This window comes from Nicotiana sylvestris, chromosome 10, assembly GCF_000393655.2.
Source record: "Nicotiana sylvestris chromosome 10, ASM39365v2, whole genome shotgun sequence".
In the NCBI taxonomy this organism is placed as follows: Eukaryota; Viridiplantae; Streptophyta; class Magnoliopsida; order Solanales; family Solanaceae; genus Nicotiana; species Nicotiana sylvestris.
Window position 1 is genome coordinate 151,545,539 of NC_091066.1, and position 144,179 is coordinate 151,689,717.

The 144,179-nt window shown below is 37.5% G+C and overlaps 8 protein-coding genes and 1 long non-coding RNA gene across 11 annotated transcripts; 3 read left to right on the forward strand and 6 right to left on the reverse strand.

Moving 5' to 3' along the window:
• The first annotated feature begins 35,470 nt into the window (after nucleotides 1-35,470).
• LOC104215566 (putative late blight resistance protein homolog R1B-23) lies at nucleotides 35,471-40,379 on the forward strand. Its single transcript, XM_070159787.1, has 3 exons — nucleotides 35,471-38,490; nucleotides 38,568-39,672; nucleotides 40,179-40,379. The coding sequence occupies exons 1-3, from the start codon at nucleotides 35,471-35,473 to the stop codon at nucleotides 40,182-40,184; spliced, it is 4,131 nt and encodes a 1,376-aa protein (XP_070015888.1). The 3' UTR covers nucleotides 40,185-40,379.
• Nucleotides 40,380-40,758: 379 nt separating this feature from the next.
• LOC104215582 (probable beta-1,4-xylosyltransferase IRX10L) lies at nucleotides 40,759-43,957 on the reverse strand. 2 transcript variants are annotated; one of them, XM_070160363.1, is made up of 2 exons: nucleotides 43,887-43,957; nucleotides 40,759-42,039 (listed from the first exon to the last, which is right to left on the reverse strand). In XM_070160363.1, exon 2 carries the CDS (start codon nucleotides 41,918-41,920, stop codon nucleotides 40,898-40,900), a length of 1,023 nt encoding a protein of 340 aa, XP_070016464.1. In that variant the 5' UTR covers nucleotides 41,921-42,039; nucleotides 43,887-43,957; the 3' UTR covers nucleotides 40,759-40,897. The 2 variants fall into 2 exon arrangements, with proteins under 2 accessions (XP_070016464.1, XP_009763728.1); XM_009765426.2 differs by lacking the exon at nucleotides 43,887-43,957 and having other exon boundaries at nucleotides 40,759-42,860.
• Nucleotides 43,958-72,099: 28,142 nt separating this feature from the next.
• On the reverse strand, nucleotides 72,100-75,964 carry LOC104211250 (uncharacterized). The gene is made up of 6 exons (XM_070159788.1): nucleotides 75,628-75,964; nucleotides 74,448-75,023; nucleotides 73,707-73,982; nucleotides 73,456-73,605; nucleotides 73,070-73,354; nucleotides 72,100-72,917 (listed from the first exon to the last, which is right to left on the reverse strand). Exons 1-6 carry the CDS (start codon nucleotides 75,962-75,964, stop codon nucleotides 72,100-72,102), a joined length of 2,442 nt encoding a protein of 813 aa, XP_070015889.1.
• Nucleotides 75,965-83,037: 7,073 nt separating this feature from the next.
• LOC104216396 (uncharacterized) lies at nucleotides 83,038-83,506 on the reverse strand. The gene is made up of 3 exons (XR_011402864.1): nucleotides 83,361-83,506; nucleotides 83,176-83,272; nucleotides 83,038-83,089 (listed from the first exon to the last, which is right to left on the reverse strand). It is a non-coding gene; the product is annotated as an uncharacterized lncRNA (long non-coding RNA).
• Nucleotides 83,507-86,257: 2,751 nt separating this feature from the next.
• Nucleotides 86,258-91,706, reverse strand: LOC104235990 (mitotic checkpoint protein BUB3.3). 2 transcript variants are annotated; one of them, XM_009789824.2, is made up of 9 exons: nucleotides 91,518-91,706; nucleotides 91,115-91,245; nucleotides 90,429-90,511; nucleotides 89,624-89,863; nucleotides 89,011-89,080; nucleotides 87,589-87,669; nucleotides 87,428-87,509; nucleotides 86,876-86,976; nucleotides 86,258-86,773 (listed from the first exon to the last, which is right to left on the reverse strand). In XM_009789824.2, exons 1-9 carry the CDS (start codon nucleotides 91,620-91,622, stop codon nucleotides 86,689-86,691), a joined length of 978 nt encoding a protein of 325 aa, XP_009788126.1. In that variant the 5' UTR covers nucleotides 91,623-91,706; the 3' UTR covers nucleotides 86,258-86,688. The 2 variants fall into 2 exon arrangements, with proteins under 2 accessions (XP_009788126.1, XP_070016894.1); XM_070160793.1 differs by having other exon boundaries at nucleotides 86,556-86,773; nucleotides 89,011-89,062.
• Nucleotides 91,707-95,397: 3,691 nt separating this feature from the next.
• Nucleotides 95,398-99,353, reverse strand: LOC104235991 (cell division topological specificity factor homolog, chloroplastic). Its single transcript, XM_009789827.2, has 2 exons — nucleotides 99,131-99,353; nucleotides 95,398-96,237 (listed from the first exon to the last, which is right to left on the reverse strand). The coding sequence occupies exons 1-2, from the start codon at nucleotides 99,215-99,217 to the stop codon at nucleotides 95,617-95,619; spliced, it is 708 nt and encodes a 235-aa protein (XP_009788129.1). The 5' UTR covers nucleotides 99,218-99,353; the 3' UTR covers nucleotides 95,398-95,616.
• A 9,631-nt stretch (nucleotides 99,354-108,984) lies between these two features.
• On the reverse strand, nucleotides 108,985-110,445 carry LOC104246164 (F-box protein At5g03100-like). The gene has a single exon (XM_009801928.1). It carries the CDS (start codon nucleotides 110,443-110,445, stop codon nucleotides 108,985-108,987), a length of 1,461 nt encoding a protein of 486 aa, XP_009800230.1.
• An 8,551-nt stretch (nucleotides 110,446-118,996) lies between these two features.
• On the forward strand, nucleotides 118,997-120,526 carry LOC138880125 (uncharacterized). Its single transcript, XM_070159789.1, has 3 exons — nucleotides 118,997-119,380; nucleotides 119,438-119,708; nucleotides 119,787-120,526. Exons 1-3 carry the CDS (start codon nucleotides 118,997-118,999, stop codon nucleotides 120,524-120,526), a joined length of 1,395 nt encoding a protein of 464 aa, XP_070015890.1.
• Nucleotides 120,527-120,571: 45 nt separating this feature from the next.
• LOC138880126 (uncharacterized) lies at nucleotides 120,572-122,920 on the forward strand. Its single transcript, XM_070159790.1, has 5 exons — nucleotides 120,572-120,785; nucleotides 121,059-121,362; nucleotides 121,451-121,736; nucleotides 122,199-122,257; nucleotides 122,449-122,920. Exons 1-5 carry the CDS (start codon nucleotides 120,572-120,574, stop codon nucleotides 122,918-122,920), a joined length of 1,335 nt encoding a protein of 444 aa, XP_070015891.1.
• The last annotated feature ends 21,259 nt before the right edge of the window (nucleotides 122,921-144,179 follow it).

A 144,179-nucleotide genomic window follows, 5' to 3' on the forward strand; every position in this document is an offset into this window, starting at 1 on the left:
TACAGGATGGAGACAATGCTTAGTCTCGAAAGGCAGATAAGTAGCCTTATGCAATGCAGAGAAATGCAGGATGGAGACAATGCTTAGTCTCGGAAGGCAGAAAGGTAGCCTTATGCAGTGCAAGAATGTAAAAGGACGATTATTAGTAAGATCTCTTAGCTGATAGCCGATTATGACAATATGACTGCTGGGGAGATTGTGTACGGATAGCAATTGCGAGCAAGTGATGATTCTGAGAAGTTGCATTCTTGGGAAAGTATGCGTTCATAAATATACCTGACGATATTGCAAGTCGAGTGCCTGCATCCAAAGAAAAATCGTGAGTTCTGTGAGGGGAAAAGGTTAGTTCGTCTTCCCCGGGCTCTTGACGTTGTGTGCTATTGGGGTAGCGTCGCTAAACAGCAGCAGTTCAGATAATAGTTATGCATCATTTAGCGAATATAACGTAAGTGTATAATCAAAATAATTTTCTTTAGATGAACCAACAACTGCGACGTGGCTCAAGAAATTGCAACCTCTTTCGCTCCGGAATTTTGAGGGTCCTCCTCAAAATTTTGCCCCAGTTTGTTGAGCGGATATTTCTGACGGCTGTGTTGAATGACTAAAAAAATATCTTCGGAATTTTGAGGGTCCTCCTCAAAATTCTGCCCCAGTTTACTGGGCTGGTGCTTCTGACGATGCATGGACTAAAATCAACTTCGGAATTTTGAGGGTCTTCCTCAAAATTCTGCCCTAGTTCCAATAGTGGGGGAAAATGGAATTTTTTTTATTAAATCGTGATCGGACCCATAGGGCTGCCTATGTTATCCCCTCTTAAACGGGAATCAGGTCAGGCGTAGTTCAAATTACATCATTAAGGGAATCATAAGTGGCTACACGTAATATCATTTCACTACATCTGAATTGATTGGCTTCGGCCAGACTTCTCCATCCATTTCTGCAAGAATAAGGGCTCCTCCGGTTAGAACCCGGTGAACCATGTACGGACCCTGCTAGTTGGGAGAGAACTTCCCTTTGGCCTCGTCCTGATATGGGAATATTTTCTTCAACACCAACTGCCCCGGCGTAAACTTTCTTGGCTTAACCCTTTTGTTGAAGGCTCTGGACATTCTGTTCTGATACAACTGACCGTGACAAACTACATTCATCATTTTCCTATCTATAAGGGCTAACTACTCGTAGAGACCTTTTACCCACTCTGCATCATCCAACTCTGTTTCTTGTATGATCCTTAAGGAGGGAATTTCTACCTCGACGGGGATGACTGCCTCTGTACCATAAACCAGCATGTAGGGAGTTGCTCCGGTCGATGTGCGGACTGTGGTGCGGTATCCTAATAAGGCGAATGATAATTTCTCATGTCATTGTTTGTACCTTTCGACCATCTTCCTTAGTATCTTCTTGATATTCTTGCTGGCGACCTCCACAGCTCCATTCATCTGAGGCCTGTAGGTTGTAGTGTTCTTGTGTTTGATCTTGAATGTTTCACACATTGCTTTTATCAAGTCGTTGTTGAGATTGGAACCGTTATCAATGATGATTGATTCCAAAATTCTGAACCAACAAACAATGCGGTCGCGGATGAAATCCGCCACAACCTTCTTAGTGATCGCCTTATATGATGCTGCTTCGACCCATTTGGTAAAATAATCGATTGCCACTAAGATAAACCTGTGCCCATTTGATGCGGCAGGCTCGATAGGTCCGATAACATCCATTCCCCAGGCGGCGAATGGCCATGGTGAGCTCGTTTGGAGGCACTTTTATCATATTTGCATGTATCTGACAGCGATGGCATTTGCGAACATACTTGATGCAGTCTGTTTCCATAGTCATCCAAAAATATCCTGCTCGGAGTATCTTCTTTGCTAAGACAAAACCATTAATGTGCGGCCCGCAGGTCCCTGGATGCTTCTTTCGCTTCGACGCACCTTAGTAAACCTAAATCGGGAGTCCTCCTGTGCAGGATTCCTCCACTGCGAAAGAAGTTGCTGGATAACCTACGGAGTGTGAGCTTCTGAGTAGCGTTGGCAAGTTCTGGGTATTCCCATGTTGTCAAATACTCCTTGATGTCATGGAACTATGGTTTTTCATCCTCTTCTCCCTTAACGTGGGCGCAATAAGCTGGTTAGTCATGAATCTTCACTGGTATGGGATCAATGAAATTCGTATCTAGATGCTGGATCATGGACGATAAAGTAGCTAATGCATCAGCAAACTCGTTCTGGACTCTAGGGACGTGCTGAAATTCTGTCTTTGTGAACCTTTTCCTCAACTCCTGTATGTGATGCAAGTAGGGTCGTTTTGGATTCGTCTTATTTTTATCAATAAAATGAGGCATTTAGCATTATAAGTTCTCCAAATTAACTTGTCGCTAGGCCTACCTCGGGCACAATGAGGCACCCCAAATTAGGACATGATTTATATTCTTGCACAATGTATTTAAATATTGCAACATTTTCTTCTCATAACCCGCACTAACTTGTTACTTTTCTTGTTTTTCTTTATTTTTATTATTCCCATCCCCAAAGGTTAGTTCGTGCATTCTGGCACCACCATCATACAATACGAGATCCAAGGGCCCTCCACCACCTCCTCCTCCGAGTCCTATCTGGAATAAGAACAAAAGTAGAATGGGAGATTCAAGCGCCAGAAAGGAAATTGAAAGAATTGAGGTTCCTCAGGATACCCCGGTTACCAAGGAAACTGCTGCCCAACTTGAGCAGATATTATTGAAGTTCCGAGAAGAACTGGATCAAGTTCGGAACTTGGCAAATTTATCATTCTCTCTCACCGCTCCTGATGTCAACTTTCCAAATGCTCAAAATCCCGCACCTCCACAGAACACCCCACAACCACAGATGCAACCCACTCATGCTCAATGCTGCAACACATGCCACACTCCAAACAATACTCCACTACTCATTCCTGAACCACTAAATACCTCAAACGACCACCTCCACAACACTCCCATCTACGTAGATACTGTACCCCACTACACTTAACCAATCTCAAGTGCACCTGAGTCTGATAACAAAGACTCTCTTATCAGAAACTTGGCAGTAGAACTCAAGAGGTTGACCAGCTGAGTTTAGGGCATGGAAGGAAACAAAGGTATAGAGAGGCTGAATTATGAGGACCTCTGCATTCAGCCAGACGTTGAACTTCTGGAGGGGTACAAACCTCCCAAGTTCGAAATGTTCGATGGAATGGGAGATCCCAGATTCCATTTGAGGACATATTGTGATAAGCTGTTGGAGTCGGAAGGGATGAGAAAATCTGTATGAAACTATTCATGAGAAGTCTGAAGGGGGATGCTTTATCCTAGTACATCAGCCAGGACCCCAAGAAATAGACCAGCTGGGAATGTATGGCAATGGATTTCATGGATAGGTTCCGATTCAATACAGAGAATGCACCAGATGTATTCTACATCCAAAATTTGAAGAAGAAGCCTACCGAGACATTCCGCAAGTATGTTACTCATTGGAGATCAGAGGCTGCTAAGGTCAGGTCGGCCTTAGAAGAGGAACAGATGAACAGATTCTGCGTCCGGGCTCAGGATTCACAATATTACGAGAGGTTGATGCTGATCAAGGGTCAGAAGTTCTCAGATATCATCAAGCTGGGAGAAAGAATTGAGGAAGGCATTAATAGTGGTATGGTTACTAATCTTGAAGCATTGTAGGCCACCAACAAGGCTTTACAGTCTGGTGGAACATCCAAGAAGAAGGATGTAAGTGTTGTGATGGTCACACAGGGAGCCAAATCACCACTAAAATACCATACTTACCTGTCACCTCCACTTACATATCAGCCCATCCCAAATTACCAAGCACCCGTACCCTCTTACCAAAATCCACCACCCGTTTACCAATCATCTCCACTTCCCACATATCAACCCACTTCACCCAGATACTCTTAACCCGCACCTGTTTACCAAGCCTACAATGCCCAACCCTCTCACTACCAATCACCTCCCACTCGCCAAAATTTCCCTAGACTCAGACCGAATTTTGACCGCAGACCTTCCAGACAATATACAGCCATCGCTGAACCAATTGACCAACTGTATGAGAGAATTAAATCTACTGGTTACGTCTCCCTTATCCCTGCCATAACTCCAGAAAATCCTTCCCAGTAGGTCAACCCTAATAAGACCTGTGCGTACCACTCCGGCATGAAGGGACATACCATTGACGAGTGCCGCTCATTGAAGGACAAGATTCAAAATCTGATCGACAATAAGGTCATTATAGAAAAAGAGCCTACTCCTAACGTCCACAACAACCCTCTGCCTGATCACAAAGGTGGAGACATTCACATGATCGAGATCGAAGATGATTGGGAACCCAATGGGTCGATAGGATTGATTGTCGAGGGTGATGAGCCAAAGAAACCAGCGGTCACGCTTAACCCAATTGTTGTACAGAATCAGCCCTCTAAGGGCGATGAAGTAAATATGTCTATACCTCTCGAATTTGAAGCACCTTCTTCTGCAAAGGCGCCCGGACCAATTAAGGTTGAGTTTGGAGTTCCGAAGGTACCTGCACCTTTCGAAGTTGTTGTGTTACCACCAAGGGTACCTATTCCTATAGCAATGTCAGACATAACATCGTTCCACTCAAATGCCATACTATGGGATTACACAGCTGAAGCAAGGAGGAAAGGGAAAACCAAGACGGGAGAAGCAATTGTTGCGCAGGGTATGACCACAACAGGCAGGGTTTACACTCCAGAACACTTAGCTGAGTCCAGTAAGCAAACCTCTGGACGGACTATTGAAACCGGGCCTAATGATCTTTGGAGTAAAATACAAACTAAGGAGTATTCGGTCATTGAGTAGTTGAACAAAACACCGGCGCAAATCTCCATCATAGCTCTTCTGCAGAGCTATGATGCACACAAAAATGCCTTGATGAAGATATTGAGTGAAGCTTATGTTCCCAGCAACATAACTGGGGGCAAAATGGCAAATATGGTAGGGCAGGTATTGGAAAGCCACAAGATCAACTTCCACGAAGACGAGCTGCCGCCGGAAGGACTGAGTCACAACATGGCCTTGCACATCACCCTGCAGTGCAAGGATTACTTCATCACTAGAGTCTTGATCGATGGAGGCTCCAGCCTTAACATCTATCTATTGATAACTCTCGGAACATTGGGAAAGAGCCTGCACGAGATAAAAGATGGAGCCATCAATGTCAAAGCCTTCAATGGGTCCCAAAGGTCTACTATTGGGGAGATCCTCCTATGCTTGAAAATGGGACCAACTTGGTTCGACGTTGACTTTCAAGTGATAGATGTTCTAGCATCCTACAACTTGCTGTTGGGACGACGATGGATCCATGCCGCTGGAGCAGTAGCATCGACCCTGCATCAGGCAGTGAAATTTGAGTGGAATCACCAAGAGGTGATTATTTATGGCGATGGTAGCAACCCCATATACAGTCGCCAGACCATCCCAATGGTTGGAGGCAGAAGGAAAATAGGCAGAGAAACATACCATCACATCGAGCGGATCAACGCTGTAGACAAGGATAAATGGTGGGATAACAAAATTGAAAGTATCTTGAATTGGTGTGGGTACGAACCTAGAAAGGGACTCGGAAAAAACCTCCAGGGAATCACTAAGCCCATCAAACTGAAGGAATATGGTACTACATTTGGTTTGGGGTATGAGTACACTTGGGAGGAGCTTAATCGCTGGTCGCCACCATGGCGCGGTCCCTACTATCCACTGGAGCATCCGATACCTCGCCTGGAGCATACTTTCCAGCCGGCAGACATCATATATGGATGAGAGGAAGATGAAGCATTAACAGCCATGAAGAATCTATTCCTAGAGGATGATGATATGGACTGCTGTGTTGTTTTCGAGGATGAAGGGGAGGAAGGCCCTCCTATACAAGCTGTGAACCGAGGAGAGCGCCTCAACAATTGGTCAATCAGAACCACCGGGGCCCGGAAAGTCTCAAGGTAGCAAGGCTAAACAAAAGCACCATGCATCACATTTTAACTTTTACTAGCTGATTTTATTTCCGCATTATCTTTGATTTTGAAAAGAGCTCTGACATTCAAAACAATTATGAATTCAATCTAAGCATTTCAGTTTATTATATATCCCACTCTTATTATTTTTCTATCATTCACTTTATTTTACACATCATTACTATTACTTGCCTTGACGATGAACCAACAATTGTGACTTGTAATGAGACAACGCAACAAACGGATGTGGATTCAGAAGAGGATGATATACCAGAAGAGGTCGTCAGAAAGGTTGAGAACTTTGAGAATGGGCCTAAGTCTAACTTAGACGAAACTGAGGTCATTAATCTGGGAGATACAGAGAATGTCAAAGAAACGCGCATCAGTGTTCACCTGTCACCATCAGAAAAGGAAGAGTACACAAAGTTCCTAAAGGAATATGAAGATATATTCGCCTGGTCGTATGATGATATGACTGGTCGCAGTACATCCATCGTAGCTCACAAACTGCCAACAGATCCAACGTGTCCGCCGGTAAAGCATAAGCTCAGGAAATTCAAACTCAACATGAGTTTGGAAATCAAAGAAGAGGTTACCAAGCAAGTCAAAGCCAAGGTTCTCAGGGTAGTAGAGTATCCGACATGGTTAGCCAACATCGTGCTAGTGACAAAAAAAGATGGGAAAGTTAGAGTTTGTGTCGACTACTGGGATCTTAATCGGGCCAGTCCTAAAGACGACTTCCCCTTGCCGAACATACACATTCTTATCGACAACTGCGCCAAGCATGAGTTGCAGTCTTTCATTGATTGTTTCGCTGGGTATCATCAGATATGGATGGATGAGGAAGATGCAGAGAAAACGACTTTCATCACGCCATGAGGAATGTACTGTTACAAAATGATGTCATTCGGTTTGAAGAATGCTGGTGCCACCTATATGAGAGCCATGACTACCATCTTTCATGACATAATACACAAGGAGATCGAGGTATATGTGGATGATGTCATCGTCAAATCCAAGAAAGCTAGGGATCACATGGAAGACCTAAGAAAGTTCTTCAACAGACTAAGGAGGTACAATCTGAAACTGAATCCCACCAAGTGTGAATTCGGGGTTCCGGCTGGTAAATTATTGGGTTTCATCATGAGTCGTCAAGGAATAGAATTGGATCCATCAAAGGTCAAAGATATCCAAGAATTTCCGCTGTCAAAGAACAAGTAGGACGTGATGAGTTTCCTGGGGAGACTTAACTATATCAGCCGGTTCATATCTCAGTCCACGGTCAGTTGTGAACCTATCTTCAAAATGTTAAAAAAGGACGTTGCTACCAAGTGGACTAATGATTGTCAGAAAGCTTTTGATAGAATTAAGGAATACCTGCCAACGCCGTCGGTCTTGGTTCCGCCTGAGCCAGGAAGACCCCTATTGCTTTACCTTGCGGTATTGGATAGAGCATTCGGTTGTGTTCTGGGACAACATGATGAAACAGGGAGAAAGGAGCAAGCTATCTACTATCTCAGTAAGAAGTTCACACCATACGAGGCCCGGTATTCTCTTTTAGAACACACTTGTTGTGCTCTGACTTGGGTCGCACAGAAGTTGAGGCATTACTTCTGTGCCTACACTACTTATCTCATATCCAGAATGGACCCTCTGAAGTATATCTTCCAGAAGCCCATGTCCACTGGCAAGCTCGCCAAGTGGAAAATCCTTCTAAGTGAATTAGACATTGTTTATGTGACCTAGAAAGCAATCAAAGGGCAAGCCTTGGCGGATCATCTCGTCGAGAATCCCGTGGACGGAGAATACGAGCCCCTAAAGACATATTTTCCCAATGAAAAGGTATCTTTCATAGGAGAAGGTATTGCAGAATCCTATGATGGTTGGAGGTTGTTTTTCGACGTAGCTGCAAATTTCAAAGGAGTTGGCATAAGAGCAGTCTTAGTATTGGAAACCGGCCAGCACTACCCGGTATCCGCCAAGCTCAGGTTCCCTTGTACCAATAATATGCCTGCAAATTTCAGCCTGTATCTTGGGGCTCAAAATGGCCATTGACATGAACGTTCAGGAGTTGCTAGTGATCGGGGATTCAGACTTGCTCATACATCAAGTTACTTGGTCCCAGAAGGACCTTCTTCGGGTTGAATGTTCTCGTTGATCATATCCTCTAGCTCACGCAGATTTTCCAGTAAAAATGCCTTTGCCAGGGGTTCTCCTTCGCTTCCCTCAATGTTTTGACAGTCGGTGACTCTCTTCCTCACTTTCCCTTCCAATTCCAACAAGCTGTACTCCAGGTATTCTAGTTTTTCACTAGCCTTGGTGACTCTCTCTTTCCATTCGTTGATTTGGTTGCTCGATGGGAGGTTTCTCCACCAAGTCTGCAAGGGTGAAGGTATGTTTATCATACCAAAGTCAGGAACTTTGTCATTCATTTCCTGCAAAACAAAAGGGTTAAGACCTCACTCCACCAGACTCGATTATTTAATACCAATAATCAGCATAAGAAGCATTTAGTTCACCAAATAAATGCACAGAATATGGTGGTGTTCGTTTGGGTTTCAGGGGAACCCGATGGACTTTGGACAAGGCTATCTTAATGAGTCATTATGCGGACAACATAACAGACTCGGCTAGGTTTGACCATGATGCATGCACAATTTAAACAGAGTAAGTTTTCTATTGGGGTATTAGACAGGTACCCTTGAGCGGACAACTCAAGAGGTAAAGGCACGGAACCGTCGACTGCACCGCTGATCGACTGGTTTTACCGCAAATATGCCTTTGCCAAATTTAAAGGGTGATAATATCGGAAGAGCGCAACCACTCATTATAAGTGTTGTTATGGTATTTGTTTGGCACGAGTGGAATATGATGTTGAAGATGCAGTTTACAAGAATGAAACAAATTGACATGTATTTTCACGTTCATAAGATAAATTATTACAATAATTACAGTGATTACAACAGCATTGAAATAAAGCAGTAAAGGAAAGCAGTTAAAGAAAAGAAAAGACATGAAGAGCCAAGTCAGTTTCGCAGTGAAAGGATAAAAGACAGTAAATAAAGCAATTAATGAGATAGTAAAGTCACAAGAACATGCAATGGTAAAAGCCTAAAGACTCCCCAACATAGTCGTCATGATGTCGACGCCCCCTCTTTCACTAACCGTGGGGTCAGAAATCGGATATACCACATTGGGAAGGACAACTTTATTCCCTTTCTAGAATTGTGTTTTGGAACTTTGAAGAGTCGACACCTAATGATTATAGTGCATTAGGACACTTTAAGAAAGGTTTGAGTTGGAAAACCAGAGTTTGGGTAAGGGCTAGAAATTATCTCGAGGGGAAGGTGTTAGGCACCCCTCAAGATCCACTAGTGTGGTTCCCGACCATGTTACAATTGTGACTTTACAAGTAAGCAATCAAGGCTCAAATAAGGATATTAGCGCACCGGTCATCATATCCATATTCTACCCTTCCCACCCCATTAAGGTATTAAGCGCGGAATAGTATCGTTGCTTATTGCATGTTATTAATCCTAAAGGGGGAGGGAGTTGGGGCTTTTATGATTTTTAAAGGATAAAATTCTAGGGCGACAAACAAAACACATAAAGCAGATATGGGAAAGCACATAATTGATAAAAGGCTCAAACAGACCTCTTTACTTAAAGAAAGATTGTTTTTAGCATGTATTGCATGTACTGGTTTGGTCTTTAAAATTAAAGCAATAAACGGACTGGTTTAACTCATACTTTTAGACAGGAAGTCCGCATTAGGCTTACTCGAATGCAGTTGTCAAAGACTAAACCACTTTTAGCTATGTGTTGGATAGAACTAACGATTTCGAAAAGCAAACTAATTATAAAGAGTTATCAGTTTTTCATAATGAAACGAATTTCAGGAAAAGTGTGTTCTGTTTTGAAAAGATATAAAAGAAATGAAAGGAACTTCAAAAGGTATGCGGACTAGTAAAAGATTTCATGAACTTATCAGAAAAAGAGAGTTTTAGAAAATGCCAGTTTGTTTAGAAAAATGTTGTTAACTCACGTTGTTCAGAAAATCGCAGAAGACTGCCAGTTTTACCAAAGAATAGATTAATTGAATGGTTGGTGCTATCTTGCACAATAATGAGATAGTTCAAATTCGAAATTCCTATAGGCATGCTTTCTATACGCCAACTGATTTTAACACTTTTTAAAACGGGAGTCTTACAAACATGGTGTCTATATGCAACCTTGTTGTTAAACCTACAGTTTGCCTAATGGTATCATTGTGTGCAGAAAATATAAACCCTTATGAGCATGGCATCTATATGCGTAGTTGCAGAAAGTTTAGAAGTTAATCCCTATAGACATGCTTTCTACGTGTAGAGTTGCATAGACCAAAAGTTAAATCCTATGGGCATGGTTTCTACCCTTTGTGCATAAAAGTAACCCCCCTCCCTTTTTACTAAATCCCCATGAGTTTGTATAAATTATTATAGGCCAATAAAAAATAAGAAAGAAATTAAAAGTACATCAGAAATCACAGCTACATCCGAGCAACCTAAATCAGACTTAGTGTCTAACAATATGAGATTGAACCACTTCCGAAATCCAGATTTCCAAAGCCTTCTCTTATCTGGGGTGTTTCAGAGATCCAAGGAGTTTCAGGAACTCCAGGCAGTGCTTACACTCCAAATATATTGCAGATTTAGGTTATAGTGCAGTGTGAAAATGCCAGCTCCCAGATATTCAAGTTCAGAGGGAACTCAAGGTCCCAAAGCAAGGCTCAAAAGAGAGGGGCGGAACTTAAGATTCTAAGAATAGGTGTAAGTGCACAATGGGGAAGGGAATCAAAGAGAGACAGGGCAAGCTAGTGGTCATGCCCAGCAATTGGGATGCTGGCACATCCCTGACCAGCCTGCTAGTCAGCATTGAGAGTTAGGATCCATTGTGGATCAGGTTATGGCCTAGGCAGTAATTAGGATGCTGTCAGGCCAAGGCCTTAACTCAGGCATATAGAATGGAATAGTGGGTAGGGATTCATAACAGAAATAGAAGCAAGGAAGAAAATATTTAACACAAATTACTGAATAGGAACAGTAAAGTAAACAAAAGTCTGAAGCTGTAGAGTGAACACATAAGGGTGAGGCAGAAAATTAAATAAAAGACATACCAGTTTCAGAGAAAATAAGTAAGAAAACAGTAGCCTTGAGAGAGACAAGTTGCAAACAAAGTAGTTCCAAAATATCTCAAGCAAAGCCAAGTGTTGAATTCAAACAGTATTGCAAGTAAATAATCAGAAGTGTTATTTTTTTTAAAAGTATTGAATTGTAAGTTAAGCATTCCCAAAGTGCAGAAGGGTCGTGCCCCTTTCATAATGCAGAAAACAAGTGAGAAAAGGTAAGGAAATAACATTGTAATCAATCTCCCTTTAGTTAAGGGATTCTGATTCCAACGGGTAAAAGCCAATTAAGGAAAGAAGTCTGATCAAAATCTTTTCCAAAGTAGTACAAAAGAGGTAAATACAGAGAAGTTATTAAAGTAAAGAATTCAATAGTACACGGCTTGGAAAAAATAAGGAAAGGGAATCAATCAAGCAGCCAGGGAAATCAAAATTACAATTCAATTCGAATGAACCAAGTCAGGAAAAGGTAAAGGAGGTTCAATCAAAGAAAATCAGTAACAATCAATCAAACCCCCATTAGAGGATTTCAAAATCAATCAAAAAACCTTTGAAGGCAGAGTCCTTATATATAAAGCACACAAATATATGGATACTAGAGGGGTTTGTCAAATTATTTAGAAGAGAGTTTAACACAGAAAGGTTCAGAATCATAAGAAAGAAGATGCAGGTTCAACCTGCAACTCATAGTGAGTCTGACAGTCCAGGGTCCCTTTGTGGAACCCTGACTCGAACACAAAAAATCAAAATCGTCAAAAGGAAACCCCAAATACTAGGGTTTCAAATGTTGAATCAGATATGGAGGTGGGAAAGCAAACCATTTGTTTTTCAGAGTCTCAACAAAATAGACATGATAGCATGCTTGAACAACAAAGGAAGAAAAATCATGAAAAACATATTTGAGAAACTCAGAACATAAACGAGTTCAAAAGAAAGAGTTAGTGCAAACTTGAACACAAGTAGATGAGGCATGTAAGAACATGAACAGAGTCAAAAATCAAATAACTTTAACAGTAGGCACATATAGCAGAAGAGTAGTGAAAACATAGCAAAAATTAACAGGAGAAAAGAAAAAAGTAAAAGACAATATATGCATAAAATAAAAAAAATCATACGAGCAAGGTATAAGAAAACACACACAAAGCAAAGAAGAAAAGAATCAGAAAGATATTTTACAAAAATCCTTGCGGAAACCCTAAAAATCGAAGAGAAACGATTTTGGCAAAAACTTTTGGGGAAAACACTCTAGATGTCAAGAAAAGCAGAGACGTAGTACAGATCTAAACAAATAACGGTGAAAGAATCTCGAATGGCTTAGGGTTTCAGAGAAACCCTAGAAATGAGAAAGGCTTGGAGATAGGTCTGGTAATGAGTCGGAGAGGTCAAAAACATTCTCAGAAGACCAAGAGCCACTGGACCAAGGTCGGAGATGGCCAGAGTCTTCAAATCGGTGAAGGTTTGAGTGAAGACCTTCGAGGTCTGGCCTCGAACCTTCGAGCATCAGGCATGCAAGAGCCGGAGAAGGTGAATATAGGCTGTCCATGGCCTGAGAAGCCATGGATTCCGGTGAAAACACGGTGGAACAAGGCAGGGGGAGGCTAGGGTTTGAGAACCCTTGAGAGAGTTTGAGATAGTGGAGGGTTGCAGAGGCGGTGGTTGGTGAGAATGAGGTAGGGTAAATGGGTCGCTTGAATTAAAAAAGGAAGGGGATGAGGGGAGCCGTTGATCTAAGAAAACCGGAATTGGGTTAAGAGATCAACGGTTGGGATTAAAAGAAAATCGGGCGGGTCGGATAAATGGGTAAAGGGGTTAGATTAAATCGGAATTGGGCCGGTCCAATTGGGTTTCAGAATTGGGTCAATTAGGGGGGATCAATTTGGCTATGATTAAAATAAAAATGGGCCAGATTTTAAATAGTTAGTTTTTCCCTTTTTATTTTTATAAAAATGGTAAAATGATTTTGAAAGCAAATTAAAAGTACTGAGCCAACAAAATATATATAAATATCTATTTAAAAATATTGGAATCAATTTTACAATTATAAAATGCTATTAATATTAAAGTAGGCTACAATAGCATTTATATGTAATTTAGCTTTTAAAATACCAAATAAATTCGTAAAAATATAAAAAAATTATATTAACTATATTTTGGTATAAATATGGGAATAAAATAAATTATTCACCAAATTTTATGATTTTGGGAATAATTATGGGTTTTGCACTGCTAAAATAGACAATAAATTGATTTTAAAAATCTTTAAAAATTAGGGGAAAATACCAAAACTCTTGGGCATGCTTATATATGCATACACATGCTATTTTGAAAGTATTTTGAGTATAAAAAATATATAGGAAAAAATTGGGTATCAACAACCTAGGCCCAATTTTTGTTCCCTATGTATCTCGTTTTTGATAGTGTGTAAAAACTATCCATTGGGCCCCGTGGAATCTATGGTTTTTGACAGTGTGTAATGACTGTCCATTAGGACCCAAGGAATCTATGGTCCACTTTTGTTTTGGTGTGTCTTGCGAGGTGTTTACTGATCATCGTAGCCTCCAGCACTTGTTCAAATAGAAGGATCTCAATTTGAGGCAGCGGAGATGATTGGAGTTGCTTAAGGATTATGATATCACTATATTGTACCATCCGGGAAAGGCCAATGTGGTGGCCGATGCCTTGAGCCAAAAGGCGGTGAGCTGGGGAGAGACCTTTTACGGTTGATGTTTAGGACTTGGCCAATCGGTTCATGAGATTAGATGTTTCAGATCCCAGTCGGGTATTGGCCTGTGTGATTTCTCGGTCTTCCTTATATGATCACATCAGAGAGCGCCAGTATGATGATCCGCATTTACTTGTCCTTAAGGACAGAGTTCAGCACGATGATGCCAGAGATGTGGCCATTAGTGATGATGGGGTGTTGAGGATGCAGGGCCGGATTTGTGTGCCCAATGTGGATGGGCTTTGGGAGTTGATCCTAGAGGAGGCTCATAGCTAGCGGTATTCCATTCATCCGGGTGCCGCGAAGATGTATCAGGATTTGAGGTAGCACTTTTGTTTTTTGACAGTGTGTAATGACTGTCCATTAGGCCCCAAGGCATCTATGGTCCACTTTTGTTTTGGATTCCGGTTGCCGGAATCCATGTCCGATTTTAGTTTGGGGTCAAGGAATGTACCTGAGGAGGCATTGAACCTCTTTACCTGGGTGTTGACTTGAGTGGCCTTGTTTGTATGGCGTCTCTGTTTTGAAAAAGGAACAGTGCGCCATTCAGAAATATGTTCCTTTGTGGTGTCTTTAGTATTGGTACCGCCAGTATGTTTTTCTTGGTTGACAATTGATAGAAACTCACAGCTTCTCAGGGATGGCCAATTCTCCCACATCCCGTACAAAAAATCTTTTTCCCTTCGTAAACAATTGGTTGTGTGTGTCTATACTGACGTTCAATATTACCGGAATGTCCAGAGGAACCTGGACGCATATTCTTGCGTATATTCCTCTTAGGGTAGAGGGGGTGCAAGTATCGATTTTCAGAAGCTTACCCGCATATTTCCTACTTGTTCTAAAATTGTCGTGTCATAAAATTTCGTTGGCAATTGTGGGATTCTTATCCATACCGCTGTTATGGCAAGCTTAGATTCTACCGGAACAAAATTTGGTTCCCATCTGCGGATTGATAGGAAGTGCCCCGTCATAAACCATGGCCCATCAATTAAGACTTAGCTCATATTATCATCTTTGTTAAATTTGGCGATGAAGAAGTGGGTCCTAGGTCGATTAGGGTGAGGGGTTCATCTGGTTTCCATAGAGTGGAGAGTTTGGCCTTGAGTAGGTAGTGTGGTCTTTTCCCCCCAAATAGTTTAACAATCAAGGAGTATTTCCATGATTTGTATAGCCTAATTTTGTCCTCAATTGACAAAGGGATTGGTATGTTCCCCGAATTTAACTCAAAGGCATGTGTGTGAACACTGGATTGGAATGGGTCATAACTTGAGGAGGAGGCCAGTTTTTTAATCAAGTAGGGCTTCTTTGAAGAAATTTCAATTTATTTTGTCTTCATCCATAGTAGAGTTTGGATGTAAAAGTGGTATATCGGGGGGTTCCATCGGTTTTCCGTTGGGGGGGAGGGTCACTGTGTCACGACCTAAAACCACTAGTCATTATGGCACTTAACCCAACCCGTTAGGTAAGCCAGCTAATAACTATCAAATTCCAATAATATTAATAACACAATTAAACAAAGGAAATTTTTTGAATCTTATACATTTCCCAAGGACTAGTAGTATGAATCATGATGCAGGTACATCTTCTAATCCAGCTCTCGTCGAACACAACAACATTGGCATCCGAAATCTGCATGCAATGTACAAGAAGTGTAGTATGAGTACAACCAACCCCATGTACTCAATAAGTAACAAACTTAACATTAGGTTGAAGGCAGTGACAAGCTGGAACACAGGCCGGGTCCAACAGCTGTTCATAGCAACGTAGGGCATATAAATAAGGAAGTAACTCAGAAATAAAATACTCAGCTTTCTTTCACAGTTTTTTCGAAAATAGTTCCTCTTTTCAAGAATATCAGTGAAAACTCAAATTCTCTACCAAAATCGTCGTAAAATATGAGATAGTTTGAAAACTATAAATCTTTCTAAAAATCCTTTTTACAATAAATAAGATGTTTCATTTTCTTTCCAGATAGAATCTGTGAGATGCCTCTCTATGACCACATATCAATGTGTGTAAAAAATAATAAATGACGTGATATCGTATAACATGAGAAAAATGTGCCTCTATGCATGTATGTCATATATGCATGTCAATGCCATGTATCTTAGAGATGAATCATGTACTCACACTCTAAGAGTACTCAATCTCACTGTCTCACACTTTCCACTCGTCATGCTCAACCACTCGGTACTATATATGGCCCATACGGCCCAGGAAAATCCATCCCGAAACATATATAACACTAACTATAAGTCACCCAATACCGAGGAAAAAGGGAAATCCAACCCTGTAAAGAGATCCATCTCCAAATATCAAGTACTTCGGACAAATCCATGTCCAAGGAAATTCGTCCCTCAATAATATCATTTGTAGCCACTGGGAGTGTGTACAGACTCCGGAGGGGATCCTTCAGCCCAAGCGCTATCATAAATTAATATAACCGTTGCAGCGTGCAGCCCGATCTCACAACTATCACTCATAATCAGGCTCTCGGCCTCACTCAGTCATCAATCTCTCCAGTCTCACCCACAGACTCATAATGTCATGGAATCTAACCCGGAACAACGATATGATGTATCAATAAATAACAACTGAGATTAAGATATGATATGAATGCATGAATATGACTGAGTACAAAATATCAATGAAATCAGTGAGATGACAGCATGCAACGACCACTATGGTAACAATATCAGCATAGAGCCTAAACATGATATCTAGCATGATTGACAGCTCGGTTACTTATCACATGGTGAAAACACAGATATTAACAAAAATAAGGCCATTATACAGTGCCATGGAACCAACGTCATCACAATTCACAGGGTACATGCCCACATGCCCGTCACCTAGCATGTGCGTCACTTCAATACCAATCACACAACATGTAATTTGGGGTTTCATACCCTCAACACTAAGTTTAGAAGACTTACTTATATTAAACAAGTCAATTCCAACACCGAGCAAGCCAAGCAACGTTCCGAAAATGCCATCATGCACGTAGCGACCTCTGAACGGTTCACAACTAGTCAAAAGCAACTCAAATACATTAGATAAAGCCCAAGGAAATAATTATAAATGATAAAGATCGAATCCTACATCAAATCCCAAATCCGGCCAAAAGTCACACCCGGGCCCGCACGTCGAAACCCGACAAAACTCACAAAATTCAACAACTCATTTAATTACGAGTCAAAAGACAACGAGCTTCACTCAAATTTGACCCAAATCGGTGACCAAAACTCAAAAATTTATATTATGAAACTTTAGGCCAAAACCCCTAATTTTTCTTTAGAATTTACCAACCAATTGCTAAAAATGAAGATAGATTCATGAAATGTAATCAAGACTGAGTAGAAAACACTTACCCCAATCATTGTGATGAAATTTGCTTCAAAAATCACCTCAATCCGAGTCCCACATCTCAAAATATGGAGAAAGAATCAAAACCTCGATTTTTTTAACTTAGCCTAGCTATACCGCATTTGCGGTCAAATTGTCGCATCTACGACCACCGCTTTTGTGGTAAATCCTTGCTTCTGCGAAATAGCTTGACTCAGCAAAACCACGCACCTGCGGTCCTTAAGGCCCTTCTACTATCGCGCTTCTGCGCACTTGAACCACTTCTGCGGTTGCGCTGGTGCGTCCAAGAACCTGCACCTGCAATCCTCATGCCCAGCTCCCTTTCTCGCTTCTGCGATGACACTTCCGCTTTTGTGGCTCCGCACCTGTGCCCAACGCTCCGCAGGTGCGGTTATACTAGAACCAGAAAATCTTAGCAGTATAACATGGAATGAAAATGATCTGAACCACGTCCGAAACTCACCCGAGCCACTCGGGACCCCCTCCAAATATATCAACAAGTCCCATAATATAACACGGACCCACTCGAGGCCTCAAAATACACATAACAGCATCGAAACGACGAATCACACCTCAATTCGAAATCATTGAACTTTGGAACTTCAACTTCCACAATCGATGCTGAAACCTATCAAATCCCGTCCAATTGAACTCAAATTTTGCACATAGTCACATTTGACATTACGGACCTACTCTAATTTCCGGAATCAGAATCCGACCCCGATATCAAAAAGTCCACTCTCGGTCAAACTTTCCAAAATTCCAACTTTCGCCATTTCAAGTCAAATTATACTACGGACCTCCAAATCACAATCCGGACATGCTCCTAAGTCCAAAATTACCCAACAGAGCTAACGAAACCATCAGAAATCCAATCCAAGGTCAAATTCTAAAAAGGTCAAACTTGGTCAATCCTTTCAAATTTAAAGCTTCTAGCTGATAATCATTCTTCCAAATCAATTCCGATTAATCTAGAAATCAAAACCGATGATCCACATAAGTCATAATAAATCATACGGAGCTACTCAAGCCCTCAAACAACTGAGCGAAGTACAAATGCTCAAAACTTACCGGTCGGTCGTCACATCCTCCCTCACTTAAGCATACGTTCGTCCTCGAACGTGCCTAGAGTTGTTCCAAAATCCATCAAATCGCCGTGTAACCTTACTATGCACATACCCAGGGGTGATCCCACTTCACCCTGTCCCATATAGGTCTGATAACATAACATGACTGAAATATTTTAATCTAACCTAGCCCATAAGTCTTAGGACTCAATTTCCAACATCCGGAATTTTTCATAATATTAGAGTCTTGTATCTACAAACTGTATAAATCTGAACAAGTTGTATCAAGCAGTAGTAATTGCCCCAGATAAAATCATATGATATGCCATATAACTCAAATACTCATAGCGATAATTTCTAATCACAGTAGCTGCTCAAAATAACCCAATGTCGGTAATAAACCTCTTATCAAATAAAGCCTCATTCTAATAACTTCATATTCTGCCAATGATGAAAGAAACACGTAGAAACTCATAATCATTCATCAGATCAACAAGTTGTAGAACTCCCTCCCCTCGATAGGAACTATAGCAAATTTCTAAGTCGATCAGCATCAATATCCTTCCAAATATACCGCAATCAGATCCGATAGCACCCACTCTAGGTACTATGACCTCATCTCATCTAACATAATCACTCTAGTGACATGACACATCAATACAGCTCAAAGCCACAGCCCGTGCAACCCGTGCACCAAATAGTAACATTCCTAATGTACTAAATCCTGAAAATACCTCAAATGAGAGGACTGTCCCGCCAGCTTAACAAGTACCATCATAACACCATGCTAAGAGCCTAGCACACACCGTAGAACCAAAACACATGAATCTAACACAAAGGATCATATCTCAACATAACTTCGCTACAATGCATGGCCCTATCCAAACACTGGTCCATATTATATACCTTGAGTCGTCTTGCTCAAAATCAATAACCATACGAAATTCGACATCAAGTACCCAAAGTTCATCTCCATAACCACGAAGAGAAAATAACACAATACCATAATCTGGAAAGAACGTAACCAACGCACAATCAATCATACAATACCCAAATACTCATCTCGCTCAAATTCCACTATAAAGCTCAAACAGAACCGCACCATATGTGCGTATAACCAATGGATCACAACTCCTTGTGGCATAGAAGAGTAATTCACATATCATTTTAGAACACAAATAATCTCAACAACAATAACCGAATGGCATATCACTCAATAATGGCAGTATGGAGCCAACCAATCCGACTCGGTGCAGAACACACATCCATATTGGGCCTACCAATGAACCCCAAATCAACTCTCGTCACCCACAATAGATAAATAACCCTCCAAAAGTCCATAATAACTGAATCACAACACATACTATCTTCTAACTAACCTTATTTACGTTTTCGCAGTCCACCGCCTGGATGTCTAACCCTTCTCCAATACACGATCATCCCCCGAGGAATACTTCTATAATTCTTCTATGCCATAAAGCAAAATTTAAACATCAGCAGTCGATCAAACAAGAGAGTGTCGCAATACCAATGAAGTATCCATAAATCAAACCATGTTGCCCCTTCTAAAATGTATACTCTCATCAGGCCATACCAGATAGTAATATCATTTACCTAGTCGTCTGAAACTATCCATGCTGCCTAAGGACCCATGACCTTCCCTTAAAAATTGAATCATGACCTTACACATTGATGATAGGCTATAATTACATATTTTAGTTGTTTATTACACTCTAGTTTACTGCAATTTAATTGAGTTTGAGCTTTAATCGCTAGAGTTTTTCATTAATTGTGTGTTTTATGCCTTGTAGGAGTGATTCCGATCTATGTAAATATTATGGAATGAATTTAAGTGATTTGGAGCTTTGAAGTCTGAGTAAAAGCCCAAGGAATCAAGACGGGATCGTATTCGGGGATCAACGGAAAATAGAGCAATGAAGCGACGAATCGAGTAGGCATATTATACACTTTCTAGTAAAATACACATAACTTTTCGCTCAGAACTCCATTTGGACTCCACAATATATGGTTGGAAATCTAACTCAAAGGGATACAACTATTATGTTTTACGTTTTTTCAAATCCCAAACAGAAAAGAGTAAAAAGTGTGCAGTCTCGCACTGGCCGCGCAAATGGGGCAGAACACTAGTCAATATGCACGGTCCATCCACGATTGATCCGTGGCCGCGCACGTTTGTTCGAGAAAAGTGTCCTTTTTCGCATAGGAGAAGGTATAATTATTTGGGCCCAACTCTACTTGGTATATATACATGGAAAACGGTACTTTTGACACACTTTTGACATAATTTAGACCTAAGGAAGCTAAGAAGACCGGGGATTCGACCTAAGGAGGCAAGAATATACTAGGAGCAAAGGGAGAATTCTTCTACGAGTTTTTCACTTCCTTCTTCTTATTTCCATTATTGGTTATGAATTCTAGTATTGTAGTTATATATACTATTATGAATAGCTAATTTGTTATCTAGGGTTTTGATGGAATCTATTGGAGGATGATTTTCTTGTAACGTCAATATAGATTTGCCATATTATTTTCTCGATTTGTTCAACTATATTATTATTGTGGTTGGGAAGAGCTCTCAATCGACTGTGCCTATTTAGTATGTATTACTCGGGAGAGAGTTCACATTTAGGTAGTTATTGAACAACATCACTGCTAACGTATATGAAGGATCAATACGGAGGGTTTAAAGGTGGTATTAGGGATAACGAAACCTTGGGTGCGATCCGAGTGAGCCGTACTTAATGCCAACTAGTGTAATTCGAGAGAATATGTCTAGTAAATTGTGGTAATTACTCGGGAGAGAGTTACCAGTCAGAGCGCTCATGATTGGTAGAGAATACTTAGGCGAATTTATAGAAAACGTAGAGGGAAGGATTCCGACAATAGGGGAAATCATAACTCTAGACCTCCTTAATATTTTCTCCAACCTTAGTATCCCTAGTTGTAATCTACTAATTTAATTTGTTAGTTAATTAGATACAAGAATCTTAATATTTATAACATAGGAATTGTTCGAGTTTGTCTTCTTAGCAATATTGAACAATTGTAGCTAATCCTTAGTTCTTTATGGGATCCGACTCCGAACTTGTAAACTGGATTATATTTGCAACAACCGTTTAGTCCTTTTTATAAGGCATAGTTGGGCGTGATCAAATTTTGGCGCCATTTCCGGGAACTAACGGCGTAGCTGTAGGTGTATATATTGCTAGGTTTCAAGTTTGAATTTTTATTTTTATTTTTTGTATTTGATTTTTTTATTTTTTTGTTTTACTTGTTGATTTTAAAAAATATGGCATCATGGAATTATGAGAGTTTTGATGTTGGTAATTCTACTTTTAATCCTCCTTATGCATATTGTGATGAAAATCGCCATAGGCAAAATTATCAAAATATTCCCGAGAGCAAGCTATGTGCACCAACTCAATCTTATGTATGGAATATGTGTGATATATGTGGTGGTCAAGATGGTCACTTTCATGGTTGTGCTTATATTTCTTATCTTCCCCCAACCCCTTACTATGATGGTTTTACTTTTTCTGGTAAAGTTAATAGGAACAAAGAACCCAGGAAAGCTGACCTAAAGAAGATCGAAGATATGTTAAAGTGCCTTATAGAAAAACATAATAAAATACAGGTGCAGATAGAAAGGCAAGAGGAAACTATTAAAAACGTGAAAGTTCAAGTGAGTCAACTGGTTGAAGATTTTAATGCTCAACAAGCCAATATTGTGAATAGTATCCAAGAAGAGCGTGAATTAAATATAGAAATTGAGGAGCTAGAGGAGAAAGCCAGAGTAGAACACCAACAATCAATCGAACTAGATTTTGAGAATGCTGATGTCGTAGAAGAGATACTAGAGTCAACCAAGGTTATTGAGGATACATATTTAGTTGATTCTAGTATAATTAGTGTTGAGGATGTTGACAATCTTAATGCTCATGTAGTAGAGCGCATTGGTCCACACTCCAGGCGTTTTTTCACATTGTGTTTGGATGATGATATGGAAATAGAGTCGTCCGAGCCACTTGATGAGTCAAGGAGTAAGGAACAAGATGCCTACATTCTGAAATTCTTCGTGCCAGAAAGTCGGGAATACACATCTCATCTAAAGGCCAAGAAGTGCAGAATATTATATTATTTTATTGGGCTAGTCGGATTTGTTCCACCACCCCAGGAGCATGATCATAGAGCATAATCAAAACTTGAGGTTCAATTCATAAGCTCGAGGTGGAGGCAAAGAGTGATTTGCGTCGTGCCACGACGTTAAATCAAGCGCTTGTTTTTTAATTGTATTATTTTTGTAGTGTCAATTTTTTATTTTCTAGGAGCATGGAAAGCAAAGCTATTGGAAAGATGCAACAGCAGACCAGATGGATAGAACTAAGTGTGAGATACCCGCACGAAGGACCAAGCCTGGTAGAAGTCTGAGTACCCCATGAGTTGCTACTGCTTCGGCCTTTGACCTACCAGGGAGTTTCTTTAACCCTCTTATAGTTATGATATATATTGGGGACAATGCACAATTTTAAGTGTGGGGTGAGGAAATTGTCTGTGTGACTTTTTATGCTACTTTAGCTGTGTTAGTTTAATTAAATAATTTTTTTTTAAAAGATTGGACTTTTCCCGACGATGGATCTATTAGACAATTATTTTGAGGGATTTAAGTCTAAAGAAAAAAAGACAAAAAAAATTCATTAGGTAGTGTAGCAATTACCCCTTGGTTTTTTTTGTGCCGCGATTCTTTTCCAAGGGTTTTGTTTGAACCGGGTGTAGTTACTTTTTTTAGGAATAGGAGCCATTGTGATGTGTTTTGAATTAAAGCAATATCTTTTGACTTTGTTATACCTTGAGACTAGTGAGTACTTTGGTTGTGACGCTTAGGCTTAGTTTTTGACTCTTGTATAAGTACCTTAAATTGTATGATTTTAAATTTGCTTAACTGCTTTAACTAGAGTGTCTTGATGAATCCAATTTTGAGTGAGCCATGTGTCATGTGTGTGTAAGGTTTTGTGTTATTCTATGCATTGCATTTGAGTTCTAGAACTTGCCCCGTGTGCAAAGCGAAATAGTAGTTTTATTCAGTCTTGAAAGTGATATAGGCGTTTCTTTGTTGAGCCATATATATATTTTACCCGCCTAATTATTATGTATCGTAGTTAACCCCTTTGATCATGTAATCCTGTTTATGTGGCAACCACATTACAAGCCTTACCCGATTGTTTGAATTAACCATCTAATTGAACATGTTCACCTCTCATGAGCACTTGAATTATTATGAACAGTGTAAAAGTTAAAGTGTAGGGTAGATGGTTTGGCTTTTAAGTGAAACTAATAAAATAAGGAGAAAGGTGCACTGATTTGAAAGAGAAAGAGCCACTTGAATTGAAAAAGAAAAGAAAAAAATAGTTGTATTATGTGCAGATATTCATTGACAAGTGGTAACTCTTGATGTAATTGTGCTTAAATAAATTGGGAGTTGATGTATATTGATGTGAAGGTGGAGTCATGGTTTGACATAAGCATGGACTTGAATGTTAAAGTATATGTATTAAGTGCTTAGGGAGGTGTAGTCACTCTTATATCCAAATATATCTTACCCGTCCCGCAACCTACATTAAAATCAAATAAAGTCCTACTTGATCCTAGACTGAATGAGCTCGATTAGTAGAGTAGTACACTACGGGCAAGCCTATGGTGCATTTTTGTGGCATATGAATGTTGTTTCTGAGAGTGAGTGGATTCTTTCTTTTTGAAGTTCTTAAGTGTTCTTAATTTTTTTTTTTGTGGAACTACTCTCTTTGTTGTATGAGGGCACTTGATTCATGAAGGAAAGGTAATCCTTGACCTCTATATTATAGTAAGTGGGTGATTTGTGAATAATGCGTGGTACTTGTGAGTCAAATCTTGAGGTGAAGATGATAACCTTTTGTGCTTAGTCTATTTTAAGTATTCTTGGTGTGACGAGTTAGGAGAATTGAAAGATTGTGTTTATATAAAGTGTAGTTTAATTGCTTGAGGATGAGCAATGGTTTAAGTTTGGGGTGTTGATGATAGGTTATAATTACGTATTTTAGTCGCTTATTACACTCTAATTTACTGTACTTTAGTTGAGTTTGAGCTTTAATCGCTAGTGTTTTGCATAAATTGTGTGTTATATGCCTTGTAGGAGTGATTTCGAGCTATGTAGACGTTATGGAATGAATTCAAGCAATTTGGAGCTTTGAAGTCTGAGTAAAGCCCAAGGAATCAAGCTGGGATCGTGTTTGGGGATCAACGGATAATAGAGCAACGAAACGACGAATCGAGTAAGCATATTGCACACTTTCTAGTAAAATGTACATAACGTTTCGCTCAGAACTCCATTTGGGCTCCACAATATATGGTTGGAAAGCTAACTCAAAGGGCTACAACTATTATGTTTAAGTTTTTCCAAATTCGAAATAGAATAGGGTGAAAAGTGCGCAGCTGCTCACTGGCCGTGCAAATGGGGCAGAACAGTGGTCAATATGCACGGCCCATCCGCGGTTGATCCGCGGCCGCGTACGTTTGTCTGGGAAAAGTGTCCTTTTCCGCATAAGAGAAGGTATAATTATTTGGGCCCAGCCTTACTTGGTATAAATACATGAAAAAATGGTACTTTTGATACACTTTTGACATAATTTAGACCTAAGGAGACTAAGGAGACCGGGGATTCGACCTAAGGAGGCAAGAACATACTAGGAGCAAGGGAAGAATTCCTCTACGAGTTTTTCACTTCCTTCTTCCTATTTCCATTATTGGTTATATATTCTAGTATTGTAGTTATGCATACTATTATGAATAGCTAATTTGTTATCTAGGGTTTTGATGGAACCTATTGAAGGATGATTTTCTTGTTACGTTAATATAGATTTGCCATAGTATTTTCTCTATTTGTTCAACTATATTATTATTGTGGTTGGTTCAAGAGCTCTCATTCGACTGTGCCTACTTAGTATGTATTACTCGGGAGAGAGTGCATATTTAGATAGTTTTTGAACAACATCACTTCTAACGTATATGATGGATCAATACGAAGGGTTCAAAGGTGGGATTAGGGATAACGAAACCTTGGGTGCGATCCGAGTTAGCCGATTTAATGCCAATTAGCATAATTTGGGAGAATATGTCTAGTAAATTATGGTAATTACTCGGGAGAGAGTTACGATAGTCAGAGCTCTCATGATCGGTAGAGAATACTTAGGCGAATTTATAGAAAACGTAGTGGGAAGGATTCCGACAATAGGGAAAATCATAACTCTAGACCTCCTTAATCTTTTCTCCAACCCTTAGTATCCCTAGTTGTAATCTACTAATTTAATTTGTGAGTTAATTAGATACAAAATCTTAATATTTATAACATAGGAATTGTTCGAACCTGTCTTCTTAGCAATATTGATAAACTATAGCTAAGCCTTAGTTCTCTGTGAGATTCTACTCCAGACTTGTAAATCGCATTATATTTGCAACGACCGCTTAGTCCTTTTTATAAGGCATAGTTGGGCGTCATCAAATTTTGGAGGAGATCGTTTGGGTGACTTTTCATGCTACTTTAGCTGTGTTTGTTTAATTAAATAATATTTTTTTTAAAAGATTGGACTTTTTCCGACGATGGATCTGTTAGACAATTTTCTTGTGGGATTTAAGTCTATAGAAAAAAAAGACAAAAAGATTTTCTTTTGTTAGGTAGTGTAGCAATTACCCCTTTGTTTTTCTTTGTGCCACAGTTCTTTTCCAAGGGTTTTGTTTGAATCGGGTGTAGTTAGTTTTTTTAGGATTAGGAGTCATTGTGCTGTGTTTTGAATTAAAGAAATCATCTCTTGACTTTGTTATACCTTGAGAATAGTGAGTACTTTGGTTGTGACACTTAGGCTTAGTTTTTGACTCTTCTATAAATACCTTAAATTGTATGATTTTAAATTTGCTAAACTATTTTAACTAGAGTGTCTTGATGAATCCAATTTTGAGTGAGTCATGTGCCATGTGTGTGTAAGGTTTTGTGTTATTCTGTGCATTGCATTTGATGTCTAGAATTTTCCCCGTGTGTTTGCAAAGCAAAATAGTAGTTTTATTCAGTCTTGAAAATGATATAGGTGTTTCTTTGTTGAGACATATATATATTTTACCCGCCTAATTATTATGTATCGTAGTTAACCCCTTTGATCCTGTAATCCTGTTTATGTGGCAACCACATTACAAGCCTTACCCAATTGTTTGAAATAACCATCTATTTGAACATGTTTACCTCTCATGAGCACTTGGATTGTTATGAACGGTGTAAAAGTTAAAGTGTGGGGTGACTGGTTTGGCTTTTAAGTGGAACTAATAAAATAAGGAGAAGGTGCACTGATTTGAAAGAGGCAAGAGCCACTTGAATTGAAAAAGAAAAAAACATAGTTGTATTGTGTGCAAGATATTCATTGACAAGTGGTGACTCTTGATGTAATCGTGCTTAAATAAATTAGGAGTTGATGTATATTGATATGAAGGTGGAGTCATGATTTGACATAAACATGGGCTTGAATTTTAAAGTATATGTATTAAAGTACTTAGGGAGGTGTAGTCACTCTTATATCCAAATATATCCTACCTGTCCTGCAATCTACATTACAACCAAATAAAGTCCTACTTGATCCTAGACTGAATGATCTCGATTAGTAGAGTAGTACACTACAGGCAAGCCTATGGTGCATCTTTTGTGGCATATGAATGTTGTTTCTGAGAGTGAGTGAATTCTTTCTTTTTGAAGTTCCTTCTTAATTTCTTTTTTGTGGAACTACTCTCTTTGTTGTGTGAGGGCATTTGATTCATGAAGGAAAGGTAGTCCTTGACCTCTATGTTAGGGTAAGTGGTTGATTTGTGAATAATGTGTGGTACTTGTGCGTCAAATCTTGAGGTGAAGATGTTACGCTTTTGTGCTTAGTCTATTTTAAGTATTCTTGGTGTGACGAGTTAGGAGAATTGTTTAAAAAGGTCATGTCTATATAAAGTGTAGTTTAATTGCTCGATAACGAGCAATGGTTTAAGTATGGTGTGTTGATGATAGGCTATAATTATGTATTTTAGTCGCTTATTACCTCTAATTTACTGCACTTTAATTGAGTTTAAGCTTTAATCGCTAGTGTTTTGCATTAATTGTATGTTTTATGCCTTGTAGGAGTGATTCTGGGCTATGTAGATGTTATGGAATGAATTCAAGTAATTTAGAGCTTTGAAGTCTGAGTAAAAACCCAAGGAATCAAGCTGGGATCATGTTCGGGGATCAACGAATGATAGAGAAACAAAACGACGAATCAAATAGGCATATTGCGCACTGTCTAGTAAAAGGCACAGAACTTTTTCCTCAGAATCCATTTGGGATCCACAATATATGGTTGGAAAGCTAACACAAAGAAATACAACATTCATGTTTTACGTTTTTCCAAATTTTAAACAGAACAGGGTGAAAAGTGCACTTCAAGTGCGCGGCTGTGCACTGGCCGCTCAAATGGGGCAGAACACTGGTCAATATGCGCGGCCCATCCGCGGTTGATCCGCGGCCGCGCACGTTTGTCCGGGAAAAGTGTCATTTTTCACGTAGGAGAAGGTATAATTGTTTGGGACCAACCCTACTTGGTGTATATATATATATATATATATATATATATATATATATATATATATATATGAAAAAATGGTACTTTTGACACACTTTTGACATAATTTAGACCTAAGGAGGCTAAGGAGACCGGGGATTCGACCAAAGGAGGCAAGAACATACTAGTATTAGGAGAAAGGGGAGAATTCTTCTACAATTTTTTCACTTCCTTCTTCCTATTTCTATTATTGGTTATGAATTCTAGTATTGTAGTTATGCATACTATTATGAATAGCTAATTTGTTATCTAGGATTTCGATGGAACCTATTGAAAAATGATTTTCTTGTTACGTTAATATAGATTTGCCATAGTATTTTCTCTATGTTCAACTATATTATTATTGTGGTTGGTTGAAGAGCTCTCAATCGACTGTACCTATTTAGTATGTATTATTCGGGAGAGAGTGCATATTTAGGTAGTTGTTAAATAACATCACTCCTAACGTATATGAGGGATCAATACGGAGGGTTTAAAGGTGGGATTAGGGATAACGAAACCTTGGGTACGATCTGAGTGAGCCGTACTTAATGCCAACTAGCGTAATTTGGGAGAATATGTCTAGTAAATTATGGTAATTTGTGATCACACATGCAAATCTCAATCCTACAATATACACCGCACGTACCATGCCATCATACAAAAAATACGAGAGCTTCATAATCCACTAAGAGTCACAAGCAACTGCATACTTAATTATCCAAAAACTTTCCATTTGACCCCATCTAGGAGAAAATCACTATACATCACATGCTCCTCACTCCGCTCCTCACTCCAGTAGGAAATATACATCTCTAACCATGGTATAAACCACCAAGAACTCTCTGAATCCCATTTGCACAAAACCAAATCGTTAGGACTGAATTCCTCTAACTCAACCAAGCTACGCATGCCGTCAAAACCCAAGAGTATCGCCACAAAACACCTATAGAAACTCACTACACTATCAGAACCAAAAGAGTCAATCGCATCTATTACCATGCTGATCCAACCCGTTACCATATTGTCCTAACTCTCCGAATTCCTCCCGAATTGCCATTAAATTGATACTTCTCCTCGCCATAATACCACAATACTTATCCAAGACTCATCACAAGAGACCCTAACGTAAAACCACACTATCCTAAGGCACATAAGCTGCTAAATGATCTCTTAAGCACCCCACAAGTATCACAACCGAGATACCCGTTCTGAAGAAACCTTCTATGAATTTAAAGTTGTCTATTTTACCTTCATGATACTAAAATGTAGAATCAACAATGATAAAGAAATACCGCGATTCTCGACATCATCCAATGTAACCCTCCGATTCTAGCCATGCACGAATCCGCAAAATTCTTAGTTGCCACATTTAAATCTTGCATCTATTAGAACCATTCTTGAGAGTCGTCCACTCTACTCAGATCTCAATTAAAATCAATCAAACAAACCGAACGACATGGGCCCCATTAGCACAACAACACCCAATGAAGTAATTCACACCTCTAAGCAACCGAGTGAATCCCTACTCCATGCACGTTGTATCCTTTACAAATAACAACTCAATTATCCAGTATTTCTCACATACCCATAAAGCATAATACAACCCTTATCCAAAATTTCCTTTGCTTGAGTCATCATCGATCTCAACCTCTGCAAGTCATAACTAATTCACAAGTATACCTCGAATCGAAACCAATAAAATGCATAACCGCACAATGAACCCGTCAATAGCAGACTCCCTCACTTAGCTCAAGGCCAAGGAATAAAGCATCTGATAACTTACAATAGCCACCCCCATACTAGCATAGCACCGCAATAGGATTCAACTAAATCCTTCCTAGACTCATGTAACACAAACCACATAACACCTCAAATCATTTGCAAATTTCGCATTCATCCTTGTAACAGTCAAGCCAACTTCCACAAGCGATCCAAACTCAAATTGCACTATATATAATTTACTGGTAAAAGAGAACTCTCAACAAAACAACATAGGGATCACACAACCTCTAGACATCCCGCAGGAGATAACCCACATGCTTATCCTCAAACTGACATCTTTCTATAACCTTCCACAGTCATAACTATTACGCAACCACTTAATCTTCCTGAGTTTGAATTCATATCATGAAATAAAAATCTACTCCACTCCTCAACTAAACAACATGAAAAGGATGCTTTAACACATCCATAACTCGAGACTATACATCAAATTAAGATGGAAATCAAGCACTAAATAGTTCTTTCTACACCTCAAGCAAACCTCTCTTGTCACATTTAAATCATATGAACACATCTCACAGTCACATCATACTCATCATGTAGTCATCCAGCCACTAATTCCACTAATAGGGACATTACCAGACATATAAATCCAAAAGAACATGCTCACACAATCAACACCTTTGTGCTCAATCTACATTCAAAACCCGGCCTCAAGTCCTCCAGACTGGCCTATCATCAACACACAGAAATCATATTTCGCACCTCATTCGGGAATCACAAGTTGTCGATGCACTGTTGATACCGAGCGCTCAGGTGCGCATACGAATGCGTGGAAGGAATTCAAAGGATCACGCTTCAAGATGAATCAATGTCGCACGATAAGGAAAGAAAGATAGGAAGTATATCCTAAATTTCATGTAGCCTCTCGAAGATAGGTATGGACGTCATCATACCGATCTGCAAGACTCTATTAGGCACTTGCTTATGACTTGTAGAACCTATGAACTTAGAGATATAATATCAATCTGCCACGACCCAAAATTCACTAGTTGTGATGGCACCTAACCCAACCCTGTAGGTAAGCCAGCTAATAACTATCTAATTCCAATAATATTAATAAGATAATTAAAAAAGGAAATTCTTTGAATCTTATACATTTTCAAGGACTGGTAGTACAAATCATGAGCTTCTAAGAATAGAATTTACAAAGTAGATATGAAGTAAATACATCTTCTGTTTGAAAAGTACATAAACAGAGTTTTATAAATCAACGGCTATCGTGAACAAAAGGAAGCTACAACAGGGACGCAAGTACATCTTTCAATCCAGCTCTCGTCGAACACAACAACATCCGTGTCCGAAATCTTCACGCAATGTGCAGGAAGTATAGTATGAGTACAACCGATCCCATATACTCAATAAGTAACAAACCTGACCTTAGGTTGATAGTAGTGACGAGCTGGAATACAGGTCGGGTCCAACACTAATAACCAACAGTTGTTCATAGCAACGTAGGGCATATAAATAAGGAAGTAACTCATAAATAAAATGCTCAGCTTTCTTTCACAATTTTTCCCAAAATAGTTCCGCTTTTCAAGAATATCGGCGAAAACTCAAATTCTCTACCGAAATCGTAGTAAAATATGAGATAGTTTGAAAACTGTAAATCTTTTTAAAAATCCTTTTCATAATAAATAAGATGTTTCAATTTCTTTCAAGATAGCAAGTGTGAGATGCCTCTCTATGACCGCATATCAATGTGTACAAAAAGTCATGAATGACATGATACCGTACAACATGAGGAAAATGCGTTTCTATGCATGTATGTCATATATGCATGTCAATGCCATGTATCTCAGAGATGAATCATGTACTCACACTCTCAGAGTGATCTAACTCACTGTCTCACACTTTTTACTCGTTATGCTCAACCACTCGGTATTGTATATGGCCTATACGGCCTAGGGAAATCCATCTCGGAACATATACCACACTGACTATAAGTCACCCAGTACCGAGGAAAAAGGACAATCCAACCATGTGGAGAGATCCATCTCCAGATATCAAGTACTTCGGACAAATCCATGTCCAGGAAAATTCATACCTCAATAATATCATCCGTACTCACTAGGATGTGTACAGACTCCGGAGAGGATCCTTTAACCCAAGCACTATCATAAATCAATATAACTTTTTCAGCGCGCAACCCGATCCCATAACTGTCACTCATAATCAGGCTCTCGGCCTCACTCAGCCATCAATTTCTCTAGTCTCACCCACGGGCTTACAATGTCATAGAAGCTAACCCGGAACAATGATATAATGTATCAATAAATAACAACTGAGATTGAGATATGATATGAATGCATGAATATGACTGAGTACGAAATATCAATAAAATTGGTGAGATGACAGCATGCAACGACCATTATGGGTCCTAACAATATCAGCATAGAGTCTAAACATGATGTCTAGCATGATTGACAGCTCAGTTACTTATCACATGGTGAAAACAAAGTATCAACAAAAATGGGGCCACAATACAATGCCAGGGAAACAACAGCATCACAATTCACAGGGTGCACGCCCACATGCCTGTTACCTAGCATGTGCGTCACCTCAATACCAATCACACAACATGTAATTTGGGGTTTCATATCCTCAGCACTAAGTTTAGAAGAGTTACGTATCTTAAACAAGCCAATTCCAACATTAAGCAAGCCAAGCGATGCTCCGAAAATGCCATCACATGCGTAGCGACCTCCGAACGACTCACAACTAGTCAAAGCAACTCAAATACATCAGATAAAGCCCAAGGAAACAATTATAAATGATAAAGATCAAATCCTACATCAAATCCCAAATTTGGCCAAAAATCACAACCGGGCCCACACCCCGGAACCCGACAAAACTCAAAATTCGATAACTCATTCAATTACGAGTCCAACCATACTAGTTTCACTCAAACCCGACCCCAAATCAGTGGCCAAAACTCAAAAATTTATATTATAAAATTGTATGCCAAAACCCCCAATTTCTCTTTAGAATTCACCAACCAAATGCCAAAAATGAAGATAGATTCATAAAAGTAATCAAGATTGAGTAGAGAACACTTACCCTAATCCTTGTGATGAAATTTGCTTCAAAAATCACCTTAATCTGAGTCCTACATCTCATAATATGGAAAAAGAATCAAAACCTCGATTTTTATAACTCTGCCCAGCTATACCGCATTTGCGGTCAAATTATCGCATCTACGACCACCGTTTTTATGGTAAATCCTTCCTTCTGCAAAACAGCCTGACTCAGCAAAACCACGCACCTGCGGTGCTTAAGCCACTTCTGCGATCGCGCTTTTGCGCACTTGAACCGCCTCTGCGGTTACGCAGGTGCGTCCAAGCACCCGCACTTGCGATCCTCACACCCAGCTCCCTTTCTCGCTTCTGCGTTGAAACTGCCACTTTTGCGGCTCCGCACTTGTGCCCAACGCTCCACAGGTACGGTTATACCAGAACTAGAAAATCTTCAGCAATGCAACATGGAATGAAAATGATCTGAACCTCGTCCGAAACTCACCCGAGCCACTCGGGATCCCATACAAATATACCAACAAGTCCCATAATATAACACGGACCCACTCGAGGACTCAAAACATACATAACAACATCGAAACAACGAATAATACCTCAATTCGAAATCATTGAACTTTGAAACTTCAACTTCCACAACTGATGCCGAAACCTATCAAATCACGTCCGATTGACCTCAAATTTGCACACAAGTCACATTTGACATTACGAACCTACTCCCAATTTTCGGAATCGGAATCCGACCTAGATATCAAAAATTTCACTCCCCGTCAAACTTTTCAAAATTCCAACTTTCGCCATTTCAAGCCAAATTCTACTACGGACCTCCAAATCACAATTCGGATGTGCTCCTAAGTCCAAAATCATCCAACGGAGTTAACGGAACCATAAGAAATCCAATCCGAGGTCAAATTCTAAAAAAGTCAAACTTGGTCCATTCTTTCAAATTTAAAGCTTCTAGCTGAGAATCATTCTTCCAAATCAATTCCGATTAACCTAAAAATCAAAAACGACGATCCACATAAGTCATAATACACCATACAGAGCTACTCATGCCCTCAAACAACCGAGCAAAGTGCAAATGCTCAAAATGACCGGTTGGATCGTTACACACTAGTTGGGAGTGGGGATGTGGCCATACCTGGTTGGCTGGGGGTTAGTGTCTAGTTGGAGAGAGGTTGGTCTTTCTCTCTCTTAAACCTTTTAATCCGAATAAATTTAGAGAAGTTATCCTTATATGAAATATCTTAATTTTACCATCCATTATACTTTGTGAAAATTCATAACCTTATTAGCATGGGTGGATATATATATAAAATTTGAGTACTGGAGCACCTATTAACCTCAACTTAGAGTAGGTATAGTTCTATAGAAATTTTATTAAAATTGATATAAAAGGTCATAAAGCACCCAAGAAACAAAAACACTACTGGGTACTTTGGTTAAGATAGAATGTTGGAGACTTAATTTTGTTAGCGGGCGAGAGTTCGAAACTCAATCCTAGCAAAAGTCCTTTTTTATAACTAGCTGGTAAACTATTCCTTTTTTCTTATATTCAAGCTACTTTCTTTTTTCTTATTTTTTTTATGTTTTCCTCGTTTAGGTATTTTTTTAATTCTTTCAAGTACACTTTCTTAACCCAATACTACTTTTTTATATATTTTTTTCGCGGACTTTTGTTTACCTTTTTTTTAATACCTAATTCTCTATAGCAAAGGAAAAGAAAATCTGCTTAAATAAAAACAAAATCCAAAGTTCGACCCCTTCTAGAGACGAATAGTTCATAGAACGGCAAAATTCATCGCTCTTTTTTCTTGCCAGTTGTTCTCATCACATCGCCCATAATATTAATATTAATATAAGTTTTCTCCTTTACCTTTTTTTATCGTGGTGTTCAAATAATTATACTTGTATATGCGATTAATAGTAACTTTTATAAAAAATATTAAGCATCGACGAACTCAAAATCCTGAATCCGTCGCTATTTATTAGCAGATGCTGAATGATCTTATATTTGTCCTTGACCTTAACGAGCTTTAGTCTGAACCTTAACCAAAATATATAGGAGAGTAATTTTGAATCATAGTTAAAATCACACATGTAACTTTAGATAATTTCCTAGTGTTTTGGTACGTAAACTTCATCTAATCCACGCCAAAACTTCGTTAAGCTCAAGAAATAAATACAAAACGAGAAAATACAGTATTTGGCCATCTCTAGAAAAAGAAATTGCTCTATATGTTTTGGTCCTCCAACTCAATAAGTCAACTCAGCCCCCCTACCACACCCCCACCCCCACCCCAATCCCTATTGATCTCTCTGCTATCTCCTCAAGCTCATTGTCAGAGTTCAGACAGAAGAATCCCATGATTTCAATTTATATACATTTTGGAGGAGGGAGAAATGAATCTGGAAAATCGCAGCTTCGTCCCTGAGCTGCACCAATTCAACCTTCTCCTCAACTTTTAAAAGCTTTTCCTTTGTATTTTCACTCTCATTAGTCTCTTTCTTGTAAGTCTCACTCGCTTGGTCATAGAAATTCAATGATAATCTCAATGACTTGATCAGATTTGAACTAAAATAAATCATATATAGAAATTTATTTAGGGTCTCTATAACGAGTGTCTATTGCAAATAGTCTATCTACATTCACCGTGAGATTTCATCTCCTAACTCAACTTACGCCAGCAATGAGAAGACGAGCTATGTACTTGAATCCCCTTGAAACGCTGCAGCGTATTAAACAGAAATGGAATTCCTATGCTCATATTCCTACAATTCTGGAACGGATTGTAGAGGAATGTCATTCATTCTGTATGGTTTTGGACGGATATAATTTTTCAGAGGAATCTTGTTCCCTTGACACACTGCACAGGATTGAAGAGCGTTGGGGCTCATTCCTTGAGTTCTCAGATGAATATCTGTCAACGTTATCTCATCTACGTGATACTCTGAAGCAGACTGAAGATGAATGCAGCTCATTCCATATATTTCTTTCTGAGGAATCTGATTCCCTTGACACTCTGCAGCACAAGATACGTCATCTCCAAGACAATCTTTGGCAGACTGTAGAGGAATGCGGTTTTTTACTTATATTTTCAGAGAAATATCTGGAATCTTTTCCCTTTGAAACTCTGCAGAGGATCAAAGATGAATGTGATTATCTCGATCGAGATCTGTTTGCATTTGATGAATTTAAGCTCCTTGAAAGGAATTTCAACTTCCTTAAAAGGGATTTCAAGTTTTTGGATATCATTCTCAACTTGCTGATCTTCACAGATCACCCAGATCTCGTAAGAGAAGTCCAAGCTCTGTTTAGAGGTGCTGCAGCTGATCTCATCCAGATCTACAGAAGACAAGGGATCCACCAATTTTATGGTCGTGTCGCCGACTTGCAAAATAAGCTTTGGCAGACTAAGTTGGAAATCAGAAAAGCTAAATACTCTTTTTACGAAGTATCATTTCAACTTTTTGACCACAACGATACTATTATTCCCGATTTTGTTTTGGAATTCATTGATACCGTGATAGAGAATCTCAGTGATCTACTGAAACTTGATGATCCAAGTTCACTCCTTCAGGTTGGGGGACTCGTGGATCAAGTTGAAAAGGTTTTGAAGGAGTTGAAGTTCCTTAGAAGTTTTGTCTCCTTTGTTGCAGACAGAAGCGTAGAGCCTCATGTCTTTTTTCATGCTTTAGAAGTGGCCTGGCACACAACAGTGGTTACTTGGTTGTATCTTCCAAGCAAGGAACATATGTACTCTGCTGCAGATGAGGGTTATCCTTTGTTTTTTGATCTACTGCGGAAAAAAATTCAGCTTAATGAGCCAAGCATCTCTGAGATCTATATTGAAGTCCTCCAAGCTATAAAGTTAGAGCAGTCACATTGGTATCCTGTTATCCAAATTAAGTATGCGGTAGATTGTGAAGTTGGATTTTTGGAGACTCTCCTACACATTTTGGAGGAGCTACCAATTTCTGGTGATTGCATAGCAAAAAAAGCAACCCTTCAGGAGATGCTCAACTTTTTGAGAACCAATCTCAAAGATCTACCAACGACGGCGCTTGAATTTCATCTTCAACATATAGACTCTGTGATTGTTGATGCAGGAATTCTGGTTTACTCTGTGATTTTTGATGCAGGACTTCCGGTTTACTCAGTAAACAAAAAGGAGAAGGATGATCTTAATTTCCGAGTAAAAATTCAGAATCTGCAAGCAATGATCTATCCTGTCGCAAGAAAGACATTTCTCCTAAAGTCCAACTTGCCCGGAATTGACGGAGTGGGCTCTGCTGATTTCATTTTAGATAACAGGGAGAAGTTTCTAAGCCTGTATTCAAATTCAGTTGTTTCTGTCAAGAGCCAACTTCATACAATTCAGAAAGAAGTCAAGTACTTTCAAGCTGTTGTAGAAACACAAGTCGGACTTCAACATTTTGTAACACATACAAATGGTTTGGTGTATGAGGTAGAATATGTATTTGATGCTTGTAAGAAAAAAGATGTTCCTGATTGGTGTCTTTTTCTCTGGATCTTGAACATTGGAGAGGATATTAGAGTGCTCATGGCAGAGGTAGCAGAGGTTCAAGAAAATACTGCGTTTGACTTGGTATTGCATAACATCACAGATGCTGCCCCTACACATACTTCTTCACGATTTGCTGGCAATCCAAGCATGAATGAAGAGATGGTGGGTTTCAAGGATGTGATGAACGAACTAAGAGGCAAACTAATCAAAGGATCAGTAAAGCTTGATGTCGTTTCAATTGTTGGAATGCCTGGATTAGGCAAGACAACTTTGGCAAACGAACTATATTTTGATGAGTTAGTTGTCTCTTATTTTGATATCCGTGCTCACTGCTGTGTCTCTCAAGAATATAAACGGAAGGACTTGTTACTAGCCCTTCTACGTGATGTTACTGATGATACAACTAAACTTGATAGAGAGGCTGAAAATGAATTAGCAGACAAGCTTCAGAAACTTTTAAAGCACAAGAGATACCTTGTCCTCATTGATGATGTCTGGAAAATGAGTGCATGGGATGATTTACGGTCATGCTTCCCTGAAAATAACATAGGAAGTAGAATTATTTTAACAACTCGGCACTATGAAGTTGCATCTTGTGCTAAGCACGTTAGTGATCCTCATAAGCTTCGATTTTTCAGTATTGATGAAAGTTGGACGCTATTACAGAATAAGGTGTTCAACAAAGAAAGATGTCCCCTAGTCTTAGAGGCTGTCGGCAAAAGCATAGCCCAAAAGTGTGGAGGGCTTCCTCTTTCAATGGTTCTGGTAGCAGGTATCCTCACAAGAACGAAGAAGGAAAAACATTGCTGGGAACAAGTATCAAAAAACTTAAGTCCAAATATTCAGGCTCAATCGGAGGGCACACTAGATCTGAGTTATCAGAATCTACCACATTATTTGAAACCGTGCTTTTTATATATGGGAGTATTTCCGGAGGACAGAGAGATTCAAGTCTCAAAATTAACATGGTTGTGGATAGCCGAGGGTTTGATTAACACGCACATGGAGAAGCTTTCTGAGGATATAGCAAAATTTTACTTGGAAAATCTTATTGGGAGAAACCTAGTGATGGTTTCTAAAAAGAGCTCTGATGGAAGGATCAAGACATGTCGCATTCATGACCTGGTGCTTGAATTTTGCAGGAAGAAGGCGAAGTTGGAGAATTTTTTAGAAAGGACAAGGTAATAAAAACATTAATTAATTTTATCTTTTCAATCTATAAGGCTTCTTCTAATTATACCTATTTCTCCATTAATAGGGACAGAGGTTCAGATCCTTCTCAATTTTTCCCTCCAATGTGCAATACTTCACGCCGCTTATGCCTTTATTCTCACAGTGAAAATCTTCCAAAATGGTGTTTGTTTTTCTCCCATGTGAAATCTTTCCAGTTCAGGGAGGCAAGAAATATTGCATTCTCTTCAATAGACTGTGTTTCAAACACTTTTAAAAGATTCAAGTTTCTAAGGGTGTTAGACTTTGAATTCACCATTATTGATTCTATCCCACAAGAATTAACCCTTTTGAAGTATCTTGCTTTTCGGACTGCAGAAGATGCATTATCACTCCCGGACAATCTTCGTAACCTTGAAACATTGGTAGTTCAAGGACTTAGAGGACGAGTATCACTATCAGATACCATTTGGAAGATGGTTAAGTTGCGGCATCTTCACATCTATGATCGAGCATTCTTCACTTTGAACAGTGGAGAAAAATTCTCAGAATGCGACTCGACAATGGTTAATTTGCAAACTGTTTCCTCAGCATGTTTTTCTTGTGTGGACAATGCCGATAAGATCCTTGAGAAGGCACCAAATCTTCGGAAACTGAGATGTGAAGTTTCCAAATTTGATGGCTCGTTTCCTGCATTTAGCAATCTTACAAAGCTTGAAATGCTCAAGGTTTCTTCCGGTACTACATTGACTTGGATCAATCAGTTGAAGTTACCATCAAGCTTAAAGAAGTTGACACTGTCCAATTTTCGCATACATCTTACTGAAGTTGCAACCCATCCAAAACTTGAGGTACTCAAGCTACTAGGAGTTTCCATTAGTTCCAATGTATGGGAAGTGAATGATGAGCAGTTCCCTCAACTCAAATTCTTGAAATTAGAAAATCCTTCTTTTTCAAAATGGGATGCCTCAGATTATGCCTTTCCATTCCTTGAACACTTGGTATTGAAAAAATGCCGCTATCTTAAGGAGTTCCCTTCTCGTTTTGAGGATGCCTCGTCTCTGAAATCAGTTGAGATAATATCGTGCAATGAAGAACTTGTCAAGTCAGCCGAGGCCGTCAGGGAAGAATTAGATGGAATGTCGGGAAGCTCTGGTTTCAAGGTCATCATCCGCAAGCAGCAAAACAATAGGGTACGTTGTTGATCCAGTGCAACAGGAGCTTATTGAGTATTCGTTTTGACGCCCTGTTCGAGCTTAAAACTTCTTCTGCTACACTAACTTACTTCTCATTATGAAATGGTAGAACGATCATTCAAATTATGATGATGCTTTCAGCTCTACCAGTCAAAGGTGGACTACATCTAAGAGTCCTTTTGTCAAATCTAAATTTAGGAAGCCCACATTGCTAATAACTATTCTCTGCTCAGGCCAATTAGCTTCATATATTCAACTCATGACAGAGTACTGATGGTTGGAAGCTGAAATGCTAATTTTCTGTCTTTATAATCCATTCTGTCAGGACTACTGAGTGAAGGTTATTGCAGTAGATAAAAAATAAGCAACTTTATTTCAAATCAAATTGAAATAGTATCAGTTAGCCATGAAGTGTTTATTTCTTTTAGTTTGAATGATCATATTTTAGTTTAAACCACAACTTACGGTGTCGCGCCCTACTAATTTGTTTATTTCTTTTACAGATTTGAAGGAGTTGTATCAGCTGATCGATGCAGTTGGTGAAACCAAGAAGCTCTAATAAGATGTATGAAGTACTAGTGAATTACTGGTGGTATCACCTATGGTATTCTGCAATGATTTTAATGCTTTCTTTACTTTTTATGGATTGAGATTGCTTGAATGGTCAATAGATATTATAAAAGCATGGTGTTTCCATCTGTCAATTTTTTATTTATGGTTCATTATTAATTTTGTTACGAGGTTTATTTCCCCTTTTTCGTGTTGTGGCTAGTTTTGAGTTTTTTGCTATTCTAACAAAATGAAATCCATATGTAAGACATTAGGTTGGTCTAAACTTACATCTGAAAATATACCAAATTACTATTCTTCCTTCATCTTCGTTCTTAGTTTTACATTTTTTTGATGGACATACGGATTCCCAGGTTCAGTAATATCAATTTCTCTCACCATCCTACAGTACAGAACCAACCCTAATTGGATATGAAGAAGAATTAATCTTTCAGATCAAATCTGTCCTAATATAGATGGATTGGTTTATGATAGCTTAGCCCTCAATGAGTAAAACGGTTAGGTCTCAGAATGTGGATATGATAACTGGTGGATCTCTCACATAGTATAAATTTGCACTTTGTGATGAAATTCATCACCTCTGATACAGAAGAAAAGTTCGACGCTAAGACTAAGGAATGAAAGCAATCACCTATCCATATGCAGCTCGATCCTACCAAGGTTTTAGATCACCAACTGGACCAGCAGTCCAGTTTAATAAGATGTTGTAGCCATATACGTTCTTGTGATGGGGTAATTTACGAGCAAGTCCATTCAAAATTTGGTGGAAAGCATCACCTGGTTGAGCAGGTTGTAGAAATAACATTGCCTTCTTCATTGCAGGATTGGCAAGCAATCTCTGTTTCCTCAATATTTCTTGTGGTTGAATAGAAGTGAGAGTGTTATCCAAATACGGAACATCCTTCTCTGCTACAAACACTCCGATATCTTCCCATGGAATTGCATCAGCAAATGGCAAGACAATATCATCTGCTATTATAATGGGGATGCATCCGAATATAACAGCTTCAACCAATCTTGGACTCCACGGAGCCCATCCAAGAGGGCACAAGCAAAAGATAGCTCGTTGCATGTCCTCGTAGTATGTTGTTGGATGGTCTGTAGAAATATCAAAGAGAGGATTGTCCTTAAAGTTCTCCCACACTGCTGCTCGAGCACCTCTTGCATAGTACCCGCCTTCAGGATCATTCCTATCGTCATAAAACAAGCCTCGGAAATAAACAAAGATGGATCTTGGTGTATCAGGAGGGATCAAGTGGGATTGAATTTTGTGTGGAGGAGCATATGGAGGAATAGTTATTGAGCCATTTTTCAAACAAACATGATTACGTTGCCCGAAAGTTTGAACCAAGGTAGCATGCTGCAGCAATGGAAGAATTCCTCTTTCAATAGCTTTCTCTTCTTGAAAGTGAAAGCATGCACCAAAATCATGTGGTACAATAAAGAAGTGATCCGCGCCTTGTGTCCTGTTCCAGTATGGCAAGCTAGAAGCTATACGCTGAATCGCGCTTCTCATCATAAGTGGTGACTTGAAAGGTAAAGGATGACCATGTGGTGTCAAGTACTCACAAGTTGTGTAAACTGGAGTATAAAACCAATCCGCGTCCTCTGGATTAAAGGTTCGAACAGGACTGGATAACAGGAAACGATGCATATATATCTCGGCTGCAAACATGTGATTCAGGCATCGCGAATCTCTCTGAAGAGTTTTCTTGTTGTATTTGCTGGGAAGTTCATATACATAAACTTTTAACCTTCCTACTGGATTATCTTCCAAAACATCACCAGCAGTTCCTGAAATTCTTTCACTGTGTTGATCAGTCCTATGAAATTCTAAGGCTTCAATTCTCAAAATGAAAGCAAGACAAAGAAATCCAAGAAAGCCTCTACTCCAATTTGTCATCTTCTACTGTAGGGGACAAAAACTATAGCACAGGCAATCAGAAAAAGATTTGAGTCAAAAAGAAGAAAAGATGTGTAACTTTAAAAGATGCGTGGTGCTTTCTGCCTCAACTACAAAAAGAATTGTTGAGGAGGCTATATATAGTTGGACGCTATCAGGTCACTGAAATGATATCTATTGGAAAGCCATCTTAAAATATAAGATTTGTAATTTTGAAAATAAGACAGGTTAGAAAATTTCTTGAACTAATGGTGTATATAACTTAAACTTTATAACTGGAATGTGGATAGACAAGTTAGGAGTAATCAATAGTTAGAGTGTCACTAGACAAAGGTAGTAGGAATTAACAGTTGAAGTGTCACTAGGCAAGTTAGGAGGAATCAACCGTTGGAATGTCACTAGACTAAGTAGTTAATCCTTATTTTATGATGCCAGCTTGAGATTTTTTGATAGTGTAAATTCTTTAGCTTAGGGCCTACAAATAGAGAACAAATGAAAAACAAAGATGACAACTTAGGTCAACACCTGCAATGCTTGACAATAAACTTTCTTTAGTGTACCCTATTGTCCCTTAAGTCCCTTTCACTCTCTTATTATTGTTGGTCTTATTTTGCCTTTGACCACGAGCTTTTCTTTGGTATCCTATTTTTCCTAAATCTTTCTTATTAATGAAACTAGTACAGTACCCGCGCGATGCACGGAAAGTGTTAGAGAAACAAAGTATTAAATATTATTGCGTTATTCTAAAAGATAAGAGAAACAAAGTATTAAATATTATTGCGTTATTCTAAAAGATAAATATAAATATTAAGGATAATCGAGGCAATTGGCACAATGACAAATGTAAAGTTATTTCTTTTATATAATGAGAATTAATAAAAAGAGTCGCTTACCTAATCTCTTAATCGAAAAATAATCAGTGAAGGTATAATATATATACATACATACATACATATATATATATATATATATGTGTGTGTGTGTGTGTGTGTGTGTGTTTTTTTTTGTGTGGGGGGTGTGTGGGGGGTGTGAGTTTGTTTGTGTGGAATTAATGTATAAATTATGCATTTGACTGAAAATAGATAAACAGTAAATATTGGCAGCTATTTGTATAAAAATCCGTTTATATATACTATATAAGTACTTGCATAATTTGTGGATTTTGTTAAGTATTGGAAAAAAAAATTAAATGTAAAACATTTTTCATAGTATAATTTATGTGTTCATCACAATAAACCATAATTAGCTTTAAAAAATCGTGATTGTACAAATTTATTTTAAAACACAATGGTTCTAATAGGAATGCATTAATATGCATATATTGCTACAAAGTTTGATAATTGCTCGATTTCTACTTATAACATTTTTTCATAATGTTGTATTCAGCTCGTTAATAATGTCAGAAGAAAAAAGATTTTTAAACATTTAATGATTTTATGTGGATCAATAATAATTATAGTTTTCTTCATGCTTGAATAAATATGCCCCATAGCAACTCCACTCATATAGGAATAAGTTAGTGTTATTCCATTTTGTTAATTATTTAATGTAATACTATTATGAAAAAATTATAGTAAAATGAAAGTTACTCATGTAAAGAAATAACAAACTTTGCTTAATTAAACAAATTATAAATAGTTGTACAGACGGGTCTGTTGAGGAAGCGTGTCAAGATAATAGAAGGAAAAGGATATTTAGGAGAGAAACAATAAATTGCACAAGACAAGATAAGATTTACGTGGTTCGGAAATTTTTGCCTACTCCACGGTCACACAAAGAATAGCTCTTTATTAATTGAAGAGAGAAAGAAGAAGTTTTGGGATGCTCTACAAATGAAAATGTAGACCCCTATTTATAAGCATTTGAATGTCTTGCCGAGGTAAGCGCTTACATCATAAGAATACCGATGTAAGCGCTTACATCATGAGAATGCTGAGGCAAGTGCTTACATCACAAGAATGTCGATGTAAGCGCTTAGATCATATTTTTATCTCTTTTTGATTTTTCTTTCTTTTGTTTTGTCTACTTTCACATACAACAACAGGTTTGGTCCTATCAATCTCCCCCTTAAACCTATGTTACATCAAGAAAGAAAATAAAGAAAGATTTGCTATTCTCTGGTGGCGCCTTCACTCTATCAGTCTTGAAGGCTAACTGAGGCAGTGCACAGCCTCAGTTTGTCAACACCGACAACTTTGGTCAACATGTCTGACGGGTTCTTTGATCCTGGTATCTTCTGTAGGGAAAGAGTTCCTTTATTTATCAACTCTCGGATATGATGATACCTCAATTGGATATGCTTCGATCTTGCATGAAACACTAGATTCTTGGCAAGATGAATTGCACTCTGGCTATCGCTGAAAAGCTCACAATTGTCCTGCTCTTTACCTAGCTCTTTAAGAAAATTCTTGAGCCAAATCATCTTTTTTCCAGCTTCTGAGATTGCCATGTACTCTGCTTCAGTGGTAGATAGAGCAACACTTTTCTGAAGTCTGGACATCCAACTAACAGCAGTACCACCCAAGGTGAACACGTAGCCCGTGGTACTTTTTCGACTATCCAGATCGCCACCTAAATTTGCATCAGCAAAACCTTGTAAGATAATATTGTTCTTTAAAACAAAGTGCCATACCTGAAGTGCCTTTGAGATATCGCAATATCCATTTTACACCTTCCCAATGCTCCTTTCCTGTATCTGACATGTATCTACTGACAACTCCAACTGCATGGGCTATGTCAGGTTTAGTGCAAACCATAGCATACATCAAACTTCCTACTGCTGAAGCATACGAAACCTTGGATATGTACTTCCTTTCTTCATCTGTCTTAGGTGATTGTTCCTTTGACAGATTTAGATGGCTTCCAAGTGGAGTGTTTTTGGTCTTTGCATCATGAAGACTGAACCTGCTTAGTACCTTTTGTATGTACTTTTCTTGAGACAACTTTAAGGTTCCTTCCGACCTGTTTCTGCTAATCCTCATCCCAAGCATTTGCTTAGCTGGTCCTAAGTCTTTCATTTCAAACTCCTCCGCCAGTTGTTGCTTAACCAAGTTGATTTCATTTATGCTAGATCCTGCAATTAGCATATCATCAACGTACAACAATAAAATGATATAGGATTCATCAATATTTTTGATATAACAGCAATGGTCCATCTCACATCGTGTGAAACCATTTTTATGTATGAATCCATCAAATTTCTTGTACCATTGTCGGGGAGCTTGTTTCAAACCATACAAACTCTTCTTCAACTTACACACAAGGTTTTCTTTACCAGAAATTTGAAAACCTTCAGGTTGCTTCATGTAGATGTCTTCTTCAAGGTCACCATGCAAGAAAGCAGTTTTAACATCTAGCTGCTCCAAATGCAAATTTTCTGTAGCTACGATACTTAGCACCAACCTGATAGTAGTTAATTTGACTACAGGAGAGAAGATCTCGCTGTAGTCAATTCCTTCCTTTTGCTGAAAACCTTTTACTATTAATCATGTTTTGTATCTCTTCTTACCATCATGCTCTTCCTTGACTCTGTACACCTACTTGTTCTGCAATGCCTTCTTTCCTTTTGGTAACTCCGTAAGTATCCATGTTTTATTCTTTTGAAGAGAATTCATCTCTTCTTTCATGGCTAGCTTCCACTTATCAGAGTCTATCACCTGCATTGCTTCAACAAAATGCTCTGGTTCTCCAGCATCAGTAAGAAGTAAATAGTGAAGAGAGAGAGTTAACCTATCTGGATCATTCATGACTCTTTTAGATCTCCTCAATGTAGGTTCATGAGTAACAGAATCCGAATTTGATTCAGGTCCTGATTCCAGATTTGATTCTGGATTTGATTCTATCTCTGGTTCCGCTTCAGGTTCGGCTTCTAGTTCTTCTTCAAATTCGGCTTCTGGTTCTTCATCTTCAATTTCAGAATCAGTTGTAATCCCTCTAGCTACTTCATTTTCTGAGATTTCTTCTAACTCAACTGTTTCAGACATTGTCTGTTTGCTGGTGTTAGTTGGTTCTACTTCAAGCTTGTCCTTGTACATCACATTTTCATTAAATGTGATATTCCTGTGTCTTAGGATCTTTCTATTCTGATCATCCCAAAACCGATAACCAAAATTATCATCACCATAGCCAATAAAGAAATATTTCTTTGCTTTAGGATCAAGCTTATCTCTATCATTAGAGTTTACATGCACATAAGCAACAAAACCAAAAAATTTCAGATGTGAGAGAGTTACCTCCTTTCCTGTCCATACCTCCTCAAGAATTTCAAAATTCAGCGGTACAGAGGGTCCCCTGTTTATGAGGTAAGTTGCCGTGTTAACAGCCTCAACCCAAAAATACTTCGGCAGTCCAGAATGTATTCTCATACTTCTGGCTCTTTCATTCAGGGTTCTGTTCATCCTCTCAGCAACACCATTTTGTTCCGGTGTTCCAGGAACTGTCTTGATCATTCTGATCCCATTCTCCGAGCAAAATGCTTTGAATTCTTGGCTATCATACTCTCCTCCATTGTCAGACTTCAGACATTTTAACTTTAGACTTGTCTGATTTTCAACTTCAGCTTTCCATCTTTTAAAGGTAACAAATACATCAGATTTATTTTTCAGAAAATAAACCCATACCTTTCTTGTGGAATCATCAATGAAGGTGACATAATAGCGTGAGCCTCCTAGAGAAGTTACAGGAGCTGGTCCCCACACATCTGTATGCACTAGTTCCAGCTTCTCTTTCTTTGGCGTCCTTCCCACCTTTGAGAAACTAACTCTCTTTTGTTTCCCGTAAATGCAATCTTCGCACAAACCTAATTCAACATGTTTTAGGTTTGACAACTTCTTTTTGGATGCCAAAAGCTTCATTCCCTTCTCACTCATATGCCCGAGCCTCCGGTGCCACAATGTTGTATCACGACCATGATCAACTGTTGCTATAGTATCTCTTTCTATTGCAGTTGCATACAGTGTTCCCCTTTTGAAGCCTCGTGCCACAACCAAATTCCCTTTGGTTATCTTCCACGATCCGTTGCCAAATGTTGTTGTATATCCTTCATCGTCAATCTGACCCTTAGATATCAGATTTTTCTTGAGGCCAGGAACATGTCGTACATTTTGCAATTTCCATAGCGTGCCTTGTGAAGTCTTTATATGAACTTCACCTTTTCCGACAATATCGAGAGGTTTGCCGTCTGCTAGATAAACTTTCCCAAATTTTCCAGCAATATAATTATGCAATAATTCTTTGCATGATGTAGAGTGAAATGATGCACCTGAGTCCAGAATCCAAGATTCGACTGGACTGTCTACACAACAAATTAGTGCATCACCGACTTGTTCAGCAATTACATTTGCTGAATTTTCTTCCTTCTTCTTCTTTGGTTCTCTACATTGACTACTGTAGTGACCCTTTTTATCGCAATTCCAACAAGTAATGTCTTTGCGATTTTTGGATTGTCCTCTTCTCCTTGACTTTAATCTGCCACGACCATAAATCTGTCCTCTTTGGTTGATTCTCCCCCTGCTTTCGGTACTAAAAGCAGATCCTGGGGAATCACTTGATTCTCTTCGGCGAATATCTTCGCTTAGAACCAAGTCTCTAATATCGTTCAATTTGAGTTTGGTACTTCCTGATGAATTGCTAACTGCAGTTACTATTGCAGACCAACTCTCCGGTAGAGATGATAGTAGAATCAACGCCCTGATTTCGTCATCAATTGTTATATTAACAGAATTCAACTGAGTTAATATTGTATTAAACTCATTGATATGTTCCGTGACTGATCCACCTTCTGTCATTTTTAAGTTGAACAATCGACGCATCAAATAGACTTTATTTGAAGCAGATGGCTTCTCATACATATTTGATAACGCCTTCATCAGGCCTGCAGTGGTCTTCTCGTTAATGATGTTAAATGCCACATTTCGTGTTAGCGTCAAACGAATCACACCAAGAGTTTGGCGATCTAATAGATCCCAATCCGCTTTGGACATAGTCTCCGGTTTCACCTCGGTCAGAGGTAAGTGTAATTTTTTCTGGTACAAATAGTCCTCTATTTGCATTTTCCAGAATCCAAAATCTTTGCCATTGAACTTGTCAATCTTAACCTTCCCTTCTTTCAATGCCATTTTTCACAAAAACAATTTATGTGAATAGTAACGATGATCAATAGTGTCGCACTATTCTTGTGAATAGTACCTGCACCAATACTGTACTTTTCTACCAGAATTACATTGTTTGTGCTCTGATACCAGTTGTTGAGGAAGCGTGTCAAGATAATAGAAGGAAAAGGATATTTAGGAGAGAAACAATAAATTACACAAGACAAGACAAGACAAGACAAGATTTATGTGGTTCGGCAATTTTTGCCTACTCCACGGCCACACAAAGAATAGCTCTTTATTAATTGAAGAGAGAAAGAAGAAGTTTTGGGATGCTCTACAAATGAAAATGTAGACCCCTATTTATAAGCATTTGAATGCCCTGCCGAGGTAAGCGCTTACATCATAAGAATGCCGATGTAAGCGCTTGTAAGCACGTGATTTTTGCCCTATGAAAGAATTACTCCAAAAAAAATTTCAAAATAAAACGATTTTCCTTTGCGTGCAATTTTGAGAATTTTCGCGGCATTTTAGGATAATTATTTGTATTTGTCCATGCATGTTTATTTGTTAAATTAATAAAAAATACAAAATATGTCACATTTGCATTTAGGATTTAATTCTACAATTAGGAGTAATTAAGTTTGTTTTATAAGAATTAAAATTACAAAAATATGCATCGTTTGCATTTTTTTAGCATTCAATATCAAATTGTGCAATTTTGTTTTAATGAGTGTTTAATTATGTGTGATAAATGTTGCTAGAAATTAGTTAGTATTTTTGATAAGTTAATTTAGTTTATAACTTAATTTAGAATTTTAGTTTTATTAATTAGAAAGTAAAAGAAAAGAGAGCAAAAAATAAAGAAAAATCGGAATTGGGCCTCTTCCTCAATTTTGAACCTAGGCCCAAAACACCTCTACCCAAACTAAATAACCCCTTATCCAACCCAAAGACCCACCAGGTCGACCCAACCCGGTCCGCCCCCTAACCCCAAATGACCTAACCCCTCCTAATCGTCATTTCATTTTCTAAACCTAAACCTAAACCTAAACCCATCCCCCCCCCCTCTTTCTCTTCACCCTCACCATGAACAACCCCCCAAGCTCCCCAACCATGGCTGCCTCCTCTTCTCCTTCACCATCTCCAGCTCAAACGCACAGTCCTCATGACCACTGGATCAACACCACAACCACGTCGCACAGCCCCGCCATGGACGACCACAAGTTCGTCGACGTGAGCTGCTGTTGCGCGCAGTTTCAACATCTCACGTCCCATGGTTGCCCTTTTTTGCATATGCTTCACGTCCAAATCACCATGTTTGTTGCTTCTGCTACTTCGTATTCTTCGTCATTCTCCTCCGCTCACCACTGCCCAAACCACCACCATCGCTTCTGCTTCACCTCCCATGACTGCCTCGTCGAGCATCTGATTCAAAACCAGTTGCACCTGCTGCGTTGCTGTTGCCTTCTGCTTCGTCCAACCTTGTTTGATATTTTCTTCGTCCAGCTTCGTCCAACATCTGCTTCTGCTGCGTTGTTGCTGCCTCGTCGAGCATCTGATTCAAAACCCATTCTCCTCGCAACTGCTTCGTTTTTCAAACGACACCAAACGACCATCTTATTCGATGGTCCGTTCGTGGTCGTCTTCGGCGTCGAGTTATTTTGGTGCGATAATTGTTTCCGGGCAGATTTGTTTTTGTTCGAGTTCATCATCATTCCGATCCGGTGAGTTGGTTTAAGTTTCGTTTCTGTCCGTAATTTGTTTGATATTTTCGGATCTGTAATCAGATATGTTTGATATTAATTTTGTGTTTATCGTTTTGTTATTTTCTTCAGTTTGTTTCATTTTTTCTTGTTTATTTCTATGTAGAAATTGTTAGTTTAATTATAATGTTGTTAGTTTTAAGTTGAAGTTCAATTAATTATTTCTTCGGTTTGTTCTTATTAATTTAAAAGGATTTAGTTTTTAATATAGAAATATGTTAGTTTGATGACTGGAATCCTTCGTCTTGACTGTAATATTATTAGATTTTGTTTGAATTTGTTGATTGAATTTGTTTAGGAATTGGTTGTATTTGTTGTATTTTGGTTGGAATTGATTAGGTGAATTGGTTATAGCTGATGGGAGTAGATTGGTAAATTGTAGTACTTTCAGGGGTAAAATGGTAATTTCAGTAAGGTCGGAGGGGTATTTTTGGAATTGAAAATTTGAACAATTATTTAATCTGAGTGCTCCGTCCACTAGACATTAATAATATTAAAATAGTACATGGTGGAGGACAAGACATGAAGTTAGTGGGGGGTTGATATAATTGTTTAATATAGTGGGGGACAAGACATAAGTTAGTGGGGAATAATGTAGTTGTTTAATATAGTGCGGGACAAAACATGTAGGCATAGGAGACAAGGGAATTAAATAAGAAAAACATTAAGTAGTGGGGGCAAGACATGCAATTAGGGGAATATTTCGGGTTAGTGGTTCAAGACAAGAGTCTGGCTATAAATAAAAGTCATTTTGACATAGAAAGGGAAGAGTTTTTAGAGAGAGGATTTTTGGGAAGAGGAAGACATTCTGAAAATCTCAAGAGAGTGTTGGAGAGTTTAAAAAGAGAAAATAAAAACAAAGTGAGAGAGGAGTTTAGTTTCGGGTTTAATACACGCTTGTTTAGTCTATTTGTGGTAATGTTGGTTGTTGTTATTTAGTCTTTTCATAAACTTTCGGGGCTGTTCTATCGAGCTTGTTTGGTTTTCTTCAAATTTTTCCGAGCCTTGAATCTGGTTTGAATTGCTGTTGTTGGGTTGCTGTTGCGTTGCTGTGTTATTACTGCTGCTGACTCCTCCTTCTTTTCTTCTTGTATTGCCATTTCGAGGTACACATTTGTACGCTTTTGGCTTGAGGCGAAATGAAGTATTGACCAGGCTTTGTTCCTGTTGAATTCCTCCTGTTTAGATTTGTGCTTGAATAGAGTTTTCCTTTCTTTGTATAAAAATGTAGTTGACTGATTAATGAGTAATGAGGTTGCATATGTATAATAACTCCTTCATCTAATAATGTCAGTTTAAATTAATCAAAGAATAGTTAATTTGTTTTGATATTATTGTGTGTCAATCTCATGTTCTAGTGTTATTAAATAATAGAATATACAATGAAAGCAATCTCTCTTTATACAAACTCGATTGCAATTTTCCATTTGCATTAGCCGTAAACTAATAACTAATAAGTTACGTCCTTTTTTTATTTTTATTTATTTTTTTAGCATGTAATTAATTGGGAGATTTTCTTTTATTTTAGAGACGAACTTAATAGAAAAAAAGTAGTCACTGTAGGTTTATCGTTTTAAATAAAAATGAGACGAGCCTCGCCAAATAAAACGCACAGATTGCAGGGTTACTTAGCACTCGGGATCAGCCACTTAGCGAACTCCGCGGCCTTACCCAAAATAATAATACGCTAATCGCTTTAGGCGCGCATTTTAATAATCTTACCTTCTTAAACTCGGGTGTGCATTTCATGCGACCCAAATCCAAATCCCAAAACATTGAATAAAAATGTATTCCGGATTGCAGGTGCATTTCATGTGACGCAATCCAAAGACATGTTTTTTAAATGATGTTCACATTCTTTTTAAAAATATAATAATAAAAGCGGTAAAGAGTTAAAACTTGCACATGAACTCATAATTGTATAAAATCAGATAAACAAGCCGAATATGACAGTTGAGCGACTGTGCTAGAACCACGGAACTCGGGAATGCCTAACACCTTCTCCCGGGTTAACAGAATTCCTTATCCGGATTTCTGGTTCGCGGACTGTAATACAGAGTCATTCTTTTCCTCGATTCGAGATTAAATTGGTAACTTGGGCCACCCTAAATCTCCCAAGTGGCGAATCTGAAATAAATAAACAAATCCTGTTTTGATTGTCCTTTAATTGGAAAAAACTCCTTCACCCCTCGCGCGGGCGAAAAAGGAGGTGTGACAGCTCTGGCGACTCTGCTGGGGACGTTAACCCAGAACCACTGGTTCAGGGTCTGAAATCGAGCTTAGAATAAATTGTTGTGTTTAGCTTTATCTGATTTTGTTACATGATCTGTGCTTAATGTGCTAACTAACTGCTTTTACTGCTTTGATATTTTGTGAACTGTATATAAACAGTGCTGAAACCCATCTCCTCTGTGAGTCTTCTAAATCATGAAGAAGGGTGCACTTCGTGTGACTTCTTTTCTGTTTAGAGTCAATCCCATTTTTTGGAACGAGGTTCGGATAAGTTGCAAAGCCGGGTTGAGCTTCTGTATCCCCGGTACGCTGCCCCCCCCCGGCTCGAGCTGTCCGCTCGGGTAAGCCAGGTCTAGAACAAACACCCAGGTTCTGAACCTAGAATAACTCAACTTCATGCCGGATCCCTAGTAGGAACGCTTATCTGCATCATGTGCATTTTTGACTTAGGGGACTCAACACAGGGGTTGGGTCCGTCTAGGAATAGCAACCTGAAACAGAAAAGACCATCCTGATGCATCCTACTTACTGCTTGTGCATTTTATTTGCTTTGGACTTGCATGCTGACCGGTTTTGAATATTGGAAAAATTTGAAAAAAAAAAGAAAGAAAGAAAGAAAAATAGCAGTGTATAGGGTTAATCTTCTGCTTTGAAAAAAATAACAATGTCCAAATAGTGTCGAAACTCTGCCGAAATTTTAAAAAATATATTTTTTTAAATAGTTTGTTTTACTAAAAGCAAAGGAAAAATAGAAAAAGAGTCTTTATTTATGGAAATTGATCGCAGAAAAAGAAAAAGAAAAGAGTCTTTATTTTAGTTTGGGAAAAATAGGTTGTTTTATTGTTTGTTGAAAATAAAAAAAATAAAAAAAAGTCGTTGTTCTGTCTTGTTTTCAAAAATAGAAAAGGAAATTAGTTTGTCTTGCCATGAAAAATGAAAATGAAAAAGAGTCTTATTTTTAAAATAGTTTTTTTTTGTTTATGAAAATGCCAAAAAATAAAAATGAAAAGAGTCATACTTTAAAAGTGGTTTTGTTATTTGCTGCCAAAAATGAAAAAAAAAAAGGTCCTGTTTTAAAATAGTTCAGTTAATTTGGCGAACTACGCTGGTTTGATTCTCACCGGATGTGAGATACGTAGGCAGCCCTAATCGGGTCCAAACTCCCCTTTTGCTAAAATAGCAAAAAAAAAATATTTCAAATTTTAATTTCATCATAAAGAAGTCGGGTGACGTTGTTTTGTCAAAACATAGCCGAATGTTCCCGAAAGGGATGCCGGAAGGCTGACTTTGCATAAACAGCCACCTTTGGGTCATTTTTTAGATTTGGTCCAATTGACCCACACAGCCTTAAAAATCTTCGTCCCCGAGGCGCTGAAAGGCCGTGTTTGCAATATTGAGTTTTCTATTTTGAAAAACAAGAAAAGATCATAAATATGTCGATTGACGCTGTTTTGTCAAAACATAGCCGAATGTTCCCGAAAGGAATGTCTGAAGGTTGACCTTGCATAAACAACCACTTTTGGGGTCATTTTTTTAGATTTTGACCGATTGACCCACACAACCTTAAACATTTACATCCCTGAGGCGTTAAAAGGCCATGTTTGCAATATCGGGTCTTCTATTTTGGAAAACAATAAAAAGAGTCACAAATAAGTCGAGTGATGCTGTTTTTGTTAAAAATAGCCGAATGTTCCCGAAAGGGACGCCGGAAGGCTGACTTTGTATAAATAGCCACCTTGGGTCATTTTTAGGATTTTGGCCGGTTAGCTAACGCAGCCTTAAAATCTTTGTCCCCGAGACGCTGAAAGGTTGTGTTTGCAACACTAGGTCTTTTATTTTAATTGAAAAAAAAGAGTCATCGATCAGGTGAATACCGTTTGAATTTTTGGTCAAAATAAGTCGAGCCAACTTCGGCAGCGTCTTAAACCGTTCTTGCCGAAATAGACTTAGAGTATCTTTCAGTTGTCGAAAGACTATTTTCATAAAAGAACGGACAAGTTTGTAAAGTGTCATAAAATAATCCTCCCCGGCCTCAAAATTCATGTGAAATTTGGAAGGGGCCATATTTGCAAAAATAACTGTTCGGTTGCATTTGTCAAATGGAGAAAGGGAGTTGGCCGTCTGTTTTTGAGTTTGTAAAACTTTTGATTAGAATATGTGGGTTGTTTGATTTTCGAGTTTGTAGGTCATCTTTAAACCTTTAAAACCCAGTTGTTTTATTATGAAAATTGATAATTCTAAAAAAAAAAATGTTTCATTGTTGTTACCTTTCATTTTGGCCGAATTACGCAAGGTCTGATTCATGCGGGGTCATGATATGTAGGCAATCTCCATAAGATTTGACACACACACAAAAAAAATGATGAAAAAAAATCGAAAAAAAGAAAGAAAAATGAAAAAAAAGAAAGAAAAATGAAAAAAAAAAAGAAAAAAAAGGGAAAAAATGTTGTTAATAATGAGGACCGACTGAGTCCATTCTAACCTGTTTTGTTTTGAATCGCAAAGAAAGTTAAGGTGGTTGGTTTGTGGTAAGCCGGAAACACAAGATCCAGGAAAACCTGATTGTAATCCAAGACAATGACACCCAGAATATCACGCAGAATCCTTTACCTGCACATCATGATGCACACTTTGTAGGGATGAGGCCTAATGACAGAAGCACTCGAATCCTATTGGGAACTTGTTGACTGAGGTTGATGATATTGAAGTTGGTAATGGTCTTGGCAATATTGATGCGAAGCTCAGTGGCTAAGATGTCAGGTTTGATAAAGTGGGAGGATGCTCCGTTCCTTGGTTAACAAGAGAGAAGCTTTTGGTGGCTTATTTTGTTGTCATTTCTGTTGTCCTGATTATTCTTAGGGTTGTAATCCGGATATTGTCTTGTGTCAAACTTTCTTATCTTTCCACTTTTGTCATAGCGGTTTGTTTAGTTTTGTCCAGGTTTGTTTTGGGATTTTATTCTAGTTTGTTTTTGTTTGTTTTGTTATTCAAACCATTTCACCGTTAGTCTAATGCAAAATCCGATCTTTTATTATTTCCAGTCATCTTTTTATTTAGTTCTTTTATCATTTTTGTTCAGCGTCAATGCTAGTGACATGACATGCGCACACAGTTTGGGCCTAATCTTAAAAGTTAATCATAAAACCATTGAGAGGTTATCGGAACATTTAAAAGAAATAAGGGCGGTTTGAGATCATTCGGAGCTCGAGTCATGCAGAACTGGGGAAAGTAAAATATAAAGAAAACTGTTAAAAGCAGGATTCGCCAAATTGACATGAGGGTCGAGAGTGTTGTCCAACGGTACTTTAGAGATGCCAAATGAAAAAGCAAATGTGTGAATATAATTGTCAAGTCCAGCACCATCAGAAGAGGCTACAAATCTTTGTTTAATTGTGTTGTTTGCACTTGACATGTTTTGAAGACTGGAATGACGAAGGCATTTTATTCCGCTACCTAAACACTTCATCCTTCGTTACCCCTTTTGAGTCTTATTTATTTTCTTTCATACCCCTCGTTCGGAATCAGTAGCGAAGGTTAGAAACCCAAACGTGGAAGAAAAAGAAGAAAAAAAAAGCAACAAAAACAACAAAAAAAACAAAAGAAAAAAAAAACAAAAGAAAAGAAAAGAAAAATGATAACAAAAACAAAAGAAGGTCAGAAGAAAATAGAGGAATTGGGAACTACGTTTGACCTGATTCCTCAAAAAAAAGGATACGTAGGCGCTTCACGGCTCGGTCATAGTGTGCATAGTGTAAAATAAAAAAATAAAAATCCCCAAGCAAGAAACTGGGGCAGAAGTTGTGCTTGATGTAGAGAAAGCCGGTTCCGAAGGTTGTAAATTTTGAACCCAAATTGATTCGTTTTGAGCCGCTAATACCCTTTCTTTCTAGCCCTATCCAAAATCCCACATTACGGTCCAAAGAAAGACCTTTTGACCAGTCTTCGAAAGATGCCAAGTCATACAAACGGAAGTCGGGGATAGCACCCCGATTCCCAACAGAGAAGAGGATCATGGACTGGAAATGAATTGATAGCCGAAAAGAATCCCCAGCAGAGAGAGTCATATCGGCAACACTCCAAATCCCCAGCTGGAAAGTGATACAAATGAGAGAGTCTTATCGGTGAAAATCTTCACGGACGCCATAAGGCGATGAAAGTTGAGAGAAAAAAACCAAAATGAGAGAGGCTTAACAGTGAAAACCCTTCGGGCACTACAAGTCGAATAAAGATTGAGAATCAGATGGAAATCACCAGACGAAAGTTGTGAAAGGCGATTAACGACAGAGGATAGGCCATATGTGCAGGTCATGACCATTAGGGTTGGTATCCGCAGTTGATAGGTTTTTATTTTACAGTTTCCTCATAGAGAGTCATCTCTTTCCTTTGTCTTTTATTCTGTTCTGTTTTATCTTTTTCCTTTTTATAGAAAAATTCCCCAATAGAGTCTGTTTGGTCAGGACAAGTGAAAAATGACTTCAAAATCTACCATCAGCTTTCCAATTATGCAAGACGAGATCTGACTAGTACATCCAAGTGGTATAGTCAGCAAGGAACAAGCGCGAGGCCAGTATCAAGAAAGATATCCCCCCAGTAAGAGGGACTTGACAAAAGGATGATCGAGTGTCAAGAGGGATATCCTCGCCGAAATCAAAGGTTATAGACCTCAAACCCAAGGCCCGTGGACAAATCAAGAAAGAACAATGCGGAGAGCGATGGGCATGATCTGGGAAATTCATATGAGACTAAAAGGTCGGGGAAATGCCAGTTTCCGAGCTATGCCACAAAAGAAGAGGGATATCCCCAGCGGAAAAAGGAGGTGTGACAACTCTGAGGACCGGGTTATTGTATGAACATGCACGATCTTCAAGTGACATCAGCTGTCATGAAAATGCATGAGGTCATATAGGGAGACCGGGAAAATGGTTAAGAGGTTTGGGAATAATTAATCGTCAAGAAGGGCAGAAGGTATCAGCCCAAGCTTCAAGATGGACAGACAACGCATAGATGGAGAATGGTTGATGGCATCCCCAGCAGGAGTATCGCAACCAACCACCACATTTTAAACTGACCAAATTTTCTTTGATTTGAAGCAGGGACAGGGAATGCTACCGATGACGGAAAGATGCGCCACAAGAAAGATTGTCAAACTGGGGCAGAAAATTTTTCGTTCATTTCGAAAATTTTCGGGAAGTATTGTAAGCACGTGATTTTTCCCTATAGGAGAATTACTCCCAAAAATTCAAAAAAAAAATAATAAAACAATTTTTTGATTGTTTGCAATTGTTGTGAATTTTGTGTTATTTTTCTTGTATTGTTTGCATTTGTCTGTGCATGTTTACTTGCTAAATTAATAAATAAAAAATACAAAAATATGTCGCACTTGCATTTAGGATTTAGGTTTGCTATTACGAATAATTAAGTTTGTTTTACAAGAACAAAAATTACAAAAATAGGCATCTTTTGCATTTTTAGCATTTAGTGTCCAAATTGTGTGATTTTATTTTATTAATATTTAATTTGGATGGTAATTATTATTAGAAGTTAATTAGTATTTTAAGATAATTTTGGTTTTTATAATTTAATTTTAACATTTTTAGTTTTATTAATAAGTAAAAGAAAAGAGAACAAAAAATAGAAGAAGACCGGATTGGGCCTTTTCTTCAATTTTAAACCATAGGCCCAAAGATGCCCAACCTTCCCCTACGACTCGGTCCATTTCAAACTGGGCCGACCCAATCCATAACCCAAAACCACACCCCACCCTTTCTATTTTCATTCTTGAACAAAAAAACAAAAACCCTAAAGCTACCCCCCCCCCTCTTCTTCTTCTCCAAGTTGCCAAAGCCTACCCCTCCCATGACTGCCTTTCCCCATCTTCCTCCTTCAACCATGACTACCCCGACCACCCCTTCATCACCTTCATCCCCACGAACAGCTCCTCCAGTCGCGAAGCTTCATCCATGGCTGCCCTCCTCATCTTCTTCATCGATACACACACACACACGCCACGACAGTCCGTCGATCTCTCATTTCTGTCGCCACTACTGCTCCTGCTACGTCCAGCCATGGACGAGCGGCATGCATCGCTACTGCTGCCTCCAGCTCCAGTCCGTCTCCAAACGACCACAGCTTTCTCGCCCTCGTCTTCAACCACACGCAGCTGTCCCAAGCTCATCCATGGCTACGTGTTGTTGCTCCTGCTAGTCCGTCGACCTCCCATGTGTGTCTCTACTGAAGCCTCCTGCTATGTCCATCCATGGACGAGCTATAGCTCGCTAATGCTGCCTTCTACTACGTCCAGCCATGGACAACCACGGACTGCTACTGCTTCGCTGCCTCCCTCCCCTACGTGAGCTGCTATTGTGCGCAGCTTGACCTGCCTCTATAACATCGACCAGCAGCTTCCTCGACATCCATGGCTGCCCTACTGCTTTGTCTTCTTCATCGCACATCACCCTCACATATCATCCTCACTAGACGAGATCTTCCAGTCATGAGTCGTCCGTTCAGGGTCGTCTTCGTCGTCGAATTATTTGGGTGCGATAATTGTTTCCGGGCAGATTTGTTTTCGTTCGAGTTCGTCGTCGTTCCGATCCGGTTAGTGGGTTTAAGTTTCGTTTTTGTCCGTATTTTGTTTTGATATTCTCGGATCTGAAATTAGTAGATGTTTGATTCTTGTTTGTTCGTGTTTATCGTTTCTTGATTATTGCTTCAGGTTGTTTCATTTGTTCTAGTTTATTTTTTAATATAGAAATTATTAGTTTAATTATAATATTGTTAGATTTAAGTTGAAGTTCAATTAATTATTTCTTTAGTTTGTTTTTATTCATTTAAAAAAAGATTTAGTTTTAATATAGAAATATGTTAGTTTGATAACTTGAATCTTTCGTTTTGATTGTAATATTGTTAGATTTAGTTTGAGGTTCAATTGGTTATTTAATTTAGTGATTTGAATCTGTTTATTTGTTCCGTTTAAGCTTAATTTGAATTTAAACTCAGTAATTTGAACATGCTTGTTTGTTATTGTTGTTGAATCTGAAAATAGAATGTTGTTTAAAAATATTGTTCAGTCAAAATAATTCCGGTTGTTTCTTTTGTTCATCGTTTAATTTGAATTTGTTGATTGAATTGGATTAAGGATTGGTTATAGCTACTATATTTTGGTTAATTGATTAGGTGGATTGGTTATAGCTGTTAATTGGATTTTAGTTTTTAGACAATGTTTGAAGTTTGAACAGTTTTTGAATCAGGCCAGTAACAGTAGTTTTAGGGGTAATACGGGAACTAATCAATTGCAGATTTAGCTAATATTAAAATATTATAGTGGGGTACAAGACATATGTTAGTGGGGGACAAGACATAATGATATAAAGTAAAAAGAAAAGAGGATAATGATGAGGTCTTCTTTGACCATTCAAAAAGAGGGGAATCGTGGGGTCCGTGTTGACTACTTTTACTTAAGTAAAAATCAGAAATAGTATAGGTAATAATAAAAAGTTAAAAGTTATACATAGTAGAAGAATATTGGGAAAAAGAAAAAGGGGTAAAAAAAAGAAGAAAAGGTAGTCTTGCTTTGGGTATAAGATGACTCATTTAACACTTAGAGAAAAAAAAAAACAGGGAGAGGGAGAACAAAACTGGAAAAAAAAATCTTCTACTTTCCTTCATTGTTTGAAATCAGCATTAATTGTTATTGTTTCATCGAAGCTTGAAGCTTCTTTCTTGGGTTACTACTCCACCGGTTTGCAAACTCTGTTACTGGTCTATTCTTGTGTTGCTGGACTGTTGTTGATGTGTTGTATTGTTACTACTGCTGCTGATTCTCATCTTCCTCTTCTTTTGTATTCAATACCAGGTACATGGCTGTAACCTTGTCGATATTGTAAGCTGAAAATATGAAAGCATGAATACATATGAAGAATGGAACTTTGAAGTTTTAATTTCGCTTTTTCTTCATTTCTTTTACTGATTGTATTTAGGCTATTTCATGTATTAGTGTTTAATAATTGGAATAAGAGGAAAATGACATAAGTTGGTCTTTAGTGAATCATCTTGGCAAAGCGGGTTAATTCATTAGCTGTGAAGGTTTTAATATGGTCAACAGTAGGTTAATCATGAATGGGTAGCTAAATTTAGTTAAAGGCTAAACAAGACTAGACAATGTTTAAGTTTAATAAACTTTCTAATAAGCTTTAGTAATTATGGTTAAATCTAGTTTCAAATGGTTGTGAATAATTAATTCCAATAGTTTTTTATATATAACAATGCGAGCTTCAATCTAGCTATATTTGATTTCTTTTGAATATTAGTTGTCGAATTTCTTATTTTATTTATGATTTCGAATTTTTTTTTTATTTAGTAAAATTCCTTTCCATTAATATTTGTCTTAATCTAGCAATTAGTATGTTACGTTTTCTTAATTTTTTGAAAGCTCCTAATTAATTAGGATTTTCTTTCTTTATTTTAGAAACTAATTTTAATAGAAAAATATAGTCATTTTAGGATTGTTCATTAAAAAAATAATAAATGAGATGAGCCTTGCCTAGTAAAACGTATAGATTGCGGGGCCCTCACAAATGTATGTATTAATTACTTAGAACTCGGGATCGGCCGCTTAGCGAAATTCACGGCTTTTTCCAAAAATAACCACGCGCTAGTCGTTTTAGGCACGCATTCTAATAATTTTACCTTCTTAAACTCGGGTGTGCATTTCATGCGACCCAAATCCAAATCCCAAAACATTGAATAAAATTTGTTCCGGATTGCGGGTGCATTTCATGTGACGCAATCCAAAGACATGTTTTAAACGATGTTCACATTCTTAAAAAAAATTATAATAATAAAAGCGGTAAAGAGTTAAAACTTGCACATGAGCTCATAATTGTATAAAATCAGATAAACAAGCCGAATATGACAGTTGAGCGACCGTGCTAGAACCACGGAACTCGGGAATGCCTAATACCTTCTCCCGGGTTAACAGAATTCCTTATCCGGATTTCTGGTTCGCGGACTGTAATACAAAGTCATTCTTTTCCTCGATTCGGGATTAAATTGGTGACTTGGGACACCATAAATCTTCCAAGTGGCGACTCTGAATTAAATAAACAAATCCCGTTTTGATTGTCCTTTAATTGGAAAAACTCCCTCTGCGCCCATGAGGCGCGGGCCAAAAGGAGGTGTGACAAGTATAACACAAGTTTGGTGAAAAGAGGTATCCCCAACAGTTTTTCGGGGAAAGGCAAAATGAGTTTTAAGGGAGGTAGTCTTCGAAGAAAGAAGCTAACAAAACAAAGAAAAAAATTAAAAAAAAAAAGAAAGAAAAAAAGAGAGAAAAACCAGTTTTGCAAAAGGAAATAGTTTGCAGAGGAATGAAACATCCTACTTAAAGGAAGTAGTTTTGGAAGGAGTAAGATAACATATTTTTACTCAGCAGAGTTATCCTCAGCAGTGATTATCCCCAGCAGTGGTACTCAGCGGTTTGCAGTGTTATCCCCAGCAGATCATCGAGATGAAGAAGCATCCTCGACAGATTTTCGACCAAGTTCCAAGAGGGTCGGACAACACAGAGTGGGGAAGGAAGAAAAGGAAAATTCATCCCCAGCAAAATAATCCCCAGCAAGTTTTGATAGCGTAATGAAACACTAAGTGGGGAAGGGAGAAAGGGAAAAACCATCCCCAGCAGGAGTGTCACGATCACTCACCATGTTTTAAAACTAACAAATTTTCTTTGATTTGAAGCAAGAAAAGGAAAACTTATTAATGGAGAAAAACATGCCACAAGGAAAAGCACCAAAACTGGGGCAGAAAATTTTCTGCCATTGTCGAAAATTTTCTCGGAGGAACGAGGAAATCAATTCAAGTTTTAAGAGATAGCAAGACAACACGATTTTTTGAAAAACAGCCGGAGGTAAGACAATTTCAAGTTTTGAGGATATTTTGGGTTCATCCGCCCTCGAATAGGATATTTTGTATTCATCAACCCTCGAATAGGATATTTTGGGTTCATCCGCCCTCGAATAGGATATTTTGGGTTCATCCGCCCTCGAATACGATATTTTGGGTTCATCCGCCCTCGAATAGGATATTTTGGGTTCATCCACCCTCGAATATGATATTTTGGGTTCATCCTCCCTCGAATATGATATTTTGGGTTCATTCGCCCTCGAATAGGATATTTTGGGTTCTTCCGCCCTCGAATAGGATATTTTGGGTTCGTCCGCCCTCGAATAGGATATTTTGGGTTCGTCCGCCCTCGAATAGGATATTTTGGGTTCGTCCGCCCTCGAATAGGATATTTTGGGTTCGTCCGCCCTCGAATAGGATATTTTGGGTTCGTCCGCCCTCGAATATGATATTTTGGATTCGTCCGCCCTCGAATAGGATATTTTGGATTCGTCCGCCCTCGAATAGGATATTTTGGGTTCGTCCGCCCTCAAATAGTATATTTTGGGTTCGTCCGCCCTCGAATAGGATATGATGGGTCTATCCGCCCTCGAACAGGATATGATGGGTCTGTCCGCCCTCGAAAAGGATATGATGGGCGCCCACCTGTATAACAAGGGAATACATTTCATGTCTTTACCAATTAGGCGCCCACCTGTATAACAAGGGAATACATTTCATGTCTTTACCAATTAGGCGCCCACCTGTATAACAAGGGAATACATTTCATGTCTTTACCAATTAGGCGCCCACCTGTATAACAAGGGAATACATTTCATGTCTTTACCAATTAGGCGCCCACCTGTATAACAAGGGAATACATTTCATGTCTTTACCAATTAGGCACCCACCTGTATAACAAGGGAATACTTTTCATGTCTTTACCAATTAGGCGCCCACCTGTATAACAAGGGAATACATTTCATGTCTTTACCAATTAGGCGCTCACCTGTATAACAAGGGAATACTTTTCATGTCTTTACCAATTAGGCGCTCACCTGTATAACAAGGGAATACTTTTCATGTCTTTACCAATTAGGCGCCCACCTGTATGACAAGAGGAATACTTTTCATGTTTTTAGATAGATAGGCGCCCACCTGTATAACAAGAGGAATACTTTTCATGTTTTTAGATAAATAGGCATCCACCTGTATAACGAGAGGAATACTTTCATGTTTTAGATAAATAGGTGCCCACCTGTATAACGAGAGGAATACCTTCATGTTTTTAGATAGATAGGCGCCCACCTGTATAACGAGAGAAATACTTTCATGTTTTAGATAAATAGGCGCCCACCTGTATAACGAGAGGAATACTTTCATGTTTTTAGATAGATAGGTGCCCACCTGTATAACGAGAGGAATACCTTTCATGTTTTTAGATAAATAGGCGCCCACCTGTATAACGAGAGGAATACCTTCATATTTTTAGATAGATAGGCGCTCACCTGTATAACGAGAGGAATACTTTCATGTTTTTAGATAGATAGGCGCCCACCTGTATAACGAGAGGAATACTTTTCATGTTTTTAGATAAATTTCAGTCCTTACATTTCAGGTCTTGAAACCAGCAACTCACCGGAAAGCAGAAGGTTGCAACAAGAGGTCCCAGCGCAAATTCAAGCGCATGAGTCAAAAGGAAGAAAAGACGCATTTTGAAAGAAGCGGCATGTGAACATTAAATTATGCCCAGCATAACAAATTTGATGAAGAAAGCCGTATCCCCAGAGGAACCACCTAAAAGCTTAATGAAGGAAGCCATATCCCCAGCGGATCGAACCAGACAGTGAGAATTGGTATTCAGAGAAGCAAGAGGCCAGTGTCATCCCCGTCAGTTCTCGGAAGAAAGAAGCACCGGAATAGACGTAAGCCGACGAGAAAGCAAGGCATCAAGAACAAATGGAAGATAGATGGGATCTTGTAATCCGTAGTCTAGCCTAGCTTCTTGATTTTTCTTTTAAGCACGGTGTAATAAGGAGATCGGTAAGCAGTAATAACATCATGCAACAGCAGTAACATTGCAGTCCCATGGTAGTCTCAGCTACCAAAACTTCCCAAACTACATTAACCTGATTCCCTTCTAGCCAGGGATATGTAGGAAACCTTTGAAGCAAAGGTTCGGTTAAATCTTTTTCAAATAAACAATGCTTCACACGGAGTACTCAGATGGGCAAAAATCGTTAACTTTATCTTTGCACGAAAACTCTTCGTGTTTTCGGACAAAGAGGGGCAGCTGTAAGCACGTGATTTTTGCCCTTTGAAAGAATTACTCCCAAAAAAAATTCAAAATAAAACGATTTTCCTTTGTGTGCAATTTTGAGAATTTTCGCGGCATTTTAGGATAATTATTTGTATTTGTCCATGCATGTTTATTTGTTAAATTAATAAAAAAATAAAAAAATATGTCGCATTTGCATTTAGGATTTAATTCTACAATTAGGAGTAATTAAGTTTGTTTTACAAGAATAAAAATTACAAAAATATGCATCGTTTGTATTTTTTTAGCATTCAATATCAAATTGTGCAATTTTGTTTTAATGGGTGTTTAATTTTGTGTGATAAATGTTGCTAGAGATTAGTTAGTATTTTTGATAAGTTAATTTAGTTTATAACTTAATTTAGAATTTTAGTTTTATTAATTAGAAAGTAAAAGAAAAGAGAGCAAAAAATAAAGAAAAATCGAAATTGGGCCTCTTCCTCAATTTTGAACCTAGGCCCAAAACACCTCTACCCAAACTAAATAACCCCTTATCCAACCCAAAGACCCACCGGGTCGACCCGACCCGGTCCGCCCCATAACCCCAAATGACCTAACCCCTCCTAATCTTCATTTCATTTTCTAAACCTAAACCTAAACCTAAACCCATTCCCCCCTCTCTTTCTCTTCACCCTCACCATGAACAACCCCCCAAGCTCCCCAACCATGGCTGCCTCCTCTTCTCCTTCACCATCTCCAGCTCAAACGCACAGTCCTCACAACCACTGGATCAACACCACGACCACATCGCACAACCCCGCCATGGACGACCACAAGTTCGTCGACGTGAGCTGCTGTTGTGCGCAGTTTCAACGTCTCACGTCCCGTGGTTGCCCCTTTTTACATCTGCTTCACGTCCAAATCACCATGTCTGCTGCTTCTGCTACTTCGTCTTCTTCGTCATTCTCCTCCGCTCACCACTGCCCAAACCACCACCATCGCTTCTGCTTCACCTCCCATGACTGCCTCGTCGAGCATCTGATTCAAAACCAGCTGCACCTGCTACGTTGCTGTTGCCTTCTGCTTCGTCCAGCCTCATTTGATATTCTTTTCGTCCAGCTTCGTCCAGCATCTGCTTCTTCTGCGTTGCTGCTGCCTCGTCGAGCATCTTATTCAAAACCAATTCTCCTCGCAACTACTTCATTTTTCAAACGACACCAAACAACCATCTTCTTCGATGGTCCGTTCGTAGTCGTCTTCGGCGTCGAATTATTTTGGTGCGATAATTGTTTCCGGGAAGATTTGTTTTCGTTCGAGTTCATCGTCGTTCCGATCCGGTGAGTTGGTTTAAGTTTCGTTTCTGTCCGTAATTTGTTTGATATTTTTGGATCTGAAATCAGATATGTTTGATATTAATTTCGTGTTTATCGTTTTGTTATTTTCTTCAGTTTGTTTCATTTTTTCTTGTTTATTTCTATGTAGAAATTGTTAGTTTAATTATAATGTTGTTAGTTTTAAGTTGAAGTTCAATTAATTATTTCTTCGGTTTGTTCTTATTAATTTAAAAGGATTTAGTTTTTAATATAGAAATATGTTAGTTTGATGACTAGAATCCTTCGTCTTGACTGTAATATTGTTAGATTTTGTTTGAATTTGTTGATTGAATTTGTTTAGGAATTGGTTATATTTGCTGTATTTTGGTTGGAATTGATTAGGTGAATTGGTTATAGCTGATGGGGGTAGATTGGTAAATTGCAGTACTTTCAGGGGTAAAATGATAATTTCAGTAAGGTCGGAAGGGTATTTTTGGAATTGAAAATTTGAACAATTATTTAATCTGAGTGTTCCGTCCACTAGACATTAATAATATTAAAATAGTACATGGTGGAGGACAAGACATGAAGTTAGTGGGGGGTTGATATAATTGTTTAATATAGTGGGGGACAAGACATAAGTTAGTGGGGAATAATGTAGTTGTTTAATATAGTGGGGGACAAAACATGTAGGCATGGGGGACAAGGGAATTAAATAAGAAAAACATTAAGTAGTGGGGGCAAGGCATGCAATTAGAGGAATATTTCGGGTTAGTGGTTCAAGACAAGAGTCTGGCTATAAATAAGAGTCATTTTGACATAGAAAGGGAAGAGTTTTTAGAGAGAGGATTTTTGGGAAGAGGAAGACATTCTGAAAATCTCAAGAGAGTGTTGGAGAGTTTAAAAAGAGAAAATAAAAACAAAGTGAGAGAGGAGTTTAGTTTCGGGTTTAATACACGCTTGTTTAGTCTGTTTGTGGTAATGTTGGTTGTTGTTGTTTAGTCTTTTCATAAACTTTCTGGGCTGTTCTATCGAGCTTGTTTGGTTTTCTTCAAATTTTTCCGAGCCTTGAATCTGGTTCGAATTGCTGCTGTTGGGTTGCTGTTGCGTTGTTGTGTTATTACTGCTGCTGACTCCTCCTTCTTTTCTTCTTGTATTGCCATTTCGAGGTACACATTTGTACGCTTTTGGCTTGACGCCAAATGAAGTATTGACTAGGCTTTGTTCCTGTTAAATTCCTCCTGTTTAGATTTGTGCTTGAATAGAGTTTTCCTTTCTTTGTATAAAAATGTAGTTGACTGATTAATGAGTAATGAGGTTGCATATGTATAATAACTCCTTCATCTAATAATGTCAGTTTAAATTAATCAAAGAATAGTTAATTTGTTTTGATATTATTGTGTGTCAACCTCATGTTCTAGTGTTATTAAATAATAGAATATAGAATGAAAGCAATCTCTCTTTATACAAACTCGATTGCAATTTTCCATTTGCATTAGCCGTAAACTAATAACTAATAAGTTACGTCCTTTTTTATTTTTATTTATTCTTTTAGCATGTAATTAATTGGGAGATTTTATTTTATTTTAGAGACGAAATTAATAGAAAAAATATAGTCACTGTAGGTTTATCCTTTTAAATAAAAATGAGACGAGCCTCGCCAAATAAAACGCACAGATTGTGGGGCCCTCATAAAAATGTATGTGTTAATTACTTAGCACTCGGGATCGGCCGCTTAGCGAACTCCACGGACTTACCCAAAATAATAATACGCTAATCGCTTTAGGCACGCATTTTAATAATCTTACCTTTTTAAACTCGGGTGTGCATTTCATGCGACCCAAATCCAAATCCCAAAACATTGAATAAAAATGTATTCCGGATTGCGGGTGCATTTCATGTGACGCAATCCAAAGACATGTTTTTTAAATGATGTTCACATTCTTTTTAAAAATATAATAATAAAAGCGGTAAAGAGTTAAAACTTGCACATGAACTCATAATTGTATAAAATCAGATAAATAAGCCGAATATGATAGTTGAGCGACCGTGCTAGAACCACGGAACTCGGGAATGCCTAACACCTTCTCCCGGGTTAACAGAATTTCTTATCCAGATTTCTGGTTCGCGGACTGTAATACAGAGTCATTTTTTTCCTCGATTCGGGATTAAATTGGTGACTTGGGACACCCTAAATCTCTCAAGTGGCGACTCTGAAATAAATAAACAAATCCCGTTTCGATTGTCTTTTAATTGGAAAAAACTCCTTCACCCCTCACGCGGGCGAAAAAGGAGGTGTGATAGCGCTTACATCATAAGAATACTGAGGCAAGCGCTTACATCACAAGAATGTCGATGTAAGCGCTTACATCATATTTTCATCTCTTTTTTATTTTTTCTTTCTTTTGTTTTGTCTACTTTCACATACAACAACAGGTTTGGTCCTATCAGGGTCTCCCACTCAGCTTCAAATATAAAAACATACACACAAAAAGGTTTACTTGGCCAAACCTCTTGATAAATTTCAGTTAAAATACTACCTAAAGGTTGTCCAACTGAATCTATTAATATTGCTAATGCATGCCAATCTGATAGTTTCGTCTGATCAATAGCATCAAATAGTGCATCTCTAGTAACCTGATAATTAGCAATGTCTTCATTTAGTGAAGCCCTAAGCTCGCTAAATTTCTTTTCTCTTTCCCTTCGTGCAACCCTTCGATCCCTTAACTTATTTTGTATCACAACTGGGACATTACGGATGACTTCAGTCTTTGAGTCAGAATGATTAATGGAATAAACGTTGCGACATCGTACCCTTATACGTTCTCCCATTTCTTGAATTTGAGAACTCTCATTTGGACTAATTCGAACGTGTCATTTTTTAGTCATATCTGAAATATGACCAATGAAACAATAAGTAAGGCTACAACATGTCAATGTTATAACATACTACATGCATATTATTTGAACATATTGATGGATTTAAACAATATTTTGAATAGACATTGTAAGCTGAATGAAGCACAAACATCAATATTGGATTTAAAGCTTCATTGGTTGAGAATTAACAGTTATAAAAATTAAACAAAACTTTGCTAAAGCTATTTCGAATGTTACAGGACATCAGAACACATTGTTAAACAAATCGATTGAGCAATTCTGAAAATTAAAGGCAAAATAAGAATTTCATAAGTTTTAGCAATTCAAGACATGTAACCACTCTGTCAAAAAAAGAAACAAACGTATTGTAAATAACAGTTGTGTTGCTAATTCTGTTTATTTACCTAAGAAATATATTATAAGGTAGTATATTAATTACAATATAAGTATTTAGGTACGGAGGCTTATGTAAGTTAGTATATTAATAAGTTGACAACACGAATCTACTTCTACATACGAAATTAAAAAGTGATATAAACATCATACCGCTGTTATCGAGTGAAATTTAGAGAGATGCCGCTATCGAGATTTTCCAGAAATAAATTGTACGTAATATCTTTGGAGTTTATCAGTTTTCGTTTTTCTGTCACTTGTTCTTCTTTTACCGTCTCCTTTTTCATCAGATTTTATAATATCATGGGAAGATAATAGTGTGGAAGTGGGTATGGTGTGTAAGTGGGGAAGATTTGTGGATGGAGTTGTTAAGGAGATGGTTGGAATGTGCATTTGTTGTTACTGTAGGAGTGGCAGAACGTGGGGGTTAAATGGGTAGAGGTTGTGTGGCAGTTTTTTCTGTGGCAATTTCTTTAATTTTTTCCAGCTATTTTTCTGTCTAGTTATTGTTTTGTAGTTAAAAGCAAATCAGAAACACACAGTTTGATAAAGAAGATTATATACATAACTAAATAGCTAAGGTAGCTACGACTCTTTTAGACTGTCATATATTGTTATGGTGCGATCCTAATGTATTACGCTTTCATTTACAATTTCAAAATTGGATACATGTGAGCAGGATTTAGTGAATTCTTATTCAGGCTTATTTTTTCTTTAGCTGCCGTTGAACTAATTTGAATATAGACTTGGAACTCAACTGTCAGAAACACTTAAACAAAGCATATGGATGAAGTTATATGACTATTTGATCTTGTTGCTCTACTAAATGGATGAAGAAGTTGACTACTGCATTCTCGACTTGTACAGTCACAGTGTCTGGCAAATATCCAACCTTAATCCTCTCCACATGAAAAGCTAAAAATATGTTGTTCATAACAATTTAACTAATAAAATAACTTATAAGAATGTGTTTGATTTCTCCAACTATTACATATGCAATAAGTAAAGCTGATTTCTGTATTTTAAACACAGTGTTGAGCATAATTCCATATAACCGTGCATTCAAATCTTCTTCGACGACTGTTGCGGCAATAGATATACGTATGTTGGCTGATGTGTTTGCAATATCGATAAACTCGTTATCTTCATTACAGACCTACAAATATAAAAGAATACAAATGACGTTCAGTTTTTAGCATCCAAATTACATAGGGTATTTAAATAGTCTCTTCATCTTAGTTCCATATAAGTGTGCATTCAAATCTTCATGGATCATTGTTGCGGCAATAGATATACTATGTTGGCTGATGAGTTTGCAATATCGATCAACAAATTATCTTCATTAGCGACCTATAAATTTAAAATAATACACATGAGGTTTACTTCGATCATGAAATTGACAGACGGTTCTGTCCAACATGATTGTTGCCTCTGACTGACATTGGGTCAACTAACTGCTGCTGCATACCTGTTGGAACTATGACTGTATTGTTTTTGTCATGAAGTTTGTTTACTGCTGCAACAAATTTTTGGTCAGTACGTGCTGCTCATGCTTCTGTATTATCACATGAATCAATAGAACTGAGGCACCTAAATTGGCCTTCCCAGTTTCAGCTTCTGTCTGCAACATCACAGTTTGTCCCTCTGCAAGCTCCACCAATATTCCTGTTTCTCCAACCTGTTTTTCAACAGGTATATTAGGTTAATCTGGAGGTAAATATTTTTTAGGATTAGCATTCAAATTCTTCTGCACTTCCCCTCCATCATCTCCTTTTTGACAACTGTAACCTTAATCTATATTCTCCTCATCTCCTCTCTTTCTTTCTACTGTTTGTTGCCCTTACCTTTGTTATTTACACTGTGTTATTCCTGGTAATTTTATTTATCAGATGATTCCTCCTCTTCATAAGGACCATCTGGTAATATATCCTCTTCAATAACCTATTCATCTTGTTGGCTCCACCTTGTGTAGCCTTAGTTTGAGCTAGTAGGCAATTAGATACTTCAATAAAACCGATAAGAAAATATTAAGGCTATATTGGAAACATCGCCTTAATTAGCGCTGGTTTTGTATTTTCGATCTTAAGTAACTAAATATAATTTGACGATATGTGGCAAAAGTTGGCTACCATACAAAACTGTAATAAATTTGTATGAAGAAATAATTACACTACATAGATAACATAAAACTTAAGCAACTTGATTTCTTCCAATATGGTTAATGATACATATTTTATAATGTTACTACGATAAATTCTATAAAGTTAAGATTCAGTGTTACAAACCTCGGAAAGGAATCGAGTCATTGATGGTCGCTCCCATATCCACGACGTCTGAAAACCAAAGTTCTGCTCGATCAGGACAAACAGCGAATGGAAAGTGCTTTCTATTATACACTGCACATAGCTACATTAACAATTTGTAAGATAAGACAGTTACTGAAATAAAAAGGAAAAATATAGAAAATGTCGTGCTCTTACTCAAGGGATTAAATACTTGATGCACTTTTACTTCATGTAGAGTACAGCAACTGAAAGTCTACTTAAAGGCCTGCATCTGTTGTTTGCGCTTGTTTCCCTTGATGAGGGTGGTAAGTTAACAAAAACAGGTGCATAAATGGATGTGTTTTCGAATGATCCCATGCTGTCCAAGATGATTGTTGGCTTTTACAATTACAATTGCTCTTCTTAGATAATAAGAATTGCTGAAATGCTTTATGTGGAGAATACAATGTTTTATCATCCAAATGACAGAAAAATGAAAGCTGTTAATTTCGGCTATCACAACTAATTAATAAGAAGATATTAAAATGAAAGGTAGAAACTTGCGTTTAAATTGAACCGAGATGCATAGTCGAGGAAGCTAAATGACATGCATGCTTTGGAAGTTTGTTTCCGGCACATGATCGAGTATTAATAACTTTCACAGCAGCAACTGCCAACACCAACATGTCGTTAGAAGCAATATAATCAATGTGTTTAAAAACAAATAGATAATTTTAAAAATAAAACATATGATCGCAGTTAACCATACCTATTGAAGTTGGCAAGTATTGTTTCTGAAGATTATTTACAATATGGTTTTCCGAAAGACAGATGCATGAGAACAAAAAGTTGGCTAAAAGGTATCAGATTTCCTTTCATTCTCCAAGTAAATTACGGAAAACCTCTTTGTAAACCACATTTATCGCTTCATTTGAAATTTCTCCATCATCGTCATAAACCAAAATCTTTAATCTCTTTATTTTTGTAACCCGTGATCGAGCAACGTAAAGTTGGCCATGTGTGAACACCGGTTTTTTCAAATATAACCCAACATGCGATAAAGATTGTCCTTGACTTTTGTTTATCGTCATTGCAAACGATACAACTATTGAAAATTGTCTTCGTTGGAACTTAAAAGGTATTCTTGCATCAGATGGAGTTAATGACATTCTCGGAATGAAGACCTTTTGTCTAGCCATATTTCCCGATAAAATTTTTGCTTCAATAACCCGATTTCCCAGTCTAGTGATGATTAATCTTGTTCCATTACATAGCCCTGAAGATGGGTCTATATTTCTCAATAACATCACTGGGACACCCACTTTCAAAGTGATAACATGATTTGGAATTCCAGAACACTTAATAGTGGTTAGAAATTCAGGTGTATGTACGTGTTCCAAACCTGTAAAAGCATCGTCTGACATGCAAATTGTGTCGGAACTAAAAAATATTTTTGGTTGACTATTGTTTACCGAAACCATGTATTCGTTGATTGATTCAACCATATCAAGAGTGGGAGCAAGAATTCCTCTTTGTTTCAGGTATGTTATATCACTGCAATGACTTAAAAAATCTGGATATGTACTTTCCACAATCGCACAAATTGGATCGCAATTATTGATGATAAGATCATCAGGGATGTGAACTTTATCGATACCATCAACAGAATTTCCAATCATACCATCACCTATTGCTAAAATCCAATCAGAAAATTGTCTTAGATCATTCAAATGTGAATCCACCTGATTTCCTTCCAACCTCATATTTTTGTTAGCTTTAATACTTGACAGTGATTCCACAAATATGAAGAATTAAGGGTAGCATTAACAATATCTTGTCTAGTACCTTTTGGAATGACTGGAAGTATTTGTCTAAAGTCACCATCAAGAATAACGGTTTTTCCTCCAAATGGACGATCTAAATTGGATGCATCTTTAAATCTAAGAATATCTCTTAGAGTTCTGTCTAGAGCTTCAAAACAATATCTATGCAACATTGGTGCTTCATCCAAAATAATTAACTTTGTTTTGATAATCAATTTTGATAAAGGAGTACCTTGTTTGATATTACATGTTGAATCTTCAGTTGCATTGAGTGGGATTGCAAATCTAGAATGAGTTGTTCGTCCTCCTGGTAACAAAAGAGACGCAATTCGGCTTGATGCAACTGTTAACACAATATATCCTTTACATCTGATGGCAGATGACAAAGTCCTCCAAATAAATGAGTACCTTGTTTGATATCCTTTATCAATTTTGATAAAGGAGTACCTTGTTTGATATTACATGTTGAATCTTCAGTTGCATTGAGTGGGATTGAAAATCTAGAATCAGTTGTTCGTCCTCCTGGTAACAAAAGAGACGCAATTCGGCTTGATGCAACTGTTAACACAATATATCTTTTACATCTGATGGCAGATGACAAAGTCCTCCAAATAAATGTCTTCCCGGTTCCTCCATGACCATATAAAAAGAAAATCCACCTTTGTCCTCATTAACTGATTTGATAATTCTGACATAGACTAACTTTTGCTCACTTGTCAATTTAACCAATAATTGTTCATGTTCTTTAGACAAAGAGCACCTATTATAACGCAGTTCTTCACATATTAGTCTATTGGTGTTGTCAACTTTTTCTTCATTAAAAACCGGTCTTGGCATTGTTGGAAAATTGTATAACGTTCTTCCGCAACCTTTCAACAAATTTTCCAACTTCTGTAGACAACGATTCTTTAGTTCATCGTTCGTTAGCTCAGCCTCTAAAATAACAAAAGTATATAATTAATTAATTAATCATAAAAATATATAGTTGGCATGACTCATATAAAGATAAGAGCAATATTATTTCCTTTATAAATAGTGAAAGCAAATTAATGTTATTTTACTTAATTGGGAGGCTACATAATTATGTTTCCATAAAAACAATATTAATAATTAATTGGTTATAAGTTGCAAGCGTAAATGTAAATCGTTTATTATAGTAACATTTAATTTTGTATGGAAAAAAAACACCAAAATATTTAAACAATTTTATAATATTAAAATCTTAAGAAGATGGTTGAATTGTATACCTAGATTATCCAATATTCTTCTTTCTTCATGTAAAATATCATCTGATAATAAAATCCATGTTGCCTCCCAAACACATTCTGGTCGTGACATTGAATTGGATAATAGTAACATACCAAATAATTGCCTAAGATATGATGGCATTCCCCAATTACTTGCCTCCTTTATCGCATCTATATACTCTTTGTCATCATCTAATAAACCAAGTGCATAATATGCATCTCTAAAAGTTAAATGGTCTTTATTGTTGATTCTGCGTAAATCATCATAACCCTTAGGTCCTTTAACGGCATTCAACAACATTCGAAGGTAATATTGCTCTCCACTTCCAGGGGGTACAAAGAATATTCTCCCTATTGAAAATGCAGAATTTCTTCTTTTTTCCCACTTTTTGAGTTTTTTATTCCACACAAACTTAAGAGGAAATTCTGCATAAGTTAATTCTCTTGCTTCTTCATATGTATTATTTGCCTCAAACCAGCTTAAAAACTTTGATTCCTTTACACTTGGTCTATTGGCAACATCATCAATTGGATCATTATCAGAGAAAATAATTGTTTGTTCATTTGGTAGATGAAAGGAAAGTCTCTCTACCGAAGGTTCTCTATGCTGAATTGGGAATTTAAAAATTCTCCAAGCAGCTTCACATGGTGATATGTATCGACAATCATAATACATTTTTATTTCATCAATAGCCGATGAGTCTTCCTCATGCACACTTTGAGAAAAAGCTGATGTCACACGATCATGACCCTTATTAACGTACTTAAATAAGTACTTGATTGACCGAGATTGATTGCACCATTCAATATTTATATGTGTGTCATACTTCAACAATAAATATATATTGTGTGGCACCACGTACCTGTTATCCAATTCAATTTCTTCTTTCTGGATAGTTCTACCATTGTCCCTTCTTTTATATACAGGATATCCATCTTCATCGATTGTGGTATTTTGTACAAACTTCTTTGGAAAGTGTTTTGTACATCTACCATGACGCATGCAAGGAGATGATTTTCTAGCAGAACCGCACGGGCTATGCATCATGAAATTCTTCACGGCCATATAATAATTCGGATCGACCGATTCATCGGGTATTTCTGCTGAAATGATTTGATCTATGTCTCCAACATTTGGATATTTATTATGAAGAAAGAGCAATATGTGTGCATGAGGCAACCCACGCTTTTGGAATTCTATAGTATATATCACTGCAAAAAATAATAATTTGAGATTGGGGTAATTGGTTGTAATTTATATGTTAGACAAAAAGCTTTATTAAATGAGATTACAAATATGATAAGAATTTATTAAAATAGATTAAATATATACCTGATCTAAACGATCCAAAAATTTGTTTCTCTTTCAAATCCTTTATTAAACGATCCAATTTGATTTTGAACACCCTAGATAAAATGTATGGGCGATCTTCTGGTTGCAAGCCCTTGCTCTTTACAAATCTACTTATTTTAGGCCACTTTGGGTTGCAAGTAAATGTGATGAAGAGATTTGGATATCCATCCCACTTGCAGATTTCCATAGCATCTTGATAGTTTTGAATCATGTATCCTGCACCCCCTGTGAAGCTGGATGAACGAATTACCCGTTTACCTTGAGAGGAAGGATTTATCTCTCCTTGTAAAACTGCATCTTCTAATCCTTTATACATATGAGCTCGCAATTATTTTTGATGAGTTCTGATATATTTCAACCTAGATGATTCAACCATTGTGAATCCATCGACCAAGAATTGTTGAAATAATCGTCTTGAGTTCACAATTGTTGGTAATTCGCCATTTCTTTCTTGAATTTTGTATGCGAAATATTCACGTATGCTAACAAAATTCCTTCCTCCACTTGATTCATCATTTCCATTTAAAGGAATGTCTTCTCTATAACCATCTTCACCAAATGGAAACAATAAAGGATACTGAAGACCTAAATAGGCAGCATTCAACTCATTTATCCTTTGTAGATGTCCAGATTGTGTTTCAACAATGATGTCTCGGTCACATCTAGATACATCAAAATCTCCCACTACCAAAGCAGCAACCTCTGAAATAGTAGGTATGTTGTATCTTCTTCCATCATAGTTCCGTTTTCCTATTAATCTGAGTCTAACATTGGACTGACTATCTTCCTGAATTTTGTCTCTCACCATTCTAAATGACTTTGTCAAAACATTTTGGTCATCAAGCATTTGTTTCAGATCTTGAACAATTTCAGCATGAAGTTGGTTTATTCTATCACCACGACTGCATAAACATAGGTTTTTATAAAATTGGTCTAACTTATGTTTTTGTTAGATTATTCATGGATATATAAATTTGGAATAATTAAATACTAACCCCAGTGCATGAATTCTATTCTGAACTTCCTTTTCTGTGTCGTATATATATAATTGGGTAAACTTGGGAGTGGATCCTTCAGGAGGCAATAAACTCCCGATTTGATGATAGTTTTGTCCAGATAATTTGAATATTCTTGGCCCCTTTTCCTCCCATTGAGGTAAAAGAAAACATCGAGTTATAACTTCTAATATTATCTCTGAAATGCTTACTTTTTGGACCTAGATAACATTATTTGTTGGTGAATAAAAATTTATTCATATATTTGAAGATACTATTAAAGTATGGTAAAAGTAGATTTTGTTGTTACCTGATCCGAATAATAATTGTTTTAAAATTGTGGGAGGTTCTTTTGGCTTTGGTAAGAGTATTTTTCCATGATTACAACACAAAGAGAACTCTGGTTTTTTTGCTTTGATTTTCTTGTTGATTCTTTCTTCGTACCAAAAGTAAGCACCACAATGTTCACATTCATATGTAGGATCTCATATATCCCAATACTCTATGAATAAAAGAAGCAAATGTAACATTAACGTAAAGGCGTGGTAAGCCGACTTATTGTATATACATATTTTTTTTTTAAAATATGCATACCTTCATTGTCAATAATTCCATATCCAACATCAGGATCTAAATAGTATTAAAATCATATGATATTAGCCATGACAATTGAAAAGGGGGACATGAATGAATAATTGTTTGAGTTAACATAGACATACCTTCATAGTCGTCTTCATCGTCAGTTGCATCATTAATTTCTGCGATTTTTTGCACGTATTATTACGTTAACTAATTACTCACAATACCATTAATTTAAATATTAGTATAAAATTAGTTTATTTGTGTAATTTAATAGCAAAAGAATTTATTTATGAAATACATACCTGCTACATCCCCATCAATATTGACATCGTCAAGTTCTAAAAGTAAATCATAATAAAATGTCGTTAGTAAAAATAAACTATTCATTTTATATTACAAATTTTATTAATAATAACAACCTGGCAGTAGGGGTATCTCATTTAAATCAGGTAGAAGAAAATGTGTCTGCACATTTGAAGTTGACAAACCAAATTGCAAATGTTGTTGTGTAGGTAAATTTGGATATTGTGTCTGAGATTGAGACGATGAAACATGTGCACAACTCTCTAAAGTTGTATAATTTAATCGTGGGAAATGTTGATGGTTTGTTATGTATGCTAAAGGTTGTGTTTTCTTTTCTTTTCCAAATCCATCTCCTGTGATAGTAGGAGGACAAATAAATTGAATAAACCATAAAACATACAAATCAACTAATTTTAAAAAGCTGGAAATAAATATAAAGAATATGACGTAACACCAACATTGCCTAATACAGCAATTTACAAAGACAGATCATAAGAAAAAAGAAGAAAAACGGATGCGTACACTAAACAATCATCATTTCCTATTCCATAATAATTTTTAAAATGTCATCAACAAATTAAAGAAATAATCTACATTTGTATCCCATGGTATAGATAAACCATTATTTCGACATAAACATGGAGGTTATATATGAGGCATCACATGAACAAAAAGTGTCATTTAAAACTAAATATCAGGATAACGTCTTATTACCATTAAGCCGTTGAATTATTTATGGAAAGTTCATATTGGAACTTATGCAAGCTCAGAAACATCTAGCTAACAATACATAAATCTGGGACCAAGATTAGAGAATGTGAACCTAAAAAAAATTGATTGGGTAAAGTAATTAAAAAAGAAATTCAAGATTGCCTCAGTAATAGGCATGAAGAAGTACCAGTTCGCATTAATGTAATTAATATTTTAGTAATGGCTAAAATTTATCATAATTTTATAAGCAAACATTCAGCTTGGTTAAAGTACGATAATTGAAATTAAAGGAGGTATGATATGCAAATTCAAGCTCACATGAAGCAAAACCAGCATATATACATATATATTTCAGAATATCCTCATTTGACTGAGGAGAAAACAAATTTCCAGCTCGAAATATCCTTGACAAAAACTATCTTAGCCAATCTCTGAAACTAAGAGATACAATTGCTTACTGAAACAATTAAAATTTCAAAGCAATTTATGACTTAAATCATCTGTTCTGACTCCATTCATCCATCTATATACCAACAATATTCCCCTAGATGAATATCAGAACACATCTCAAAATTATTTAAAATGGGTTATTTTAAAATTATTTAAAAACTCCAACTTGAAACTACTCCCCGATTTGAATAGGTTATTTTTCTTCTCTTTTTTTCCTTTTTTATAACTTTTTTTTTTTTGCTTTTTTATTTTAAAATAATTTAAAACTGTAACTTGAAACTACTCCCCCAATTTGAATGGGTAGTTATTTTTTATATATTTATATTTTCATTTTTTTTATTATAGTTAATTATAAAAAATCTATATTTATTAATTCAATTAAAGTAAACAATATATATTCATATATATGGTAGTTTTTTTTTATTATTATTTTCGTTTTTTTTTAGATATTTAAATTAAAAAAGAATAACCAATAACTAATTATGAACTAAATAAGTAATTTAATAACTAATTATGTCATGTGGCTTTTTTTAAGCTGCCACTTGGCTTAAGGAGAGGGTTTTTTCCTCTCCTTTTAATAATATATAGAAGATTATTTAAGATATATAGTATTTCGAATCTTTCAACACATAGTATATAAGGAGGAGGCAAGAAAATCTGCAAAAGAGCGGATATAAGTTCATACCATTTTTATCTGAACAAATTTTCGGCCGTTTCTGTATTTCTAGCTATTGAGACAGAATATGATTCCATTAGTAACACGACTTATTTTGTTTCTTGAAATGAAGTTTCTGAGGGGAATGGTTTAAATTTCAGGACTTTTTATTTTCATGAAGAGGTTAGCAATTACTATCTTTGTGTCTCATTCACTTAACCTTTTTCATTTGGTCTTTTCCGTAGTATACGTTTTTACACTTCTATTTTTATAAGATCATAGTTTGCATCTGATGTATTTCAGGAGTGCCATGGATTACTGGTTGACTTTGAGAAGGAGTTTTGATCTGAACATTTCAGTACTTTTATAAGCTTTCATTACTGGATTGGTGCTGAACCTGTTTTTGAAAGTAGCATGATCAAATACATTTTGATTCAATACTATTTATAGGTACACATGCTAAAATGAGATAAAATAGTAAGGTACATCAAATAACAATAAACGCAGTTTAATAGTGAGACTTTAGTACCAGAAAGAAACATGAAATGCTTGAAATATGTCGTCCATAATTATAAAATTTGTAAACTAACTAAAACATAAAAGTGAAACAGCATAAATATCTTGAAATGATTAAAATACATTGTTCATAACTAATAAAACTACTAATAAGATTAATCAGACAGTTCTTGCTTTCTCCAAGTGTTACATTTGCAAACACCTTATGCTGTTTTCTTCTTCTTAAATGGTCTTTTCATTTTATTTCCTGATAACTGTGTATTCGGATCTTCTTCAACCACTGTTGCGACATTAGTTTAACTTATCAAGTTCTAAATTTTCTATACTTGCGACAATCCAACAGGGACCTTCCTGTTTAATAAAATGATTAAATTTTAAATCGTCACGTATATATGCAAAAAATAATAATAATATGTAATTTGCATACTTTATATTTCAAAAATTATGGTAGTCAACCAATATGTCATCTGAGAGATGATAATATAAAGTATGAAATTCATATATTTGAATGGACTAAGTGCTGAAGAAAAGTGGAATATGTTGTATGTTAAAGGGAAGGGGAAGATTTCACAAAATGTGGGGCAGGGAAAGAGCAATCTATACTCTCCGTTTGTGTTTCCATTGAAAAATGGTTATAACTAATAAGATGGAGAATGGTAGTCTAATTTAAAGCAAGTGTTAACAGCAAAAGAACAGACTCATTGATTGGGTAGCAACTAAAAATAGATTGCTCATATAAGAAATACTACGGCAAATGCAGATTACAGTGACGACAACGTAGCTTCTTGTTTATGTGATGATCAAACAATTGAAACAATCCAGCATTTATTTGGCAAATGCGTTTGGATATACGGTATTAGTATATGACTATTGAAATGGACAGATACGCAGCTGCATTATGGTGAACCAAACAATGATCATAAATTCATATAATTTAAATTTTTCATAACGGATCTATTTAATTTATAGCAAGTTCACTACGTAAGTGTGTTCTTATAGAATATAATGTATCCAATTCAATGTTAATTAATAAATTCAATCGTTGCTTTGTTGAAGTTGATACAACTTTATGTAACTTAATACATAATTTGGCTTTTGTTGACTGAAGTTTCAGTAAGATGAGATTTGGCGTCTTTGTGTACTATATAGTATTATATAGTAAGAGGCATAAAAAATGGCAAGCAAAGGGCTCGACATGGCAGGGGAGGCTGTTCAGACTACCTGGACTGTATTTAATAGATGAAAAACCTAAAAGTTTGTTTAATCGCGCGACGCAAATTAATTCTGATGCTAAAGCTGCTACGACTAAGAATGGCAAGAGCTCAACATACTGACAGCGAGGGGTTATTTTGTTGGACAATGTGTGAATTCAGGCCCTATTGTAGAGCTCAGGCTTTGTGATTGCTGTAAGAAGCTCAGTGTTGGAATTGCAGGAACCTATGGCCTTTTTAGGGGAGGAAGTTCTGTTTTTGACAAATTTGAGATCTCAGTCTTTGGCACGGATGTAATCTAAGGCTTTGCCACTGTTGGGATCTCAGCTTTCGGGATCGTTGCTCGTATGAAAGTTGATACAACTTTATGTAACTTAGTACATAATTTGGCTTTTGTTGACTGAAGTTTCAGTAAGATCAGATTTGGCGTCTTTGTGTACCATCAAGTATTATATAGTAAGAGGCATAAAAAATGGCAACTCATTGTCAGCATTCTGCATGACAATAATTCTTCTGCATTCTGGTTGAGGAACTGCCATTTGGCAGTCCATGTGTGCCACCCTAAAGATCGTATTGTACATTGAAAGTAAGATATTGGGGGTAGTTTGTTATCCTACATACTAATATATGTCTTTACATTTTCTTACCAGGTCATTTTAATTATGGACGCAAACTTGTGGTACATAAGAGATGAAAATATTGAACACAATAGAAACTCATTGTCAGGCTTTGGTTTGTTTGGTAAATCGGGTTTTGGCATTGCTGGGATCTCAACCTTTGGCATAGCAGCAAGCTTGGGCTTTAGCACAGCTGGGATATAAGGTTTTGCCAAAGTTGGTAAGTCAGGTATTGGGATAGCTGACAGCTCAGGCATCGGCACAATTGGTACTTCAGGCGTTGGCATAACAGGAATTTCAGGCTTTGGTATGGGTAGAAGCTATGGCTTCGGCACAGTTGTGATCTCAGGGTTTGTCAAGCTTGGAACTTTTTGTGTACCATATAGTAATATATAGTAAGAGGCAGAAAAAATGGCAACCAAAGAGCTCGACATGGCAACAGACGTTGTTCAGACTACCTACACTGTCTTTAAAAGATGAAAGACTCTTAAATCTAAAATTTGTTTGATCGCGCCACCCAAATTAGTTCGACTGCTAAAGCTGGTAGTGTTAAGAATGCAAAGAGATCAACAAACTGATAAGAGTGGTTAGTGATATTTCCCTTGTGTGCATTAATATGAAGAAAGAAACTACAATCTGGGTCAACGATTACATTGAACAAACATAAGTGACATGTGTTCCATCCAATATTATAACAACTAACATTATTTCAACTCTACATATTTATGCAAATGGAGTACCAATCATATAAAAAGTCATTATTTTATAATTGTATAATGGCATTTTAATGCAGTAAAATAGGATAACCAATGGCTTAAATATCAGAAGAAAACAAATAGAAAAGATGGTCTTCTGAAAAATCAAAGAAAGAAGATAAAAAGAGTGAATTCACTTGCATCGACTGGACTAATTGGGCAATTGTTTTAACTTCAGCAATGCCCTTCTGTAACTCATCTGAAACAGAGAAACTTTGTTGAGAGATGGTTTGAGTAAGCCTCTCAGAGCAACTATCTCGAACACAAAGTAATCTATATGTATAAATGAGGATTACAGTTAGAAATATACATCAAAAGATAGATATGAGTGTAGATACATTATTAAAATATATTTAACCGTGTTTTAAACTCTTCAGATTGAGGAAAAGTAGGATTAATCCACAACTTTGATGTATTCCAAGTGTTGCGCACAGAATATGAATATGGAAAAAAATAATTATATGTAACATGTGATGAATAACTTTCAAAAAGTTAAGTGAAATTTAATAGTTGCATGTTACCTTGAAATTTATGCGCTTTTATGAGCTGCATAACAACAATAATAGGTTGGTTGTTAGAACTTAAAAGGTGAGGTATAACTTGATCAACAAATTCCCCCCAGAATGTAGCAGATAACTTGTTCCTCCTGTAAAATAGAAGTAGTGTATAATGTTTAGTATATGTATTTATGAAAAATATGTATTTAATAGATGGTTGTCTGTTTATTCTTACTCATCATCTTCTAGTTCGATATCCATATACTTCCTAGTAATTTCACCTTGTTTTTGCGTTTGTACCTCACTAAAATTGACAATTTCTCCGATAACATCTAAAGAATATTAAAGATGTAAAAATAATTAGCAACAATCTATTAAAAAAAATATGTAAAAATTAATTAAAATAAACACAAATATTACCAAATAATTCACTCTCGTTGACATCAACTTTATTTATCAATTGATGATATGGTCGCAGCTCAAAGATATTCATTGGAAAAAGTGGATCAATTGTTTCAGCCACTGTTGTCCGTTGAGTAAACGTCAGCATCAATCTATGTTTTGTGGTGTTGAACCTCTCCTTGTTTTGGCAGACGATAAAGTTCGCCATAAGATATAATCCAAGCTCATTAATTTTTTTGTTGAAAATATGCAAAACAGACTTGCCAATAGAAGCATGTATATGATCGCCCTACAAAGAAGTTACAATAAAGGAAAGATATTACAAATCTGTATAGTTTAGTATTTATATTAGCTTTAGTTTTAAACAGTAGAGTTAAACAATTTAATTAGTGACACTAATTCCACAAAAAAACAGATTTGCAAGTCATGTAAATGTTTATAAAAAATACAAAAAATGTAGATTTGCAAGTCATGCAAATGTTTATAAAACATGCTTAAGAAAATCACCTGTTTCTAGCAATGTAGACTCGAGACATCTAGCAAAGTTAAAATAAGGATACAGTGGAGCAGACATTACTTAAATATGTCAACGCGCATGCAAATTTGCGATCAGGCAAGAAATCGAAAAGGATATTGAGAGGGAAATCCTTTTGAGAATTCTGTTTGAGTTGAAGATTGTGATACTGAGTTTTATGAAGAACTTCTTCTTAAACATTCTTTTTCTGATTTCTTGCTGCTCTTCCTTTGTTTCTTTTTTTTTTATACTTAACTGTGTAACTTATCCAAGGATGAATGAATTGAACAGGGAAATATCCTCACATCTGGTTCACCCTTTTCAAAAGGTGTTACCTTAATCTAGATTATAAGCGTCAACAAATACTAATATGGTCTTCTTTCCTTCAATCTGATTCCATAAGCATGTCACTGATGTACAAATAATTAATTGCGTACAATTGTCAAAGAAAAACAACAACTACAAATTATCCACATGTATACGGGATATAAAGCTGAGCATTGGTAATAAACTTGTTTTACAGTTCGAACTAAACGAAATATTCCTATAAAAATCTGGAAAAGCAAAACAAATGTTTGGATATTGACATTTAAATCTAGAAGAGCAAAACAAATCTATGGATATTGACATTTAAATTTCGAATAGCAGAAAGGAATTAGCAAGCCAATAACATAATAAAAATACCTTTTCATCTTGTAGAACCAATTCAATGGAGAATATAGAGCCAGGATTAAAACGATCCGGTTTTTCCCACATACGGACAACGCGAACTTTCAACTTCCATTGCATCTTTGATATAGTTATATCCTTGATGAAATCATTGTTAGCGGCCATCTTTTGGGTAATTCGTACTTTTTGTTGAAATCTTGGTAGAAGAACGAACATTAGAATTGAAGCAGTTGTACATGTGGAAGAAATATATATTTTGAGCTTTGAGCAGTTGATACCCAATATAGTAAATCGTGGGTTTGACAGTTCAAAATAAGGTGACTTTGCAGAGAGAAAACGTGACTTTGCAGATAAAATTTAGGGTTAATTGAAGTTAAAATTTGTTTACCAAATTTTGTGGAGTAAAACGATTCCGGTCACGTTTGTTTAAAAATAATTAAAATAAATTTAATTTAGATATATTACTGGAAGTTTGAACGGTTTTTTTGTTTTACCCATGTTCAATTAATGTTGTTATTCAATTAATGTTTGTTAAACAAATTGTTTTACCCACGTTCAATTAAGGCTTGTTAAACAAATTTAAATTAATAAATAAACTCAGGGAATCTTCAGCGGCGATTTTGGAATAAATGCAAAAAATCATTCATTTAATGATTTTAAACAAATTTAAATTAATTAATTCGAAGACAATCTTTACCGGCGGTTTTAGAAGAATTTTGCAAAAAAAAAATTGAGTAAATAAGTTCTATCGAAAATACCTAATGTAATTAAGATTGTACTTCGTTAGTTTATTCCTAATATGTAGGAGTCTTGTCCGAATGTGACATGTGTCGTGCTTGCATTATGACACTTGGCTTAATGAGGGGCTTTTATCCCCTGCTTTTAATTATAGATAGATTTCTTTTTTTAAAATTAAAAAAATACAAAAATTAGATAATGGGTCCGTCCTTCTACTATTCTCCACTTAAATACCAAACTTTGAACTTGTGACATGCATCTAACCCACACATCACGTGTTGTACTCTTACTACTAGATCAAAGCCCCAGGGGCAACCTTTCTTAGTAGTATTAGTATTTTATATTTATGTTGCTATGGTTTGCCCTTCCTGCAATGCGGTTCTTGTCTGAAGCTTTATAACTCCAAGTCAACTTTGCAGACCTGCGAATAGTTGCTAGAAGCAACCGTCTTGATAATTGACATTCGGAAATGGTTTAATCATCTTGTGCTTAGTACAACAATTAGCTTATTGAAAATCCATTAGCTGTTGAATATGTCTACAACTACCAAACATCGTTAGAAATTACAATCATTGCTCTGAATAGTATGATTTGTGTGTTTCTCTGCAGGGCAACATTTTTTAGAATATGTTAAGAGGTCACCATATTCAATATTCAGAAATTACGGACATTCTTACATGTTTCAGATGAATACTCAACTCACAAAAGGCTCTTCAGTTTCCAGGGATTGCAATATTCCAACTCCCAAGTGAAAGAACTCATAGCTAAGGAAAAAATAAAAAATTACAAAATTTAAAAAACTGTCGTATTTCCTCAGGTCCGAAATAACTAACATTTTGCAGGTAATATAACTTAAAAAAATAATCAAATTACAGTAGTGACAATTTTGAAGAAAGAATAAAAGGAAAAAAGGCCTTTAATTTAATAACTACTCCAAACTCGGGGTTTTCCTTTGGATGTATAACCTAAAGAAGAAAAACATTTGCTATAACCTCAACCAAGCAAAAGAACATAAAATACGATTTCTCAAGAAACACATTCTTTCACAGTTGATGAAAAATACAACTCCGAAATATATTCCACTTGGAGCAAACACTTTGTTAGTAGACATTAATACATGAGTGAAAATTCTACATTCTGGTATCCAATTTTCTGTTGAGCACTTTCCTTCTAATCTTGGTAAGAGTCAAAATAGACATCAGGGAACGCGAGCCAGGAAAAGCCAATTCGTGCACAGGTACCAGCAAAAATTACTGTATAAGAGTTGTAGCTTGAACTAGAGAATAATGAGGGAAAGCAAATCTTTTTATCAGCAACCATATATTATTAAGGATTGATAAGTGATAACTACTGCATCAAGTAAACAAGATGACTTGTATAAAGGAAACAGAAGCAACAACCAGAATCTGAGATGTGTATTTGCAGTCATTTGTACTTTGAAGCTCCAGAAGAAGGCGACGTGAGATAAAAGTTCCCCATTTCATGTATAAATATCTGAGGTGGCTCTTCTCTGTCAAAGGCAATTGAATATTTTAAAGGGGTTATGTAAGTGAGAGTGACCAAGAACACACCCAACCCACTATAAGAAAATGATTAAAGAAGTTTGTCTTACATTTCATTAGCTTCTTGGTATGCATAACTGGATGCAACGGCTAAAAGCAATCCATCATGGCTATATGATAGAGAGACAACACTCTTGGGATACCTTGGCATCTTAAAAAAAAAAAAAGACCGAACAAATAGACTGAGATCCATCAATTGGTTGAAACAAGCAAAAAGAGATGCAGCAAATCTCCAAAAGGAATAAACAGAAACAGTAGTTAAAGCAGAACGTGTATGTGTGACAGCAATGGACATTCTACGTTTTTCATTTTGATTGGGAAACTGAAAAATTATACTTCGGCATGTAACTCATGTAATACAAGAGATTTGTTCACTGATCTCCACAAGCACAAGATTTCTTTCAAAACTATGACTTCAACCAACTGATATCAAAACTGCAATTATAACTATATTATCAATTTTTGCGAAACTTATTCAACATCTGATTGACAAATAAACAAGAGTACTTCAAATGCCCGTTTCCTTCCTCGAGCAATAACAACTATTTTATCACTTTTTGGGAAACTTATGCAATATCTGATTGACAAATGAACAAAAGTACCTCAAACATCCGTTTCCTTCCCCGAGCATCCCACAAGGTGACATAGCCGTCATTGTCACCAGTGACAAATGAACCAATAATGCTGGGAAGGGAAAAGGTACTGTGAGTATAACTTCTATCAGTTAGCAATAACAGAAAGCTGAAACTGGAAAACCACATACGATGGGTCAAACGCAATGTCATTAACTGTTACAAGATGACGTTTCCCATCTTTACTCTTTGGATGACATCTAAATGCATATCTGCAAAAGCTGACAAATGAATTAAGAGATCCATACAAAAGGAGAGATTTTAGAATGAGACTTCATAGTAACTATATACTGAGAAATTTCAGTAGCTGAAACTGTTTCATCCTTCTATAAAATGTCTGAATTTGTCACTTACAGAAAAGAAAAGTTATAGTTTCACCAACGTGCAACCCTACCAAAATGGATATGAGTGTAAAAGAAATAAGGGATATGAAAGTTTAAACCAAAAGATACATGGCCCTGGGAAGAATACTTCTACTGCTTTTTCTAGATTTTATAATTTGCCTTGATTAATTGTCGATCTTTCTTTTTCTTTAAATCAGATTTGATTTTCAGCAACTGCTTCTTATGTCATCTAAATTAAAGATAAGAAGCCAAATCATCTTTTGTTGGCCTACTATTGACTGATACAAGGACCTAAAAAATGCCCTCTCAAACTTTTCCATTTCTACCAAGTTCTCTACTAATGTTCTGAATCATCATCCTTCCTGTACCACCTCTCTTTTCTAGAATGCTAAACTATTTTCCATGCTGGAACTTGGAAGACTAAAAATGGTCCCTCAAACTTGAAAAAGGCTTAGAAATAATTATTTGATCTTTCTAAGCAGCAGCAGCATCAAACTTTTGCTTACATCTCCTACATAGTGAATTGCACTCTGGATGAGGTCATCTTAGGCAATGAGGAATTTATCAGTTGTCTTTACATGCTTAATGGAAATGCTAATGTCAAGAATTCGCCAGCATTTGCAACTTCGGAAAGTGGATGCTACAACAGGGAGATGGAGCAAAGAGCAAGTCCCTTGCAGGTTCAAGAGGTACCAGTTCATAAATACAGGAAAAAATGTTTCCGTGGGATCTGATGAAAATAAAGCTTTGATACTTTTTTGGAAATGCATTGACAGATTAAAATGGATTACAACAGCCTCTTCTAGCTAGTACCTTGTCTAGTTGTGTTTGCTAGTTGAGACATCTGATAGATCTTATATTCTATCCAAATGTTAGCAAGTGAAACAGCAATTGGAAAGTTGGACCAGTGTTCTTACAAACATATAAGCAAAATAAGCAGAAGCGAATTTATGATGTCAGGTGAATGCCAAGCAGCTCTTTGCTCTTTTAGTTTTTTTACACCATGCATTTGAAAGCCAGGTAGACACCATCTTCCGAAAAATATCAGCTAATGCTGACCTGATATATGAACTCGACTACTTACAGTTGAACCTAAACTGTGCCTAGCATTGTTTGAGTAATCTGGCCAGAATCACCATACAGTAGTCTGATGTACTACAAACTTTCATCTTTTCAAACATAAAGAAAGTAAGACAAACTTTTACTGACCCCTCGTCTGAGCTGGATCTGCAGATGTACTCCAGAAGAACTCGCCCATCAACTGATCCAACAATAAATCCTACAAATATAAGCATGAGAAAGAAACATGTGATGGAAAAATATTTATGCCAGTTATCTAGCCAATATAAGATGGATAATACAAAAAACTGAAAACCCCAGATAATTATATCCTTCTGCAGTCAGTGTTATCAAAGGCAAAAACAAAAGAAAAGAAATAAGCATAGAAGTCTATTGGACTTTAAGCTCAAAGCGCTAACAAGTGTGGGCTTTAATGGAGAAAGGCGTAATAGAAGGGAATGATAAACATACACACTACAGTGAAGCGCCACTTTAGTGGGGCAAAGTGCACAACCTACTCTGCACACAGTTTCAAGGCTTAAGCATGCCACAAGTAAGTCCTGGACAACACCATCTGTAGTGAAATACATACATGCATAATAGAGTTCTTCTAATAGAACCATTTGTTCAACTTTCACGAAGATCCTTAAACTTTTTGTATTTTCTCTTTTTCTCTTTGCTTTTTTCTTTCAATGGGGTGAAGGGGTGTGATGGGGGCCTTGGAAGCACAAGGAAGTTGATATAAGAATTTTGGTAAGAGTACCTTTAGGATTAAAAATTGGCCGTACACATTTTACTTTGACGCCTTTCGTGTGAACTGATTTCTTAAAACTTCGTAGGTCATATATATCAACTGAGGAGCCAGCAGCAACCATCAAACAGAACCCAGATAGTGAAATTGACTCCACCTCTGAAGCTAAGCTGTTCAAGCAGCCATGAGATTGGGTTGAACGAGCATCCCAAAAATTTATCTTTCTATCCCAACCAGCAGAAATTATTTGACCTGCAATTATTTTTTTAATAAGATAAGTAAATATTATTATGGCAAGTACCACAAAATGGTACTGCAAAATACAAAATTACAACAGTACAGAGGTCACTATATAGCAACTAAGCACCCTCATCTCAATGAATCTAAAAGGTCTAAGACATCTTGGAAGTCTTCTACAGTCCTCTCCTTACACCAATGAAAAAGGAATTTAAGGAGAGAAAATTGAGTCGATAAATTTATACGTTCAGAGCAATAAAGTTGGGAGCAAATCAGTGAAGTTTGGTCCTTTCCATTTGCCACATGATGTTGAACATATATCCAAATAAATCAAGTTTCCATCTAAGATACTGATTAATGGATCCTCAACTTTAGGAATTATGCAAATAGAATTCTTCTGCTTAGTACCATAATAAGCTTATGGAAAATCCATTAGCTTTGACAGTTACAAATACCTAAACATTGTTAGGATCATTGCTTTTGCTTTGAATATTATGTGTTGTGTGTTTCTCCAAGGCAATATTTAATGAAAATGTTAAGAAGTCACCATACTGAAATTATAGAGGTACCAATATCTTACATGTCGTAGGAGAATACTCAACACAGGTTGCTACATCATCATGAATTCCCACTGAGACTTTAACCCCCGAATCCAAATCATACCTAGGAAGAAGAACAACCCAAAAGGGACCATCATGTGTAGAGTGATAACAAATTCAATGCATTCCCCAGAGAATGTACCCAGAACATGAGAAAAAACTGTTTCTAGCTCTAAGCTCAACACATAAGCTTCTTCTTTTCTTTTTCCTTTTCATTTCTAACATGAAAGCTTTCTGTTTTTGTCCATGCAATATGGAATAAAAGCAGAGCGGATCCAAGATTTGAACTTTATGGGCCCGAGTTCGAAATTCTATCATGGACCATTTATTTTTCTTTTATTTTTTATGACAATGATGGTGTATGGGACAGCTTGTGCACACCTCAACTATTCCATAAGGTACTTGCTACCTCCCACCAGCACAGGTACGGGGTACCTAAGCCCATCAAGCTTGTTTGAAATACTGGGCTTAATATCTATTACTATTTGTACTTATTTAGTGGTTTTTAACACATACACATGTTATGAGCCAAAGCTATTGGATTCAGATGAACCCATAACTTGTGCACTAAGTCGGCCCCTAAATGAAAGGGCGTACTCGTGCACTATGCACCTACTACAAGGTAGGAGGGGACTTTATTAGATTATCATAAAGCAGGAGTAAAAACCTGTAAACTGAACCATCAGAAGCAGCACTAAGGCACACATTCTCATTCTCGAAACAGCAATCGAGGAGAGCAGCTTTCCCGGGAGCTTCCATTCGAAGCTTAGAGCTATCTACATCATACAATCGGAGACTCTGCAAAACAATTTTTGTGTTACATGTGAATGAAATAGAATTTAGAGACAGTAGAAGATGAAGAAACCCTAAACTCCTAATTTATCTAAATAAAAAACAAATTATTGAACATTAAAATTAAAAGGCCCAAATGGAGGGAATGGAACTGAGGATAATATAGCCGAAACCGACTACTTTAAAATAGAGGCGAATTTGCTACTGTATCCAAATGAACTTGAATCGTACATACAAACACTTTGTGAATACACAAAGGAATGGGGTTTTACACTTACTGAATCCCAAGAAGAAATTAGCAGGTTGTTGGAATGCGGGCCGAATCGGATCCTTGAAATTGCGTCCCGAATTGGATCCTCCAAATTCAAAGAAATAGTATTCATTGTGATTTGAAACAACGAAACAGCAACTATTTTTTGAAAAGTTCAAGCCCTAAAATGAGAGTCCTTTGGACAGCTTGAAATTTTTCCCGCCTAATTACTTCAACAAATTTTTGTTTTGCTTTTCTCATTTTATTAATTAATGTTTGCAGCTGGTTGGAACTCGGAAGGGGTAATTAGGAAATGGGTAAATGGGATTTGGTTAATTAGGGTTATATTGAGTCCGGAACCAAAATGTGATTCTTTTGGACTTAAAAACCAAAATATGTGGGGGGGGAAAACTGGCGACCAAAATATATATAAAGCCTTAGCTAAAGGCGTTATACCTTAACGGCTTTAGCTAAGGCGTTATATTTGAACTCAACAGACCGGAAAGTATAGCGCCCTAAAAAGGCGATATAGTATAACGCCTTTTGTTAAGGCGCTATACTAACATAAATAGTCGTCTCCTTCCCCTTCCCCGACAAACAGAACGGTCCCCCCCCTACTATTTTTAACTCAAAAAAAGTCGAGTGGAGCCTACTTCAAATTGATCCAAACTTTATATATAAACTTTATCGCTTCACTTACAAATCATAATATGTTGATATCCCATTATCCATATTATCCTATTGATGATGACTCCCGGATGGAACACCATGATTCAACACACCAAAATTAGGCATATTCCAACTGGCCGATGGTTCATAACTTGTAAAATTCATATCTGGCCGGTATCCCCTATGGAATATATGAATGTTAATACAAATTCAATACCCAAAAATAAACATTGTAACACCAACCGAAAATTGAAGTTTATCACTCGACTTGTGGATTATGTAAACTGGGGGAGAAATTATTTCCTCGCTCCTCATTCGCCCGTGAAGATAAGTTTAGATCAGGCCAAACTCTTTCACTCGGAACATGTTCGGCTAAAACTGCTCCAAAATAACCACCTGATGAATAAGGGATATCCCTACTTTGCGAAACATCATTATTGTGAACGTCTTCAGCCTTTACGTACATTTCCAACGGTTTTATCACAAAAAATTCCTGGTATTCATCCGGAGTCCTCAAAAAATCTCTTAGAGTTTCATCGTCTTTGATGTTAAACTCAGCATAACAAGCAACCCCTTGGGGAGTCACATAATAGGGATATCTTCCGATCACTTTAATATTCACCGAATCACATTCATTTTATTACATAACAACGATACCAATCTATCGTACTACATTGTAAGTGGCAACTTAACATGACACTGTGGAGATAACTACTATAGCTTACTGAGTTATTCGCCACCCCAACCTCACCCCCTCACCCCAATATAATGAAACCTTAATTCTTCGCTCTTCAGACATTATGACAAAATGCAAAAAAAATAAAGAAAAAATATTTCAGAAGACTTGAAAATATTTATGAATGGATTTTTACAAATCATTAACCTCTTTAAATAAGGCAAAAACCAGTCTGGGGGGTACAATTATTTGAGGTATAGCGCCTTAGCTTAAGGCGCTATACCCAGTTGAATTATTGTTATGTCCGTTAAGCCCAGAAGAATTATTGGTTGGCCCGTGTAATATATATAGTGCGGTACCCTAAAGCTTTATATATATATAACGCCTTATATAAGAGCGCTACACTTAACTGGGCAAACGGCCGTTAAGGTATAGCGCCTTTAGCTAAGGCTTATATATATTTTGGTCACCAGTTTTTTTCCCCACACATTTTGGTTCTTTGAATCCAAAAGAACCACATTTTGGTTCCGGACTCGGGTTATATGTGTGTATCTGCTTTTCCTTTTTTTTTTTTAGTAAATCCACTAGGCAAGGTTCCTAGGGCTAGTTTTTATATATATAAAACTCAAAATAAAACAAAGTGTCATGAGGTCTTACAAGATGAAAGAAATAAACTTTGACGACTATATAATTCCTAAGTAGGCTAATAAAGTAGTGAAACTGATTTATAAAAACTAGCCATGCTAAATCTTCACAATTGAGGCCATATGTATCCTCCTTTTCTTGCAATTTTAACCATCTTCCCATTGTTGTGTCAACTGTGAACTTAATGAAACCAGTAGTGAATCTTCCAAATTGATTTCCAAATCTGCATCTGCATCTTCCTCAAGTGTGTAACTCCTACGATCATCCACATAATCTGTAGCAAATTCTATTGCAAAACCTACTGTCTTGGAACGCCCTTGTCTTTCCAGAGATATATCGTGGCTATCCTTACCTCTGCCAATCCTATCCCATAGTATTATTTGATTGTCATGATGTCTAGTATCCAGTAATGCAACTGCATTCGCATAGTTTCTGGTACAGCTATACTCGCTCCTCAATGAGACTGAGTTCCAGCTTTTTCGAGCATGTGTGAGCATACACTGTTTGAGCAGGTAGTCGTGTGATCTCCAGCAGCCACCTGTTGATGTCAATGGTTGGCACCATTCTTGGGATGTAGAGGTAATGATGTGCATTAGGGTGATGTTCCACAATGCATCCAGTGCTCCCAATTTTGAGTTCCAAAAGCCCAAGTCAGGCAGTAAATCGATCAAACTTCTGGGCAGCTTTCTTTTGCATATCCCATGTTTAATGTGATCGTGTGATCTCCAGTAGTAATCTGTGGTAACCATTGATTGGCATAATTCTTGGGATGTAGAACTAATAAGGTGTATTGGTGTTTTGCAACACAATGCACCCATTGTTCCCATATTCGACTGCCAAAATTCCCTGTCGACCAACTTTCTGGGCAGAGTTTTACATGCGTCCATGCTTATGCCTACTATTAGTACTCCTTCAAGGGAATGAGCATCAAATGCTAATACCACCTTATGAATTTGTAGCAGATAGTAGGACATGGATACAGTAACGATCCCTGCAAAAAAGAACACAAAGTTGGTATAAAAAACGATCATCATATCCTCCTCCCAAAGGATTTGAGTATGCTGATCTGCAGAAACATATTGTTCTGCACAGCTATTCGCCTGGCTCCCTGTATGTGATGTCAATGCTATTAGGTGCATTAGCTTTCTCCACAACACACCCCTTGATCCTGTTAAATCCAAAATGCACTCAATCCTCATTGCTTCAAGTAACCATATTTCTCCCTTTTTAGCATTAGACAGACTTCTTTTTTTTTTTTTTTTTTTTGACAAAGACATTAGTTGCAAACTAATAATTTATTTCATAATTTTATCTATTATTTCAAAATTTAACTTGAAATTAGGAATTTAAAGTTTAAAATACATTTTAGAGGAGTATTTCCAGTTAGCTATGCAATGTATTTTTGATTGGAAGATAAACTTTAACAATAATCTCATTAAAAATAAGGTAGACAAGATAAATTATTTTTTAATATGAAAAGGTATCTTTCTTTTTTAAATAAATTTTAAAAAAGTACAATGCATATATTGGGATAAAAACAACATGTCTGATATAATTCGACAAATGGGATCCCTTCTTTGTAACGATAGAGAAGCTATTTGCGATAGCCTGACTCTTAACATTACAAGCCAAACATTGCTTAATATTACAAGCCAAACATTGCGTAATAGCTTGTTTCTCGAGTAAATACCGTATCATTATTTAGCTTTCCTTTTTCTATATGGAAACCAGGTGAGAAAACTTGAATACATTATGCCCGTAATAATTATTTTATGTAAAGCTTCTTCAAAACATATATCACGTAAAAGAATGTTGCATATTATCCTTGTTAGCAGACCAGTTTTGTCTATAATCTCTATTACCTTCTCCAATATAAACAAAAATCAATTACTTGAGCACTGGTACATGGAGGAACAGATTGTTACAAAAGTCACTCAGATTAAAACCATAACTAGCAAATTCATCAATGATCAAACACTTCCAAATGAGATTTTCAGATATTTACAGCACTCTAAGTTGATGGACAACATATTTGGAGGACCACCTACTAGTATGTTTACAAAGGGAAAAATTATTAATGCCAGAAAAACAAGACATTACAATCCTCTTCCAGTTAGGCAAAGGATATGACCAGGTTTCACAAATCAAAGTCATTGAACTTCTCATTTGGAATATAGAAATCAAACTTGACATCAACTGAACCAGAACTATCCCCAGTGTCTTTGTACTCTACATTAGTTATCGTTCCAGTTGGATCCTCTTCTTGGTATTCTGATTTTACCCGTCTGACTGGCACTGTGACAGAGTAAATCGTCCCTAGATCTGGATCCGTCGAGACACTCAACTGTACTTTATCCTGTGATTCTATTTCCACAAAATCAGAGAGAGCACTAACGACGTTGCTTACAATCTTCTGTTTTGCCTCATCGCTGACAGCGCATCTATCAGAGAAGAGAATCATCTTCAGGCGCTGCTTAGCAATATTAGCAGCACTAGAATTACTTGCTGAAGGGGATGGTGGAAACATTATCTTCCAAGCCAAGTTTAGGCGCTCAAAAAAGCTCATGTTGATAGCATTGAGGAGTAAATTATCAAATTCTTGGCTGATGGAACTTGTCGATAATTTATATTCTCCAAGGATCCCAAAAGGCCTCCTTGCTTGGCACCGCAAACTATGGCCATCAGATGCTACACGAGACCATCTAGGCGACACCTCAGTAGCACTAGATCCACCATTAAGGAAGGGACTAAAATCTACCTGCAATGTGCAAGAAATTCTCTTTCATTGTGGTCATGATACAAACAGTGGGAGAACATGAACGCAAAAAGTTAGGTACATCTTATGAAATTGTTTTGAAGATGTTAGGATGCATACACTTTCCTACATATTGCATTTCACAGCTTGTACAACCATTATTTCTCAATGCATACAAATTTTATGGAAAAGATTGAAGTAACTAGAGTAATAAAACAAAGATAGAGATCCAGACATTAGAATCTATATCCGAGTAGCAGTACATAAAAAAAGAACAACCCGGTGCACTAAGCTCCCGCTGTGCGTGGGGTCTGAGGAAGGGCCAGACCACAAGGGTCTGTTGTATGCAACCTTACCCCGCATTTCTGCAAGAGGCTGTTTCCACGACTCGAAGCCGTAGCCTCTTGGTCACATGGCAGCAACTTTACAAGTTACGCCAACGCTCCCCTTCAGCAGTACATAGTATACCAATAAGCCTATTCGGAGGTACCATTCAAACTATAAAGATATAGAGGATGCACTTAAAAGGACATCGGCATAAAATCTTAGATGGGAGTAAACATAACCATCTTCTGCTTCTCTCATCGTCTCAAGAAAACACAAATTTACTTTTGAAGCAAACAATAAGTTCAGGTGAATCAATGAATGCTTATATGGAATAAGAACATCTAATTAAAACTTGGAGCTCAAGTAAGCACTTTTGTTTCACCCAGACACAAATGATGCAAACATATAACACTGAATATTTCACCCCTTCAGCTCATCAGAGTCCATCTTGGGCATAGCATCTCACACATAGGGTTCGAAGATCCAAAAGAGGGCAAAGGAAAGTCGATATTGAACTAAAAGTAGCCATCAAGGAAGCAACTTGCAAGCACCAATCGACGTGCTACCAGGGAGAATAAACCAGACCAGTCAAACTTGTGAATCACATAATAGGGCACAGTTAACTAATTCAACCATCCAAGAAGAGGAGACAGGGAACCAATGATTCAGGCACCAAACAGTATTGCTTTCTAAAAAATTAGAACCTAATCAGCTACTCTAATATGCCGTAAACACAAATATTCGGCACTAGAAGTCCCAACCCATCCAATCCTCAACTTTGTAGTTATAGGGACAATCATAGGTGTTATGAAGAGGTCTCGACCAATAAGATCAAAACTACATATTTAGGCATGTCTAAATGCCTACCAATCTACAGAGTACAGATAATATGTCCATTTATCCGTTTTCTGTTCATATCAGTGTGAAGTATAAAGTAATACAACAACAACAACAACAACAACAACTCAGTATAATCCCACCAGTGAGATCTGGGGAGGATAGTGTGTACGCAGACCTTACCCCTACCCTGGGGTAGAGAGGCTGTTTCCGATAGACCCTCGGCATCTCTCCCTCCAAGAACTCCCCACCTTGTTCTTGGGGTGACTCGAACTCACAACCTCTTGGTTAAAGTATAAAGTAATATTATTCCAAATTAAAAAAATATAAAGTAATAATTATTTTATCATGCTGTGAAAGCTAGAGTAATTATATGAATAACATGCTTATTACCCTCACAATTCACACACAGCTAGTTCATAATTGTTACTTCTGGGAACACTATGGACCAATGGCATTACAATCTGTGTAATAAGTAGTAATACATGCCTATAGCAAAATCCAATTACCAAAAAGTATTGGTTGGTTTACATGTAATGCTAACATGATCAGGTGTAAAACAATAGAAGTAAAGGCATCAAATTCACGTAGAAACGTGTTACTAGTTGTTAAGAGATGCAATAATTAACCAAACTTGCTAAAAAGCGCAAGCACAAGTGGATTCATGCTTTAAGGTAATTGGTAATTTCCCTGTGTCCTAAACAGAACAAACATCATCTCAAGAAACTAGCCTGACTATGTGTATCTAATTCAGCTCTACTAAACAGCAAGTGCAAGGAGATAGATTTAAAGCATGAGCACTGATAAACAATAGGAAGTTATCCAGGACAGATGTGTTCTTCCAAATCCGCAGAGACGATTTTAGGAAAATCCGAAGAGCATTTATACTCTTCAAATTACTAAGAAAGGCGACAGTGCAAAAATAAGAAGGAAGTTACAATAAGAGAACTTTAAGAAGAATGTGTAAGGTATTCCACATTGGCTGAAGGAAAGAGTTGTTGTCTCCCTTTTTTAAATCAAGTATAATTTTAATAATAATGGCTTACTGTCTCAATATATGGTCTTGGGCAAACCTTGCCTCATCATGCTCAAGGTTCATCTTTCTAATTTTTATCAGTCGCCAAAGGTTTATTTTCTTAACATGGTATCAGAGTCTGATCCTTGTCTATTCTTGGAAACAAATCGCCCCATAACGCTTTCAATGTACCAGATTCCCGACCCTGGGTGTAACCAGGTGCATGTAAAGTGTCCTACAGGCTACATTGGTTGTTGTCTCGTTATTCGGTCTTGGACAATCTTAGCCTCGTGAGCTAACTTTTGATGTTGAATTAGACCAAGGTTCATTTTCTTAACCAAAAGAAGTGAGTAAAGCAGGATAAAAGGCGTGATTAAGCTAGTGCCTATCAACTCTAGTTTAAAAGGAGGAAAAATGAATTAAAATAATTTAGTCATACTCATAAACCATACTGTAACTACTGTTTTCCAAATACTCACACACCATAACATGTTGACCATTACTTACACTTCAATTACTAAAGCAGATCCAGGATTATAAGTCAGTGTTGTCAAGTACCTACCACCAAACTCACAAATTCGTGAAAATAGGTTCAAACTAGGTATAAATATATACTTATAAACAAATTGAGAAATACACAACAAACAATTTACTAGAAATTGGCAAATAATTAAATGTTAAAGCTATGAATAAGGAAAGGGGGGTAAAAAGACAAACCTTAGAAGGAGGTAGATAATTCCGAAGAGGATTCTTCGGGTATGGAACCAATGTTGCGGAGACCCTTAAATCTCCTGATAATGCCATTTTTACTGATTGTTGTATTCTCCTTTACGCTCTTTCTACTTCGTTGTTTGGTGTGTTAGGGTTGGAAAATGGCAATTTCAGGTGCTTCCAATCGGGAGTCGGGACCATACAGTAGAGCTCAACCCAACCCTACTCCACCCCTCATTACGACGTCGTTCAAATATATGTGTAGCAATTTCTTTTTTCGTTTTCCTTGGACTATTATATTATTAAGTAGAGAACTTGGAGAAAAAAAATGAGATAAAAAGTGTTTTGGTCGTTTAGTTGATGAATTAGATTAACTAATCCATAATATAGCATTTGATTAGCGGCACTAAAAAGAAAATCGTTGCATAACTATTATGCAAATATTATTGGGTAATACTTACGTTAAATTAAGTAAAATACGTGTATTATAATGCGAAATAAGATTGTGTTTAGTAATGTGATATTGATTATTTAAAAATGAAAATGCCCCTTTAACTCATGTAGAAAAATTCTTTCTTACCGTATAGCAATTCCTTCACCAATTATACATGCATAAACTGCCTATATACTCCTATTATAATCTATGCATATCTAGAATGTCAACCAAACGACCCCGTATAGCTATCTATTTTAGACAAATGGATATTTTTATTCAATTTTAGAAGTAGACGTACTTATGATACACGTTTGTCGTTTGAATTTTTGGTTTTAACTTTGAATGAACGTGCCCTCTAGCTTACGGAACAACAAAAATTCTCATCAAATTGAAAATCTTGTGGAAAATCATTGTTATAAAATGGAAGAAATAATGAAACACAGTATCAGTTGCTACTAATATTTACTCTAAATTATACGAAGGGAGAATATACAACCCAAGACAAAAATAAGCAACATATTCAAAAGTAGCAAAGGCAAATAGATCTTTTTCTTTTTTGATAATAATGGTGTTCGAGCCAGCTTGCGCGCATCTCGACTAATTCCATGGGATATCTGTCACCTCCCATCGACAACAGGTACCGGGTAATTCTGTAAAGGAAAATAGATCTTAAGCTTTCATAAAATCTTTGAATCATCTCCAACACCCAAAGCTAAACTAAAAACTCTTCAACAGAGATCACCTATATGACCAAAATATGAAATTTAACATCGTTAGCGATCAACATGGACTATAACATAGTTATCATAATATTATAATTATAGAAGAAAAGCATTCACCTAATTGATGGTTTCAGGTTGCTCTTGTTCCAACTAGGCGGTCTTGATGTTCGGATATCTTGTGCGCACCTCGACTAATTTCACATGATATTTGTGTTGCGGAAGCCAAATGTATATAGTGTGAATAAGTCACAACTACTATACCAAAAATTATGACAACCACCAAATAATAAATAAGACAATAAAGCAACAATAAAGGGAACACCAGAATTTACGAGGTTCGGCTAATTTTGCCTACTCCTCGGACACAACCAATATTTTATTTCACTCCAAAAATACAAGTGAAATAATACTAAAGAGAGAAGATACAAATGCCTTAAACAGATGAGAAGGCAAATGAGAGGTGTGTTTCAATCCTAAACATTAGGCCTTCTTTTATAGGGGAAAAATCCCCCCAAACTTAACTCCCAACCAATGTGGGACTTTGGCATTTTGCCAAACTTCAACAAATCTCCACCTTGGCAAAATTCCACATTTTCAATTCTCTCTCAATAACAAATTTTGGTTGTGTCTTCATCTTCAATCTTCAGTGTTCAACAATGTTGATCAAATCCAAACAATGTTGAAACTTGATCGCAGTCACCACCTTAGTTAGCATATCAGCAGGATTCTCCGTAGTATGAATTTTCTTCACTGTGACTCCACCTTCTTCTATGATTTCTCGTACGAAATGATACCGAACATCAATGTGCTTCGTCCTTGCATGATAAACTTGGTTCTTCGCTAATTGAATAGCACTTTGACTATCACAAAAAATTGTGATACCTTTTTGTTCAACACCAAGCTCCTTTAGCAATCCTTGAAGCCAAATTGCCTCTTTCACAGCCTCTGTAATAGCCATGTACTCTGCCTCTGTTGTAGACAAAGCAACTGTTGACTGCAAAGTAGACTTCCAACTAACTGGTGCCTTTGCAAAAGTAAACACATAACCAGTAGTTGATCGTCGTTTGTCCAGATCACCCGCAAAATCTGAGTCACAATATCCAACTACAGACTGATTGTCTTCCTGCTCAAAAACTAACCCGACATCTACAGTATTATGAATATACCGTAGAATCCACTTCACAGCTTGCCAATGCTCCTTCCCTGGATTGTGCATATATCTGCTAATAACTCCAACAGCTTGTGAAATGTCAGGCCTTGTGCAAACCATTGCATACATCAAGCTACCAACAACATTTGTGTATGGTACCTTTGACATATACTCTCGTTCAGCTTCATCCATTGGCGACATAGTAGTACTTAGCTTAAAATGGGAAGCAAGTGGAGTACTAACTGGCTTAGTCTTGTCATCTATGCCAAAACGTTGAAGTACTCTCTTCAAATATTCCTTTTGAGATAAACAGAGTTTCTTTGAACGTCTATCTCTAATTATCTCCATGCCAAGAATTTTCTTTGCCTCACCCAAATCCTTCATCTCGAACTCCTTCTTCAGTTGAATCTTCAACTTATCAATTTCTTCCAAATTCTTGGAAGCTATCAACATATCATCAACATATAGGAGAAGATATACAAAGGAACCATCTTTAAGCTTGTGCAAATACACACAATGATCGTATTTGCTTCTCTTGTACCCTTGCCGCAACATAAACTCGTCAAATCGCTTGTACCATTGTCTAGAAGATTGTTTCAATCCGTACAACGATTTTTCAAGTTTGCACACCACATTTTCTTTTCCAGCAACTTTGAATCCTTCTGGCTGAGTCATGTAGATTTCCTCCTCCAAGTTTCCATGTAAAAACGCAGTTTTTACATCCATCTGAACTAGTTCCAAATCCAATTGTGCTACCAAAGCCAACATAATTCTAATGGAGGAATGTTTTACAACTGGAGAAAACACTTCATTGTAATCAATTCCCTCCTTTTGAGCATATCCTTTGGCCACCAATCTTGCTTTGTAGCGAACATCTACTTGGTTAGGAAATCCTTCCTTCTTTGCAAATACCCATTTGCACCCAATTGCTTTCTTTCCCTTCGGGAGATTGGCCAATCTCCATGTATGATTCTGATGAAGGGACTGTATTTCATCATTCATGGCAATCCTCCACTTATCTTCTTCTGAACTTTGGACAACATCTTTATAAGTGGTAGGAACATCATCAGCTACAATTGAGGTTGCACAAGCAACCGTCTCAATGAGACGAACAGGTTTCGTTATTGTTCTTTTTGGCCTGCTGGTTGCTATTGATTCAAGTTGTTGTTGAGGTTCCTGAGTTGGAATCTCCTCTACTGGCTCTCCTTCCAGAGGGTAATCTTCATTTGTTTCCTCCTCTGCTTCTTGTGTAGGAAAAATAAATTTTCCCTCAAACTCCACCTGCTTAGAAGCACCTTTATTTTGTTTGGTGTCTTCTGTTACCTTATTTACCATAGCAGATTCATCAAAGGTAACATCTCTGCTGAATATTACTTTCTTTGTCATAGGACACCATAAGCGATATCCTTTGACTCCAGAAGTAATTCCCATAAAAATAGCCTTCTTTGCCCTTGGATCCAATTTTGACTCTGTCACATGATAATATGCAGTTGAGCCAAACACGTGCAAAGAGTTATAATCTACAGCAGGTTTTCCATACCATTTTTCAAATGGTGTCTTGCCATCAATAGCAGCAGATGGTAGACGATTAATGAGGTGGCATGCATATGTAATTGCCTCAGCCCAAAATTCTTTGCCCAAGCCAGCATTGGACAACATACACCGTACCTTCTCCAGCAAGGTCCGGTTCATACGTTCTGCCACTCCATTCTGTTGTGGTGTATGTCTAACAGTGAAGTGTCGGACGATGCCATCATTTTCACAGACCTTATTGAAATGATCATTTTTGTATTCACCTCCATTGTCTGTGCGAATACACTTGATCCTCCTGCCTGTCTGATTCTCCACCATCGTCTTCCATTTGAGAAAAATTCCCAACACTTCATCTTTGCTCTTCATTGTATACACCCATACTCTTCGAGAAAAATCATCAACAAAGGTTACAAAATAGTGCTTCCCACCCAATGAAGGTATTTTGGAAGGACCCCAAACATCAGAGTGTACATAATCCAAAATGCCTTTAGTATTATGGATCGCTGTACCAAATTTAACCCTTGTCTGTTTCCCTTTGACACAATGCTCACAAAACTCCAAGTTGCAAGCCTTGACTCCTTTTAACAATCCTTGATCTGATAGAGTTTTCAAGGATTTTCCTCCAGCATGTCCCAAGCGCATGTGCCATAGCTTGGTTGCTTCTGCCTCTTTGTCGTCACTGGATGTCACTGTCGCTGTCCCAATAACTGTACTGCCACGATAGCGGTACATATTATTATTCTTCCGATTAGCCTTCATTACCACTAGTGCACCAGAGCATACTCTCATCACTCCATTTTCTGCAATGATTTTGAACCCTTTTGATTCTAGGGCTCCCACAGAGATGAGATTCTTCTTCAAATCCGGTACATATCGAACATCTGTTAATGTTCTGATCATTCCATCATGGTTCCTTAATCGTATTGAACCAATGCCATATGAGGTAAGAGGGCTGTTATCCGCTGTGTGGACGACTCCATATTCTCCTTCTTGAAATTCCACGAACCAGTCCCTATTGGGACACATATGATAGCTACAAGCCGAGTCCATCAACCATATGTCTGATGATGTTGATGACTCTGTTGTAACTAATGAGAAGTCTGAATCATCACAATCAGCTACATTTGAATCCATAATGGCCTTTCCATTGTTATGTTTGGCCTTATTCTTCAACTTCGGACAGTCTTTCTTCCAGTGCCCTTTTTCTCGACAAAAGGCACATTCATCTTTGCTGGGTCTGGATCTTGACTTGGATCTTCCCTTCTTTGTCCTCGTTTGATTTTGAGGACGACCCCTCACAAACAGTGTTTCTCCTTCTCCGCCCTTCTGTTTTTCTCGCTTTCTTTGTTCATAGCTGTACAAAGCCGAACAAACTTCTCTGAGAGAAATTTCGTCATTTCCATGGAGTAGAGTAGTTTCAAGGTGCTCGTACTCATCAGGAAGTGACGCCAACAACATTAAGGCCAAGTCACCATCATCATAAGTTGTATCCATATTTTGCAAATCTGTGACCAACTTATTGAAACTGGTGATATGTTCATTCATCGTGGTACCAGGAACATAGGTGAAGTGAAACAGTCTCTTCTTCATGTACAATTTATTTTGACTGTTTTTCTTCAAAAATTTATCCTCCAGTGCTTTCCATAATTTACTTGCAGAAGTTTCCTTTGTGTATGGATATTTCTGCTCTCTAGCAAGGTAGGATCGAATGGTACCGCAAGCAACACGGTTGATAATTCTCCAATCTTCTTCTCCAATAACATCTGGTTTCTTTTCTTCAATGGCCAGATCTAGCCCTTGTTGAAAAAGGACATCTAGAACCTCGCCTTGCCACATCCCAAAATGCCCGGACCCGTCAAAAATTTCTACCGCAAATTTTGCATTTGACATAATTCTTGTCATAAGCGAAGATGCCAATGATGACGTATTGTTGACACTTGATGTAGATTCTTCTTGTTTATTGTCTCTCATATTTGACACAAATATTATTTAATAGCTGACGACACAAATTCAAGATTATTCCTTTCTGATGTAGAAGATCAGACTAAGCTGCAACCACAGAGCATACTCAGACAGAACCTTGACTCAGTTACCAAGATAAATCTTTTCTGATGTGGAAGATCAGACTATGCTGCAACCACAGAGCATACTTAGACAGTACCTTGGCTCTGATACCAATTGTTGCGGAAGCCAAATGTATATAGTGTGAATAAGTCACAACTACTATACCAAAAATTATGACAGCCACCAAATAATAAATAAGACAATAAAGCAACAATAAAGGGAACACCAGAATTTACGAGGTTCGGCTAATTTTGCCTACTCCTCGGACACAACCAATATTTTATTTCACTCCAAAAATACAAGTGAAATAATACTAAAGAGAGAAGATACAAATGTCTTAAACAGATGAGAAGGCAAATGAGAGGTGTGTTTCAATCCTAAACATTAGGCCTTCTTTTATAGGGGAAAAATCCCCCCAAACTTAACTCCCAACCAATGTGGGACTTTGGCATTTTGCCAAACTTCAACAACTTGTTACCTCTCATGAGCATAAGTCCCGAGTAATACATGTTACCTCTCATCAGCATAGGTCCCGAGTAACTCGTACTAGTAATTCAACATTGAGAAGCTCCTAAAAATGCGAGGCCCTGTTAGTTGAGAAATATAGTCAAATATAGTTCAGGAAGACGTCCAATATTGCATATTCCACAGCTTAAACCAAACAATTGCTTTCACCAGAGGAACAATGAAGTAAAGGAGCAATGTCATAGGCCCAATGTTCAAATAATTGCAACAACATATGATTACTGGGGAAATAAAGGTATTAACTATCAGCCTGGCTGTTTTGGCAGTAAAGTAAGTGCCTAACCTTTGGATCTGTCAAAGTATTCGATTTGGCATATTCTTATAAAGGTAGGAGAAATTCGCAAAGTGCAGCTATCTGTAGCTGCTGCTCTGAAGCACGCGCTTCTAACGTGGCCTATGAATGTTTTTCAACCCATGAAAAAGGCCGCGATTGTAGCCATTAGGCCCATGATCGCGGTTTTTGAAGCTAAGTGTACTGCCTCAGCAGCGCCATATGGCGAGCGATTGCATCACTATTGTAATGGGCAGCTGGTCTAGTATGCAAATTTTGATATAGTAAGATTTTGCTTCTAATTCCACTGTGGGTGGGATTATCAAAAACTGAGATCTGAATTGCCCTCAAGAAAGGAGGAAAACTGCTGAGCCTTATTGCAGCTATGAACTTCCAGCCAATGCAAGGGAGTGACAAAGCCTAGTGATTTACTGCCACAAACTTTTCGACATGAAACACTCGAGTTGAGAGTATCTGATCAAAAGAAGTAAATCTGAAGTTCCTAGGTTAATGTTGGGTAAAAAAACATACCATGCCATAGCTCTATGTCTAATCACCTTAGGGCTAGTGTGCTACACCAGGTTGAGCACCAAAGATATATTATATAGAAAGAATTACAAGAAAATACACATGACTTCACACCATAATAAAAAATAGCCCATGTTTTTAAGTTTTACCCTACTTAGCCCATACTGTACATATTTTGAAAGCACTAGTAAATTCAAAATATATGTTCTTACAATCATTTCTTCTAAAAGCTATGGAGTTAAATATGTATTCTCACAACCATTGCTTTCACTCTCTCTTCTTCTCGCATCTTCTACATATGCTTCAAGGGACCATGTATTTTCTGCTTCTCTCCCTGTGTCACCCGGTTGTAATGTAAGAAAATTGAAAAGTAGAAGTCCACCATTGAAGGCCATTAAAAGCTTTGCTTTCGAAAATATGATTTTTTGAGTTTGTTAGTTGTTTGGATTGAGTGTTGTTCCAATTAACTACAAATATCAAAAGGAGTTCAAGATTTAAATTTGAAGTGATTTGGAGTAGATTTGAGCAAGATTTGAGTTAAATTTCATAAAAGACGCAAGGAAAAAGACAGAGTCAGTTTTTTGTATAATTTTGTATACTAGTGTATATGAGTGTATAAACACATCTTATACACTATTATCCACTTTTATACACCTTTATATAAGCGTCTGTAGATGAACTTCTTCCACGATTTTCAGTTGTAATTATTGTTCAAAACCAGTTCAAATCTCCATTAAATGACTTTAAATTTTATATACAACTTCCTTATACTATTTCTAACAAGTCTAAATAATACCCACTCCAAAATTATCATGAAATCAAATTTGGAATTTAAACCCACATATTTAAGCTTGTTAAAAATTAATTTTCACTACTCAAGTGGATTTGGTTTGTTGAACTAATATTTGAGTCACAGTTACAGATTTGAAAGATAACTTAAAAGCTTGAGCAATCTTTTTAAAAATTAAATAGTAATTTCGAGAACCTATCGGAGTTGAATGTTGAGTATTAGTCTATTATTTTTGGGCTAGTTAGTTGTAAATTGAAATATGAGCTATAAAATTAAAAAGTAGGGAGCCTAATTGTTGTTACGCGAAATTTTCCCTATTATATACTGCTCCAGTGGGGAGTGCTAGAAAGAATGTGAATAGTATCTCAAAAGGGAGGAGTCGCTCATTGAACGAAGACAACTTTTTCCTCCACTTTATTAAGTCATCCTCTAGTGGGCTGCTAATAAAGAGCTCGTACAAGGGGTTGGACATGCGCACACGAGAATTGAGCCTGAAGGTAAAAGAGATGGATTTGCTCCCTCCTGCGTGAGAGATAAACACGAGCCTCAATCCAAGGCAACGAAACATCCTCTTTTATTTCTGCTTCTTTTCTGGATTTTCCTTCGTAGTTTTTATTGTTTCTGCTCCTAGTTTATACCAGAAGAACTCGTATCAAAACCTGGACAACACTACTATTGGTGAAATATCCTTAAAGATAGTATCCATAACACACCTCAAGCTTCAACGATTACTGTGATTCTCCAACAGAGAATGACAAGTGATAATAGTTTATTCGTCGAGCTGCAACAAATGCAAATGAGCATATACTAAAATAATGTAGCTCTGACAGAACTCAGAAATACTAGAGCTTAATTCTCTCAACCTCTAAAATTAAAGCCGTGGAACCAGTTCAGAGGGCTCCATTGTTTGCTAAGGCTTGATTTCAGTATATGTAGGAGGAAATGGCTACTGTCAGAGGCGGATGCAGCATTGTGGCACCGGGTTCATTTGAACTCATGAATACTTTTGACGGAGCATAAATCTGGATCCACTCCTTACCACCAGTATAAACTTTGACATGTTGAAAGGAATAACACAACTTTCAAGCACATACATCGACTAGGGAACTGTGTTCTGCAAACAATTGTACTACCAAAAGCTCAGGTCAATGAGATTAGAAAAATACCTAGGAATTTATAAGAGTAGATGGGAAGTTAGCCCTTGTTTAGGCCTTCCACGACCCGTTCTCTGTTAGAACTTGCTTTACTTTGGCAGCAGGGGCGGATATTGTGAACAACGGCTTACACCCTACACATGTGTGTCAGAAGGCTCACTAGATAAGTACAAATAATAGATTTCGAACCAGGGAAACTAGACGGGATGTGGTATAATTCCGAATCCGAACTCATAAACTTCAAATCTTGGATTCGCCTATGTTTGGCAGTATCTGCGCTGCCTCTTTCAAAATGCTACTCTCTACTTCAACAGAACCATATAACATATTACTTACAAAAATTTTAAAAAGCAAATAGTTACCATAACATGGGAAAACAGACTGAAGTGCTAAATAGTTTTATATTCCTATCATACAAGAAAAGATGCAAACTACATGCAGCATAAATTTCTTCTACCGCAGCAGTACACATAATTTAAGGCCAAAAGCTGAATTTATGAACAGAAAAATACCAAACACAGTGTATCAAGTCATCTACTGAACATCATCACAAGTCAAAGAATTTGCACGGCAAATATAGTATCTCTATGCATTTATATTTACTGGAACAACATCATATTTGACAAAAGACTTTCTTTAGAAAAACTATAATTGGACTTCAATCTGAGTATCTACAATACAGAGAAACTACCTCCAATATAATGAAAAACGAATTCTCCTCCTCTCGTTATGTTCCACAGGCTGCTTCCTCAAGTCTTCTAGATCAAACTTATGAACTCGCAAATCCTTTAATTGATATTGCCAAGGGTTAGAACGACTTGAATTCTTCATATACATTAAATGATTGTTGAAATATGTAATCATTTGCTTAGTTGAGAATAAGTTGAGTTTCCTAGGATGACAACTCCATAGTAAAGCATCCGCGAAACTTGGGCATTTCAATGACCCAATTAAATGCACATTTAACACATCAACTTGGGGGATAGCAAATATTCCGCGGCAAGGATCCCAATTTTCCAAGTCGATTTTAATGCAGCTGGGAAAATGAAGGGTAACATGAGACCAAGAGTTCGAGTTAAATAGATATTTCCTCAATTTACGAAACCATAAATCACTTATATTCTCGCGGCTATATAATTCTAGTCGCGAGTGCTTCAATGGGCCAAATGTTTTTGTAGTTTTAAGCACAGGAATTTCGTTTCCGACATAGTCAAGTGATTCCAAATTTGGAGCATCAATCACCGTTGTGCCACTACAACAACGAATTTCCAAGTTCTTAAGAGATTGACTCTCGCAAACTTTAGACTTTTCTAACCCTTTACTAACGATGTTATCTAACATCAAACTCTCAAGGAATTGACATCTAGAAGTAAGGTGTGCGAGAAGTCCATCAGATATCCTCACAGACGATAGCTTTAAAGATTTTAGATTCTGACATGCACCAATATCCAACATAAGGGACTTTTCCGCAAGACCACAAAAAACTAAGTGTTCAAGAGTTGGTGCTTGAATTTCAACAGGTTGTTTTTTATCAATATGAATGGAAACCATCTTGATTTTTTGAAGATTCTGCAACTCAATCTTTTTCAATCCAATACAATGCTTAATACTGAAACTAACAATCATGGGACAAGTAGTGACCAGAGTCTGAAGCATGTTGTCGTCTAAACGGACACCTAATAGACAAAGCTCTCTCAAAGAATCGCCATACTTGGCCACGTGACCACTAGATAATGAAAGTTGCATGAGATCACAATCCTTCAGAACCAATTTTCGTAAAGATTTTGCGGCCAAGATAGTGAAAACATGAGGCAAGGGGTATAATGTACGCCCAAAGTCAACATATCCAAACTCGAGATGGTTTACACCATTCTGAAGAGCGATTTTAAGCCACTTATCAATTAGGGAAAGAACTTCACCAGAACTGAAAATAGATAAATTAAACTTCTCTATAGGGATCTTTTGGTCCCTATATCTTTCCATGATTTCATCCACTTTTTTTATGTATTTGAAATCATAAACTCTGAATTCCAAATTGGGATGTGTTAACCAAGCTTGTAACCATGATTTGGAGAGAATGGTCAATCGAGCTGCTTCTTTATAGCCAATGTGGGAGAGTATAGTATGAATGAGACAATCAGGCAACATGTCTGCTAACGTTGTTTGGGGCTTGGAAGATGCTACGATCATGTAAAATCTTCGAAGAAAGATGTGATACTTAGAATATATTTAAGGTTTTCCAAATATAAGTCCTACTTCTAGGAGGAAAAGTAATGAAAACCCTAAATCTTCCGGGAATTGAAGTTGCACATAATTAAAATCCTATACACACACAAAAAAATTATTATAAATTCTTCACGATCTCAACAAATATTTCTCCACATGAAAATAACTAGTAGTACTCTTGTATATAATAGTGCTAAACCTATTTTCACCAGAATTTAGAAAAACTTATTCTTATATACTTTTGACTACAAATCCTAATTAAAGATAACTTAAATAAATTTACAAATACTAAATCCTAAACAATTTAGGTTTCACACTGCAACTTTAGATTAGGTTTTTAACATAACATCCGAGTCTCTTTAAAATGTGGATTTGTCACATGTAAAACATAACATCCGAATCTCCTTAAAATGTGGATTTGTCACATGTAAAAATGACCCAATAGTATAAAGTTTCTTTGCACCTATATAACAGTCCCATCGACAAAAATTTCTGAATATAGCTAAGCGTTCTCAGCTCTTGCGAACAATTAAGCTAGTTCTCACGAGAAAAAAAAGAAAAAATCACTCGTATAGATGATAGATCTATCGGAAACATTTCGAATACTAAAAATCAAAATAATATATTCATTTCGTTTCAATTTACATGATTTTAATGTTTATATTATTATTATTATTATTATTATTATTATTATTATTATTATTATTATTATTATTATTATTATATACTTCATGTTTAAAAAATAATGAACCTATTACTACTCGAGAAGTCAAACGATGTTTTTTTACCATGTTTTTGCACATAATGTTTTACCACCAAAACTTAAAGGTAAGTTTTATAGAGCGGTGGTTAAATCGACTATGCTGTATAAGCTGGGTGTTGGCTAGTCAAAAACTGCTTCGCGTTCACATACAAGAATTTGGGGGTCCAGTGGAATTGCCCTTCGCGTTCGCAGCTGGAGTCTCGCGTTTGCGTAGTTTGGAGAGAGAAAGCATCGCGTTCATAGCAGAAGTATCACGTTCGCATAGTGTTATATTGGGAAGTTGAAAAATCGTGCTTCGCGATCGCGAGGCATGGGTCGCGATCGCGATGAAGGAATATTAGAACAGAGCAGAAAGTTTATAAGACATTTTATCTGCGATTTTGAGCAATTTTCCCTCCATAGCTGAGTATTTTGAGAGCTTTTTGAAGGAGATTAAAGAGGGATTCAAGGAGAATTGATTGGAGATAAGATTTTTGAACCTAAAACGTGATTCTATTGTGAAATTAACCTAGAAATTCATGGAATTTAAGCTAAAAATGGAAGGACTAGGGCTTGGGATTTTGAACTTTTGAATTGGGATTTAAAGGACCATTTGATGTCGGATTTGAGAACTTTTGATATGTATGAACTCATGGAAGGATAAGAAACCCGTTGATGTAAAAATTTCTGAGTTTCGAGAAGTAGGACTGGGGCTCGGGTTTTGCTAATTTCGGGATTTTCAATATTTTTCGATTGTTTTCGCTTGAGTTTTGTTTCCTTAGCATATTGTGATGTATTCGTTCTGATTTTTGATAGATTCGACGCGCGTGGAGGCCGATTCGAGGGGCAAAGACGTCGCGAGCTAGAGTTGTAGCCGGTTCGAGGTGAGTAATGATTGTAAATGATGTCCTGAGGGTATGAAACCTCGGATTGCACATCGTAGTGCTATATTGAGGTAAGACACGCGTTGATGATGAGCGTTGAGTCGTTTTACTATTGGGGATTGTGACTTGGTCCGTCTCGATTGATGATTTTACCGCGTATTTAACTGAAACTTATTTGTTATCATCATGATTTGGGCTGATTGCCATATTTGGGCTTCGTGCCAACTATTTGAACCCTCCGGGGATTTTTATCACTAATTCCTTACTGTTTGACTTATTACTTGAGCTTAGTCCTGTTGATATTTTACTATTTTACAAACTCAACCACTTTTATTCATATTTGAAACTTAAATGATATTTCTAAATGATGTTTTGTGCTGAGAACTACTGTTTTACTTATGCCCGAGGGGCTTGTGATGATTTTCGGACTGAGTGAGGCCAAGGGCTATATGTAAGGATATGCTGAGTGATATGGGGCCGAAGGCTTGGGATACTTTTATACGCCACGAGGTGGCTTGATATAGCGCTTGGGCCGTCTGAGGCCCCTCCGGAGTCTGCACCCCCACAGTAAGCGTAGGTACCGATCATGATTTGAGAGTGAGCCTGAGGGGCTGATACTGTACTGAGAGTGAGCCCGAGGGGCTGATGCTGTTCTGAGTGATTGTTACTGTGCCGAGGGACAGATTTCTACTTGTTATTTACCTGCTAAATTACCTGTTTCACTTGGTTTAAAAGGATTTCATTTGACTTCTTCACTGATTTACTGCTTTAAGTGATTTTACTGCTTGATATAGAATTGATTTGTGCCTTTACATGTTTTCTCGCTTTTAGCCATTATTTATGATTATTACTCACTAGGTCGGAGTACTCACATTACTCTCTGCACCGTGTGTGCAGATTCAGGCATCACAGAGTCCGCTCCTGAGTGCTGATCCTCCCAGTCTAGGTAGTGTTTTCGGAGACTACGAGGTAGTTGTTGGCTTGCACAACCCCCGTGCCTCCCTTATCTTACTATTTTTATGTTCTTGAACTTCTGTATCGGATTTCGTATCTAGTAGACTGGTATCCGGATTTATTAGTTGCTCATGACTTGTGACACCCCCGTTTTGGCTATGTCGGGATGGTTTCTACTGTTGTTATCGTTATTTCCGCAAATTATGGTTATTATATCATGTTTTAGAACTATTTATGGTATTTAACTGCTTAAATGAGGTGTTCTATTTTGGTTTGGCTGGCCTTGTCTTTACGAGAGGTGCCAACATGACCGGGTTTGGGGTTAGGGTCGTGACAGGACAGGTCTAACAGATTAAGCATAATGCTTATATGAATGAATATTGTGGGCAACATTAAGACTTCTCTTCCCAAAACTGAAAGCGCGAAAGAACTTTTGAAACTTGTGGAAGAATGCTCCCAAACTGCTGATAAGTCTCTTTCTGGGACACTAATGGGTACTTTAACCACCATAAAATTTGATGGTTTGCGTACCATGCATGAGCATGTCATTGAAATGACAAATATAAGAGCAAGACTTAAGACTTTGGGAATGGAAGTGGATGAGAATTTCCTTGTTCAATTCATTGTTAACTCATTACCATCTAAGTATGGACATTTCCAAATGAACTACAACACCATGAAAGACAAATGGAACGGGCATGAACTGCACGGAATGGTAGTTTAAGAGGAAACAAGGCTGAAGAATCAAAGAACTCACTCCATTAACCTCGTAGGCCATCAATGAGCTGGAAAGAAAGGAAAAAAACATGGAAAAGTTAAACAGAGACAACATAATGTTAATGAGTCCTCATCTCAAGTACGTAAGAAGGAACACAAGAATGATAAGTGTCGTTTCTGTGGAAAATCTGGACACTTTCAGAAAGATTGCCTGAAACGTAAGGCATGGTTCGAGAAGAAAGGTAAGCCTTGTGCTTTTACGTGTCTTGAATCAAATTTAACTGAAGTTCCTTATAATACTTAGTGGATTGACTCTGGTTCTATTATTCATACTTCTCATATGATGCAGGGATTCCTTATAACCCAGACCATAAATCGGAATAAAACATTTGTGTACATGGGGAATAGAGTGAAGGCTCCATTTGAAGTTGTTGGGTTTATCGTTTAATCCTAGATATTGGGCGTCGCTTAGACTTATTTGAAACTTTTTATGTACCTTCTCTTTCAAGAAATTTAATTTTCTTGTCTAAGTTGGATAAAGCTGGATATTTTTAAAATTTTGGCAATGGATGTTTCAGTTTGTTTAAGCATAATCATCTTATTGGTTCTAGTATTATTTGTGATAATCTATACAAATTGAAACTTGGTAATCTATTTGCCGAAACCCTCCTAACTCTGCATCATAATGTTGGAACCAAACATAATTTGGTGAATGAACATTCAGCTTACTTGTGGCATAAACGTGTTGGGTCATATATCTAAAGAAAGACCGGAAAGGCTAGTTAAGAATGAAATCCTTCCACATTTGAATTTTACGGACTTTAATATTTGTGTGGATTGTATTAAAGGAAAACAAACAAAACACACAAAGAAAGGAGACACGAGAAGCACTCAGCTTCTTGAAATTATACACACCAATATATGTGGTCCTTTTGATGTCACTTTTTTAGTAAGGAAAGATATTTTATCACCTTTATTGATGTATTTTCACGTTATGGATATGTCTATTTGTTGCATGAAAAATCTCAAGCAGTGAATGCCTTAAAGGTATTTATTAATAAGGTTGAAAGACAACTAGATAGAAAGGTAAAAATAATCAGGTCAGACAGAGGTGGTGAGAATTATCGAAGATATGACGAAACTGGACAACACCCTGGTCCATTTGCTAAATTCCTTGAAAAACGTGGCATATGTGCTCAATGCATAATACCTGGCACTCTAGAGCAAAATGGTGTGGTATAAAGGCGTAATCGTACATTAATGGACATGGTTATGAGTATGTTGAGTAATCTATATTTACCCATCTCATTGTGGTGTATGCATTAAGGACTAACGTATACTTGCTAATTAGGGTTTTGTCACGACCCTAAATCCGTACTCGGTCGTGATGACGCCTATCGTGAAACAAGGCCAGCCGACACAACACCCAATTCATTTCAAAATTAAAATAACACAATTTAAGTCATTATCATGCTAATAATCCCAAAATAAAAGTGAACTAGCACAATTTGCGGAAAACCAACACAGTCCGACATCGGGGTGTCACCAGTCATGTGCATCTAAACATAAGTCTAAGAGTCTGAAAGAGTTTATACAATCTATTACAGAACTAGAAGCAAAAAGTAAGATAAGAGGGAGAAACACTGGGCTGTGAACGTCGAACAACTACCTAGTGGACTCCGAATAGCCTGCTGGGAGCAATCAACCCTCACTGACGAGACCCGAAGCTCCTGAATCTGCACACAGGGTGCAGAGAGTAAAGTGAGTACTCCAACTTAGTGAGTAATAAAAATAAATAAATACTGAGCGATAAGAAATCATGTAAACACAACAACATGCTAAAAGCGGCAGTGTAAAAACCAATACAATGCAATAAAATAGTGAAATCTTATAAAAAGACCTTAGTTCAGTATAAGCTCCTTTTAAAATATCTTTTTAACAGTTAAACAAGTAAATGAAAAGCAGCGAGAAAAGATAAACGCGTAAAATCATCCCCTCGAGCACAATATCAACAGAATCATCCATCGGGCAATAACATGGAACAACACCAGCCCCTCGGGATATATCACATATCACATTGGGTAACCGCGCTTGCTGGGGGTGTACAGACTCTGGGAGGGGGCCCTTGCGGCCCAAGCGCAACATCAGGCCATCTCGTGGCATAATCAATAGGTTTTCGGTCTCATATCAAGCCACCCCGTGGCATAACAACTCAGGCCCTCGACCTTATCACCATAAATCAGTACAACACTGCTGCGGTGTACATCCCGATCCCATAATAACCTCACAACACAGGCCCTCGACCCTACTCAGTCAGAAATCTCTAAAAATCCACTCGGACACAATAAAACATGATGCTCAGCCCAAAATATCATTTAAAGTGTTAAAACAGAGTAAACATGGCTGAGTTATGAAAATAGTAGAATATAGCATGATTGAGTACAGATATAGAATCAAAACAGTGAGAAAATAGCAGTGAAAATCCCCTAAGGGTCAAAAACAGTTGGGACGAGGCCCAATATGGCATTTAGCCCAAAACATGATGATGTCAAACAGTTTTCAATCAAATACGCGGTAAAACAGTCATTCAGGATAAACTAAGTCACAATCCTAACGGTGTACGACCCCACCCGAAATCACTTCGAGGCCCCCGTGACCTCAACCAAAAGTATAAACAAGTCATATACTACCATTCAAACTTATACCAATCTTCAAAACACCTCAAACCACATCAGATTCGAGCCTAAGGTTCCCAAAATCTTCCAAATTCCTCTTTTGATAAAAAGGTTTATCAAACCACGTCCGAATGACCTGGAATTTTGCACACATATACCAAAGGATACAACGGACCTACTGCGACTTCCATAATTCTATTCCGACTCCTATATCAAAATCTCACCTATCAATCGGAAAAAGCCAAAATTCCCACTTCGCCAATTCAAGCCTAAATCTACTCCGAACCTCCAAAACACATTCCGATCACACTCCTATGTCCCAAATCACCTTCCGAAGCTATCTGAACCATCAAAACTCACATCCGAGCCCTTTGACACATAAGTCAACATCCGGTTGACGTTTTCCAACTTAAGCTTACTCAAAAGAGACTAAGTATCTCAAACCTTAATAAAACCTTTCCGAACCCAAGCCAACCAACCCGATAACGCATAGTACTAATAAACAAAGCAATACAAAGTAGAAATAGGGGAAACCGAGGGGTAACTTATGAAACGAGCGGCTGGGTCATTACATCCTCCCTCTCTTAAACAAACGTTCGTCCTCGAACGGGTCAAGAAACATACTTGAAGCCTTAATAGGTGAGGATATCTGCTCCACATCTCCTGCTCGGTCTCCCAAGTAGCCTCCTCTATGGGCCGACCTCTCCACTGCACTTTCACTGAAGCTATATCCTTGGATCTCAACTTTCAAACCTGACGCTCAAAAATAGCTACTAGCTCCACATCATAAGTCAAATCACCATTAAACTGAACCGTGTTGAAGTCAAAAACATAAGATAGATCCCCAATATACTTTCAGAGCATAGAAATATGAAATACTGGCCGCCCACTCGACAAGCTGGGTGGCAAATCAAGCTCATAAGCCACCTCCCCAATCCTCCGAAGTATGATCATAGGCTAAAAATTTGTATTTTAGTCGTTGTAACAACACTTTAATTATTGCATTTTACAAAGGTTTGAGCTTAAATAATAATGAATTGTACTAAATTCATGCTTTATGCTTTGCAGTAAGCGATTCCGACTTAAGAATTAAATTTGGGATGAATTTGATTAATTTGGGGTTTGAAGTCTGAGTAAAAGCTAAATAAATCAAGCCAGAATCATGTTCGGGGGTCGCATAGAAAGCACGGATAGAAAACAAAAGAAAAAATGAAGCAACACAGAAAATTACACTGCCGCGTCGGGGGGCACGCTGCGTGGGGCGCCTCGGTAGTGCATTTCCAACAAAGTATTATTTTGCTCCGTTAAAATGTATTCTGCCTCTGACCAATCCATGTACGCGGCGCACGGGGCGCCGCGGACGTGTAAAAATCACAGAACTATTCTATTTTAGTCCTAAAAGGGCATAATTGTTAAAACTTATTCTTACACGATTAAAAAGGGTAAAACAACCATTATTGAAGTGGAGACCTGATTTTAGAGAGAAGAAGAAGAGGAGATTCATCTTCAAGTATCAAAAATCAAGAGGAACAACACTTTGGAGCAAGGATTAAAAGGGTTTTTCTAAACTTTCTTCTAGTATCTATTTATTTGATGTTTAAGAGTTATATTTTTAATGTTTGTATGAATATGATTGGCTAAAAACTCAAATATTATGGGGTTATGGGTGTTAGATAATTATATTGTTTGAAGCTTAAATTGATGATCTTGAATTTATCGTTATGAGTTGTTTATTTGATTCTGTTATTAATTATTTTATTGTGTAGCTAACAGTGAAATACTATTTATGAATCTTGAGTTAAACTTGAAAAAGGAAATTCTTGATTGCATATAGAATCAAATAGAACAAGATCTTGATCCTGGGCATCAGGTGAAAGATTAGCGATTCAGATAGAAATATACTTAATTGCCTTGTTTGGTTGAAAAATAGGAATTATAAATGCATTTGAGTTAATATTAATGCCATATAAATATAGGTATTAATTTAACCTGAATAGGCGCATAAGAATTCAACATATTCTTATGGGTATTATTAACCATATAATCAATAACCCAGATAATTCAATAAATCATTCTTAAGCTAAAGCGTAGCATGATCTCTAGCAAGCCTATGACCCTGGAATATCTCTTTTATTAATTGTTAAACAAAAATTGCATAAGTGGCGTAGTAACTTTGCGTTGTATTATTGTTTGATTACTAGTTAAATTGTAAATTGGTTATTTATGTATTTTGTGATGAATTAGCTTGAATTGATAACTGTTTGAGTTTCCATCAGTTGATAAGTTGATCATAATTCCTCGTGGGAACGATACTTTACTTATTACTATATTACTTGACGATCGCGTACACTTGCGTGAGTGTTTTGGTCGCAACATGTTTTTGGCGCCATTGCTGGGGAGTTAGAAATTAGCTACTTGACTGGGTTAAGCTTTTATTAGCTATTTGTTTAAGCATTAATTTTTAGTTCATTTTGTTTGTGTTACGCATGCTCTTCTCTTGAATGCGGAAGAGTAGAAACACAAGCAATATCTTTCTTCTTGATCCTGAAATTGAAAGAACACTTCATAGAGCGAGGAAGGAGTTGGAGGTTAGATACAAAACAGAAAGAGAGTTGGACATTTTAGTTCAACCACAGTCAACAGTGATGGCAGGTAATGGAGGGCGTCCGGTGATAGAAGTTGCAAGGCCAAATCTTGCTAATATGACTCAGACTATTGTGAAGCCTGATATCACTGGTCACTTTGAGCTTAAACAATACATGGTACAGCTGATTCAGTCTACTGGGCAATATGTAGGTCTATCTCATGAAGACCCGCAGAGGCACATTCAGAATTTTTTGGAAATCACGGATACTTACAACTATCCAAATGTTTCCAAGGACTATGTCAGGCTGACCTTGTTTCCTTTTTAATTGTTGGGGGAAGCTAAAGAATGGTTGCAGAAGGAGCCTGCTAATTCAATCCATACTTGGGATGATTTAGCAAAGAAATTTTTAATCAAGTTTTTCCCCACTAAAAAGACAAAGTCTTTGCGGAGCCAAATTCTTGGTTTTCAACAACGGGATGGTGAGACTCTTCGCCAAGCTTGGGAAAGATACACGAAACTACTCCGAGACTATCCATATCATTGTCAGACTAATGAGGTATTGGGACATACTTTTGTTGATGGATTAGATGAGACTTCAAAGATGAATCTTGATTCAGCTTGTGGAGGTAGTTGCATGGCGAGACCATATAGTGAAATACAACTTCTGCTAAACAACTTTACTGCTAATGATCATAATTGGCAAGGTGAGGGAGAACCAAGGAGAGCAATGAAACAGAAAGTAGCAGGGGTACTTGAACTTGATGACTTTTCCGCCATGAGAGCAGATATAGCAAAATTGGCAAATCAAATGAATATAATAACAATGAATCAGACACAACAAATGCAACATGTTCAACAAGTGTCGATTTATTGGGAAATGTGTGGTGACAATCACACGAGTGATATATTCCCCACAACTCCTGAGTCTATTTATTATGTGGGGCAACAAATTAGAGGTCCGATGAACCAACAAGCACAATATGGGAACACTTACAATCCAAATAGGAGGAATCATCCTAATTTCTCCTGGGGTGGAAATCAATCAAATCAGAATCAATATAGACCCCAAGGAAATTTTAATCAACCTCAAAGGCCACCCCAACAAGTAGAAGAAAGTACAAATGATTTGTTGAAGAAATTGTTGCATGACAATCAACAACTCAGAACTGACTTCAGAAATCTTGAAAGGCAGATGGGACAACTAGCTGCAAATCAAAACACTAGGCCTGCAAGTGCTCTTCCAAGTGATACAGAGAAAAATCCGCAAGTTAGTGCAATTACACTTATAACTGGAAGGGAATTAGAAGAAGTTCCAAAGAAGAGAAAAGACAAGCCTATACCTGAGGGTGAATTGATTTCCAAAGCAACACAGGAAGCAAAGAAATATGATACAATTTCAGCACCCGTGAATGTTCCAAGGCCACCACCACCTTTTCCACAATGATTACAGAAAAAGAATTATGATCGCATGTTCAACAAATTTCTCTCTATGTTGAGTCAGATACAATTGAATATTCCGTTGGTAGATGAGATTCGTGAAATTCTAAAGTATGCCAAGTACATAAAAGATATTATGGATAACAAGAGGAGATTGACTGAATTTGAAATAGTTGCACTTACTGAGGAGTGCACTTCAAGGGTCCAAAATAAGCTTCCTCAAAAGCTTAAGGATCCTAGCAGCTTTAATATCCCTATGAGAATAGGTAATGTTGATGTAGGCCATGAACTTTGTGATTTGGGAGTGAGCATAAATATGATGTCATTGTCTTTGTACAAACAATTGGGTTTGGGAGCTCCAAAACCCACCACGGTGATATTGCAACTAGCAGACATGTCCCTAGCTTACCCGGAAGGGGTGATTGAAGATGTGCTGCTGAAAATTGGAAAATTTATTTTCCCGGCTGATTTCATTATCTTGGATTTTGAAGCCGATGAAAAAGTTCCTATTATATTGGGAAGACCTCTCTTGGCTACAGGTGATGCTATAATTAAAGTAAGAGAAGGAAAAATGATCATGAGAGTTGACAACGAGGAAGCTGTTTTTCATGTATACAAAGCAATTCAACTTCCTCGCCATTATGAAGAATTGTCTATAATATCTGTCATGGAGATGGATGAGCAACTTATTACCCCAAGCGTATATTTGAAGGATTCTTTAGAGAAAGCAATCGTGTTGTTTGAGAGTTTGGAGATCAGTGATGAGGTTGAAGAGATGAAGCATTCTTTGAATGCATCATGTGAATATATGAAAGGTTTAGATCCCTTTGAACAAGCCAAATGGTCCTCCCCCGAAGCCATCAATTGAAAATGCTCCGAAATTGGAACTAAATCCTTTACCTTCTCACCTTCATTATGCTTATTTTGGTAGTTCTGATACGTTACCTGTTGTTATTTCTTCTGACTTGTCTAAATTGCAGGAGGAAAAATTGTTGAGAGTACTACGTGAGCATAAAAGAGCAATTGGGTGGACAATGTCTGACATAAGAGGTATTAGTCCAGCTTTTTGCATGCATAAAATTCTCATGGAGGAAGGACACAAGCCAAGCATAGAACAACAATGCCGCCTAAATCCCAACATGAAAGAGGTGGTAAGAAAAGAAGTGATTAAATGGCTTGATGCAGGTATTGTATTTCTAATCTCTGATACCAAATGGGTAAGTCCAGTCCAATATATTCCAAAGAAAGGGGGAATGACTGTAGTGACAAATAAAAACAATGATCTGATTCCTATTAGAACTGTTATTGGGTGGAGAATTTGCATAGATTATAGAAAATTGAATAATGCCATCCGAAAAGACCATTTTCCTCTCCCCTTTATTGACCAAATGCTTGATAGATTAGCTGGACAGGAATACTACTATTTTTTGGATGGCTACTCGGGATATAATCAGATTGTTATAGCCCCAGAGTACCAAGAGAAGACCATATTTACATGTCCCTATGGGACATATGCATTTAAAAGAATGTCATTTGGTCTTTGTAATGCACCTGCGACTTTTCAAAGGTGTATGATGACTATTTTTACTGATATGGTTGAAAGATTTGTGGAAGTATTTATGGATGACTTTTCTGTATTTGGATGTTCTTTTGATGAATGTTTAATGAATCTTGACAAGGTACTTGCTAGGTGTGAAGAAACAAATTTGGTACTGAATGGGAAAAATGCCATTTCATGGTAAGAGAAGGTATCGTCCTAGGGCACGAAGTGTCCAAGAATGGATTGTAGGTAGATAAAGAAAAGGTGGAAGCAATTGAAAAATTACCTCCATCGACATCAGTTAGAGGCATTCACAGTTTCTAGGGCCATGCAGGTTTTTATCGTCGTTTCATTAAAGATTTTTCAAAAATTTCATCTCCTTTGTGCAGGCTTCTTGAGAAAGATACATCATTCAAGTTTGATAATGCTTGTCTGAAAGCATTTGATGAGCTGAAAAGAAGATTAGTTACTGCACCAATTATCATTGCTCCAGATTGGAAACTTCCATTTGAGTTGATGTGTGATTCAAGTGACATAGCCATTGGAGCTGTTTTGGGACAACGGAGGGAGAAAATATTTTACTCCATTCATTATGCGAGCATAACTCTTAATCCAGCACAAATGAATTACACTGTTACTGAAACAGAGTTGCTTGCAATAGTATGGACATTTGATAAGTTCAGGTCATATCTAGTGGGAACCAAAGTTATAGTTTACACAGATCACTCAGCTATCAGGTATTTATTTGCAAAGAAAGATGCCAAGCCAAGGTTAATCCGATGGGTTCTTCTTTTGCAGGAATTTGATTTAGAGATTCGAGATCGAAACGGGACAGAGAATCAGGTTGTAGATCACTTGTAAAGGTTGGAAAATCGAGGCCATGACAATGAAGGAGAATCAATCAAAGAAACATTTCCTGATAAAAAGTTACTAGCCATCACTTCGGATGAAACCCCATGGTATGCTTATGTAAAGCCCCAGAAATTTTGCTAAGTAATTTAAGATTTCGTGGTGCCAAGGTAGGCTAATTATTTATTTTGTGTGAAAATGAGGATTCATGATATAATGGATATCAATTGGATATGTTAATAAGCGTATAAGTCATATTATAAGTGATTTGGTGTCTAAGGAGAGGCCTAAGTCTAAGCCAAGTTGGAAAATTTCATAATAGACTAAAGTTGTAAATGAGTACACACAAGACCTCACTTTGGACAAGCATATATACATTTATATAAGGTTTTGTGTGATGAACAACCTATCAAACTAAAGATTTTTTAGTCTAGTTTCCAACTCATCAAACAGTTCGTCATTTGGAGGTGTATACAGAAAGTTATGACCATTTTACCGGACCTGTGCCAGATGCGCGTCCGCGGGAAATTGAGAGTTTCTGCCTCCCGAACACGACCCGAGCGCGGACACCGCGTCTCGGGTGCGGTTTAACCACAGTAGCGCACTTATCAGCCCTATAAATACCCTAAGGCCGGGTATGGAGAGTCTCTAAGTCATTTATTTGAGCTAGGGCTTGCTCTATCAAGGGAAATCCATCCCATACTTCCCTCCTATGATCCAAGTTAATGTTTTTGGAGTATTTTGAGTTTATTACTACTCCTAAATACTTATATTAACAAGTATTGATCTTGAAAATCCATAAATTCTCATTCAAATCCCTAAATTGATCAAGAACACTACAAGTGGGGATTCTCAAGATTCTTACTACAAGAGGTATGTCTATCATCTCTAACTACTATATGGTGATTATTTATGTATGATATATATGTTAGAACTCATGGGATGGTGATTGGAATCCATAAGTGCCTAACCTAGGTTGTGTTGGTGTTGTAGAGATTGTGAAATGGGTTAATTAAGAAGGTTGATGGTTGGGTGTGAATGGATGGTCATGCATATGTTGTTGGAAGTTATAAATTGGTTAGGAACGACGGTGGAATAAATTGTTGGTTAATAGTGATAGTTGGATGAACTAATACTATGGTTATGAGATGTAAAGATCTATACCTTCAAGGTGTTTGATAATATACCTAAATGGCATAAGTTATGGAATTTATTACTAATATTGGACCTATTGAATGTTGTATTGTAGATTGAAATTGCTTAAGTGTATTGGATCATTGTAGTATCATTAAGGGGCAAATTTCAGGTATTAATGGCTAAAACCCCCTCTTTTAAGAAATTGAGCTCCCATGGTGTCCCTACATACGTTGTAAGTACGGAATTTGATTTATGTAGTATTTGTTATTCCAAATGATTTGGTGTTGCAAGAATATATCTGAAAAGTGTGTCTCAATGTGTTCAATGTGCTATTCTTGGTAATTGGGGATATGTGAAGAATGTGAACTATGTGCTAGATTACCTAGATTTCAAGTCAAGTTAAATTGTGATTATTATGCCAGATCATGAGAATTCCCCTTTATGCTTATAACTTGAATTGCTCTTGTATGTGCCAATTATCTTAAATTGCAAGTTTGATATTAGAAGTGAAAGTGATGTGGAATGAGAGTTATGAAATATGGCCTAGTGCCAAGCATGCTGTGATAATTGTGGCCCCAAATGCCGATAAACTAATACATGTGAAACCAAAGATTGAAGGGAGATGGTTAACGGAAAAGAGTAACGTCTTGTAAGACGACTTAGCCGATCGGGCCGTGATCGGACGTCATGTTATACACACAAGGTGGTAATGCAATGATAATTGAAACTGGAAAGTGAGACTGAAATAAGGGTGACGTCTTAAAAGAAGGCTTAGCCGATCGGGCCATGATCGGACTCCGCTCAAGAAAGCGGTGGTATTGTGAATGATGATGAACAATATTAAATGCCCCAAACTAAATCTATGGACATTATGTGAAAGCTATGTGATTCCTTTTATTTGATGATGTAGTGATTGTTTAAAGCTTTTATAGAATTTTATTAATGGTGTACATTTCCTCTTTAATCAAAGACGAATTTGGGTAGTATGAAACCTAACAGGCTTGCTCAGTCGGGTTTACTCGGTTGAGCACCGGTCGCGCTCCTCGAATTTTGGGGCTTGACAAACTTGGTATCATAGCCTAAGGTTTTAAAGTGTCCTAGGATGTCTCGGAGCAGTGTCTAGTAGATTCCTTCCTATCGGTGTGTTGTCGACCACATCTATAAGTTAGAGGCTACATGGACATTTAGGAATGTTACCCTTCTTCAATACTCCAGATCGTGTGATAAAATTTGACAATAAGATTGTTTTATAACTCGTGCATTGAGATTTAAGATAAGTTTAAATGTTCTTTCGTCTATTTCAAGTAATGTTGTCATATGGAATGATCAATGGGCAAAGGCATGAATATTAAGGAGATGGCACATGTATCATGTTAAACAAATTGTACGGATATATGAGATACGTACACAGTACCAGAAGCATACTTTGTATGAGAAAAGTGTTAAAATTGATCACCCACCTCCAAAGAAACATTGAATTGATAAGTGATATGTAAACTTGAATAGCACATGTGGGTAGTGTGAGAAGTATGTAAATGATCCTAAGGTGTGAAAGAAAATTGGTTATATAAGCACGCGATATATGTGAGACATGACCAGGAGATTAATGATGAGAGTGCACGTCTCTCCTAGGAGACAAGAAGTTATGAAAGGAGAGTCAATTGATCCCACGATGAGAAGACCCCTATACAACGAACTTTATAAAAATCCAGAAGTGTACGAAGTGATATTACACTCCTAAAGGATATTGACATGAGGAATTAGAATCCCAAGCCCGTGTATCTGAATAAGAGGAGAACTTATGAGGTTAATACCATTGTGACTTCAATCTCCCTAATAGTCGAACATATATGTGAGGGATAGAGAAATGAGACATATGTCCATGAAGTTTCTAAATTCAGGACTTGTGTCGAAATACGTGACATTCGCCCTAAGTGGGGGAGGAAGGTCCATAGTAAGGCCACTTAAATACAATAAAATAAGAGTATGACCGTGTAGCTATGATGTTTGAATATTTTGTTGAAGACATGCATAATCTAGAAAAGTGATAATGGATAACGTGATTATCTAAAATGATATGCTAATGATAGACCACTAGTACCCTCCCTCCCCCCAAAAAAGGTGGAAGGTTAAGGAAGGTAAATTCCTCATACATGGCAATGTGAATGATAGGGTCAATGATCCTAGAAACTAAGAGTATGTTTGTAAAGGGATTTTATACTTGTTAGAGGGTCAGGAACAATGGAACCTAAGTAAGTACTCTAGGTCAAATGTGGAAGGTTGCGAGTTTTTAGAAAGGGTTAATCATAGATCTGTGATTTAACCAAAGTACCAAGGTGTTAATAAAGGTGGAACGAGTGGGAGAAATAAATGTGATGCTATAATAACTCAAGAGGGTATTTGGGCTTGATGGAGAGCCTCTAAAGAATCTTACAAGCAAAGAAGTGTTAAGTGATATGACGATGAACACACTTTCCCGCAGATATCTTAACGAGAGTTAAGAGGTGAGCGGAATGAAATAACTAAGGGAAAATACCACATAACATAAGGAAGAGTGCATGGCTATTCACTATCTAGGAAGAACAAGGCGAGAAAAAATGGGAAGAAAACCTATAAATTGAGATGATCCTGGTTATCATAAAATATCTTGTATCAAAATGGTGGACTCGCTTAAAGAATAAATGTTAATAAAAGTTATACAGGACTAACCGTAATGCAACCGACTTGGGTGACACTGAATGGTAACTAAAGGAGCTAGAGATAGTTCATGTCTACATATAATGAAAAGTGAGACTACTGGTGGTGAAGTTGTGGTATGATAAACTCATTAAACCAGGCACAATGATATTACAAGTTCACGAGAGGTAGACAAGTGTGTGGTAAAATAAGGCTATCAATTATGCACTATAAGCAAAATAGAATGGGAATGAATATTCCAGCTAGAAAGAAAAGATGGTACCAACATATTGTTCGGGCCAGTGACGCTTTCTGAATTGAATATGTATGAAGGGTGTTGATATGTGTTTTGGGAAGTGTTGAACAGTAAAGAAAGATCATAAGAATGTTCACAAGGGAAAGTGGAGTGGTTTCTTAAATCCTATAAGGCACACAAGGAGGAAAGAGGTTGACCAGGAAAGGTCTGAGCACAATGTTACATTACATTTGATGCAATGTCGCGCATGTTGATGATATTAAGGTGTGTGCGCAGGCTAGAAGATGTTATTCATTTGAAATAGAAGGTTCTATAAGAAAACTCATCCAGTAATGTCTTTTGTTGAGAATTTGGAAGAGCAAGTTGCAGGTACTCACATAAGATTGTAACCATATCAAGAAAATTATTGAAGAACTCAAATCTTATGAGGTCATATGCAAGAGAAATATGATATAGATGGTTCACTATTGATGGAATATGGCTAGGTGATCACTTATGCCTCTAAGAAACCTAAGAATCATGAAAAAAACTATCCGGCACATGATTTAGAACTTGCGGCGGTGGTTTTTGTAAAAAGATTTGGCGACATTATGTGTATGGGGTTTATGTTGATGTATTTATGAACCACAAGAGCCTTAAATATATTTTTAAACAAAAGGAGTTGAATGTGAGACAGAGAGGATGGCTCGGGTTACTCAAGGACTATGATATTGAGATTCTCTATCACCCGGGAAAGGACAATGTTGTGGCGGATGCTCTTAGCCGGAAATCTATGGGTAGTTTAGCTCACTTGGAGATATGTCAAGGGTCGTTTGCCATGGAGGTTCACCAGTGGCTAGTTTGAAAGTTTGTCTTGCAAAGTCTAGTGAAGGTAGGGAAATTGTGCAAAATAGGGCTGAATCGTCGCTTGTGGCGGAGCAATATGCTCAACTGTATATCAAATAAATAGTCAAGTTGCATGCCACTCTAGTCTCAATCATTTCAGATCGAGGGGATCAATTCACGACAAACTTTTAGAAGAAATTTCAGCAAGGTTTGGGTACTCAAGTAAATCTTAGTATAGCCTTTTATCCACAAACTGATGGGCAAGCAAAGCGGACCATTCAGATGCTTGAGGATATGCTGCATGCTTGTGTTCTTGATTTCAAAGGTAGTTGGGATGACCATTTGCCACTCATAGAATTTGCTTACAATAACAGCTTCTATGCTAGTATCCAAATGGCACCATTTGAGGCATTATATGGTAGGAGATATAGATCTCCCATTGGGTGGTTCGAGGTTGGAGAAGCTGAATTGATAGGGCCAGACCTCGTGCATCAAGCTATGGAGAAAGTCAAGATTATTAAAGAGAGGTTGAAAACTGCTCAGAGTCGCCAAAAGTCGTATTTGGACGTTTGTCGCAGAGACTTGGAGTTCAAAGAAGATGATTGGGTATTTTTGAAGGTTTCCCCCATGAAGGGTATCATGCGGTTTGGAAAGAATCTGAGGTATATCAGACCGTACAAGATCATTCATAGGATTGGTCAGGTGGCATACAAGCTCGAGCTACTATCCGAGATGTCATTGGTACACCTAGTCTTCCATGTGTCTATGTTGAAGAAGGTAGTGGGAGATCCGTCCACTATTTTGCCAGTTGGGACTATTGAGGTTAATGAATAATTATCGTACGAAGAAATTCCAGTTGCCATCCTTGATAGGCAAGTACGAAAGTTGAGAAATAAAGAAATTGCCTCCGTGAAAGTGTTATGGTGAAACCAACATGTTTAGGAAACCACTTGGGAAGCTGAGGAAGAAATGAAAAAGAAGTACATACCCCCCCCCCCCCCGTTTGTTTGAATATCAATGAAATAGTTCTATGAAGTTGTTTCACATAAATTTTGTATCGCTTGTTCAGCTAATGTAAGAGCATTCCTTTCCAATTATATGTTCATTATGGGACTACAATTGGTATTGTTTTATGTTTTGTTGCGTCATTTGATCACATATATGTTGCTGAGGTGTGTTTATAGGATTCTCTGACAGGAAGATAGGCCCAGTTACAAGGGAAACTCTGCCGAAATTTCTAAAAACATTTGGGAGTTAGTCAAAATTTGGGAGTTAAAGATGTGTGAGAAAGGAGATAAGTTATACTAAGTATTTGCAGATTGACTCCAATTATCATTCGAGGACGAATGATCCTAAGCGGGGGAGAATGTAAAGCCCCAAAATATTTTGCTAAGTACTTTAAGATTTCGTGGTGCCAAGGTAGGCTAATTATTTTATTTTGTGTGAAAATGAGGATTCATGATATAATGGATATCAATTGGATATATTAATAAGCGTATAAGTCATATTATAAGTGATTTGGGGTCTAAGGTGAGGCCTAAGTCTAAGCCAAGTTTGAAAATTTCATAATAGACTAAAGTTGTAAATGAGTACACATATGACCTCAATTTGGACAAGCATATCTACACTTATATAAGGTTTTGTGTTATTCACAACCTATCAAACTAAAGTTCTTTGAGTCTAGTTTCCAACGTATTAAACTGTTTGTCATTTGGAGGTGTATACAGAAAGTTATGACCATTTTACCGGACCTGTGTCAGATGCGTGTCCGCGGCGCGGCCGCGGGAAATTGAGAGTTTCTGCCTGCTAAGCGCGGCCCGAGCGCGGCCACCGAGTCTCAAGTGCGGTTTAACCGCGGTCGCGCACCTAGCAGCCTTATAAATACCCCAAGACCGGGTATAGAGAGTCTCTAAGTCATTTTTTTGACCTAGGGCTTGCTCTATCAAGGGGAATCCGTCCCATACTTCGCTCATATCATCCAAGGTAATGTTTTGGAGTATTTTGAGTTGATTATTACTCCTAAATACTTTTATTAACAAGTATTGATCTTGAAAATCCATAGATTCCCATTCAAATCCCTAAATTGATCAAGAACACTACAAGTGGAGATTCTCAAGATTCTTACTACAAGAGGTATGTCTATCATCTCTAACTACTCTATGGTGATTATTTACGTATGATATATACGTTAGAACTCATGGGATGATGATTGGAAGCCATAAGCGCCTAACCTAGGATGTGTTGGTGTTATAGAGATTTGAAATGGGTTAATTAAGGAGGTTGATGGTTGGGTGTGAATGGATGGTCATACATATGTTGTTGGAAGTTATAAATTGGTTAGGAACGATGGTGGAATAAATTGCTGGTTAATGGTGATAGTTGGATGAACTCATACTACGGTTATGAGATGTAAAGATCTATACCTACAAGGTGTTTGATAATATGCTTAAATGGCATAAGTTATGGAATTTATTACTAATATTGGCCCTATTGAATGTTGTATTGTAGATTGAAGTTGCTTAAGTGTATTGGATCATTGTAGTATTATTAAGGGGCAAATTTCAGGTATGTATGGCTAGAACCCTCTCTTCTTAGAAATTGAGCTCTCATGGTGTCCCTGCATACGTTGTAAGTCCGGAATTTGATTTATGTAGTATTTGTTATTTCAAAGGATTTGGTGTTGCAAGAATATATCTGAAAGGTGTGTCTCAATGTGTTTAATGTGCTATTCTTTGTAATTGGGGATGGAAGAATGTGAACTATATGCTAAATTACCTAGATTTCAAGTCAAGTTAAATTGTAATTATTATGCCGAATCATGAGAATTCCCCTCTATGCTTATAACTTGAATTGCTCTTATATGCGCCCATTATCTTAAATTTCAAGTTTGATGTTGGAAGTGAAAGTGATGTGGAATGAATGTTTTGGAATATGGCCTAGCGCCAAGTATGATGTGATAATTGTGGCTCCAAGTGCCGATGAACTAATACATGTGAAACCAAAGATTGAAGTGAGATGGTTAACGGAAAAGAGTAACATCTTGAAAGACGGCTTAGCCGATCGGGCCGTGATCGGATACCATGTTATACACACATGGTGGTAATGCAATGATAATTGAAACTGGAAAGTGTGACTGAAATAAGGGTAACGTCTTGAAAGATGGCTTAGCCGATCGGGCCATGATCGGACTCCACTCAAGAAAGCGGTGGTATTGTGAATGATGATGAACAATATTAAAAGCCCCAAACTAAAGCTATGCCAATTATGTGAAAGCTATGTGATTCCTTTTATTTGATGATGTAGTGATTGTTTAAAGCTTTTGTTGAATCCTTATGATTTCTGTGTCCTTGTATGATTGTTCTTTCTAATGAGACGATGTATAGTTATACATACTTGTGCTATTCGATGGCACTAACATCCTTTTTGCCGGGGGCGCTATGTCTTTAAATGGATGTAGGTGTTTCTATAGTAGGCAGTGTCGGTCGCAGCTAGTGCCGCATCATCCTTTCAGCTGACTTGGTGAGCCCCACTTCGTTTCGGAGTCCTGTTTCATCTGTTTATCATGTATAATGTACTTGAGGTATAGCCGGAGCCTTGTTGCCGACATTTCCATATTACTCTTCAATTGTATTTAGAGGCTCCGTAGAAAGGTTGTGGGTAGTGTCGGGTATTGGAATTAAAGTGAAAATATTGATGTTTGGCAATGATGTATAACACTTGTAATATCTTCAAATTTGTGAACTAAGTTGTTAATGGAAATGAAATGGAATTGTTAATGACATGTTTATAGAATTTGATTAGTGGTGTACATTTCCTCTTTATTCAAAGACGAATTTGGGTAGTATGAAACCTAACAGGCTTGCTCAATCGGGTTTACTCGGTTGAGCACCGGTCGCGCTCCTCGGATTTTGGGGCGTGACAGCTGATTATGTGAATTTTCTTGCAAGTGGGGTGACTCCACCAGAATTTACAACTGATCATAGAAGGAGATTTTTACATGACGTGAGATTTTACACGTGGGAATGATACTTTACTTATTACTATATCACTTGATGATAGCATACACTTGCGTGAGTGTTTTGGTCGCAACAAGTTTTTGAGACGAGCCTTTTCTATACAAGCAATGCGCTGATCAATTGGTAAGAAGGTGTGTCCTTGAGGAGGAGATGAATGCAATATTGCATGACTGCCATGCTTCTCTTTATGGAGGTCACCACGGTAGAGACAGAACTGCACAAAAGCTTTTGCAATCAAGTTTTTACTGGCCAAAATTGTTTAAAGATACACATGCTTTTGTTAAAAATTGTAACAGGTGTCAAAGAATAGGTACAATCACGAAGATGAACGAGATGCCTTTGCAAAATATTTTGGTAGTAGAGCTCTTTGATGTTTGGGAATTGATTTCATGTGACCATTTCCATACTCTAACGGTCACAGATACATTTTGGTTGCAGTCGGTTATGTGTTTAAGTAGGTTGAGGCCATTGCTCTTCCTACTAATGATGCAAAAGTAGTGGTAAGTTTCGTAAAGAAGCACATTTTCACACGCTTTGGAACTCCAAGGGTGTTGATAAGTGATGAAGGAACACACTTTTGTAACAAATTGTTGAAAAATGTTCTAGCAAAATATGGGGTAAGACACAAGGTTGCTACTGCGTATCACCCTCAAACGAGTGGTCAAGTTGAATTGTCAAATAGAGAGGTAAAACAGATTTTGGAGAAAACAGTGAGTGCAAATAGGAAGGATTGGTCTGGTAAGTTAGAAGATGCATTATGGGCTTACCGAACTGCATACAAGACTCTAATAAGTACTTGTCCGTACATGTTAGTTTATGGAAAGGCATGTCATTTGCCCGTTGAGCTAGAACACAAAGCTTATTTGGCAATCAAAAAGCTAAATATGGATATAGACTTAGCCGGTGAAAAAAGACTGTTACAACTCAATGAACTTGATGAGTTTCGGTTGCATGCTTATGAAAATGCCAAGTTGTATAAAGAAAAGACAAAGAGGTGGCATGAGAATCACATCCAACATCGTGAGTTTGAGCCGGGTCAAGAAGTTCTCTTGTTTAATTCAAGGCTAAAGCTTTTTCCTGGAAAGCTTAAGTCTCGTTGGGCAGGCCCTTTCGTTGTGGTAAGTGTGACTTCTCATGGAACAGTTGAATTGCGGGACATAAATTCAAGTGTACATTCTTGGTGAATGGGCAGCAAGTAAAACCCTATTGGGGTGGTGATATTAAACGTCACAAGACCTCGGTAGATTTGGTTGATGTGTGATGAAGTGTTGAGTCGTGCCGCGACGTTAAATTTGACGCTTGTTAGGAGGCAACCCAATGACTAACACCACTAACTTTTAATTGTAGTTTAAAAATATTAGATTTTAGATGTTATAATACTTTTAATCAGGTGCAAGCATGAATTTGGCATAAAATCAGTGTACAAAGATGTAGGGGTGTAAATTATGAGCTAAAAATCGAAAAATAGGCTAACTCTGTAAAATTTTGGCCTACCGCGTCGCATGGGGCATCGTGCCACACATCGCACCAGGCAAAATTACACAGACGAGGCAGAATACAAAATTTTTGGAGCAGCTGAGATTTTTACACTACCACGCCGAGGGGTGCACCGCAGGGGGGCGACGCGGTAGTGCACTTTATTTAAAAAAAAGATTTTTTTAAAAAACCCCTTAATAACCGAACCCCCCTTCCCCTTATTTCATTATTTCCTCTCCCAAACTCTCTGGCTCTCCAAGTCTCAACCCAAAAAGCCCCAAATAATTTCACTCAACAAATCCATCCCCAAATCCTTATTCTTCTTGCAAAGTATTCTCTTCTCTCTTTTCTTTCAATCTAGTAGTATTTTATGTTGTATTTATTTCTTATTTTCAATTATATTTGTATAAGCCCTAGCAAGAATTGTGTTTTTAATTTTCTTTTAGTTTCTTTTGTTAATAATTTTGAAAATAGTATTATAAACTTAGAATGTATATTATCTTTGTGATTATGGAGGATTTTAGGGTGTGTTGAGGTGATATTGGTTGAGTTCTTGTTGAAGATTGTTGAGGGGTACACTATTTCGAAAATACATGTAAGAAAGTAAAAATTTATGCATTGAATATTATTGTGAAGATATGGTGATGTTATAGTTGTGAAGTGAGGTATATTTGAATTGTTGATATGGTGAATTTGCCTCATTTTAAGTTGAAATATAAAGAATGCAAGACATGCTTACAATGTGTTTGTTAAACTGTCTAAGTGACATGAAATTGAGTAATGTTGCAAATTGAGAGACAAATTGCATTATGAGATGTTATTATTGATAACAACTATGACATTGGGCTAAACTATGATTTTTCGCTTGCTATATGTAAAATGATATGTAGGATTCATGCTAATGTGCCTATGAGTATATTTTGTATAATAATTTTGAATTTTGTAAAATAGACTAATTTCTTTTTATGTTTATTTTTAATATTTTCAGCCTAGTTTTTGAATTCTTATTTTATTTACAATTGTTGCAATTCTCTCTAATGTTGGGTAGGCCGATAAACATTATATCATTCTAATTGAAGAACATGGTAGCTGAATCCCTGTTATACATGCTAAGTGTCAACATGATAATAACATAAGTGTGGGGTATTTACTCCACTTGCTTTTAAAATGATTTTTGTGTGCTTTAGCTAATATATCATGTTGTGTAGGTATAATGTCTCGGCACCCAAGTAAAAGATCAAACACTGGCCTATCTAAGGTTGCATCTACTAGCTGACGGGGAGGTAGAAGGGCACCCCGTCCGGCACCAGTTGAGGAGGAAGAGTAACACATCGATCCTGATGCAGATGAGGTACCAGAGTGCAAATATGGTATCAGGGCTATTCCAGCCCATGCAATACAATGGTTTCAATCATTTGTTCCTGTTGTGCCACCAACTCATGAAGTTGCCATAGATGAAATAAAGCTCACTCATAAGTATAATGCAGTATATAATAACATTCGAGCTTTGTGTTTTGAAAGATTGTTTCGCCAAGGTGATAGTGTGAATATCAACTTGGTAAAAGAATTTTATGCCAATTGGCAACCAGGAGGCGATTTAGATGCAAGTTACCAAGTAAAGGTCAGAAATAGAATGATTCAATTTTCTTCAAAGGTCATAAATCAAATAATGGGTTTCACTGAGCATTCACATAAGTTGTTTAAGAGGTTTCTTCGTAGACCGGACTATCCAGACATTCGCAGGCAGCTATGTGGTGCAGATTCCTTTGCCTTGTGGACTAGAGATTCAAATGAGTTTCACAAGGAGATGAAAAAAGGAACATTACAGCATCCTGCAAGAGTTATTTTGAAGATAATAAATGCAAAAATCATGCCGACACAAAGTGATACAGACGTATCAAAACTAAAGGTTTGTTTGATTTATGCACTTTTAACAGGAATGCAGGTTGATCTTTGAAAAATTATGCTGGAACACATGTCGAAGGTGAGACCTTTTGGGGGACGCTGCCTAAACTATCCAAGTATGATCACTCGATTTCGCGGATGCACTACATTGAAGAAAGAGTATCACAATAATCGGAAGATAGAAGTGACATATCCTATTAGGGCGCTTGATGTCACGACTGTGATAGATCCGCCTACAGCTGCACTTAATGCCGATCAAAGGTTTATCCGAGTGGAAGAAACTTTGCACTTATTATTTGCTGACATGCGCCTTCGCGCCTCCAGAGGGGAAGTGAACTTGGAAGAGTTACAACAAAATCACCCTCTATCTCCTTTCACTCAATAGTGGTTAGGAATGGCGCAGCAAAGACAATTTCCACCGGATGAGGATGTGAACTCTGTTCCCTCAGATGACGAGGAATATTTGCGCACCTTTGAAGATGAGTATGCTTAGGTCAATGGCGTCATGGAGTCTCTTTTCTGATCTATTTTGATTTTTTTGTTGCATTAGAGACAATGCAAGTTTTTAAGTGTGGGGTGAATTGCTCCTATTGTAATGTACTTACTTTTGTATTTTTCATATTTTTAGTTGTTTGATTTTGTTTAGACTGTTACATTTTTTTGGTTTGGTAGATTATAGCATTTGTAGGTAGTAAGTGGTACTAATTTCGATTTTTTTCCCGACGATGGATTTTCTTGAGGGAAATGAAGTCGAAACTCAAAATGAAAAAAAAAATATGCGCCTTTTATTTCAGTAGTGTATTCTATTTTTGTTTATGTTAGAAATTTCCCCTTGGTTTTTATTTATGCCGCGGTTCTTTTACAAGGGTGTATTTGAACCGGGTATGATGTAATTTTTTTAGTTCAATTGAATAAAAAGTTCCTAACTTACAGAGTTAATCTCCTCAAATGCACATGCTTTAGAAGTGGTATGTACCTTATTTGTGATGCTCAACCTCAGTTCTTGATTCTAAGGTAAGTGCCTTAAATTGTGTATTTATGACCATTCTTGACTGCTTTGACTAGAGAGTCGACAAAGATCCAAGCGGGAGTGAGTTGTGCCAATATGTGAGTGAGGTTGCTGAAATATTCTGTGCATAACAGTTGATATCTAGAACTTTCCCTCAAGTGTTTTGCAAAGCGAAATAGTAGCATTATTCAGTTTAGGATATGATATAAGCATTTCATTGTTGAACCAGTTTTATAATTGTTCCCACCTAGTTGTATATATCTTAGTCAAACCATTTGAGCCGTTAATCCTATTTCTTTGGCATTCACATTACAAACCTTACCAATTTATGTAAATATATCAGTTGTTTGAATCTCTGTCTCTTATGAGCACTTAGTGTTGTTAAAGTTGAGAAGAGATTGGTTGGTTTGTTAAAAAAAATACATATATACATATGTGTATACACACACACACACACACACACACACACACACACACACACACACATATATATATATATATATATATATATATAGGGGATGAATTTTCATTAGTAACATTCCCTAACTTATGGTGCTTAAATAGAATGGGATTTGTTGTGAGTATGTAAAACTTCAAAAAGGTTGGAGATTGTTTAACATAAGAGTGATGCTGAAATTGTGAAATGAAATGGTGTATATATGAAAGTACTCAAAGAGGTGTAGCTACTACATTCTATATTTATCACACCCTTCCTCAGCCTGCATTACAACCAATTAAAGTCCTATTTGATCCTTAATTGAATAAGCTCAATTAGTAGAGTATTACACTATGGGAAAGCATATGGTGTGTCATCTGTTGCACATGATTTTCAATTCCGAGAGTGAGTTAATTCTTCCTATTTTGAGTTCCTAAATATTATTGAATATTATTCTGAGAGGAACTAGTCTATATTATTTGTGGGAGGGCACAAGATTTGTAAAGGCAAGGAAAAGTTTTGACCCTTGTGTTAGAGTAAGTAAGCAAGTTATAAAAATGTGTGGCACTTGTGAGTCATGTCTTGAGGTTGAAATATTATGAATAGATACTTAAGAGTTGACATGAGTTGTTAGAGAAATTGTTTGATAAAAACGTCGTCCTTATGTTAAGTATATGTTAATTACTCGAGGACGAGCAATGGTTTATGTGTGGGGTGTTGATCATAGGCTAAAAATTCGTGTTTTAGTCGTTGTAACAACACTTTAATTATTGCATTTTACAAAGGTTTGAGCTTAAATAATAATGAATTGTACTAAATTCATGCTTTATGCTTTGCAGGAAGCGATGCCGACTTAAGAATTAAATTTGGGATGAATTTGATTAATTTGGGGCTTTGAAGTCTGAGTAAAAGCTAAATAAATCAAGTCGGGATTGTGTTCGGGGGTCGCATAGCAAGCCCGGATAGAAAAACAAAAGAAAAAATAAAGCAGCGCAGAAAATTACACTGCCGCGCCACGGGGCGCGCCGCGTGGGGAGCCGCAATAGTGCATTTCCAGCAAAATATTGTTTTGCTCCGTTAAAATGCATTCTGCCTCTGACCAATCCATGTACGCGGCGCACGGGGCGCCGCAGACGTGTAAAAATCGCAGAATTATTCTATTTTGGTCTTAAAAGGGCATAATTGTCAAAACTCATTCTTACACAATTAAAAAGGGTAAAACAGTCATTATTGAAGTGGAGACTTGATTTTAGAGAGAAGAAGAAGTGGAGATTCATCTTCAAGTATCAAAAATTAAGAGGAACAACACTTTGGAGCAAGGATTAAAAGAGTTTTTCTAAACTCTTTTCTAGTATCTATTTATTTGATGTTTAAGAGTTATATTGTTGATGTTTGTATGAATATGAGTGGCTAAAAACCCAAATATTCTGGGGTTATGGGTGTTAGATGATTATGTTGTTTGAAGCTTAAATTGATGATCTTGAATTTATCGTTATGGGTTGTTTATTTGATTCTGTTATTAATTATTTTACTGCGTAGCTAACAGTGAAATACTATTTATGAATCTTGAGTTAAACTTGAAAAGGAAATTCTTGATTGCATATAGAATCAAATAGAACAAGATCTTGATCCTGGGCATCGGGTGAAAGATTAGCGATTAAGATAGAAATATACTTAATTGCCTTGTTTGGTTGAAAAATAGAAATTGTAAATGCATTTAAGTTAATATTAATGCCATAGAAATATAGGTATTAATTTAACCTGAATATGCGCATAAGAATTCGACAGATTCTTATGGGTATTATTAACCCTATAATCAATAACCCAGATAATTCAATAAATTATTCTTAAACTAAAAGCGTAGCATGATCTCTAGCAAGCCTATGACCCTGGAATATCTCTTTTATTAATTGTTAAACAAAAATTGCATAAGTGGAGTAACTTTGCGTTATATTAATGTTTGATTACTAGTTAAATTGTAAATTGGTTATTTATGTATTTTATGATGAATTAGCTTGAATTGATAATTGTTTGAGTTTACATAATTTGATAAGTCGATCATAATTCCTCGTGGGAACGATACTTTACTTATTACTATATTACTTGACGATTGGGTACACTTGCGTGAGTGTTTTGGTCGCAACAAAGTACCACAAAAGGCCCAATGAACCGAGGACTCATTTTACCCTTCTTCCCAATTCTCATAACACCCTTCATGGGTGAAACCTTCAACAGAACCTTCTCACCAACCACGTATGATACATCCTGAACCTTCCTGTCAGCATAACTCTTTTGTCTCGACTGCGCTGTACGAAGCCTCTCCTGAATTACCTTCACCTTTTCTAAAGCATCCTGCACCAAGTCTGTCCCCAATAGTCTAGCCTCACCCGGCTCAAACCAACCAACTGGAGATCTACACCGCCTCCCATACAAGGCCTCATATGGATCTGTCTGAATACTCGACTGGTAGCTATTGTTAAAAGTAAACTCTACGACCGATAGAAGCTGATCCCATGACCCTCCGAAATGAATGACACAAGCACGCAACATGTCCTATAATATCTAAATAGTGCGCTCGGACTGCCCGTCCGTCTGAGGGTGAAAAGTTGTTCTCAACTCAACCTGAGTACCCAACTCTCACTGCAAAGACCTCCAAAACTGCGAAGTAAACTGAGTGCCCCTGTCTGAAATGATAGAAACTGGGACACCATGCAAACGAACAATCTCCCGGATATAGATCTCTGCCAACCGCTCTGAAGAATAGGTAGTACACACAAGAATGAAGTGTGCAGACTTGGTCAGCCGATCCACAATTACCCAAATAGCATCGGACTTCCTCAAAGTCTGTGGGAGCCCAACTACAAAGTTCATAGTGATCCGCTCCCACTTCTACTCTGGAATATCCATCCGCTGAAGCAAGCCACCCGGTCTCTGATGCTCATATTTCAGAATGCTGACAATTGAGACACCGAGCTACAAATCCCACAATATCCTCCTTCATTCTCTCCACCAATAATGTTGTCTCAGATCCTGATACATGTTCGCGACACCCGGATGAATGGAATACCGCAAGCTATGGGCCTCCTACAGAATCAACTCCTAAAGCCCATCTACATTGGGCACACATATCCGGCCCTGCATCCTTAACACCCCATCATCACCAATAGTCACATCTCGGGCATTATTGTGCTGGACTCTGTCCTTAAGGACAAGAAAATGAGGATCATCATACTGGCGCTCTCTGATACGATCAAATAAGAAAGATCGAGAAATCACACAAGCCAATACCCGACTAGGCTCCGATATATCTAACCTCACGAACCGATTGTCCAAGACCTGAATATCAACTGCAAGAGGTCTCTCCCCAACTGGAATATATGCCAAACTCCCCATACTCACCGCCTTCCGGCTCAAAGCATCTGCCACCACATTGGCCTTCCCCAGATGGTATGGTATAGTAATATCATAATCCTTTAGCAACTCCAACCTTCTCCGCTGCCTAAAATTGAGATCCTTCTACTTGAACAAGTGCTGGAGGCTACGATGATCAGTATATACCTCACAAGACACACCATACAAATAGTGCCTCCAGATCTTCAACGCGTGAACAATGGCAACCAACTCAAAATCACAGACAGGGTAGTTCTTCTCATGGGGCTTCAACTGACGAAAAACATAAGCAATAAATCTACCCTCCTGCATCAATACACACCCAATACCAACTCTCAAAGCATCAACATACACTGTATATGAACCTGAAGCTGATGGCAAAACTAACACTGTAGCTGTGGTCAAGGCAGTCTTGAGCTTCTGAAAGCTGTCCTCACACTCGTCCGACCATATGAATGGAGCACCCTTTTGAGTCAACTTGGTCAAGGGCAATGTGATAGATGAGAATCCCTGAACAAACCGGCGGTAATAACCCGCCAAACCAAGAAAACTACGAATCGCTGTGGTTGAGGACGGTCTAGGCCAACTCTGAACTGCCTCTATCTTCTTTGGATCAACCTGAATACCCTCGCTAGATACCACGTGCCCCAAGAAAGCCACTAAACTGAGCCAAAACTCACACTTGGTGAACTTTTCATAAAGCTTCTCCTTCCTCAATCTCTGCAACACAACTCTCAAATGCTCCGCATGCTCCTCCTGACTACGCGAATACACCAGAATATCATCAATGAAGACTATAACAAATGAGTCGAGATATGGCCGGAACATGTTGTTCATCAAATGCATGAATGTTGCTGGGGCATTGGTCAGCCCAAAAGACATCACCAAGAAGTCATAATGACTATATCAGGTCCTGAAAGCCCTCTTAAGAATATCCGAGTCCCTGATCTTCAACTGGTAATAACCTGAACGGAGATCGATCATGGAGAACACTCTTGCTCCCTCAAGCTGGTCAAACAAATCATCGATACGAGGCAAAGGAACTTGTTCTTGATAGTTACTTTGTTCAACTGCCTGTAATCAATGCACATCTTCATTGTGCCATCCTTCTTCTTCACAAATAGAACTGGCGCACCCTAAGGCGACACATTAGGCTGAATAAGCCCCTTATAAAGGAGTTCTTAAAGCTGCTCCTTTAACTCCTTCAACTCCGCTGGTGACATATGATACGGTGGAATAGAGATGGGCTGAGTGCCCGGCACCAGATCAATACCAAAATCAATATCCCTGTCTGGTGGCATGCCCGACAGGTCTGTAGGAAACACATCGGGAAAATCCCTCACAATAGGAACATAATCAATACTAGAAGTATCTGCACCGACATCCCTCACAAAGGCTAAATACGAGAGACAACCCTTCCCAACCATATGCTGGGCCTTTAAGAATGAAATTACCCTACTGGGAACATAATCAGTCGAAATAGCACGACATGGAGATAGCCAATCCATGCCCAATATGACATCGAAGTTTACCATACATAACAACAGGAGGTCCACTCGGGTCTCCAGACCCCCAATAGTCACCACACATGATCGGTACACACGGTCTACAACAACAATATCGCCACCGGAGTAGATACACGAATATATGTAACAAGAGACTCACAGGGCGTATCCAAATAATGAGCAAAGTATGATGACACATAAGAATAAGTGGAACCGGGATCAAATAATACAGAGGCATCTCTACGACAGACTAAGATGAAACCTGTGATCACAGCATCTGAAGCAATAGCATTGGGTCTAGATAGGGGTGCATAGAAACAAGCTTGACCACCACCTGATCGACCACCCCCTCTAGGGCGACCCCTAGCTGACTGACCTCCACCCCTAGCTGGCTAGGTGGGTGGTGAAGTAACTAGCGTTGAAGCCGATGGTTGGCTCCTCTGCTGAGATAAACCCCCAAGACGACGAGGACACTGCCTCCATATATGACCCATCTCTCCATACTCATAGCAACTCCCGGGTGCTGGAGACGGGGACTGAAGGGAACCCCTGCACCGGAATGACTAGCAGATGCACCTGGCATAGAAGAGCCCTGAATTGATGGAGCATGGGACAACTCTGAGTTGGAAGGGAACTAAGTGATGACTGGCCCTGATGAGGACTGTGAGAACCATGAACCGATAATGCCCCATGATAACCTAGGCGAGTTGGCTGAGCAAGCCTGAATGGATGGCCTCTACCGTGTTGAAACTGACCGCTCGAAGGAGCACCACCATAACTACCAGATTCTCGAGGCCTGTTGGCCTCCCTATCATCTCGTTCCTGGCGACAAACTTGTCACACCTCCTTTTTACACTGCGCCTGCAGGGGCGTAGGGGAGTTTTTCCAATTAAAGGACAATCGAAACGGGATTTATTATTTAATTCAGAGTTGCCACTTGGGATATTTATGGTGTCCCAAGTCACCGGTTGAATCCAATCCCCTTTCAATCTGCACCCAAAACCTATCGGCTATAACTTATTCCCTAATCAAATAACTAAGCTGGTTCCTAATTGATCACCAAATTATAGTAGCTATAACCAATTTAATTCAAATTCACTTAGCAGTTCGAACTTAGAACTCAGATTAGATCAAATGGTATCCAAATGAAGGCCAACAAATCAGGACAAAACATATTTGAACATAACCAGGTTAAAACTTCCAACCATGATTGACACATTACGCGGGAATGACTAACTGTATTCACAACTCTAAACTAAACAAAATGAATGAAATACTGTCACATACTGGACGAAAATAAACTGAATTTATATGTAAAATGATGAACAACAAAAAACAAGGAGCCAAACATCACAGAAAATGAGACCATTTGATCTAGTAATACTAGTAACCAATTACAAGACTAGACACAGTTTTTGTACAAGAATATTACGGACACTGACTTTTACAACCAAACTAAAAAACAAACATACTTAAACGATTCAACATATGCCAATCGACCAAGATGAGGAAAACTGGACCAGAAAAAGGTCCGAAAGAGGAGGAGGATTAATTGACCTAAATGACGAACTAATCAGTCAAAAATAATACAACAACAAAAGAAAAAGGCAAACAAAAAAAATACCTTGAAACCTCAGACCAAACCCAATCCGTTTCAGTCTGAACTTCGTCTTGAAACTTTGAAGCCAAAACGGACCTTAATCGAGTGTTCTCGACTGAGAACACTTGACTAAAGTCGGTTAAGACCTCAAATTTCCCCTTTACTCGGACAGGTTCCAGGGTTTGGCTCTCTAGGGTTCTTCAATAGATTTAAAATCCGACCAGTTCTAGCAAGATTCGAGCCAGAGTAGGGGTGGTTTGGGAACGAAGGAGTTCAGGTGGAGCTGGGGTGGGAACATGGGACTAGTTGGGTAGGTTTAGGGTTTTACTCGAATCTTCGATTGAAGATTCGAAACAAACAGGGCTGATTCGAGGTTAAAGGGATAGGGATTTGTGTTGAGGGTGGTTAGAAGGTTCAGGGGTGTGAATTTCGTGGTCACCGGCATCGTTACCGCCGGCGTTCAGGTGAAGGGGTATGAGGGAGGCTAGGGTTTGGTTGGGTCGTTTGGTTCGTCTCTTAGAGACGAAAAGGTGAAAATGAGGCGGGTGAAAGGGGTTTGGGGTGTTTTGACATATTGAAAACAAGTTGGTTAATCTGGGCCATTGGATGATGGAAACCAACGGTCCAGATTAATTCACTTAAGCCAAACGGGGTCATTTAGTAGTAACGGGGTCGGGGCGGGTATAGGAACGAGTACGGGGAATGGGTCAACACGGATTATGGGAGGGGTAATCTAGACCGTTGGATCAAGTAATATCAATGGCCCAGATTGGGCGCCAGAGAACGATGTCGTTTTGGCCGTCTCTGAGACCAGCCAGTTTGGGCCTGGGTTGGGGTGTGGCATTAGGCCTGAACCTTTCTTTTAAAACCAGCCCAGTCCTATTTTTAACTCTTCTTTTCTTGTTTCTTCTTTTTCTTTTATTTTCTTTTTGATTCCTAATTACCAAAATTCAAAATTAACTTAAAAAATACTAATCAACCCTTAATAATAATTATCACACAAAATTAAATACCAAGGTAATCACACAATTTGACATTAA

Excerpts from the sequence above, each read along its gene's own strand:
- LOC104215566 (XM_070159787.1), top strand. The coding sequence starts at position 35,471 with ATGAGAAGACGAGCTATGTACTTGAATCCCCTTGAAACGCTGCAGCGT. Across the intron at positions 38,491-38,567 it reads AATTTTTTAGAAAGGACAAG|GGACAGAGGTTCAGATCCTT; the intron begins GTAATAAAAACA and ends CTCCATTAATAG.
- LOC104215582 (XM_009765426.2), bottom strand. The coding sequence starts at position 42,148 with ATGACAAATTGGAGTAGAGGCTTTCTTGGATTTCTTTGTCTTGCTTTC.
- LOC104211250 (XM_070159788.1), bottom strand. The coding sequence starts at position 75,964 with ATGTATAAAGGATTAGAAGATGCAGTTTTACAAGGAGAGATAAATCCT. Across the intron at positions 75,024-75,627 it reads TTTTGGATCGTTTAGATCAG|CTTTTTCTCAAAGTGTGCAT; the intron begins GTATATATTTAA and ends GTGTGACATCAG. Across the intron at positions 73,355-73,455 it reads GATAAAGGATATCAAACAAG|GAGGACGAACAACTCATTCT; the intron begins GTACTCATTTAT and ends TTTTGTTACCAG.
- LOC104235990 (XM_009789824.2), bottom strand. The coding sequence starts at position 91,622 with ATGAATACTATTTCTTTGAATTTGGAGGATCCAATTCGGGACGCAATT. Across the intron at positions 87,510-87,588 it reads GACATTGCGTTTGACCCATC|CATTATTGGTTCATTTGTCA; the intron begins GTATGTGGTTTT and ends TTCCCTTCCCAG. Across the intron at positions 86,774-86,875 it reads TACCAAGAAGCTAATGAAAT|AGAAGAGCCACCTCAGATAT; the intron begins GTAAGACAAACT and ends TGCCTTTGACAG.
- LOC104235991 (XM_009789827.2), bottom strand. The coding sequence starts at position 99,217 with ATGGCATTATCAGGAGATTTAAGGGTCTCCGCAACATTGGTTCCATAC. Across the intron at positions 96,238-99,130 it reads ATTATCTACCTCCTTCTAAG|GTAGATTTTAGTCCCTTCCT; the intron begins GTTTGTCTTTTT and ends TGCACATTGCAG.
- LOC104246164 (XM_009801928.1), bottom strand. The coding sequence starts at position 110,445 with ATGTTGCCTGATTGTCTCATTCATACTATACTCTCCCACATTGGCTAT.
- LOC138880125 (XM_070159789.1), top strand. The coding sequence starts at position 118,997 with ATGCGGAAGAGTAGAAACACAAGCAATATCTTTCTTCTTGATCCTGAA. Across the intron at positions 119,381-119,437 it reads CAAATGTTTCCAAGGACTAT|AAGGAGCCTGCTAATTCAAT; the intron begins GTCAGGCTGACC and ends GAATGGTTGCAG. Across the intron at positions 119,709-119,786 it reads TCTTGATTCAGCTTGTGGAG|GTGAGGGAGAACCAAGGAGA; the intron begins GTAGTTGCATGG and ends ATAATTGGCAAG.
- LOC138880126 (XM_070159790.1), top strand. The coding sequence starts at position 120,572 with ATGTTGAGTCAGATACAATTGAATATTCCGTTGGTAGATGAGATTCGT. Across the intron at positions 121,363-121,450 it reads CCCTTTGAACAAGCCAAATG|TTCTGATACGTTACCTGTTG; the intron begins GTCCTCCCCCGA and ends TTATTTTGGTAG. Across the intron at positions 122,258-122,448 it reads GGGAAAAATGCCATTTCATG|GCTTCTTGAGAAAGATACAT; the intron begins GTAAGAGAAGGT and ends TCCTTTGTGCAG.